Raw genomic sequence first — 115,792 nt, 5'->3', positions numbered from 1 at the left:
CTCTCCTTGCTGTCCTAGGTATGTGGGTCTTGGTGGAGCCAGGCTAGAGTTAGCTGACCAACAGGGCGCAGGTATGGACGAGGCCAGAAGGTGACCCCCAAAGAGCTCATGTTCTCGTGAGGCAGACCCTAAGGCCCAGGGGCCACTACCTGAGTGTAAATGAGGACAAATTTACCTAAAACCTCACACTTCCGAAGCCCAGGGCCCCACTTTGCAACAGGGGAGCTTAGCCCCTCCCTAATACTCTGCTGCTGACACGGAACTGTGTGGGGAGGGCTCGATGGAGCTCACATCCCGCAGCCAGGCCCTCTGTGGACTTCCTCTGTCGTGCTGCCCTCCACAAAAGCACCCGTGGCTCCATTAACAGCCCTGCTTCCCAGGCCCTGAAGTATCAGAGCAAGGGCTGGGCTGGGGTCGGAGGAGGAGAAAGACTGACACTGGGCCATACACACTCCTGGGACCCGAAGCCACCTCTGCATGTCACCAGAACTTCTCAAAGCCCTTCATGAATACAGCCCCAGTGCCCCTCGACAGTGGATACAGACGCCAGGACACTCCTTCCATTTTGCTCTTTGGGGCTTAAGCACTTGCTAGACAGCCAAGCGCACACTCAGTACCCTGCACAACACCGTGTCCTGTGGCAGAGAGCAAGCACTAGAGACGTTGCTTGATGGCTTCTTGCGGAAAGAGGTTTGGAGTGGGGCCTGTGAGGGTGGGGAGGGTGCCGGAATTGGTAAGCAGTGGAGAGGAAGGCCACGTGGAGGGCCAACCCGCATGCGAGGGTGCTAGACTTGAGGGAAGTGAGGGGACCAAGCTGGCTGCCGGACAAGGGCTGGCCCGTCTGGACTCCACCGGCGGGTACTGAGTGCTCCTCCCGACGGACGGACTGAGCAAGGCCTGACATCCTGGTACACACACTTCTTAGCTCCTGCTGCAGCACCGGCTTCTCCAGACCCGGATTTGCTGCATGAGGGACACTGCCCCCACCGTTCGGTGCCCATCCCGGGTCCTGGTTGACGGGAGCATCCATTTCTGTCCTGTTCTTTAGGACACGTCCCATAGGGCACGTGTGTTTCCTTCTGATTTGTCTTTTCGGGAGATGAAGCACAGGTACAGTGACGGAGGCTACCAGCTGTAACCCCCACGTCAGCCCACAGGCACGAGGGCACGTCCCTCCGGGTGACGACGTGCGGTCCCAGCACCAGTGGTTCACTCAGAACATCGCTGTAGCCTCTTTCTCCTAAGTCCTGTTCCTTTTTCATTTTCCAGGAAAAAAAAGGCACAGCGTTTCTCATTCCCTCTTGGCACACCCTGAGGGGACACTGGTGTTCCAGGGAACGCAATCCGGGAATTGTTGCTGCAGTCTTAAGAGTGTGCACACCTTGCGTAGGATACAGAGTTTACACACGTGTAGGATGAAAACCCACACAAATATCACTGTCAGCGGACTCATCTCACTAAAAAAAAAAACACTGCTCTGCACATGACACTCCGCTGCTCGGCAATTCCCGGGTCAAACAGCTGCCGGCGTTCAAGGCCTTCCCCGATTTGGCCTCACCCAGTAAAATAGAAAACACAAGGGCCGCCTCCTGGGCACACCTTCAGTTCGCAAGTGCCAGAAACCCCCCGCAGCCAGTCTCAGCAGAAAGGATCGTGCTCTGCCCGGACGTCGAAGACACCGAGCAGGCGGGGCACACCGCGAAGCCAGCTCCCTTTTAGCTTTCTGCTAGCGGTTCCGGTCACATGACCGCGCGGACCAATCACCGCTGGAGGCGGGGCGGGGCGATTGGCCAGGCTGCGTCATGTGACCGCGCCAGGCGGGGCAGAGCCTGTCGGGGAGGCCGGAAGGCAGCGGCGAGTGGGCCGAAGTTGGCTGCACCTTGGGTAGGTTCTCCCCTGGGGCGGACGGGAAACCTGCCTGGCTGGTTGGGGTGAAGGTTAGGTCAGTGGAGGTTCGCGGGGGGCCGAGGGCTTTATCTACACCAGTGAGCCTGGCCCTGCAGCCGCCGGGGTCCCAACCCCCTCCCGCGCCTGGGCCTCACGCACCGTTCCCGGTTTTAGTGTCCGCGATGGCCGCCCTCGGGGCCTCACCTCGCTGTCCCGGCCCCGCGCCAGCCTCCCCGTTATGGCCCGCCTGGTGCTCACAGGGCTCCTGCGGTGGTCCTGTGCCGTCACTGCACATTGCCGGGGTCTCTGTCCTGTTCTGCCCGCCTGTGTGGTCCCCGAGGCCAGGACGGCTGCTTAACCATGTCTCCGTTCCTGCAGCGCTTGGCGATGGGGGTGCTCTGTAAACATGTGCTGATTATCTGACTGATGGGAAGTCAGAATTTTCTGCAACATCCAGGCCTCCCTGAACGGATGTCCTCAAGGCAAGGCAGACGTGGGGGAGCACGCCTTTGACAACAAGGCTAGCCCTTCAGGTGGGCACAGCATGCCGTTAGTATTCGGTCTCAAAGGCAGTCGGGCAGGGATTCCAAGCCCCATTTAAAAGAAAAGTGAAAATGTTGCCTGCGGGGTCTCTTCCTAGCCCCTCTCCCTTGCCCGCCTCCCCCAGGAGAGGCCCCAGAAAGTCCAGGCTTGTTTTTCCAAGCTGCTCTGTAACTAGAGTTGACCATGCCACAGTATTTCGGCCAGTGAGACTTAAGGGGAAGTCTGCTAAGGAGCTTCTGGGAAAAATGTTTTCTTCCTGATGAGAGAGGAGAGCCCAAGAGTCTGGTGTGAGATCTCAATGCCTGGAGCTGATGCAGCCGTCTTCTACCCGTGAGGAACCGGCCAAGAGAATCTCGGAGATGCCAACCCAAAGTCGTTGGGATGATACAGTCCGTACCTCTCTGTGGAGGTATTGCTGTGATTAAAAAGAAAGAAAGAAAAAAAGCCCTTCTTTGTTTAAGCCAGTTATGCAGTGGCTTCCATTCTTAAAAGTAAAAGTGTTCCTAACTAATAAACCGAGTCATGGAAAGAAGGAGAGAGGTCTGTCTTGCTTGCAGATTTCTAGGAAACCTTGTCTTCATGATGATGACCAGTGCGATGGAACACCAGCACACGTGCCATCCTGCTCAAAGGAAAAAGTAATGTTGAAACATTTTATGCAAGATCCACTTCATTTTGTGACATCTTTCTCAGTCCCCTCTTACTTCAACCTCTTATCACCATAATCGCCAGTGTGTGGGAGTAAACAAGGATGTGATCGGAGAAAATGTGGGGAAACAAGCCTGGAAATGCAGCCTTCACACCGCCAACCTAGCCCACCACACCTTTCAGAGGCATCAGCCCTGTCCGAGTGCTCTCCAGGGATTTTCCTGCCTTCGTGGCACTGTTACCATAACCGCGTAGCCAGCAAAGCCCTCAGTTCTGTCGAAAACATCCCTTGCACCTATGTCTGCCCTCCCTACTGTCGAGGAAACACCGTGCCCCAGGGTGAAGGAAATGCAGTGTGTCCTTGGTGAAAATTAGTCTTCGTGAAGTCCGCAAAGAGTTCATAACATGCAGCCCAGAGTGCGTTTGGAATCCCCTTTGACTGCAAACTCTTAAATTGGACAGACAGCTGTGCTTCTCCCAATCCATCAGAGCCCCTCTGCGTTTACGCATCTCAGGTGTGGAGAGAGGGAACCCAGGAATTGAATCACCCAGGGTCGTTTCGGGTGCTTATCAAGATCCGTGGTGTCCCCCCTGCACTGCCCTGTCTTTTTTTTATTATTATTATTATTATTATTATTATTATTATTATTTCTTTTAACTCATAGAAAACTTCGAGCATATGTAACAGTAGAGAGAATCATAGAATAGATTCCCCATGCACCCACCACTCAGCTTCAACAACCTTCAAGGCCAATCTTGTTTCACTCTTCCCTCTCTTGAATTATTTTGAAGCAAATCCTAGACATTTTATGATTTCACCCAGAAATGTTTCAGCATATGTCTCTAAATGTTGATAATTACCTTAAAAATAACTATAACGAGGGGCACCTGGGTGGTTCAGTCGGTTAAGCATCCGACTTCCGCTCAAGTCATGATCTTGCGGTCCGTGAGTTCGAGCCCTGCGTCTGGCTCTGTGCTGATAGCTCAGAGCCTGGAGCCTCTTCAGATTCTGTGTCTTTCTCTCTCTCTCTGACCCTCCCCCATTCATGCTCTGTCTCTCTCTGTCTCAAAAATAAACGTTTGGGGCGCCTGGGTGGTTCAGTCGGTTAAGCATCCGACTTCAGCTCAGGTCACGATCTCACAGTCCGTGAGTTAGAGCCCCGTGTCGGGCTCTGGGCTGATGGCTCAGAGCCTGGAGCCTGCTTCCGATTCTGTGTCTCCTTCTCTCTCTGCCCCTCCCCCATTCATGCTCTGTCTCTCTCTGTCTCAAAAATAAATTAAAAAAAAACGTTAAAAAAAATTAAAAAAAATAAACGTTAAAAAAATTAAAAAAAATACAATGATCACACCTTAAAGATTAAAAATAATTCCTAATGTCATCAAATATCCTGTCAATATTCAAATTTTCCTGATTGTCTCATAACTTCCTTTGCCTGATTATTCAAATCAAGATTGGAAATAACCATACTTTGTGATCAGTTGATTTTCCTTTTAAGTCTCTTTTGGTCTACAAGTCCCCCTCTCCCTCATTTTGTTTTTTATGTATATTTTTAGAGAGACTGGTTGTCCCATAGAGTTGCTTGTAGTCTGGATCTTGATGATTACATTTCCACAGTGTTGTTCACTGTATTTTTGTAAATTGATAGTTAGGTCTAGGAGTCCAGTCAGATTCAGGTTGGATTTTTCCGGCAAGAGTATAGCAGGGCTGGTGTGCTGTACTTCCTTGGAGGACCGTATGTCCAGCTCCTCTCTTTCTATGATGTTAGCAGCCGCTGGAGAGTAGATCCAAGTGTTTGCTAGAGGTTAAAACATGGGGATATTCTATCATTTCTTCATTTATGAGCTAGAATACTTCCATAAGAAGTTACTCACCCTCATCTACTGTGTGGTCATCCTGAGGTGTAGTTTAATAAGAAAAGCACAATAGATGTTTGATTCTTTCCTGTATTGACTGGTTTTCAAAGTAGTAAGTTGGTTCTCCTGGAGTTCTTCAAAGGCAACCAATGTGTTTTGGGTTTTCTTTTTAATCTTTTTCTTTGGATATCACTATGAATTTGTAGGTTGAAACCTACCTGACACAATTCACTTCACTACAGTTATTATCCTAGCGGGTGTGAGAGGTGGTCCGTATTGGCCAGTGGGAGCCTCTTCGAATTCACTCTTCAGCCTTCTGGTAGGACCGTAGTTGTCTTTGATGACTTCCTTGCCACTTGTGTGACAAGATGCCCCGAATTCATCTGGTACGTTTCCTGCTTCGGACCTGGTACCAGCCATTTGTCCTAGGAGCCCTGCTTTTAGGAGGCACAATCGAGGGACCAGGAGAGGGGTCTACTTTTGATTCTAAGACAGAAGCCAGAGTTTTAGGACCCAAGAGGCAGCTCACCAACAAAAGAGCTACTCCACAGTCCTGTGTTCCCTTTGTCTTTTGCCCAGGACGATGCTAAACAACATTCAGATGTTACCAACACTGGCCGGCCAGCTCCTTTCCTTTTTACTCAGAAATCTGAGCGGTTTCTGAGCAGCCCCTCTGTGACAGGGGATGGGGTGGAGGCAGGAGACTTGGACACATTTGCAGGCGGCTCAGCACCGAGCTCTGAGGGCAGTTGCGCCAGAGGGTGTGACTTGACGGACAGTGGTCGCTTCCAATCAAACTCTCTACCTCATGGGAGGTGGGCTTACTGTTCCATTTCTTGCTAGGAATATTAAGCACAATTTCTGGGCAAACAGCAAATTCTCACAAGAATTCTGCAAACATTATGTGTTCTATCTCTGCCAACTGGGTAATTTATCTTTCTGGAAAAGATACCGACAGGACTTGGAGACGTTTACATAATGAAAAAATAGATGACAGTCACAACTTTTTAATTCCATTTGTTCCACAAGAGAGGAAACTCCTCACTTACGGTGAATGAAGGGCAGGGACTTGGGGTGTTCCTGAAGTGGACTTTGGCTCGGTCTCAGAACAGTCACACTCAGCGGAAGGGGGATTTCGGGATGCCAGCATAAAAAAAAATTAGCTTCGGAAACAATGTCTGGGAAATATTGACTCACGAACTCTTGCAAGGAATATAATGAAAAATGAAAACTCTGAGAAAGTTTGAGCAAAAATTCAATTCTCAAAGATACATGGAATAATGTTAACATTGGTTGTTGTTTTTTTTTCTCTTCCCTAGTATTAGGAGTAGGTTCATAAAAATATTAAGTTCCCTGTGACCATTTAAAAAAAAAATAAACCAGCGGTGTGATTCAATGCCAAGAGCACATCAGGGACCAGAGCTGTAAACCCGGCTCACTGACCTGCTGCGTGATCCTGGCCGGTCCACATCCCTCCTTGGGCCTCCGACTGCCCCTCTGTGCCACACAGAGGACAGAGGCTGGACTGGCCGCGTGGGATCCGCCAACGAGAGCCCGCCGTGTCCACCCATAAGGAAATGGTTAAGTCGACCACGATAAGCCCAATCATGGAATTCTCTCCAGCTGTTAAACAGAATGAGGTAGTCATATGTGTGCTGGTGTGGAAAGATGTCCAAGCTATGTTAAGTTTAAGAAGAAAATGAGTGATGATCTAGTTTTATGGGAAAAAATAAAAACTATATGCTTAGCCCTTTCCAGGAAAAACAAAACCCTAGATGAGACACACCAAACCGTTAATAGCAGTTACCTCGGAGGACTGGCCTTTTTTACTCATTATTTCTGTATCATTGGAATTCATTTAGAATGGGGATGTATCACTTTTGAAATTTTAAACACATTTTTCATTTAAAAAGTGAGAGAGTCGGACCCTCTAGGTGTGGGTTGGAGCCCATGAATCTGAATTTTTATGAATTTTTTGTTTTCTAAGTGATTTCAGATAGAACGACTGAACCAATGTCCTCGAGTTCTCTTGCAGCTCCAAGACTTGACCCCCGCCCCCCCAAGTTCATTTGACTTGTGACCTTGGAAATAGGAAGAGAAGGACCAAACAAGAAAAGGAGACAGCAAGACGGAAGGCATAGTATTGGAAGCACGAACAATGACAGCACTGTTTCGGCTCCCCGTTTCCAGCGCCCCCTTCACACAGGTGCCCCGTGTGACACACACAGCAGTCCTGGGGCAGGACAGGCATTACCGGTGTCCCCGTTTGCATGAAGACACTCAGGCTCAGAGTGGTTAAGTCGCCCAGCTGATAAATGGCGACCATTTACAACCTCAGGCTGTCTGGCCCCGGAGCCAGTGCGTTTTCCCCTGCATCCACCGTCAGGGACGTGAAATATTTTCCTTACTATGGTCATCAAGGATTGTGTTTGTGGTTTAATGGTATCGATGGGAAAAGGGGGGAAAGGAGGGAGGAAGAAGGCATAGCATAACTGACATTTACTAAGGGCTCTCTGTGTTCCAGGTCCTGTGCTAAGCGCTTTTCATAGCATTACTTTTAATCCTACAGTAGGCAGCCAGGAAGGTACTGTTTTCACCCCCATTTTACAGATGACCAAACTGAGGCTCAGATTAAATAACTTTGCCCTAACTGAATAAAAGTTGGTAGTGGGACTGAACCCAGGTCTTCCAGCTGAAGGCAAGCCAAGAGCAGGGAGGTGGGGAGAAGGAGAAGTGGAAACGTTCCTCAGGCTCCACGGGGCGCCTGTGTCTCAGGGCTGTCATCGCCCCACACAGCAAGAGTCCCGGGGGCCTTTGTGAAGGAAAGCGCAGCCTTACCGCCCGGCCCAGCCGTGCCGGGACGCGAGCCAGCCTCCCTCCCTCTCGTGGTGGATTTCCTTTGCCTACGATGATAGGTATCCAGTTTCACCAAAGGTCCCCAGCTCCGGGATCTGGTTTTAATCAGGAGCTGCAGCTGAGCCCTAGCGCGGTTGTCCTCGGTGAGGCCCAGATGGAGCCCAGCCACCTTCTCGTCCCCAGAGGTCTCCTGGAGAAAGAGCTTTGGCCTCGGGTAGTGGCCCTCTGGAGGCGCTGTTCAAGGCCCCTTCCTCTGGGCGGTGTCTCCAGCGGCTGGGCAAAGGGACACAGACAGAAGATCCAGGGGATCCAGCCAACAGCCTCTCATGACCAAAACGGAGGGCTCACATTCCTCTGTGATCGTCGCACTGTGGTGCTCTCCCCTGCACGTCCTCCGCCAGCCTGGAAGGGCAGCTTGGCCAGACCTGCTGCTCTGGTGGAGTCTGTCTCAGGCCAGATGACACAGACGAGGAATCACATCGGGACAGCTATGTGGCCATGTCTGAGGCAGAAGCCATGAACCTGTGGGCACACGAATAACTTCTGACGTATCGCCGCCAGTTCACGGAGAAGTAGGTGTTTGAACTAGGAGATAAAGGGTAAGGAGGGTTCACGCAGTACTGAAGCACCAGGTCAAGGGAAGTGTGGTAGACTTGGTGGCACCCCAGCAGTAGTCCACACGGCCGCCTCCACCTGAATTAGATAAAGGGGCCCCTTCTGGGCAGACACAGAAGGCATCCCGTCCCCTGACTGTGCAGTGCGCGAAGCGTGCAACTGGGCCATGACAGCTAAATTTTGTCTTCCTTTCACGTTTTCTTTCTCCCTTCTGGTTGTGGAATCCCCCCCCTCCTTTTTTTTTTAAATGAAGTGATTCTGTGTGGCTACAGTGAGGCTAACTCTTAACCCCGACCTGGGGTCAGCATTTGATCCCGTCAAAGTCAGTCAGAATACCGCATCTTCATGGGCGGGGTGATTGGTTCTGGGAAGGGCATGTGATCCAAGTTAGGCCAATTAGAACCCTCTTTGGGGCTGCAGTCCAAGCCTTCAGGAAAGAGATGCCCTCTTTTGACTTTTTTGGTTTGCCGGCTCTGAGTGTTAGTTAAGCCTGGAGCTTTCGACCCTTCGGGTGTTACTTTTGGGGAGACGCTGTCTGAGAATGAAGCCAACACAGAAAAATACACAGCTGAGAAACTGAGAGAAAGTGAGAATTCTGGTATTGTTTGATACTCTTTAAACTCGCTCCTAGAACATTCCAGTTACAAGAACCAGTAATTTCTCTTTTTTGTTTAATCTAGTTTGAGTTTTTATGCCTACAATCAGAAGAACTAACCATTATGGAAAGAATTGCTGGGATTCAAGCCAGTGGACCCAGAGCCTTTAGTGCTTTGAAAACCCAAACCAAGAAGGCTCTGGCTGGGGGCCTCGAGGCTTTCTCCATTGAGAGCCGGGGATGAGAACATAGGGGTGGGGACCGGATGGGGCTCCACTCGCAGCCCTGCCCAGGTGGCGACTCCCTGTGCGCTCACTGCCGCCCCAGAGCCAGGGGAGGGGGCCAGGCAGCTGGGACGTGGGCTGGCTACTCCACCCACGATGGGGCTGAGCCTCAGCTGAGGGGCTGGTGTCTGAGCTTGGGGCGCAGCAGGGCCCCGGTTTCTGGGGAGGACCAGGGGCAGACAGCTGCCTAGTGAGTCAGCGGGAAGACGGTGTTTGGTGAGCTCCTGGGAGATCTGATGCTCTCGTTTCGTGTAAGGCAGTCCGCTCTCATGCCCCGGGGCCTTTGTATGTGCCCATCCCTCCGCCTGGGACACCCTCCCCACTTTGTCATCTGACAGACCTCTAGTCTGCCTTCGAAATTCAGCTTGAGGGACACCTGGGGCAGTGTGAAACCGCGGGTGCAAACGGCCCGACTCCTCCCGTCAGGAGGCGTGCGTATGTCCTCATGCCTTGGTTGGGTTGGTCTTCTGACATTGACTTTGACCGGTCCTAAGTGTGCGAGGTGATGCTGTGTCTCCTGAGGCTAAGTCCGTAAAGGCCATGCGGCAACCACCGTGCTCACTCGGGGCACTTGTTCTGGAGTCCCGGAGACGCCATGAGCCCGAGACCATGCTGGGGAGCCCACACGGGGCCCCTGTGGTTGACACTTCCAGCCGGGCCCACTCTTCACACAGACTCATCTTGCCCAGACATCACAGAGCAGGGTGGGCACAGCCCCACGGTGCCCGGTCCGGACTCCTAAGCCACAGAATCTGCAAGCACACGGAGGCTGCTCTGGAGCAAGAGGTGACTGGAACGTGAGCCTTGACTCGTCCAGGAAAACTTCAGTGTGTTTTCCTCGGTTTTTCTTCTCTCCCCGGAGTTCCTCACGCGTTGCTCGGGCAGAGCCTTGACCACATCAGCTGCAATCGTTTCATTACGTGCCTGTCTCTTCTGCTGGACCGCCAAGTCCCAGGGAGGTCAGGGACCAGGGAATAGGAGGTAGGGACGTGTGTCCGTCTCCATGCCCGGGGGCTGCACTTAGGAAACACTAGCAGAGGGAGAGGGAGACAGGGTGGCTTGGGGAAGCTCTGTGCAGGCCCCGCCGACACAGGCAGCAGGACACACGCAGGCAGGGGAGCGCTACGGGACCCTACCGGACCCTAGAGGTGACACTCTGTACTGGGGGTCACGGTGAGGCCCACGGCAGGATAACCTGAAGCCAGCGAGGTAAACCCCAGCCGCAGGCTCCCGTCTGCACGACCGTGGGCGGCATCAGCCCCACGGGGGTGGAGTGGCCTCCGCCACGTGGTGAGGAGAGATCTGGGGCCAGGAGCCCTGCCTGGGTCATCTCCTGGACTCCCCTTAGAAACAAAGGCATGAGGGGCACCATTCGGCCGTGGATCTGGTTGTCGTGATCCTGCAGGGCACCCAGTGACTGGACTGCTGAGCAGAGTCTGTGCCAACAGCTCGTCTGCCGACAGACTGGAGAGCCCCGCCTCGAAGGAGCTGCAGGCTCAGGCCCAGGGACCTTGTCAGTTTCTTCTCTCCGGACGCGCACTCGGAATTTAGCCAGAAAGGAGTCCCGTGAACGTGGTAGCGGACGGTTCACCCCACTGCGCACCTGGCCGGGCAGGTCTCCACCCGGATCTCGAGACAGAAGGGCTGGCCCCGCGGAGCCCATGTCCCAGGCCGGCCCTGGCCAGACATGTGGGCGCCCTCACTGGAGCCTTGAGTGGCCGGTGAGGTTTCAGGACGGGGACACTTGAAGACAAGGAAGAGGGGACTCATGTTTTAGCCAGAAGCTGTTTTACAGTTGTTGGCACTTACCCTCATTGCAACTGATGAGATATTCACGGTCCTGCCTTGTAGCCAACCAAGCTGCGGTGGACGGGGTTTCAGTAAGGGGTGCTGCAGTCCATTTGGGGTCCCCTGAGGGGTGGGGGGGTGGGCAGTGTGGATGGGCAGAGACCTCTGGGCCGGTGGCCCCGCTGCTCCTGTCCCCCAGTGAGAGACCTGGGTGAGCCTGACTCTGTGGCCCACAAGCTGCACCCTGGCGCTCCCGGAGCCCGTCCGGTGAACAAGGGTTTCAGGTGGACCTTCCACTGCCCCCCATGCGGAGTGGTGAATACAGAGGGTGTCTGCGGGCCACCCGAGGCTCTGGGCTGCGAGCGGGCCTCTGTGAAACCGGCTGTGAGATGGCGGGGCAGGATGCGTCCCCTCCAGCTCGTGCTCCCCCCTCTGCCCTCACCCAGCCCGGCGGGGAGAGGGGCGGTTTGAGGAGGACACTGGCGGAAGAGGCAATAAGAACTGCTGCGCTGTCCCCCGGGGGCCGTTACGGGAAGTGTGGGGGGAGATCTAGCAGGCGGGATATTTTCCAGTGAGAAAACACAACAGCCTTGCCCTTTCCAGTGGACCCACTGTGAATGTCAGGCAAGCATCTTGCTTCAAATAGGCCGTATGTGCTCATGGTGCAAAATTTAAAAGCCCCAAGGGGTCCCTAACATAAACTAGGTCTCCCTCCAGATCCCTGACTCCTGGAAGCAAGCCCTGTTAGCACCTCTTATGTGGCCCGGGGGAGGTTCTTTGCATTTCCTGAAGACACTTGGCATGCCGCAAGGTCGGTCGGTCGTGCTGCCTCCCAGCTGCATTCCGTGCCCCCTCCTGCTCTTCTCCATACCCCAAGAGGCCGATCCTTACAGGCCCCCGTTTCCCAGGGTCCTGGGGCAGCCACTTGGGCTTGGGCTCAGCGGAGGAGAGGCACGGCGGGAGGTCTGGGGTAGGGGGGAAAAGCCCTCACTTCCCCTTCTCTCCGCGTTGGGTGGCCTCTCCAGCCGCAGCTGTGTGTCCTCCACGGATGGGGGACGGCTCTGCAGCCCCTCAGCTCTGCCAGCAGCCTCGTTCTGCTTTGTCCTCCGTTTAGGGTACAGCGGCTTCCTCTGTGGCCCGTGCCGGGGCTGCCCCTCCACCCCCGGCTTGCCTCCTCAACTCTGGTACCACTTACTTACCCAACCCAGTTTCCTGAATTAAATTCTCTCGGCCTGAAAAACCTTGAATGGAATCTGTTTTTCTAATCAGACCGATTCCCTCTTTCTTAAAGCTCCCGGTTAACTGCAAACTCTCACAGATTCACCTAAGTATTTCCCTTTTTGTCCACCCAAATTGTGACTTTTAAACATGGTTCTGCATCTTCCTTCTGTGTTTACTGATGCACCTCGTAGGGTTGTTGTTACTTTTTTGTATCAACATAGAGCTCCCTGTGTTTTTTAATGGCCGCATAGGGTTCCTTTTGTTTGAGCAGTCCCCATGATGAACGTGGAGACTTTTTCTAGGTTTTGCTATTAAAAATAACTTCTGGGTGAACATCCTTGGGCACAACTCATGTCATCCATGCGGAGGTCTCTCCTCAGGACACATATCTAGGAGTAGAAGTGCTGAGTGGGCACATTTGGGATTTTGACAGATGACAGCTTAGCTTGCCCCGCAGAAAAACCGTGTGGACGCACAGCCCCCCCCCCCAGGAGACGTGCCAGCCCGAGCAGGCCCTGCATTGAGAGATTTGTGAGCCCCTGGTGTGTAAGTGTCTCGAATACTTGTCACGTGAAATCAGTACATGGAGGAGTGCCATGGGCGGCTCTGCCACCGACAGGCTGGATAGCCTCGACCAAGTCCCTTGGATTCCATGATCTTGGAGACCCTCCCCCTCCTACCACCTGGGATCACGGCTTCCACACCTGGCAGAGCATCAGAATCATTGGGAGAGCTTTAAAGATGACGGACCCTGGACTCCATCCAGGGATTCAGCTGCAGTGGGCCCAGGGTGGGAGCTGTGGTGGACTGTGAGCCACCACCCTGAGCCACGGCAGGGACAAGTGACTCTCCCCCAGCTGCTGGGAGGTGGGGTGCACCGCCGTTGGCCCAATATGGGAAATAGCTCTGCTGGAGAGAGCAGCCCTGCGCAAGGTCATGTCCCTTTCCTGGGCTGATTGCACCCACTAACCGGTCCACATGGGGTGGACCCCATTACACCAAGGGGACCTGGCCCCCTTACGCCAACTCGGGACAGCTCAGAATGGCACATGGGGTCAGTGAGGCCTCCGCGGAGCTCAGTCTTCCCCCTCTGCCCAATCCTGATTCCCTCCTGGCTCTTCCACGAGTATTGATCCCAAAGGCACTTCCCTGAACTCCATCTCGGAGCAGGCTACCCTGTGATGAGGCCCTGGAACCTGTAGTTCAAAACTACAAAGCCCTCTGTGCCCGCCCGGGTGACATGACCTGTCACTTCTGCCCGCTGTGAAGGTTACTGTGGGTGTCTGAGATCTTCACGTTGTTACTTTCTTGGTGGTATAGACACCTTCTCAGAATGTTCGTGAATATGTGAAATATATGGGTTATGGATGAAATCATTATTTTGAAATACGGTTATCGGCATTTTTTTAATTGCAATGTGGTATCTCTTTATTAGCCCATCAACTGAGGTCCAGCAGTGCGTCTGACAGCTACCATCGTGGTGAAGCCGCAAAGAGCAGAAGCCGTATCTTAAGGTACCTACAGCAACTGTAGCGTGATACGAACCCTCAGTGATTTCTGTGGGGACAGAACCCAGGGCTGCTAGTGCGGCTGGCTTGTTGGCCGCGTTCATAATGAAGGGAAATGCTCAATTCGTCTAGAGGTTCAGGGAGATAAAGGTGTCCTTGTTTGTTGTGATCTAAGTCCACACCCCCCCGAAATTCTGTCTGCAAATCCCTGCTCCTGTCGGTGACCTCCAGGAAGCCAGTGGGTCCCTTGGCCTTGTGGATCCCTTGATCCAATGGGTCCCTTGGCCTTGTGGGTCCCTTGGTCTAGCATGTGTCTTGCCGTAAATCTCCAGGTGGGTTCTGCTGCCGGCCTGAGGGCAGGTTTACAAACAAGGAGTGGGCGGGATGTCCAGGGGCCTCTGCGGAGCAAGTGGAGCCTAGGGCACCGCGGAGCAGCACAGACGGAGCCCATGTTTCCCAGTTACGCCCACGTGAGGCACCGTATTGTTTTCCAGATCATCCAGAGGGAATGCCTGTTCCTCCTGCTGGGGGTTGAGCCTCCTGTACTTCTGGCTCTGATGCTCCATGAAAGGCCGGCTATTTCCCGCCCTGGGGGGACGGCCCTCAGTCTAGGCCCACAGCAAAGGCACTGGCTGTAAATCAAGGGCAGAATCCATTCAGGGTGTGCTAACTCCTTCACTCCTCTAAGTACTTGATCCTGATCGTGGCTTATCTGCCCTGAGCTGTAACTCAGAAGCTGTGTAATTAGGTGTGGGGGGGGGGGGGGGGGGAGTATTTGCTGAGTGTCTTCACAAGGGACAGAAGAGGCAGAGCCCTGAGGGTGGCTGCAGGTGCCCTTGCTGGCTAAAGTGCATGCCCATCCCCCCAGGGCCACCTTGCTCTGAGCAGTGTCATGAGAAGGACATGTCTCCCTCCAGCCCCATCACCTACTAGGCAGTGACACTAGGAAATCATTCACGTCTTTTAGCCTCGGTGTTCTCACTTCTTTAAAAAAAATTTTTTTACTCTTTATTTACTTTTGAGAGAGACACAGACAGAGTGTGAGTGGGGGAGGGGCAGAGAGAGAGGCAGACACAGAATCCGAAGCAGGCTCCAGGCTCCCAGCTGTCAGCACAGAGCCTGACATGGGGCCCAAAACCACGAACTGTGAGATCATGACTTGAGCCGAAGTCGGAGGCTCAACTGACTGAGCCCCTCGGGCGCCCCCTCAGTGTTCTCACTTCCACAACAGGACAATGGTGCGCTGTGGCCCATCTCACAGGGTTGTTGTGGGGCCTGAGTGAGAGCAGGTGAACACTGGCCTCTCGTGAAGTGAATTCACACAGACGGGAGGATACAGATGCTTCTGGGAAAGCAAGGCCGTGGTATACGGATGTGCGTGTGGTCAGCGTTCAAAGGGATCTGGCTTCCCGACCCCACTCGCCGGTGTCCAGCCTCCGTCTAGCCATTCCGCTTGGCACAGGGCTGCGGAAAGCGTGCCTTTTTATAGTGTGCACGGTGTCCCTGCCTGCCCTTGCAAACAGGCCACGTTCAGCCGGAGGGTGGGAAATGAGCCTTCTGTTCTGTAATGGGCTCTCATAGCTCTTAGACCATAATGGGGACATGGCTGCGACCATCTCATTCCTATTATCCGCAGAGATGACTTTTCAAAAACAGCAGATGGGTATTTTTTCCTTCTAACAGCTTACTACACGGTGAGTGCAGCTGCAGCCCAGAGGGCAGACTGTCTGCCAGCGAAGCGGCCGTGACCTGGCTGCGTGGCAGAGGGATGTCCACACTTGCCCTGTGGTACGCTCGCAGGCTCGAAGTCTTTCTCCTGACTCCGTGGGTACTGAATATCCTGCTATTTTCAGCACAAAAACCCTGGTCTCTCTGACACTCGACACGGAGGACAGTCACCCATCGTAGTTACCGGGACGCGGGGGTTGGGGTAGATAGCGGTAAGCTCTCCGCAGGGGCTGATGCCACGGAGTCCACGTCTTCTGCACCAAATGGGCGTCCTTCAGACTCAACCCCCTTGAAATCCACCGCAGTTTGGAGACCAGCAGAGGCAGGGCTGGAGAAGGCGTCAGCAGGGGAGGCCCCTTCTTCCAGCTCCACCCCCGGAGCCAGAGGCCAGGCCGGGGCCTAGAGGGGGCCTTCTCCCCAACGTGGGACACACAGCTCAGCCCCCCACCCCCCACCAGGCACTCCTTTCCAAGCCATCCTGGTGCAGAGCATGTGGTTCAGAGTACCAGTGCTGGGGTCAGGGTGGATGAGGGTTCACCACCCCGTCCCCCTCCAGGAGCTCTGGTCCCATCTCATCAGCTGTAAGATGAGGTGACAACCACGCCTCCTTCCAGGGCTGGCATAGGACTGCCTGGCTGGGTGCAGGAGAACCCACAGCGCTCAGCTGCCACACTACGCGTGCTCAGGCTGGGGTGGCGTTAGTGACAAGCCCACCTGCTCCTGGAGGCCTTTGCCTTTGTGGGTTTTGGATGGAGACCCAGCAGGGACACCTGGTTACTAGCCTTTGTGGGTTTTGGGACCCAGCGGGGACACCTGGTTACTAGTCTTTGTGGGTTTTGGGACCCAGCGGGGACACCTGGTTACTAGTCTTTGTGGGTTTTGGGACCCAGCGGGGACACCTGGTTACTAGTCTTTGTGGGTTTTGGGACCCAGCGGGGACACCTGGTTACTAGTCTTTGTGGGTTTTGGAACCCAGCAGGGACACCTGGTTACTAGTCTTTGTGGGTAAGAGGCTGCAGTTTGTCCTTGGGGTCAGCCTCTTCCTTTGTGAGTTGTTGGGTGGCCTGGGTTGGGCCCTGCTATCCCTGGGCCTTTTCTGTCTCTGGGTTCATTTTTTCACACCTGCACTTCTCTGGCCCCTCAGCAAGTACTTACTGAGCCCCTACCACACAGGCCCTGTGCTGGGCAAGGAGACAGCACAGAACAAGAGGATATGGTCTGTGCCCACAAGGGCCTGGTCAGGGCCCCCTAGAAGGCCACATGTCCTCTCTCAATCGAGCCTCTGGGCAGGCCCCGCTGTGGACACCCCAGGCAGGTTGCCAACAAGTAGGAGTTCAGCTCTGTGCCAGGCCCAGTGCTGGGTGCTGAGGCTGCACAGGCAGGGCCCCCTCCCGGGAGATGGGGGGTGGGGTAGGTACACCCTGCTGAGGGAGCCCCGAGGAATCATGCCTCACCCCAGATGGGCTGAGCCCTGAAGAAGGGGTGGTTTTCCAGGGGAAGCCTGAGGGCGGTCCAGGCAGAAGGAACAGCAGATCCAAGGGGCTGGAGGTGTCCAGGCTGCGTGCGGGGGGATCCAGAGAGCAGTGAACAGAGGTGGGCGGAGAACCTTCAAGGACCTGTGCTGTGAATTTGGACTTTATCCTGGAAACTGTGAGGCTCAGAGACATTGAAGGAGTGTCAGGTGACGAGTGTTACATTTTGGGATGGTCACTCTGGCTGCAGCATGGAGGGGGTGGAGGCAGGGGTAGGGGAAGGGCGGAGACGGGGAGCCACAGACCAAGGAGGGTGGTGGGGGGGGAGGAAGAGGAGGTCAGGACCTGGGGGGGGGGTGGATGCAGTGGGGGGGGGGGGGCGGGGTGCCCCCAGGATGCTGGCTGGACCACAGGGCGGTCGGGGCCCCTGGCAGGCGATGGGGGCACAGGACCCCAGGCCGGGGGACCAGCGGGCCGCAGAGGAGCTGGCTGTGTGGCGTTGGCAGCCAACTGGTAAAGTGGAAACATCAGGTTTAGGAAAGATACTGGGAATGACAAGGACAGAGGACTGAGGCAGGACACCACTTAGGAAACCTGTGTTCTTCCCATTGGAGGGTGGTGCACGCTCATGGTACAAACCGTGCCTGGTGTTTCAGGGCCCGCCCGGTTGGCAAGGAGACTATTCACTTACTAATTATTTATTGAGGATTTGCTATGTGCCGGGCCTGACGCTAGGTCATTCTTTCATTTTCCCCGCAATTTTGTTGCGGCATAATTTCCATATCATAAGATTTATCCACTTCAGGAATACAATTCAGTGGTTTTTAATAAATGTATTGAGTTATAGAACCATCGCCTTTAGGGACACTTCTGTGACCCCAAAGGGCAAGGTTGCTCCTAATCCCCAGTCCCACCACTAGCCCGGGCAAGCACTGGTCTGTCGTGTCTCTGCGGTGAAGCCCGGCTTCACTGTGCCCCTCTAATCACCCAGTTTGGGTGGTTCCTCACGGTGCGAGCCCTCTTGTCCCTCAGGGCCACTCACGCTCTGCGCACCCCTGGCAACCCCTGGCCCTTCAACAGCCCGGTGCCAACGCCCAACACCCACCTGCTATCACTGCCAACCAGTGCCAGCGTCTGAAGCCAGCACCCCAAATCCACATCCGTCCCATCACCAACAGCTCCTCCGAGAACCAGCCAGGCCTTTGCTGCCTGGTAGTTGCAGCTCTGTCCCACCCACACGTCTCCGTCCTCCCAACCCTCACCACCAACCAGCACCCAGGAGCCAAAGGAGCACAGGTCACACGCTGTCTCTGCTGAAGAAGAATCGGGGCAGACCCCCACGTGCAGGCGGGCCCAAGAGAGAGAAGCGACCACCTTCCTTTCTCCCAGAGCCGCCCTCTCCCCCAGTAATCACACTTCAGTCTTGTGACCCCAGATGTCCAACGGGCCCTCAGGGTCACCAAGTAAACGTTTCCCTGCGGCCCTAGGACATCTGCAGCTCCCTGGACGCCCGTCACACGTTCCTTCCTCCCGACCCCCCCCCCCCCCCGCCGTGTCTTCTCCCACAGGCGCTCCTGCTCCCGAGATGAGCCACCTCCTGGCTCCCGTCCCGCCGTCCCGCAACTGTCCGCTCTCATCCTGCACTACCATTTCCCATCTCGGCTGGGGTGCTCTCCTCGACGCCACAATCAAGCCATTTGTCTCCCCTCTCCCAGCAGAATGTCCCCAGAGCTCATCTAGATTCGATGTCCCCGCTCTTCTGTTTTACCGCCCACTCCGTCCTGGACCAGCTGCAGCGTTCTGAATCGGTGCCGTAACCAGATGCCCAAACTGTGGCCTCCGTGGGGCCAAAGGCCAGCCTTCTCAAAGACTCAGCAGTGGCTGTGCCACCGCCGTCGTCAGTCTTATCCCTGCAGCCCCCAAACACCCTCTGTGTGCCGGTGTGCTGATGACCGCCTTTGCAGAACTCCAGTCCAAGAGCTCCGGACCCTACCCACCTTCCTAAATGATGTTCGTCTTGCGTACTGAAGCGGCATCTCCAACTTGCAGAAATACTGATTACAGAAATACTGCTAAAACTCTCCTTCAGCCTGCCCGGCCCCGACTTCCTTCACGGGTCACCCGTGGCTCCGACAACAGAGCTCCGCTTCTGCCCGCGCATGCAATTCGTGTCTGCTCCCTCTCTTACCTCCCCTCTGACCCCCTCCCTGCCTCCATCGTCCGGCCTCTGGGAGACCACAGCCTCCTCCCCAAAGCTGCTGTCCTTCCTCAGCGTGGCGGCCAGAGTGAGCCTTGGAAAAGACCCCTCTTGAGGAGACACGAGCGTTCACTGGTTTCCTGCTTTGCTTGGAATAAAACCCCACCACCCCACCATGCCAGCCCCCTGCTTCTCCTTGGAATTCCTTCCCGGGGCCTTTAGGACCTGCCTCCTCACTCACTCATCTCACTCCTCCAGGAAGCCCTCTCTGACCACTGCCACACCTCTCTGCTCACTCTGGAAGTTCCTAGTGTGCAGTTTTAAGCCCCGCTGGGACCCAGGCTCCTTGAGGGCAAGCCCTCTGATTTGGTTTGTACTTTTCAATCCCCCAGCACCTAGAACAATGCCCAGCACACAGAGCTCAACCGTTGTTTGCCGACGGGCTCCTGAAGTGATGGAGCAAGTTTATCAGTGAAGGATACGTTTGTGAGCACTGGGAACCCTCCCCAGCACAGCCAGACCTGCCCGTGGTCTCTTGACAGTCGTAAAAAAAATTCTCGAATGCTGCCCTCCCCATCAATCAACCTCATGAGCTGGTCCTGTTTAACTCCCTTCCCTGCTAGCCTGCCACAGGCTGAGAGACAAACACCTCCCTCGTCCCCATTTGTCCCCTGCGATGTCAGACCTGCAGGAGTGGGAAGGGCTCGTGTGCTAACTCATCTCTGCAGGGAGACGTAAAATTTGCCCATAAATAAAACCTTCTGTCGTTCAGCTCGAACGTTAAATTTCATCGGTCTGTAGCATGTGTTTCATTATAGCAGACACCAACGCGTCCTTAAAATCGGAATTCTGGAACGCTGCCCTGGCTTGCAGAATTCCCACAAGGAGACTCCAGCGCGGCCTTGGAGACAGGCTCTGGACCTCACCTTCCAAAGTGGTCCTGGCAGCCACGTTTTGACTTCACGTGGCACTTCGTGCTGATTGAATAAGTGGCATCAGACGCTCTCATCTGCATCCAGCTGCTTCCAGTCTGCAGGCTGGAAGCCAGTCCCGCAGCCAAAGCGGCTGGAATTGGGTCCACAGTAAGTACCAGCAAGCCCGACAGACCTCCTCTGTGAGGTAGGAGGGCTCAGGAGAGCTGTTCCCCGCACCGACCCCCCCCCCACCCCAGCTGGCTCCTGGCCTCCCTTCCCTCCCTTCCCTCCCTCCTTTGTTCTTGGCTGTACTCCAGAGATCACTTCTCAAAGGTTAAAATCTGCATAGCAATCACCTGGGACCTTGTTAAACTGCACTTCTAATTCAGTAGGTCTGGGGTTCTGGGGGGGGGGGGCGGGGAATGCTGATTTGTTGTCCCGGGACCACACCTCGAGTAACTCCAGAACTGCCCTGTCCAACACGACAGCCACTAGCTACTGGTGGGTATTTAAATTAAATTAGGGGCACCAGGATGGCTCAGCCAAGTTAAGCGTCTGACTCTCGATTTGGGCTCCTGTCCTGATCTCTCAGTGAGTTCGAGCCCCACATCGGGCCCTGCGCTGACAGCTCGGAGCCTGGAGCCTGCTTCGGATTCTGTGTCTCCCTCCCTGCCCCTCCCCTGCTCTCGCTCTCTCTCTCTCAAAATAATTAAGTAAACTTAACATTTTTAAATACATTGAATGAAATAAAAAATGCCGTTCCTCAGTCGCACTGGCCACATTTCCAGGGCTCAGCAGCCACGTGTGGCCAGGGTCTGTGGCACAGGGAACATGGGTCCAGAACATCATCCCAGGAAGCTTCGTGGACTGCTGCTGTCCAGGGTGAAGGTGTGGGAATCTAACCCCCGAAGTGTGTGTGCGGTCCCAGCTCCCCTGCAGTGGTCGAGGGCAGTCAAAACTCTGCGAGGCAGCAAATGCTTGAGGACCATGTGTATTCTGTGCAGGTGGAGTCCTCGGTCTTCCACGGGTTTATTCCTCTTCTGCGAGGCCAGGCTCACTGCTGTATGTGCATCTTGCTGAGTTGTGCCGGTGGGAAGTGTGGGAGACAAGGGGCGGGGAAGCAGTGTGTGGGGATGCGACCGCCTTCCCCTCCCCCTCTCTTTTGCTAGGGGGTCTGGAATATGGAGGGGAGCTCACAGGCCCTTTGTCTGCTGCTTCCACTGCTCTGACCATCTTAATTCCCGAGGAGGTGGGGAGAAGGGAAATTCTTCTTCAGAGTTGATTCTGCACACATTGGACAAATAAAGCAGAGAACCCCGGCCCCCTCCTCCCCACGAACCCTGCACAGCACAAAGAGCTCGGGCAGGGGAAGGAGGGAGGGTGGGGAGGTTTTCCAAGAATGCCTTTCATGTGGACCCGGAGCTGTCGCTTTCCCGGCAGTTCTGTGAACCAGGACCCGGGGCGATTTCCCAAAGTGCAGTTGGCGAACGTGGGGCCAGCTGTAGCAATCACAGGGAGAGGCGCGGAACCCGCACGGAGCCCAGGGCCCAGGAAGCTCCCTCCTGAGCTCAGGGCCCCTCCCTGTCCGGCTGAGCAGTGAGGGGCTGGCCTGAGGCTGCAGACTAGCAGCCTCCTTTCTCGGGCGGGCGGAGACTGCAGACACATTGGCACAAGAGCCTGATGTCTGTGGATTCCCGTGCAAGGTCCCTGCCGTCTGTTCCCCACAGTAAGGTTAACCCTTCCACTAACCAGTAGGTATGCAGCTGGTGCCCATGTCAGAAGAGCCTGACTCTGGCCCTTACCACGCTCAAAGCCCTGTGGCTTTGAGCAAGGCTCCTCTCCTCTCTGGGCCTCAGTTGACTGCCAGAGGAGGATAATGCCTGTTTTTCAGGGTGGTTCAGCGTTTGGTACACAGTAGCAGGTGCCCGATGAATGTCAGTCCCCCGGCTCCATACTTGTAAGGCAGTGGTGGTGACAGTGTGCAGAGGGGGACAGACATTCACATGGAAAAGTATGAAATGACCACTGTGACAGAGGAAACAAGGAGAGCTTTGGAGAATAATGAGAATCTGTCCTGGGGCTGATGAGTCAGGAAGGGCCCACTTCCCCGAGGGATGTGCTGACTGGGCTGAGAAGTTAACCAGGCAAACGCAGGAGGAGGGAAGACCAGCTAAGCTGAGGGGACAGCGTGTGCAAAGATCCTGTGTCAGGACAGTACTTGGCAGTCCACGGGGGCAGAGGAAGGACCAGGGTGGCTGAATGGCAGAGTCAGGGGCACAGAGAAGGCAGGGAGATGAGGGGAGACTGTGTGTCTGCCCCCGATGCCCCTGTGCTACATGGTGGAGGCCAACGCTCAATGCCCCTGCCTCTGTGGGTTCACACCTACTGAAACAGGGTGGTGACTGTCAAAGTTCCCTTCCAGTATTCTTTGATGTGTCAAATGTGTCCTTGCGTCTGTGGCCGTGCCCTGTAAGAAATAAATATGGCTGGGGCGCCTGGGGGGCTCAGTCGGTTAAGCGTCCAACCTCAGCTCAGGTCATGATCTCGCAGTTCTTGGGTTCAAGCCCCGCGTCAGGCTCTGCACTGACGGCTTGGAGCCTGGAGCCTGCTTCCAATTCTGTCTCTCCCTGTCTCTGCCCCTCCCCTGCTCACGCTCTCTCTCTCTCAAACATAAATAAACATTAAAAAAAGAAAAAGCAAAAAGGAATGAAGGTGGCATCCAAGTCGTCCCGTTGGAATTTCTGAAACCACTGAGCTGACACACGCAGCCCATCTGCAGGGAGCTGAGGGTCCCGGGGAGGTCCAGGGATGGTGACAGGAGAATGAATGAATCCAGCCCGAGCGGAAATGCCCCTTTTCTGCAAATGATCTGCTCTCTCCAGACTGACCACTGGCCTCTTGCACGAGAAGTGGAATGTCCATAAAAGTCACGCCCGTTTCCTTCCGATTGCCCAAAGGGTTTGCATCAGGCGACCCGAGTTCTCTGCTGCCTTCATTCCTTCCAGATGAGAGCGTACGACAGGCCGGGCTGGGTCAGCGAGCAGGGTGTTGATGCCCGCAGCCGTTCTGACGGGGCCTCACCCACGGGAATGGATCAATCCAGGAACTGGAATCCCTTGACTGGGGAAGAGGAAGCCACATGCCCAGTCGTGGGTCCATCTTTGTTCTTTACCCCTGGACGGTGATGCACTTTCCTGGCACATCTCATGGCCAGTGGCCCGATGGTGGTGACTGTGGTGGGAGCAGCAGCATAGCAGGAGGTAGCATGTAAGTACTGGGTGGCTGTTTCAACAGGAATGACCCTTAGTGTACCAAGTCTTCATTAATCTACAGCCGAACTAAATTTCACTGAGGAGCCTCCTTCTAGCAGGCGATGGAAGCGTAATCTCGGTCAGTTTGGGATCTCCCGTCCCTGTGTTGTCCGACCGCACCGAAGCAGAGGAAGCGTCTGGAGAGCCACGGGGCTGGCGTGCAACACGCAGTCTGGACTTCACGGCGGTGAAGGGTCCGCGTGGGCATCATCTCCGTGGCAGCCTGGCCTTGGCAACACGGCGGGAAGCAGGGTAGGGAGGAGAGCAGGTCCTGAAGCCAGGCTGCCTGGGTTCGGCTCCCAGCGTCCCCTTCCTGGCCCTGGGACCTTGAGCGAGTGAGTTAGCCTCCTACAGGCTCAGTTTCCTCGTCCGTAAGACGGTTAACAGTCGCGTCTGCCCGACCAGGCTGCTGCGAGGGCTCAACGAGCCGGTGCGCGTGCAGTGCTTCGGGACAAATGCTGCGTGTGACCCACACTCACTCCTCTGTGTGCCCGGGTTTGATGGGGTCACCCCCACCTGCACCCTTTCCCAGTGGCCTGGCCTTTCGGTTCCCAGACACCAGGTCCTGTTCAGGTCACCTGTAGGCACGCGGGACAGTGGGGCGGTGGCCGCAGAGAGTGTGGGGAAGGCTCTCCCGGACCCCAGTCGGGACGCACCCAGTCCACGCTGGGCACTTGACCTGGAAGGGGCAGAGCACGGGCTCCCGTCCGTGGGCCCCCAGCGCCCGGTTTTCATTTCCCTCTGCCTCCCACCCACCCCGCGGCTGTGATGTCTTTTCTCCTCCGGGGAGCTGAGAACCACCCCTCAGTCACCCCCGGGGTCTCGCCCTCTTTGTCCCCAGGGCTCTGTCTGGTGCGTCATCTCTCCCCTGGAGCAGCACAGGACACATCCTCTCCGCGGTGGAACGGAGTGGGGGTCGAGGGGCAGAAGGAAATGTCGGGAACGGGGGACACGGGGACCCAGTTAAGATGTCTGATGTTCTCCCCGCACACTGTCGCGCCACCTTGCTGAGGATTCGACCCCGGGGTGGGGGCCTGGTCACGGGAATAGAGGTATGAGGGCTATAGCCCCCACCCGCCCCGCCCACCCCAGAGACACCGGCAGAGCCCTCTGGGTCAGAGGCAGGGGCACCTGACAACCCCCACGGTGTGTCAGGAAGCATGCTCTCAGGCTTAGCCAGCTGGTCCAGCCAAGCACTGCCCGCAGGTGCACCCGGCACCCTAGGCCCTCGGCCAGATGCTGATGGCGGCATTGAATGTGCTTCCTGCTAAGCAGCCTAATCAAGCTGTTTCTGGTCACACAATGGGACGCAACCCTGGCGGAAAGGCCAGCTTCATATATCCTTCTGGAGCCAGTTTCCATGGAGACCCCCTGCTCTTCCTTTCCATTCCAGCCATGTGGTTCTCCTCACTGGGCCTTGAACAAACCATGCTCGCAAGCACCCCGGGGCCTTTGCACTCCCTAGTCCTTCTGTGCAGACAGCCCTTCCCTCAGGTACCTGCATGGCTCCAGGTCTACCTCCTTCAGGTGTTGGCTCACTTGTCATCTTAGCAGCGAGGCCTTCCCCGATCTCCTGTTTTAAACTGTCTCCTCTCCCTTCCTTAGGGTGAGGGTTAAGGTCCCCCTGCACAAGAGCAGGGACTTTGTCTTGTTCACTGCTCTACAAATGAAGGACCTCGCAGGGGCTTTCTGCCTTCTTTGCGTTGTAAACCCGAAGCAAGAAAGCCCAGAGAACTTAAGCGACTTGCCCAAGACCACACAGCTTTTAAGAAAAGGGGAATCTGTCCCGGTTAATTCGTATCGAACTTGTCCCTTGATCACATCCTGTTCCCTCGCATTGTCACTACCTATCCATCCCTCCTTTTGATCTCCAGCTGCAGAAACCTCCACCCTTCCAGGCTCCCTGGGGCTTCTGGGGAGGACCCTTGGTACCCTCACCGGGAGGGACGAGCCCCTGCTTGGTGCTCTGTACCTTGTGGGGGCACTTAGCAAAGACCCTCACAGTTGTGTGCTGGGCCTTGTGTGGCCCCAGGGCCGAGGCTGTGTTTCCCATCCGTGAGCACCAGCCTGCAGGAGGGAGTGGGAGCACGACAGCCCTCCTCAGCCTCAGCCCTCCCACGTGCCCCCCCCCCAAATACCCATTTCTACCCAGAACTTGAGGGCGGGAGGAGGGGCTCGGAGCCAGGACAGAGGGAACAGAGGGAAGGAACAGAGGATGACATTTGCCAGCCTCTCTAGGTTGTCTTTCTTTATGGGTGGGATTCTTTGAACCCCCCACAGACCTGCTTCTGTGTTTGCAGGAGCTGTTTGGTGCTTCTTTCTAGAAGGGATGGTGGGATGCTGTCTACACCCATTTCAAGTTCATTTCTGGTCCTGTGAGCAAGCTGTTAACTAGTCCTCCCCGGATGGATCCCCTCTTCTGCCCCACGGTCCCCACCCGCAATGGGAGGGTCAGGCCCAAGTCAAACTCTCCACCCTGTAGCCGGGAGGCTGGCAGGTGCACCAGAGGGCAGACCCCAGCGGGGCAGGATGGGGAGAGGCCTCAGGCCTCCCAGCCCCAGAACAATTCAAGCCCCCGCTGACAGCCCAGATAGGGGAAGCAAACCCGCTGGGCCCTCCAGCTTGGATTTCACATAATGAGCCTTTGGAATCCGGGAAGTGATTAAAAGCCCACTGGGGAGGGACCACCTACCGGTTCTGGAAGGTGTGGCTGCTCTAACGTCGTGGGGCTCACCAGGAAGCTGCACTTAGACAGACGAGAAAGAGGAAAAGCACAGATTCCGAAATAGCCCAGTTCAGAAGTGTAGGGCCAGGGAGTCCTGTGATGGAGACGGGGCAGGAACAGTGGCCCTGGGGTGAGACGGGTCAGGCCGGGGAGTCGTGTGATGGAGACCGGGCGGGGACGGTGGCCCTGGGGTGAGACCTGTTGGGCCCTTACGGGGGCAGGCGGGGAGGGGGGCGGGGAGGGCAGGGACTCAGGGGCCTCCACAGGCCGCAGCAGCCCCGCTGTGCTTACTGAGTCAATCAGGTGCCTGCTCTAAAACCAGAGGGCTGTAGAGAAACTGAGCGTCACAGTCGAGCTGTCTCTTACTGGTGCGACCACCAGGGCAGAGAGAGGGAGGGTGGGCTGCCTGGTGTCACACAGGCTGGGGGGGACTCGGCCAGGCCTAGGTCTCAGGCCCCCTGCCACCCCCTCAGATTAGAGTGACGAGAGAACTAAGCCAGCCTGGAACCCCACGCGCTCACTCCCCATCTCAAGAGCTGAGCCATTTGAAGCCTCTTGCTGGGTGCTGGGTCAGGTGGGGGTAACCGGTAAGAGCCCTAAGTGCGGTCACTGTCCTGGGGCCATTATCTCTCACCCCCTAGACTAGTCCTAGGAACCGTGTTCTTTATTTTGCAGGTGAGGCAACTGTGGCTCAGAGAGGTTAAGTCACTTGCCCAGAGTAACAAAGCTAGAAAGCAGTGGAGCTGTGATCTGTACCCAGGCCAGCCGGACACCAAGCCTCAGCCCTCCCAGCGTGCTGGGCTCAGGGAAGGTGATGTGGGACAGTTGAGGCAGGAGTTGTCGTACAAGGTTAGGAGGAACTTTGGGAACTCTAGCAGGGAAGGGAGAATATTGCGTCTTTGAGGCAAAGCTTCCTCTTAGTCACAGAGGTATGGCCACCAGGCCCTCAGGCGGTCCCTTCATCTTGCTGGGCAGGGCCCTGAAAAGCCTGCTCCTTTCTGCTCAAACTATACAAACAGAGTCTCCGGGCAGGAAGACCCAGTTTGTAAAACAGAAAGCTTCTCAGAGATGGGGCTCCAGAGGAAGGTCCGAGGGATTGCCCCTGGGTTTGTCAGGGGAGGCGAAGGAGTTCGGGGCAGCTGGCCACAAGATGCCAGCCTGGGGCGTCCAGGGGGCCCTGGCCGGCGTGAGGCTCAAGGAACGGGTGGGCTGGGGCCGGAGTCCAGCGGGGCCTTGGGCCGGGGCCAGAAGCCAATCGTGCTAAACAAAGCATTACACAACCGGCTCAGTAACTGCCTCAGTCGAGTGGGTCAAACTAATTCCTTCCAGCTCGGGAGCTCTATCTACTTGGGGGCGGCGGGAGCGGGCAGGCCCCTGAGTTCCGGGACCCTGTGTCCATGTGGGTTTAATTAGTTCCATGGTCACTGCCTCCCTCGGGTACAGCCTTGCATGCCAGGCCCCCGGCAGCTGCCTGGTGCCCTCAGGGGAACCAGGAAAGGAGGAGGGTCCCCCAGGGCAGTGGGCCAGTGTGCAGGCAGGACTGGACTGCTCGCCCAGGGCAGCCACGGCCGGGAGTCTGGGGCCGGCAGAGCGGTGACACAGATCCGAAGACCCGAGCGGGAGGTGTGTGGTGGGCCCGGGTCAGGAGCAGGAGAGGCTGTGCGTGGGAAAAGGAGGCCAGCAACTTTCAGGGTGTGAGGCAAGTCAAGCCAGAGTTTAAGGGACACAAGGGTGTGTTTGGCCAAATTTGGGGCCCTGCCAGCATCACAGATGACGGAACAGAGGCTCCCGGCAGGACTGAACTATGGCGGGCAGTTGGGACTGGAGGCCTCTAGGAAAAGTCACAGAGCTCGGAGAATCCCAGTACCGGCTCCGCAGCATTAGTAAAAATGCAGATTCCCTGGCCCCACCTGAGGCCTACAGAATGAGAAATTCTGAGGGTGGGACCCAGCGATCCGTGTTTCACACAGACCAGCAGGTGATGCTGACATGCGATAACGTTGGAGAACCGACGGACGATTCACAGTGTGGGCCACAGACCAGCAACATCAGACCACCCGAGAGCTTGTTGGAAATGCAGGATCCCAGGCCTGGCCCCAGACCTACTGAATCAGACCCTGCAGTTTGAGAAGACCTCAGGGCGTTTGCATGTGCCTTCGGTGGGACAAGGCCCGCCCCTGAGCTCCGGCCCTGGGCTTCCTTGGTCTGAGCGTGACTGGGTCTGAGAGACAGGAACACGAGGATGAACGAGAAGGAGACCATGCCTCTCCAGACGCAGGCGAGAGCTGTCCTCGGATCTTCATGAATCCAGTTCACTCCCAGAAAGGGTCACCAAACCCCCCCCCCCACCACCACCAACAACAACCAAAAACCCTGATGGCTTCTGAGCCTGCAAAGATGCCCAATGCAGGGGCGCCTGGGTGGCTCAGTCGGTTGGGCGTCTGACTTCGGCTCAGGTCATGATCTCACGGTCCGTGAGTTCGAGCCCCGCGTCGGGCTCTGTGCTGACAGCTCAGAGCCTGGAGCCCATGTCAGATTCTGTGTTTCCCTCTCTCTCTGCCCCTCCCCTGTTCATGCTCTGTCTCTCTCTGTCTCAAAAATAAATAAACGTCAAAAAAAAATTTTTAAAAAAAAAAAAAAAAAAAAAAAAGATGCCCAATGCAGACGCTGTGCAGAAAGCAGGTCGCGGTAAGACAAACAGCCCAACGGGTGCTACTCCCCTTCCACGGGGGCCAGCTGGGCCGGCTGGGGGAGGCTGCTCTCAGCCTTCACAGCAGGGGTGATTTAAGGGGACGCTGGGCAGGCCGGAGTGGCCCCTGCGAAGACGCTCATGAGGAGACAAAGCTGCAGAGACGGGCGGCCGGACCGGTCGTCAGGTATGCCCAGAGTGACCCAGGGTCCCATTCTTTCTGGGGGAAACCACAGAGCAGTGGAGATGAATTATAGGAGAGGTGTCCCGGCAGATAGGAACGTCTCACCCTCACGACACCAGAGGGAATCTCTTTCGTCCCCATCCCCCTCCGAGCTGGGGATTCTACCAGACTGGCCTTTCCACCCCCTTTAACAGGGGCTGCGGATTGGTATTTGTCTGTGAGGGTCGATATGTGCTGGGCTCCGGGCTGAGTACCCCGTATGTGCGTTTTCCTTGAATTCGTCCCACAATTCCCTTAGGTAGGTACCGCCGTTTTAGGTTTCCACTAATATTTTGGTATTTACTGAACACTGATAGATATTTACTATTCTACAGGTGGAAGAAGTAAGACTAGAAGCGGGTGGCTCTCCAAAGTCAGCTGAGAGGAAGGAAGAGGCCGCCATCGACGCCAGGCTCTCCGGCCGGCGTTACACCTTTGCTACTCAGAGTATGGGACCAGCTGCCTCAGCGTCATTTGAGAGCTTGCTGTGCAGAAATCTCTGGCTTCACCCAGATTTACAAACTCAGACTCTGCATCTTAACAAGGCCTGCAGGATTGGTACTCACACCATGGGCCGCGGGTTCCCCCTCACGTGAGGAACACAGCTGATTTGAGTCAGAGGCCCTTCTCGGGTCCTTTCCGGGAAGCAGGGTGTGAGGACCCCGGTGGCAGTCACCAGCTTCTACCGCGACACAAGAGAGCAAGAGAGAGAGAGGAAGGGAAGTGTGTGCCCTTGCAATGGCCGTCTTCACGGACGGGTTGGCCCTGTCTTCCCAAGGTGAAGTACCATCCGCACTTTCTCTGCAGACTCCGGAGAACGGTCCCGCGGGCGCCCCTGGACTACAGTGGCAAGAAGGTACTTCTGAGTTTCTGTCTCCCTGGGGCCCAGCAACCTCTCGTGGGTGATGGTAATCCTGCCTGCTCCCTCGTGGGCGTGCGTTTAGGACCATCAGGGTGGGAAGCAGTTTGCCGGCTCAGAGCGCGACACAGCGTAGGATGCGATCCTCGCGTCACCTAGGCCAGGTGCCTGATGCCTCCGCCCTGCGAGGTCACCTCATGTCGCCCCTCGCTGGGAGGCCCCATCGGGGTCCCCCCCACCACTGCTGTGTTTTCTGCTCCCTCTACTCCCACACTAACCTGAGGGCCTCATGGGCCTGCTGTCCTGCCTTGCGATACAAGTACCCGCATACGGTTCTGCCCTTTCTAATAGGACACGGTATTTCCCAGGCCTTATGTCCCTCGTGGGCACTGAATCACAGCCTGGTTCTAAAGGGACCTGAGAGGGCAGGGTTACCTGTGTTTCAGTGTTCAGGGTCACCAGGGCTTAGGCCCAACTCCACGATTTATTAGCTATGTGGTTCTGCGTGAGCCGCTTAACTGTGACTCCATTTCCCCGTTTGCAAAGCAGGGATAACAGTAGTCCCTAACTGGCAGGATCCCTGGGAATAGTAAATAAAAACATGTTAAATATTTTGTACCAGCATCTACATTAGCTGATATACATTAGCTGTTATTAAACCGTATTTCAAAGCCGCTAAGATACATCAATTGTGAGACGTATCCTTGATTTCGGAGATGTCAAAATGGTATTCATTCCACAGAAAAAGGGTTCCAAAGCCAAAGATGTTTGGGAAATACCGAGTGTCTTTCCTGCAAGGTGGCTCAGAACCCTTAAATGCTACCTTTGATGGGGCCTCCAGGGCCATATGGGTGTTCATATTCAGGGTCTCCCGGGCGTGGGCAACGGAGCCCTTTTGTCGTGGAACACGCTGAGCATCTGTGGACACGGTTTAGGAATGCCAGTCAAGTCCAAAGCTCTAATTCACAGATGGCGGGACTGAGGCCCAGAGCCAGGAGGAGACTTCCTGAAGTTACCCAGCTGGTTAAGTGGTGGAGACTAGGCCACTGAACAGCCAGACTGGAGCCTCCCCCACTGAGCCACACTGCCCCCCACCTAACCTGCCGCCTACGGCACTTGATAGTTTGCAAGGTCCTGCCCCAACACCAACCTCAGGAGGCATCTGGCCCCCAGCCAGATCCTGGGCCAGGAGTGGAACCGGGCCCAACCTTTGTGACTCTGGGGTGGGGGGCAGTGAGCCAGGAAGGTCTGAAAGACCCAGGGCAGGAGGCTGTCCCGAAACAGGGCCAACCCTGGCTTCCTCCCAGTGGGCTGGGACGCGGGCCATCACCCACCTGCTCTCCCCCACAGGCAGCGCCGTGTAGAGGGTGGCAGACCCCCGGGTTCACTGTTACTCCGTCGCCGAGGCAACCCACAGGGACCCGCTGGGCAGGCTGCGGACCACAGTTACGGAATCCGCTGGCAACTGCTTTCATCGCAGCGGTTGATGTGACCGCTTTGCTGTAAGAGCACTTTGTGATTCACCGGCTAAGGTGAATTACTATGAGGGCTCGTTAAACAATTCATCGACTTTTAACCTGAGTGTGATGTTTGCGGTCAGACGCGGCTGTTCTCATGGACCCATTGACTCTCGGCCTCTTCCTCTCTGAGACATGTGATGCGCGATGCCTGTCCCCATGCTGGGCCTGCCCCCGGTGGGAACAGCCCCCCTCCCAGGGGGGCAAAAACGGTGCAGGCTGGCAGGATGATGGTTGGTAAGGACTCGGAGAAGGCTGACTGGCCGTGTGTTGATGGGCCCGTAAATGGCTACGGACCCGACTGAGAAGGGCTTGGTGGCACCTGGGCAGCCAGAGCACGTGGTCCCCGTGGCCTTCCCTGTGGGCCTGCGGGTCCGTCCGTGAGGTGAGCTAAGAGCGCGGCTCGCACGCAGCAAACCTCTGTGCGCAGGGTCCCCACCGAGGGTTGGTCATCACACAAAACTGGAAACGAGCCAACGGGAAAATGGCCAAGTGGGATGAAGCCATACAATAGAATACGTCATCGCAGTTAGAAGGAATGAATTAAAACTATCTGTATCTTTATGGAGGGATCTCTAAAACATACCGAGTGAAAACAAAATTGCTGTAGGACACAAAGTTAAGATCCTATTTGTATAGGTTTACAAATAGAGAAAGCCGTACTACATCCTTACCATAGTTGCATATAGATTTTTTTAGGTTTATTTACTTATTTTGAGAGAGAGAACGTGCACGTGAGTGGGGCAGAGAGGGAGAGAAAGAATCCCAAGCAGCCTCCGTGCTGTCGGCACAGAGCCCGACACGGGTTTGATGTCACAAACCGTGAGATCGTGACCTGAGCCGATATCGAGAGTCGGACGCTTAACCGACCGAGCCGCCCAGGCGCCCCCGGTGCGTGTAAATTTATGAATGCAAGAGGGTAAAAAGCTGATGAAAGGATTGTGCCTCCCTCCCCACCGTCGTCCCTGAGAAGGAGGAGAGGTCAGAAGGACGAGGGGGTCACCTTCTCCAGAAGGCTGCTGACTCACTTGCATCTAGTGCACCCTTGGATTCTCTGGACTTCCCTTGTCCCGAATACTGACCATTTGCTCTGCCTCAGACACCGCGGCACGTGGCCGTCTGCAGGCCTGTGCTCTGCGCGGTGCACGGGAGACTGAGCAGTGTGCCCAGAATCTCGGGCTCTCCTGGTATCTCAGAACTTGAGGGGAAGGCCCTGCAGCGGCCTGGGGTCTGGCTTCCTCAGTGGCCGCCGGAAGGGCCGGCTGTAATGCGGTGCTTCTCCACTGGGACGATTTTGCCCCCAAGAGACACTCGGCAGCATCTAAGACACGGTTGCTTCTATACCTGGGCGGACGCGGGGTGCCACCGGCATCCAGAGCCTAAGCAGCCTGCGATACAGACAGCTCCCCTGCCCCCGCAATATTCGTCTGGTCCAGTGTCAGTAGGGCCCAAATGGAGAAACCCTGGTGTAGTCGCTAAGAACGAAGACTCCAGGGGCGTCTGAGTGGCCCAGTCGGTTGGGCGTCCAACTCCGGCTCAGGTTGTGATCTCACGGTTCGTGGGTTCAAGCCCCGCGTCGGGCTCTGTGCTGACAGCTCACAGCCTGGAACCTGCTTCGGATTCTGTGTCTCCCTCTCTCTCTGGCCCTCCCCTGCTCACACTCTGTCTCTCTCTGCCTCTCAAAAATAAATAAAAATGTAAAAAAATTTTTTTTTAATAAAAAATAAATAAATAAATTTTTTTTTAATAAAAAATAAATTTAAAAAATGAACGAAGACTCCAGAAACAGACTAGCTGTGTGACCTCAAGCAAATGACTTCACCTCTCTGTGCTTCAGCCTCCTCATCTGCGAAATGAGCATAATAATTACATCTACCTCATTTGGTTGTCGTGAGGAGTAAACGTGCTGGTAATTTACACCAGTGAAGGACACCTAGAGACTGTGTCCTGGTAGGAACAGTAACTCTGAAGAAGAGGAACGTCATCCCCAGAGCAGGGAGGCCGTTCACGGACTCCAAAGCCCTAATTACTGCTAGTTACAAATGTCTCCCAATGCACTTCACGACTGATTGTAACACACTGGTAAGGCCACGTGTTGTGGATTCTCAATGCACACTTTCCCCACTTTGAACCTCTGGACTCAGGCTGCACCTTGAAGTCACGATTGGCTAGTGGCCCCCAGACTCGGCCTTGGGGGTGGCAATTGGTGGCTGGGAAGGAGATTCTGGCTACGGTAGAGAAGACCCCTTCTACGATGGGGCATGTCAGGGCTCCTGGCTGGCTCGGGGGGCGGGGGGGGGGGGGGGGGGAGGCGTGTGACTGTTGATCTCAGAGTTGTGAGTTTAAGCCCACGTTGGGTGTAGAGATTACTTAAAAGTTAAAATCTTGGGGCGCCTGGGTGGCTCAGTCGGTTGAGCGTCCGACTTCGGCTCAGGTCATGATCTCACAGGTCATGGGTTCGAGCCCCGCGTCGGGCTCTGCGCTGACAGCTCGGAGCCTGGAGCCTGCTTCCGATTCTGTGCCTCCCTCTTTCTCTGCTCCTCCCCTGCTCACGCTCTGTCTCTCTCTCTCAAAAAGAAATAAAGATTTAGAAAAATTAAAAAAAAAAGTTAAAATCTTAAAAAAAAAAAAGGAAGCACGTGATACTCATACCGTTATGTGAAAATATGGTCGTTAGTCCTGGTGAATGGAAAACTGACTCTGGAGAATTGTACCCTTCTGAAGTGAATTCGTTATGCTTACATTTGTTTATGTGTGTATAAAAGTGATATATCGTCAGACACTGATGTCTGCATAACTGTGACTGGTTTTTCACGAGCACACGATAAAAATTCCTCATAAGAAAGCCTTGTGCCGTAGTTAAATTGGTAATTTCTTGTGTGTGGTACATAAAATGACAGTGCCTCTCACAACCGATCGCATCGTAGATTTGGGGAACGTGTGTAATAACCACACTATCACTTACTGAGTTCGTACTGTGCTAATCCGATTATATATGTTACCACATTTAATCCTCTCAACGGCCCCGTAATGTCCGCACTGTTATGGTTCATGTTTTGCTAACGAACAAAATGAGACTCAGAAGCGAAGCGATTTGCCCAAGGTCGACAGCCGCTGGCAGAGCTGGGATTCGAATCAGGTTCACGTGGACTCCAAAGCCGTGGGACTCAGCCTTCGTGTCTGGTTCAGTCAAGGCCAAACCCTGGTTCCTGGGTTCAGCGGCCTGGGGCCCCGGAGAGCGGGGACGGGGGCGGCTGAGCCAGTGTGCAGCAGCGCGTGGGCAGCGGAGCACGGCCCCATCTGTGACCCACCAGGAGCACGCGGCTGAGAGTTTGCTGCTCGCCACGCTTCCCTAACGAGACAAAGTGCAGGTGCTACCGCGGATGAGAGGGGCTTGAAGGGATGGAGGGATGTTCTACAAGCTTCGGGTAAAAATCATGTGTTCCGGGCTGAGCCACATCTTTGGAATTTTCCATTTTTCCCCTTTATAGCAAAGCTCTGTGTCTGCAGATTCCAGCAAATTGTGGAGCAAAACAGTCATTGTAGCTGAACGTCCAGAGTTAATGTTCGCAACGACATCTTCAATGTGCAAGTAATAAAAGGCCAGTCATGAGGCCTGGCAGAGGTATTAGCAAGACTCGAATGTCTCCTCCCCGGCGGTTTGGGCGTTCCCAAGCCTCCCTGTCTGGTGGGCTGGTCGGCAAAGCAGACTGGCTGGTTGCAGGGGCGTGGGGAGACGGGGAGCGGTGACACCGAATGGAGAGACCTGCGTTCAAGTCTTAAAGCTTCTGTGACCTGGAGCAAGACACTCGAGCGTCCACGCCTCGTTCTCCTGCCTCTAAAATGCACCTCCCCCCCCCCCCCCCCCCCCCCCGGGATCTGAGACTACACGGCAGCCCGAAAGCCTGCAGAGTCTGGTCCTCATTCTCACCCTCTCGATGGGCCTCTGAACGAGTTCCTGTGCCCCGTTTCTCTCAACAAGGATAACCACTTCCACCTGCCTTTGCAATGTGTTCCTGGGACGAGGGACGCCTCCCGACAAGGCTGGGCTGCCTTGCATGCGCTGGGTGAACACTTGAAAATGGACCCAGCCCCCTCACCTCCCACTCCCCGGGGCTCGGAGCTGCACCATCTTGCGGCTGCCTCACTCCGGGGGAGGGGGGTCCTGCTTTGCCCGCGTTTTGCTTCACTCGTTCTCAAGGGCAGTGATGAGATCGGGGTCTGCTCAGTCTGGGTTATTTCCTGCCCCTTCTTCCACCCAGGCCGTTGAAATTGGCAACTCCAGCATTCATCGCACAGAGGCCCAGAGAGGGCAAGGGGTTTGCTCGATGTCTCAGGGCAACTCGTGGCAGCTGGGGTGCAAATCCTGGTGGTCTGGCTCCAAGTCTCGAAAGCCAGACCTGGGAGTCAGAAGATTAGGGGCCATGGGCTCAAAAGACCAGGATTCTTTAATTATTTATTTATTTTTATTTCATTTTTGAGAGAGAGAGAGAGACAGAGCATGAATGGGGGAGGGTCACAGAGAGAGAGGGAGACACAGAATCCGAAGCAGCCTCCAGGCTCTGAGCTGTCAGCACAGAGCCCGACGCGGGGCTCGAACTCACGAACCGCAAGATCACGACCTGACTGGAAGTCGGACGCTCAACCACCTGAGCCACTCAGGCGCCCCAAAAAACTTTTGCTTTCGAAGAACTACAGATGTACAGAAGTTTGGGGAACGATACGGGGAGGTTCTACCCAGCTTCCCCCTAGGGCGACAGTGTATACCACAGCAGGACACTTTTTAAATGTGTAGCCATCGGGGCAAGGGCCTCATATAAAAGGAAAATTTGGAGGCTCACACCTGGTCATTGCAAATCTGCTCCATTGTTCTCTGAAGGGCCTAGTCTTTCTCCGGGACTTTGCTCACTCAGAAAGTTCTCTTCATCAGCCAGAGCTCACTCAGGTGAGCTTAAGCCAAGATGGAATTTACCAGAAGGACACGGGGCTGCCCCAGAGTCTGCGGGGAGGCTGGGGAGAAGAGTCAGAGCCGGCACAAGGAGCAGGGCCTCCAGGACTCCGGGCCGGCCCCTCAGGGTTGCTCCCAGGGTGAGGAATGGATGCCCACTCCTTTGTTTTGTTTTTCCTGTCCCTCAGCGCCCTGCCCTTCCAGAACGGCTCTCTCCTCCTCTGGCCCGCGCATTCGGCCCTGCCCAGCTGGACTGTTTGGTTCTTGGGGTCAAGCTCTCAGTCGCTGTATTGTCCATAATACTTACCCAACGTAGGAAATCAAGAAGTATTATGAATAAATAAATTCTGCCCAAGGCAGTTAATCTATTTTGACCAAACTCTCTGACAGTCATACAAAACAAAAATGCGGGGAACCTGCCTCTTTTCTGACCCCCTCTCCTTAATGGCAGTGTCACAGCAGTCAGTGAGCGAGTTGGGCTTTTAGAGTCACTGACTCGGCTTCCCGGGAGCCCGTGGACTTGCGGGGGGAACAGCCACAGAGGGTTTTAATTAGCGGGATGTGAAAAAAAGTCACTTGACCTCTCGGTGCCCCTCTCCGAAAGGTGGGATAACGAGCCGGGCCACCTGCTGGCTCCTGAGGCACTTGTCCTTAATGAGGCGGTGGGGGGTGGTGACGAGGGGCCTGTTGGGCTCTGGGGGAAGAGGAGGAAAAGGCTGGCGGAAGGCACTGTCTTCCTGGCGGTTCTTGCCTCCGACTCCCTCTGGCGACCAGTTCATAGTACGTTTTGAATGGATCGCTTTCCACAGCCGCCTGGGGGCTGCCTTTGCTAAGACACCGAACACGGTCCTCCCGACGCAGGCGGTGGGTCCCTGTCGCCCCTTCGGCCCCGGCTTCTGCGGTTGTACCTCGGAGCCTGCACGTCCTCAGCAGTTTCCGTGGGGAAGCCGGGGCAACACGGCCGAGCACGGCTCTGGGGGCGTCTCCGTCAGCGTCCCTAGATCCCTGAAGGGGGGACACGGGACACGGGAGCCAACTGGTTCTGCCGGGTGCCCGGACGCAGAGCGGCAAGGACACAGCTTCAGCTCAACGGAGAAGCGAAGGTGCCCCGGTTGGCCTGTCCCGTGCCGGACAGGCACCTGCCCAAGGCAGACGGCCTGCCACCAGCGATAGGAGCTGTGGGCCAGGGTTCTCGGTCGTAGACGCCTGACCCCTGAATCTGTCCTGGGTGGTTTGGGCGGGAAGGGCGTGGACGGTGGACGGTGCTTAGCATCGGGTTCCCCCTTCCTCCAAAGCTGGCGCCAGGGTCTCCCGGGCTCCCCGGGAGCAGGGCGGCTGGGTGTGAGGCGCGGGGGAGCCTGGCTCCCTGCACCTGCTGGTCTGTCCGCTGCCCTCGCAGAGGTCCCAGCGTCCAGCCACGAGGTTCAGGAGTGCAGGGGAGCCAGGCACCTGGCGCCCGCTGGCATCCACCGAAGCAGGCCCCGCGCGGCCCTGGAGTGCCAGCCACGGTTGCGTTTTCTGACCAAGGTGGCATCCTGATTGCGAGGGCTGGATAATCCTAGAAGCTTCTGGATGGTGGCAGCCTGGGTGTCCTCTGGCGCCCCAGCAGCCTGGTCAGCAGCCCCCTTGGGCCTTGGGGAGTCGCTCCCACCGGGGGCCGGGCTCCTGCTTGGACGCGGGCTGTGCTGCCGCCCTGGCCGATACCGCTGGGACTTGGGGAACCGTTCACGCAACCACCCTGCACAGCTGGGCCACCGAGGCAGCTGTATGTGGCCATCTCGAGGCTCTCCTCGCTGGAAGTCTCCGGAGCCATGCCGCCCCCGTCCCACACCGTGCCAGCAAACGGATGCCCATTTCCCACAAAATTCAGCTCCAAGTCAGAGTTTCAAAATAGAAATCACAACCAGATCCCAGCCGGCAAGGGAGTCTTGGAAATGTGGCCGTTAGTGGTTCAGCCTGTGTGGTTCAGGAAGGTATCACGGGAGCCCGTCCACGGGGTTTCCTGCAGAGTCACTGACTTTTAGCCTGGGAGGGATTCTACAGGGCAGGTACGCCAACCTTCAGGACTGGTGAGCTGGGTTGTGCATTCGGAGCAAAATCATAGCCGGTTAGAGGCAAACCCACGTGTACGTGCTCAGCTTCCTCCCTCCGAACATCCTACTCTGAGGACCGAATTCCTGGATTTGCTTCCGTTTTAGCAGAATCCCTCAGGAGGGTGTTTTGAGACTGGAGGCCACTGCAGATCAGGGCGACACATGGGAAGTTTGTAGGGGCCAAGGCCCAGGGCGCCTGGGGTTTGGGGAGGGAAGGCCAGAGGTTAACGTATGAGCCTCAGATGAACGGCGCCCAAAGCAAACGCTCGCCCCTAAGCCTGACCCGTCTGGTGCAGCCCAGGCTGCGGTGTTCTGAGCTGGGCAGACCCCATGCCTGGCAGGACGGCTGCTCTGAAAGGGCCCTTTGGGTGTCTTAAGAGTGAAAAAAAAATCTGTTTTTATTACCATGTTAGAGGGTACGACTGGGAGCCTCACTGCCTTGCTCTTCCTTTCCTGTGTACCCACCGGTGCCCAGCAGGAGCTCCGTCCTCAGCGGCTCCGCTTCCGTCGCTGGGAGGGACAGAGGCCCCGCTGCTGCCCCCCAGAGGCTCCGCGTCGCATCGCACCCACGCCGTCCCTCCCAAAAACCTCGCTGGGGTTTTTGGGCGCAAACGGCTTTCTTCGGGCAGAACTGAGGGGTGGTCCTGAAGGTTCTGTCCTGACTTGGCGGTGCCTGCGTTGGAGGAAGGGTGTGGGCGGGCCCGGCCCTCCCGTCTGGCGGGATAACTCACCGCGGAGCCGAGCCGGCCTGGAGAGAAAGCCCAACACTGGAGGGGTTCCAGGCCCTCTTCTTGCTGACAGTTAAGCTGATGAAATCCCAAGTGGAGTGTAGTTTCTGCGTCAGATCCCCTCACTGTCCCCAGATAGCTCTCCTGGGCTGTCCTCCACAGTCCCCTTCTGGGCCTTTCCTGACTCCCCACCCCATCGTCCCACCTTGTGTTTTCTTTTGCCCTGGTCAAATCCTCTCCATCCTGCCAGCCAGCGAGGGATCATAGAGCCCCCATCTCTGAACCTCAGGGTTTCAATCTGAGAAACAGGGCTAATATTACTGTATTTAACTTCACTTATGTGTCTGGAATTCAGTTTGAATCTACTGAAGATTGCAAAGACTTTATGCAAACTGTCGGGCACCGTGTCTGAGGTATTTGATCAATGGCAGACGTTATTTTAAAGTGGACCCAACTTAGGCATCATTTTCCCTCAGATACTTTGCCCCCCCAAGTGGGTTCATCTGTGCTTCAGACTCTGTGGGAATAATTCAGGGAGTACTGGGTATGTGTCCACACGGGGGAGACTCCCGTGGTGCAGAACAGTCCCCTCTGACTCCCCCGCAAAGATGTCTGTGTCCTAATCCCTGGACCCATGCGTACCTCAGGGCAAGGGGATTAAGGTTGCTAATCATCTGACCTTGAGAAGGGGTGATTATCCCGGCTGATCCAGGCGGCCCCGGGGAATCATAATCTCCTTCTAAGTGAGAGAGGGAGGCAGGAGGAATCCAGGAGATAGATGTAAGGCTGGAAGCAGAGGCCCCGGGGACCCCTGGGCCTTCAGGGTGCATGCCGAGAAAGTAAGAACGGCCTTTAGAAGTTGGAAAAGCCAAGGAAATGGATTCTCCCTTGGAGCCTCCAGAAACGAACGTAGTCCTGCCGACACCTCCGTTTTAGCCGGGTGAGGCCTGTGTCAGAACTCTGGCCTCCGCAGCTACGAGATAATGAAATCGTGTTGTCTTAAACCACTAAATTTGTGGTTGTTACAGCCACTGTTGAAAACTAACACAACCCTCACACACACTTTACAGCACGAATTGATCTACATTGCCATTGTTACTGTTCCGACTTTACCATTGAGGAAAGTGCAGCTCAGAGAAGTTAAGCAATTTGCCCTAAATTGCACAGCTAGTAAGTAGTGTTAGATCTTTTGACGCAAATTACCAAAAACAAATTAAAACACCAATTGGCTCAAACTATAAAGGGGTTTATTGGCTCACATAAGTGAAAAAAAAAAAAAAAACCTTAGAGGAAGTTCTTGTGGAGAACAGGAAAGGCTTGATCCACAAGCTAAAAGGATTAACACGCAGGACCCAGTTTTTCTCCATCTATTCTGTTTTCCACACTCTTGTTTTCATTCTTAGTTTCTGCACAGTGGACCCCATGGCTCTGGGCTCACCACCATGGTGGTAAAATGGCTGCAGCAGCTCCAGATGTCACAACCTTACTCCCCATGACTTCTAGAGGAGAAAAGGAAACTTCCCTTGTCAGCAAAAGTGTTGTGCTTTGTTGCTTTGATTCCTGAGCCAGATAATGAGTCCAGTGGTGGGTCTGTGAATGAAGAGTGGGAAAGGATTGACTTGCCCAAAGGAAAAACATAGCAGTTGGGGCAGAAGAAACAGAAAATGGATAACAGATGTGCCCGGTGCTGGCTGAGAAATACCCTATCCACAAGGTTTCAGAGTTTAAACACTTTTGCCTCCTGGTAGCACTGTTTTCTGGCTCTTTGGACACATTGTCAAAGGGCCTGTGTCCTGTCTAGACTAAGAGATCAGCCTGGAGCTGTCCTAACCTGCTCTGTGTGCCCAGCCCCAGCGCGGGGCCAGGCTGAGATCAGCCTCAGAGAAACGTTTGCTGTCCTGGGGCTGCTCTTTCCAGGAATACTACTCAAGCTGTACCTGCCTCTGATTCTGGAAGGGAGCTGCCCTGATACCCATGCTCCTGAGAAAATAGAAGTACTTCAATAAGTACCTGACTTCGGCTCAGGTCAAGATCTCATGGCTGGTGAGTTCGAGCCCCATGTTGAGCTCTGTGCTGACAGCTCAGAACCTGGATCCTGCTTCAGATTCTGTGTCTCCCTCTCTCTCTGCCCTCCCCTGCTCACAAACTCTCTCTCTCTCTCGAAAATAAATAAAAACATTAGAAAAGAATAAATACTCAAAGCCAGTCTGAGCTGCATATTTCCTGTAGCTAGAAACACCCTAACTGGTGCCTTAGGGGGCTGCTACAAAGGTCTCAATGAGATAAGGCGTGTAAAGCACTTCACTAGTTTGGACAGGTGTTAGCCATTATGATTTTTATTGGCACCTGTATTAGCACATCTATTTATGAGCTCCTCAAATGCGGGTACTTTCCGCTTCACTATTCTGGAATGTGACAGATGATATTTAAATGGTGGTTGAACCGAACTGAAGCGTCCAAGGTACCAACCATCCAAGAGTCAAGTTTCTATCAATTGAATTTTTAAATTCAAGTCATCTTTTGCAATTCACTAAGACAGCTTGCTGCTTACAGAATTCCTGTAGTAAGTTATTTTTTTAATTTTTTTATTTATTTAATTTTATTTTATTTTTTTAACGTTTATTTATTTTTGATACAGAGAGAATGGGGGAGGGTCACAGAGAGAGGGAGACACAGAATCTGAAACAGGCTCCAGGCTCTGAGCCGTCAGCACAGAGCCCGACGCGGGGCTCGAACTCACGGACCGTGAGATCGTGACCTGAGCCAAAGTCGGACGCTCAACCGACTGAGCCACCCAGGCGCCCCGAAAGTTATTTTTTAAAGAGTAATCCTTTCGCAATTTGAATCATTTATGTCTAACTTGCCTGTTGCACAAGTTTGGGAAGCGTTACAGATGCGCGATCGGGTTTCTTTCATTCATTCACGCATCCATTTGCTTACTCGAGGGGACTTTCTGGAGCTGCCGCCATGTGCCAGGCCCTGTGCCAGGAGAAAGGGAGGGAGAGTAAAAACCTGGTCCTTGTGTTCAGGGAGTCACAGCGCAGCGAGTGAACAGACAGCAAACCCGGAATTACAGCCCGGTGAGCTGAGTGCTATGAGGGGCAAGCCCTAGGGGCTAGGAGGGCACGAAAGCAGGAACCCAAGGCTGGGGAGCAGGACGCAGACGGGAGCAGTGAATGCTTCACAAACAGGAGCCTCTACTGTTCCGAAAGGCCGGCCGGATGTCAGCCGGTCAATGTGCACGGATCCAGGTCAGTGCAGCCTGTTTCCAGGGAAACCCAGGGAAGCCCGTTCTGTATGGGAACGGTGTTGTGAGGACAGGACTTGCGTCAGGAGATAAGACTGCAGAGTGGGGGAGGGTCAGGTCCAGAAGGACCTCAACTGCCGTGGAGGAGATTCAGATTTTTATCTTGCAGGTACTGGGGGGAGACTTTGAAGGATTTTCAGCCGACATGATCAGACTTGCCTTTCAGAAGAATATTCTAAGGGCTGTAAAGGGTGATCAGGGCATCAGGGCAAGAAGACCCACTAGGAAATGGCTACTGGGTTGAACCATATAAAACCCTTTTTGTTTAGGTCAGAACATGGCCAAATGTCATCAGTTTGGTCCGGGTGAGAGATGACCCCAGCCCAAGCGGAGGCAGCAGTAAAGGAGGTATTTAGGAATTCTGACGCAGTAGGACCTTAGGGTTTCTTTGATGACAGAGGAAAGAACAGAGCCTGTGCCTGGAGTAGGAACAGGTATGAGGTGAATTTTGGAACGAGAAGATTTCCTTCAACCATAAATCCGCAGCTGAGCCTGGTGGAGTCAGTCCTTTGGGGACGGCGACACGGTGAGTTTGGGGCTGGCTGGGTTGACCGCTGGGCCGGATCATCTTCACCACACTGTGGATACTCCAAGAAGGTTTCTACCAGTTCCCTGATGTGGCCCCAAAACAAAGCACCACAGGGCGGGGGGTGGGGGGCTTCCCGGAGGCCGGACATCGGACTCCAAGGGGTGGGCAGGGCTGTGTCCTCCGGGGGGCTGGGAGGGACAGCCTGCTCCTGCCCCTGGTCTCCTGGGTGTGTCGATGCACCACCCCAATCCCGCCTTCATGCTCACGCGGTGTTCTCGGTGTGTGAGCCCCGCTTTTTCACGTGGCCGCCTGCCTCTGTGTGTCCGTGTGCCTGCGTCCTCTCCTTAGGACCCCAGCCATTGGACTAGGGAGCACCCTACTCTGATGGGATCTCTTCTTAGATAATTCCACCCGCAGGGACTCCGTTCCCCCATAAGTTCACATTCTGAGGCACCGGGGGCTGGGACCTCAACGTATGCACTTGGGAGGGACGCGATTTAACCCATAACAGTGTTTTTGAGGGTCATGCTCCTCCTCACTTTACTGATGGTAATTCTGTCTTTTCCTTTAGGAGAAAGAGTCACCTTTCCTATTTATTTTATACCTTATCACAGTTGCAAGGAATAGTGTTCTGCAAGACTTCACTGACAGTCTTTACCACATACTGGCAATAGACGGGGGCTTTTGTGAGTTTCTAAAACGTTTTAATGTGTGGTCTAACCTTAGCAGCTAAGGGGAGAAGACCTTCACTGCATCCCACTTGGCCACATGGGCAGAACACACAGTGACCGGCCCCCCGTGTACAACGGCCCCTTCTGATCTCATGGGCTGCGGCCGGCAGTCAGACTCAGCACTGGCTTCCGAGGTGAGCCACGGGTGACAGGTGTTCTTACGCATCATGGCTTTGGTTTCTCAAGATACGGGATTTGTTTTGGAACTCTGGAGAACCACCGAAGAGGCTCTCCCTGTGTAGAATTAAAACGCAGATTGGGAGAGCAAGCAGGACTCAGGACTCAGCGACTGAGAGGCCATCCTGAGAAGATTCAGAAAGGCGTGGGGGCCTCCACTCCCCCCCTCACAATAAGTGAAACTGTGCCAAGCCACAAAGCTGCAGATGGGTAAAAACCTGGGCTCTAGAACCTCACAGACTCACACTTGATAGCTGACCTGGTTTTAGATAAGAGATGGCTTGGTTACTAAATGGGAACTAAATGAAATAAGGTGCCTTCTGATATGATGTGGTAAAATGGACACATCACTCACGCGGCCTTCCTGACAAAGGCGCACGGGCGACATTCAATCCTAAAGAAACAGCTGGGCGAGCCCACGGGGGGCCGTTACTGTTCAACTGTGTCGTTGCCGGAAAGGAAAGTGAAACAGAGGGAAAGTTCCAGATTACGGGAGACAAAAGAGATGTGACATCGAAATGCAATGCTTGATCTTGGATTGGATCCTGGATTATTAAAAGTTTCTAGAAAGGACAATATTGGGACAGCTGGCAAATTTTGACTATGTGTTATCAGTTAGAGAATAGCGTTATAAAATGTTAACTTGCCTGAAGGTGATCATGTCTCTGTGGCTGCGTAAAAGACTTCCTTGCTTTTAGGAGATACACGGTGCAGTTTTTAGGGCTGAGGGCTTGTCATCTGTGTAATTTACTCTTGGGTGGTTCAGGAAGAATGAGAATAAGAAATCACGAGGGCGGGTGACTATACTTAGCAATACTCTGTTGTTACTTGAAAGTTGCTAAGAGAATAGATCTTAAAAGTTCTCACACAAAAAAGGTAACTATGTGAAGGATGTGTTAATGAACTTTACAGTAGTGATCATTTCCAAATATATATGTGTATCAAATCGTCGCATTGTACACCTTACATTTTCACAGTGTTACACGTCAACTACACCTCAAGCTGAAAAATAAACAAGTGCCCCAAATATTGGGGATCTTATTATGCAATATATAAATACATAGAGAGAGGTAGAGCGAACGTAACAAATGTTAACACTAAATAAATCTAGGTGACGTGTGTAAGAAAGTCTATTGTAACTTTCTCATAACTCCTGTGTCCTTGAATTATTTTTTCCCAAATAAAAAGTTTAATTAAAGAAAAAACGAATGATCCTGCCCAGGACACCCATGTAGCACCAGACATCTTCGTAGAACGGAAACTTGAAAAAAAATGTGTTGTGCAAAATTGTCTTTGAAGAATATGGCTGTGGTTGGAAAAAATGCTTGGACTGATGCAGAGAGGTGAGGTTCCCACAGGCCGGCTGAAGGATCAACGGACAGTTCCTGTCAGCGTTTAGCCTGTTAGGGGAGGCCCTCTTCTCTTTCCCTGTCAACTTCTTCATCTCTCTTCTAAATAAAAACTGAATACATATTTTCTAAATGTTGAAAGAAGAACCAAATTACTAGCTTTTCTTTTTAATCTGGTACTGCCCGTTGTACAACCTTGAACAAGTCATTTCATTCATTCCACAAACATTTATTTGGTACCTACTCTGTGCCAGGCACGATTTTAGATGCTGGGGACGTAGCAAGAAATAACACGGATAAGGCATGTGCCCTCGTGGAGGGAATAGGCTAGTGCTATGTGGCGGGCACTGGGGGTTCCCAGTCTTACAGTTATTTCCTCTTCTTCCTTGCTAATGAAAACTCCAATTCTGTCCAAAAAGCAGCGTGTGAGGGAGAAAAAGCAACGAACATTACTACGGATTGGGAGAAAATATTTTCAAACCACATGTCTGACAAAAGACCACATTTTGACTTTACATTTAGAATGTATAAAGAACTCTCAAAAGTCAGTAGAAAAAAAAAAAAAGAAAAGAAAAGAAAAATCACTCTAATTACAAAGTGGGCAAAAGACATGAACAGACATTTCACCAAAGAGGATACAGAGATGTCAAATAAGCACATGAAAAGGTATTGTTTCACTAGACCTTAGGGCAATACCGATTAAAGGCTCGTGAGCTATCACTTCACACCTATCAGAATGGCTAAAATAAAAAATAGCGACATCACCAGACAGTGGCAAGAATGTAGAACTGGATCGCTCATATGTTGCTGGTAGGAAGGTAAAATGGTACAGTCACTTCAGGAAAGTTTGGCAGTTTCTTTAAACACAAAATATGCAATTACAACTCCACAGTTGTATTCTTAGGCATTTATTACAGGGAAATAGAAATGTACGTTTAAAAGATTTTTTTTTCAATGTTTATTTATTTTTGGGACAGAGAGAGACAGAGCATGAACGGGGGAGGGGCAGAGAGAGAGGGAGACACAGAATCGGAAACAGGCTCCAGGCTCTGAGCCATCAGCCCAGAGCCCGACGCGGGGCTCGAACTCACGGACCGCGAGATCGTGACCTGGCTGAAGTCGGACGCTTAACTGACTGCGCCACCCAGGCGCCCCTAGAAATGTACGTTTATACAAAAACTTGCACGTAGGTGCTCACGGCAGCTTTATTCATAATAGCCCCAAATGGGAGACAGCGCAAATGTTTCTCAACGAGGGATGGATAAATTGTGGAACAGTCGTACGAGGGAATACTACTCAGCGATAAAAAGGAACAAGTTAATGATACAACCACCTGGATGGACCTCTAGGGAATGATGCTGAGTGGAAGAAAAAAAAAAAAGCCTAGGGTGCCTGGGTGGCTCAGTTGGTTGAGCATCCAACTCTTGATTTCCGCTCAGGTCATGATCTCACAGTTGGTGAGTTCAAGCCCTTCGTCGGGCTCTGCACCAACAGCATGGAGGCTGCTTGGGATTCTCTGTTTCCTTCTTTCTCTCTGCCTCTCCCCCGTTTGCATTGTCTCTCTCTCAAAATAAATAAACTTAAAAAAAAAAGTCAATCCCAAAAGGTTATATACAGTACGGTTCCATTAGTGTAACATTCTTGAAATGTCAAAATTATAGAAATGGAGAAGAGATTTGTGGTTGAGCAAGGGCTCAGGAATGACGGAGTGCAGCCTAGATGGAAAATGGGTGTGATTCTAACGTTTATTTATTTTTGAGACAGAGAGAGACAGAGCATGAACAGGGGAGGGGCAGAGAGAGAGGGAGACACAGAATCTGAAACAGGCTCCAGGCTCTGAGCTGTCAGCACAGAGCCCGACGCGGGGCTCGAACTCACGGACGTGAGATCATGACCTGAGCCAAAGTCGGATGCTTAACCGACCGAGCCACCCAGGCGCCCCTATGATTCTAAAAGGGCAACAAGAGAGATCCTTGGAAGCATTCTGTATCTTCAGTATGGCCATGGTCATACGAGTCTACATGGGTGATAAAGTCACGTACACCTGGCAAAGGAGTGGGCGATGTAAGACTGCTCAGATCTGAATGAGGTCAAAGGAATGTATCAATGTCATTTTCCTATTTTGATTTTGTACTGTTACATTGGGGAAGACTGGGTGAAGACTATGCGGGTCTCTATTACTTCTTACAACTGCATTTAAATCTACAATTATCACAAAGGTTTTAAAATGGGTGAATTGAATCTCAATAATTTTTTTTTTTTTTTAAGAAAGGCAGTGTGTCCAGCCACAAACACATGGTGATTGATCTAAGTTAGTTCTTCTCAGCAAGACATTCAGAAAGTGGGAGTGTGTTCCTGGTTGTTACCATGGTGGAGGCACACTTTTGGCAATTAATGAATGTTAGATTACCTGCGCTCCACAGGACAGAATTGCACAAGAATCAGACAACCTCCCCCACTGAACACTCCCAGATGTTTAGGATGGGTCACACACACACACACACATAAAAATAATAACACATTTGTTACAATTATCTGAGCCTAAAAGTTAACCCCATTTACAAATAAAAGTAATTTGGGTATAGTTTTAATGTACACTGAATTGTTGCACTGACAGAGAAGTGATTCTGCCTAAATCAGCTCCCTGAAAAAGGGTATGAACAATAGGTATGAGATACCAACCAGATCATGAAGGACGAAGTTAAACATGTAGACTTGTTCCTCCATTTGAACTGAGTCCAAGTCCTGAGGCACTTGGCGGCTGGATAATGTTGGGTAAGTTACTTAACTCTGAGTTTATCATCATGAAAAGGGAGATTACAATAGCACTCATGTCCTGGGTTCTTTTTGAGAAGATTGTCACAGTCATCCAGACAGGAAACGTTCAAATCTAGCCCCCAGTGGTAGCAGGGGAGTATGGTTGGAGAGGTGAATAAACTCATGGCCAGGTCTTGGGTCATGGATCAAAGGTACAGAGGTCAAGGATGACAGGCGGGTTTCTGGCTTGGGCAACTGGGTGGATGGTGGTACGTTTAGTGAGACAGGAAGTACAAAAACAATAGTGGGTTTTAGGAGGGAAATGAGGAGTTTAGTTTTGGAGATTTTGTCTGGGGTGTCTGTGGACGAGTCCAGTAGGTACTAGTATACACACCTCTGGGCTTAGGAGATGTGTTTGGGTTAGAGGTGGACTGGGAAGCATCAGCATGGAAGGGAAACGGTGAGGTGGGTCAGGGAGCTCAGAGAAGGGGCGCAAGAGCAGGGCCCTGGGGTCTGTTTATTCCCCGACGTTCAGTAGCTGGGCAGAGAAAGGGCACCCCTCAGGACGGGAAGGCTGGAGAACCGAGGTCAGCACGTGCAGCCACGAGACCTGGACCCGGCAGTTCCGGGGGTGGGGGCCGTAGCGGGGGTGGGGGGGCGAGGGAGGTAGGACGAGCCCATGCAGCCCTTTCCGGGGCCCTGGCCGCCACAGGCTGGTACGGCGGCCGAGGGGGCCAAGAGCCCGAGGAGCGGAGGCGGAGGGACGCAGGGAGAGACCTCGCTCCAGTCGGCCGGGCCGGGGCTCCTGGAAGGCGCGCGGGCTCCACCTGAGCGCCCAGGTGAAGCCAGGCCAGGGTGCAGGGCAAGGCGGCTTTCCTGCGCCTGGTGTCCCGGGGTTTCCCGGGATTCCCCCACGGGAACCCGCATGCCGCTCGACCCCACAAGCCCAGTAGGACACCCGAGGCGACCACAATCCTGTAACTCTAGCTCCGAGGCCAGGAGAACCGCCTTCCGGGAGCCCCGCCCCCTTGTCTTTCTTTGTTTCCTCGTCCGAGGATCTCGCGACAGTTGGGCGGCAAATCCCGCGAGCGCTGGCCGGCCCGGCGCTGCGGCTCTCGCGGTGTTTGCGCGAGACTGCCCCTTTCCTGCTCCCCCGCCGGCCCGCCCGCCTTCCTCCCTCTCCCCGCCCGGCCTCCCCCGCCTTCCCCCGCGGGCCCCCTCCCCGCAGGGATACTATGGTCGCCGGCGATGGACGCCCCAGCTGCAGGTCAGTTTCCGCCCGCGGCCGCGCTTCCCCGCTCCGCTCGCCCGGGCCTGGCCGGCGGGCCGCGCGCCCCGGGCCCGCTGCCTTCGCCCCGGCCGGCCGGCCTGCGCGGGGCCCGCCGCTTGCCCGAGGCCGCTGCTCGGCGGCTCCGGGGTCGGGAGGGGCCGCCTGCCTTCCGGCCGCCCCCGTCCGCGGAGCCGGGGTGGGGGCGGGGTCTCCCTGCCGGGGGCTCGCGCCTCCGCGGGTGGACCCCCGCTGCTCGGCTGAGCCCCTCCCTGTGCCGCGGGCTCCGGCCCGGTGTGGTGGTGGGGGGAGGGGGAAGCGGTCAAGGCCGGGCTCCGGTCGGCCGGTCCCGGAGCACCCACTGCGGCGCGGGTCCCCCCCCCCCCCACCGTCTTCGTCCTCCACGGGGGAGGACGCGCTCCCGCTCCCACAGTGGGCCGGGGTGCTAACGCCGAGGGTCCTGCCCACCCACCGCGATGAGTCTGCACAAAAGATCCGCAGGCTCTGCTCCCGGGAACGCTGCGAGCTGGGAAAGCTCCGCGGAGACCCCCGGGTCTCTGACTTCTTGGTTCGCTTCACTCTCCTTTAGGGGGAAATTCTGTTGTTCGTTTGTACTTTGGGTCTGCAGACCTGGCAGGGTCTTACCGGACAAGTTTCTTGTTTTCGTGTGGTTTTGATTTTATCCATGTTGCCCAACACTCTGTAAAAATCTCTTTCGATTATTTGGAAAAAACAAAACAAAACAAAAACCAAAAAACCCCAACCCTTGTCATTGTGGCGTTCTCAGAGTGTTCTATCTGTACTTAGCGTTTTTCAGGACAGGGCCTCCCCCAAACAAACGCCTGTACATCATTTAAATCATTCTTATTTCTCCTCTCTGGGTATTTTTTGTTGCCACCTTTCAGGAGTTGGTTACTTCAGCTGTTTTTATGTGACAAGAATCATGCTTTGAACTTTGTTGTCCAATACAGTGGACCCTAGCTGTGCGTGATTATTTAGGTTGAAATTAATTAAAATTAAGTTTTAAAATTCATTTCCTCCATGGCTATGGCTGCATTTCAGGTAGCCACATGTGGCTGATTGGCTCCCTTATTGGACACTGCAAATATGGAACGTTTCCACCATTGCAGAAGATTTTAATGGACAAAGCTGGTTTCTGTTTGTTTTCACTTTGTATTAAGGTACTTAGGAGCTGTGTTTCACGAAACTATAATTTTTTTTCAGGATACGCCTTTGAGTACCTTATCGAAACATTAAATGACAGCTCACGTAAGAAGTTCTTCAATGTACCTAGACTTGGAGGCACCAAGTATGGTAATGTTGCTTAAATTTTCGGGGTGGGGGGGAGGGATTTAGTTTCCAATAATAAAACTGCATTTGTTAAGCTCAGCTGAAGAAATTTTAAATTTACTCCCACCATGTTGTAACAGGTAAGCCTACACATACCTGTAACGTTTTAAAATCTCCTGCTGGGACTTTTGTTTGAGGGAGGGTATAAGTCCATACCTTAACTTCTCATTTAAAAATGTAAGTTCATTTAGCAGTGGGTTTTTTTTTTCCACAGAGAAACTATTTTAAAAAAAAAACAAAACCTGACTGATGATATTCTATACCTATCATACCCATGCTTTAGTTTTTCACGTGAACAGTGCCCACCATTCTTTACCTGCTGTACTTGAATCGGAACCGTCAACAGGGCCCGCTGATGTGAGTTGTTCTCCAGGGCATGGCTTGCCCTGGCCTGTGCACCAGCACCGTTGCCAGACCTTTGCAGGTGCCTGACCACGGTCAAACCCTTCACTGAGAGCTCAGAAGACTGAATTTGCCTCAACCCTAGGGTATCTGATGGAAGTCTTGACTCTATGGACAATTGAAAACTGAACCAGCCAATGAAGAGAAGACCTGTTTGGAAGAGTGTTTTTTGTTTGGATTTTTCAGTGAAAACTACTGAAAAGATAAATGCGAAATCGATTGCAGTGCATTTTGGAGGGAGCTTTTCTTTTAATCTTTTCTTCTTACAGTCTTTAAGAAGATTTCTTTTGTGATTTTCCTGTAGATTTTGATGTGTCTAAATATTGTAGACTGCCACTGGCAGTTTTTCGTGTACATCATGAAAATATTTCATTTTTGGAGAAGAAACCTGTCTTAGAACCAGGTTGCCTTTTAAAAATAAAAGGTTCTCCAAAATGGGAACAGTACCCTTTACCTTACATCTTTGGGTGCGGTGGTTTGTATTAGGAGAGGCTGGTGGTTTTCTTAGTGTCTTATGTCTTTAATTCACATTTCTTTTATTCTTTCAGCGATGGTGAATTTTTAAATCTTGAACAGGGAACAGCTAAAGTGCTTATGTATAAGAAAGATCTTCTATTTCCCTTTACTTTCAAATATCTGGTGATTCTGGCCTAGAAGTTTCTTAACCCATATTTTATAGCTTAATGATTGAAAGAACATATGTGCGGATATTTTAAAAATTAAGTATGAATTCTTTCTGTGGATAATTTGTGGGAATGTGCCCATTTGAAAACGGCCTGTATTTCCAAAATGCAGACAATCAGTAGGAAACTATCAAAAATAACTAAAATGTTTTGAAAGAGAATGGTTAATAACACAGAAGCTAAATTTTCTCTGGAAGATAAGTTTTCGTGGCCATCCGGATAACTGAGTTCCAGAACACCGAGGTGTTTATAACCATGAAAAAAATAATAAAACACCTGTAAATACAAATGCCTTCAAAACAGAAATTTGGTTTTTATTTCCATGGGATTAAAGCTCTGTTTTATTCATGGAGTGGTTATTAGGAAAGGTTTATTAATAATTAGTACCTTCTTAGTCCTCACTTGGGGGAATAAAATCGGAAAGACGTGACTTGGGAAGAGAGGAATCGCTTCGGTGGAGGGTTGTTTTGCTTGTTTATCATCAGAACAAAGAGTCTTTGTTGCACTTCTGGAGGGACCATGTTGGATGGCCTTCCAGAGATGTGCTTAGGGGACCCCGCTTTGTAGTCACCGGGGTTTGGGACCACGGTCTTCTCTGCTCCTGTCCCTCATTCTGATGCCTGCCAGGTGGAGCATGACAGCTGTAATGACTTAACTCTTGCGAGCCCCTCTCCTGCGCTCCCTGCATGCTGTGTCAGGAATGCCTGCGTCGAGCTGAGAACCTGCTGTACAGTGACTTCAGCAAACAGGTGGTTTCTCCCGTGTAACAGGAGCTCTAGATTTGGGCACACGGGGACCTTATGGCACCAGTGCCAGCAAGGATCCAGGCTTCTTTTTTTTTCTCTTTTGCCTTCGTTGTTTTGGTCACAAAGAGCCGCTGCACCTCCAGACATTGTCCATGTCCTCGGCAGCTTGAAGGGCAGCAGAGGGAGAAAAGCCCTCTGCTTTTGCCTGTATCTCCTTGGCCAGGTCGGTGGCCCCTGTCCACTTCGGGGAGGCTGAAGGTCAGAATAGGTGGCTTTCCAGCTTTTACAGTAGATGCGGCAAGGGAGAAAGGGTTGAAGTGGTTGGGGAGTGAGCCAGCCTGGATTCTTCCTTACTCCGTCTGTCTTTCCATAGAGCACAACATAAATGACTTCACTTCTGTGGGGGTTTTTTGTTTTATTGCCGTTTGATCTTTTTGCTTCCCAGGTTTATACTCATGGTGTCTTTATGGAAGTGGACACATCCTGCACATTGATTTCACTTCGATCTTCTATAAGCTCCTTGGCAAATCGCCTCTTTAGTGATCGGGAGCTGCCTCTCAGGCGCTCCGATGCACAGACTACAGCCTTCGAGATTTTGAGTAACTCTGTTACATAGATCTCTGGATGTTTCCAAGGAGGGGAGAAATCACTGTTCCCTGGGACAGTCAGACTGCTTTCTGAAGGAACTAGGACTTGAGTTAATACTGAACAGATGGGTCATGCAGGACAGTCAGCACATAGGGAGTGAGAATGGTCAGCAGTTAGTAGAACAAATGGAAGGGGAAGTGTTGAGGAAGGGGGAGGACAGTGCAAAGACTGGCCTGGCGGTGGTGAGCGTTTCAGAGCGGCTGGAGTAGAGCCCCGGGCCCCTTCTTTATTTCAGGTCAGCTCATTCACCCTCTTTCCCTTCCTGACTGCTTCACTACTGTCCTGTAGTAGAGCCGAGGCTTACTTTTCCACATCCTAACCTAGCCTCTGAAAAAGCCTATTTTTTAGGAGAGTTTTTATGGTTTATAAGAAATTAGATTGGGTATGAGAAACGCAAGAAGACAACACTTCAGGCAGTGCAGCAACCGTCATTTTAACCTGTGGGTACAGATACATATACATGTGCTACTTTTAAGAGAAATAGATGGTGTGTGTGGTTTCGTAACCTTTGTTTGTTTACTTGCTGTATCATGAGCATCTTTCCATGCCTTGGAATACGAGTATCCCTTGCTATCTGATCCTCTGGTTTCTGAGTCTGGGAGCGTGAGTTCAGGTAGCAAGGATACCTATACTCCTCAGCAGCCTCCGGCGGCCGCACCGTACTGCCTGTGTGAATGCATAATAGTTTGGTGAGCTTCTCCCAGTTCTTCCCTATTTATAAATAAAGCTGCTGTGTGTGTGTGTGTGATATTTAAATTTTGATGCAAGCTTGTCATTAGCTTCATTGGTTTGAAAGCGTGCCATTCCCTCCACCTTCATCAGCATTTTTCTTTTTCACTGTGTACTGCGTGTTCCAGGCTTTACCCTTGACTTAAGGAACAAAAACTCCAGGAAAGATGTCGTTTCCACACATCCAAAGACGAAGGAAGAAAGCCGTCAGTCCTCATGGGAACCGGGATTTCTAAAGCCAGAGGCTGTTCTTGTCACTTGAAGGCTGCCAGTCTTTTTATCTGTGTTTCTTTTTGAGTGTCTACCCTCTAGTCGTCTGTCTCTGTAGCCCACTTACTCATTTCATGTGATGCCCAGTGTAGCCGCTGCTGGTCGTTACATTAGGATTGTTTTACCAGCCAGTTAAGACTGTACCTGTGGCTGACTTTTTCCGCCTGTGGTTTTAACCTAGCTTGGCTGGCTTGTCACAGGTCTGTTGCTGGAGTAGTTCTCTTGGTAGAAGGGACACAAGTCCGTGTTTTCTGATCTTGTCTCTGCACTGGACTCTGGAAAGGGCTGTGAGTTGGGTTAGCAGCAAGATAGTTTGCTTGTAAAGTTTACACACGGTGCAGAACTTTCTGAGGGTTACTATTACCTAACATGACTTTTGTTGTGACTTTTGTACCTGACTATTGTTCAGGTACAGCTGCATATTCACTCCCCCTCCACATTTTGTCCGAGGGCCTGTTGATTTTAACTTTGCTTTTGTTGACGTTTTGTGTTCTAGATTTGGCCTTTTGGGTGGCACAGAACAGACCCCTGCTACCTCAAGTGAAGAAAGATTTATCGTAATAGTGCAGAGCTCCCTGGCCGGTGAAAGGTGGCTGTATCTGAAGAAAATGCACATGGGCCAGAATTGAGGAAGTTCTTTATTTTTCCTCTCAGGGCTTCAGAGTTCTGCCCCCTCAAATCTTCTGCCCCCTCTGCTTCATTGCAACCCAGCGTCCTTTGCCCGCTAACTTTAGATGTGGCCCCAAATGGCAGCCTCAGTCTCTAGGTTAGCTCTTAACACCTTTCTGGTCACTCTGTGTCCTGATTGCAAATCCCTGGGACAGGGGCATCATTGTCCTAGGGTATTTTTTTCTCCTCAGGCTGTAGGTCACTGACCTGTCCGGCCCTGGCTCTCGCTTGCGCGCGGCAGCCAGGGAGGTCCTGGGACACAGAGGGCCGTCCGCACCACGGGTGGCGGTTTGCACAGTGTCACAGAGCGTGTCTGTTGGGTTAGCAGCTGGTGCCGGGTTGTGTGCCTGCCAGGGGTGCCTGAGGACAGTGCGCGTGTGTGCGCTTTCCTCCATAATAGGTGCTGCTTTTCTTATTTTCTCCACCTTGTCAGTTAGTGGGCGAAAATAGTCTTGAAGAAGCAGGAATCTTCTCTCTGCCTTCTTAAATTTCATTCATGGCAGTAGTGTGTGCGTGTGTTTTAAAGGTCACAGTTCTTTATTGGAAATCTGTCCCGCCTAGTACTAGTTAGAGACAGAAACGATACCTTGACTCTAATCAGACACAGATAGGAGTTAATCCTGTTGCCAGATCTGAGGGGGTTACAAGACTTCGTAGAACTGGTCCGGGCCTCTGGCCTTGACCAGGGTTTTTAGGTCCACCCCCTAGCTACTCCAGTGGGTTCTCTACCCCCTTAGCCCTCTTTCTCAGTCTGGACTGCAGTCTAAAGTACTGGGGCCTGGCTGGCTCAGCGAATAGAGTGTGTGACTCTTTTAAAGTTTATTTGCTTATTCAGAGAGAGAGAGAATCCCTCAGTCAGCGCAGAGCCTGACACGGGTCTCGATCCCGTGAATCATGAGATCACGACCTGAGCCGAGATCACAAGTTGGACGCTTACCCGACTGAGCCCCCCAGGCGCCCCAGGCACGTGACTCTTGTTCTCAGGGTTGTGAGTTTGAGCTCCATGTTGGTACCCAGAGCTTGCTTTACATACATACATACATACATACATAAATATTATATGTATATATTGTATATATGTATATATCAGGCAGAGGAGTAGAGTCCGGCCAGGAAACACAGTCCTGCCAGAAGGTGTTAAGGACTGGAAAGGATCTAAAATTTACCCTCCTTTCAAGTTAACAAGTTAGCCTGACGTACTTTCATAGATGCTGACAGAAGACACGAGACTCTCAGAGACAACGGGTGGCTTATTACCCACAGCAAAGCGGGATCCATAGTACCAGCATGCAGGCCCCCGTTCTTACAGGTGACCCTGAAGAGGGCCAGGTGATGCGCGCACACGGAATGGTTGTGTTACAAAAAGGGAGCTGGGACTTAGGGAACCCAGGTCTGTTGTAATGGAGAGTAGGCGTGCCTGCCCTTTGCTCCAGAAGGAGGCTCTGTCTGTCTTCCAGGGCTATTCACTGTTTCACCGTTGTTTAAAGAATAGTCTGGAACTATTGCTGCGTGTGCTCGAGAGTCATGCTGAAATGTGAGGCGGGAGACACAGAGACGAGCGGAATGGTGTTGAACTAGTCCGGGAGAGTTTCAGGAGGGAGGGATGAGTAGCCCTGTTGAGTGTTGCTGAGAGGGGCTGTTTTGTTGGCGTTTGAGGATAGGAATCGGATTGGCGTGGGCTGAACAGTGTGTGGAAGTCTAGAGAAGTGGACGTTAGGAATCTAAGTGACTCTCAGAAAGCTTCACTGAGAGTTTGAAGAAGGAAGTACTTGGAGGCCGTGTGTGTGTGACCTGGAGCTAGAGGCTGTTCATTGGAAGAACCCGAAAGAAAGGGCCAGATCGCAGGCGAAGGAGACAGGGTGACGGATGACTCAGGGTGCTGAGGTGTGCCCACAGGGACGGGAGGCAGAGCTCCTCCAGAGAGGTTGGCACTTAGTGGGAGCTGCGCAGCCGTCTTCTTGGGGCAGGAATAACCCCGAGGTGGCCGTGCGCGTGGGTGTAGCGGGACGGGTTGCGGTGGGGTGTGGGGCTGGGTCTTGGACGAGGAGAGTGGACGACGTGCGGATTATTGGGGAGGTCGGGGAGACAGGCATGAGAGACGCGGCAGAACCTCTGGGTGAACGGGGAGGACCCAGCCGAGGCTGCAGCACGTATTCACGCTGCTTCCAGTTTATCCCGTTACTGTGGGTTTCTTTTTCTCTCCCTCCTTCACGTGTCACCGCCATTAAAACCCCATCGAGCTGTTTCACACCCCCTGGAATGGGTATTCCATAAAAAAATAGATGAAGGACCTTCGTACATTGCTGGAACATGCAGTGGTGCAGCCCCTTTGGAAAACCGCTTGGCAGTTTCTTAAAATGTTAAACATACATTTACCATATGACCGAGCAATTCTATTCTTAGGAATCTTCTCAAGAGAAATAAAAACAGTTATCCACACAAAGATCTGCAAATGATCCGAGTGGCATTATTCACGATGGCTAAAAATTGCAAACAACGTAACTGTCCTTCAGTGCGTGAACGGATGGACAAAATTTGGCATGTACACCTGGAATACTCTTCAGCAGCTAAAAGAAATTGTCTCCAGATACGTGCTACTGCGTGGACGCGCTCGGGAGCACGCTCAGTGAAGGAAGCCGGACACCCTAAGAGACCTGATTGTATGATTCTGTCAGTATGAAATGAGCCAGAGACAACAGAGCTAGAGACAGAAGTGGCTGTGTGGTTTCCTGAGGTGGGAGAGGAGAGGACAGGGACTGCCAATGGGTGGGAGGGGCCGATGGAGTGATGAAATGTTCTAGAACAGGTGCTGATTGTACAACTCAGTAAATCTAGGATTGAATTGTGTGCTTGGAGAGGGTGATTTTCACGATGGGCAAAATATGCCTCAGTAACATTATTTTTTTTTAAGTTTATTTTGAGAGAGTGTGAGCAGGGGAGGGGCCGAGAGGGAGAAAGAGAGAATCCCAAACAGCCTGCGCTGTCAGCGCAGAGCCCCATGTGGGGCTCGAACTCACAAACTCTGAGATCATGACCTGAGGCGAGATCAAGCGTAGGACGCTCAACCGACTGGACGAACCACCCAGGCTCCCCAACGGTGATGTTATTTTTGAAACAGAAAGAAGAGTTCTTAGGAAAGTGGTGTGGGGTTCACTGCCCGAAGGACACGTTGGTGTTTTGGCGGCCGCTAGGATGAAAGAACGAAGGGGCGAGTGAGTGGGGGTCTGGGAAGCGAGTAGGGCCTGAAGTGCGAAGGTGAGGGGGTCCGTGGGTGGGCGGCGCGGGGGACCAGAGAAGGTGAAGTTCCACCGTGTTGGAGAGCCGCCCGGGTGAGTGGGGATCGGAAAGGCCCTGAGGTGCGCGGACTTTAATTAAAGATGGTTTGGTCGGAGCAGGAGTGTGCGCGTGGAGGGCGGAGGGAGAAAGGGAAGGAGACCCTGGCGGCCTTCCTGAACTTTGCACCTGCTTCGGAGGGGGGGTGTGGGGTTAACTAGAGCGTCTGCACCCGGGTTTCCGCACCAGCTAGGCTACCCGCTGTGGCTGTGGCTCTGGCTCTGGGCCGTCTACCTGGAGGCTCGCTTTGAGGGTTGAACGAGATGACGTAGGCAGAGCGCCTCAACCTCTCCTTGGTGGGTCCTGAAGAAATGACTGCATGTGTCATTGTGAGAGTAGTTGAGGAAGAGAATTGTAGGACTCTTTACTGCCTGACAGCCTGAAAGCGTTGTGCCTCAAGGACGACGTGTGTAAACACGCGTCAACCTCTCCTGGCTCCTGTGGGTCAGGACCTGAGGGTGGCTCGGTTGAATGGTTGCGGCCGGGGCCTCTCATCGCCTCCGCCACGCTCTGCCGCTCACACAACAGCCGGTCTCCGGTGTGGAAGGTGGCGCGACCGTGGATGCCGGCGGGGGGGGGGGGGGGGGAATCCTAGTACTGTCTTGGGGACCAGCTGGAAGTGAGGCCGGAGAGAAAGGAGCAGTTGTTTCTGTCGGAGGGACGGGTCGGATGCGTCTGTCTTTCTCACAGTCGGCCGCTGGTACTTACTACAGATTCAGGCAGATTTGCAAGTTAGTGCTTGTTAGTGACAGTTGTCCAGTTGACGTTTGTGACTCCTTTTGTTTTTAAAGCACTCTTATTTGACAGCTGCTTTTAAATTTAATGTTAACGTTCAAATGATGAACGATGAATCAAAAACCTGGAGGTCGCTAAGATCATGACTAAACAGTAGCCCCTTGCGCCGCCCTCCATTTCTGCTCTGCAGAGCTCTTTCGTTCCCGTGGTTATTTCTCCTCCGCGTTACTAAATCGCCTTGCTTATATAGCTGTTTTCTTTTTCTTTTTTTTTAAGTAATTTCTACACCCGACGTGGGGCTCAAACTCCCAAGCGTGCGATCAAGAGTCACTCTACCAACTGAGCCACCAGGTGCCCCTGGTTTTTGATTTTCCAGTTTTAGACTTCACTAACTTTCTGTTGGGGAAAATAAGAAGTTGGCACTTCCCTTTTCCATATATCCCATGTACTTCTTCGTTATTACAGTTACAGTTTTTGGCCAAGTATGTAGTCCACACTTAGGTTATCACGGCTGTAAATGTTCCGGCCAGGCCACGTAGCAGGTGATGACTGCGTGTCGTCTCTTGCGACTTTGTATTTTTTCCTGGAAGTAATGATGGTCTTTTTTTGTTCACTGGGTTTTCTGAGTCTTTGTCAATAATTCCTCTCCTCAACTTCCAGAAGAACTCTACCCTCTACCCTACCCTTAGGTGGTCTGGCGGTTAATTTTCCCCCTTCTCTCTCTCTTGTTTTTTAAATTTTTTTATTATTATTTTTTTATTTTTGAGAAAGAGAGAAAGCATGAGCAGGGGAGGGACAGAGAGACAGAGAGACACAGAATCTGAAACAGGCACAGAGCCTGATGTGGGGCTCAAGCCCACAAACTGCGAGATCATGGTCTGAGCTGAAGTCGGACACTTCACCGACTGAACCACCCAGGCTCCCCAGTTTTCCCCTCCTCTTGGCAGCGTCCCCCCCCCCCCCCCCCCCCCGGCCTTGCTCTTTGCCCCACGGGACACTGACCGCAAGTCAAGTGACTTGCACGGCCACAGCCTGGCCCGGAAGGGTCCCCGTTCTTGCCCGTGCTACAGACCCACGACCCGGACTGTGTGCTTTTGTGTTCCCCTGGGGAGGACGGCGTCTGCCGCCTGCACACTTGATTGAGGGCTGGCCTGCGCAGAGAGCTCTAGGTCGGAGACCATCCTCACTGGGAGCTCAGCAAGCTCTGTCCCATTGCCTCTGAGCCCCTCACGCTGCCCCTGGGAAGGCCCGGGCTGCCTGCGGCCCAGTGCTCCCCTTGCCCCTCCTCTGGGTCTGTCCATCGTCCCTGCGCTGTCTTCGTAAATTTGTTCGGTTCTGCTTCTCTCTTTGTTCCTGTTCATAATTTTATCTCTTTATTATTATCTCAGTGGGTTTCAAAGGAAATGGAGATACTTCGCTGGAGTTTGTCATATGTTGTTACAAATGTGATTAAATGCTTTCTATGAAGATCTTCAAACAAAAAATATTCCTGATACTGTTTTTCCAGAATAATTAGCCGTATCCAAGACTGATCTTGTGTATTTGCTTTTGTGATGTTTCCCTTCTCATTATTTCCAAATGTTCTAATAGAAAATTTTCTCCCCTGCAGTTCCTCTTGATTTGGGGGACTTTGTTCTGTTTCTGACTGAGGTAGGATAAGAACTAACATTTCTCCAGAACTACTCTTTGTTGTAGGGTTGAGGGCTGCACGTGAGCCTGATGCCCACATCTCTGTTAGGTGTCTGGTGTTCTGTTGTCAGGCAGAACACGAATCCGCTCAAGTCCCTGTCCTCAGGTCAGACCTATAGTAAGAGCGGATACAGGCTCCCAGTCTTGTGTTTCTGGCTGTGTGGCCCTTGTCTCTTCCCTTACAACTTCTTTATCTCTAACTTGTGGAGTTAAAATCTCAATCCTAAAAGTAGGGAGAAAACAGTAACCCAGTATGTATTTGTCAGCTCCCTATTGACATTTTGCCGATCTTTTGTTTAAAATATTTCACCATTCTTTAACCTATATCTCTGACCTTTGAAAAGGACCTTAAAAGGTAATACTCTCAGTAGGATTCCTGGGTGACTCAGTTGGTTAAACGTCTGACGTCAGCTCAGGTCATGATCTCATGATTCATGAGTTCGAGCCCCATGTCAGGCTCAGAGCCTGGAGCCTGCTTCAGATTCTGTGTCTCCCTCTCTCTCTGCCCCTCCCCTGCTCACACTGTCTCTCTCTCTCTCAAAAATAAACATTAATTTTTTTTTAAATAACACTCGGCGCCTTCATTGTACCTAACAAAATTAACAGAAATTTCTTAATATGATGTAAAATCTGGTCCGTATTCAGGTTTTCCTGATTATCTCAGAAATAAACTTCTACAGTTGATTTGTTCATTTGGTGTCCAAATCGGAGCCACATATAGCATTTGGTTATTACATCTCTTAAATCTCCTTTGGTCTATAATTTTCCTCTTTCCTTTTTCCACGCCATCTTTATGTGGAAGAAACCATGTTTGTTCCTCTGTAGAAGGTACTGCGTTCTGGATTTGGCTGATGGCTTCTCCATGGTTTCACTTCACTGTGGCGCCACTGCTGTGTCTCCCGTTGACTGGAAGTGAGGGCCGGCTGGCTGATTGGATCAGGCTTGTGTACGTATGCATTTTTGCGAGACCCTTGTCACTTGGGGCTTGTGTTTTCTCATCAGGAGGCAGGTGATGTCTCTCTCTGACGTCCTGCTTTCAGTGATGCCAAGCAGTCATAGTTGACATCCGCTTGCTTGGTCCCTTGTGAGTTCCGCTCACGTATCCCCGAGCACCGGAGCCTTGTCCAGATTGCTCGTTAGGCGTTGTCGAATTCTGTCACTCCCCTTCTGTTTTTATTAGCTTTACTTCTGCATGGAGGGACTTGGTCTTCGTGAACTATTTGGTTACTTGAAATCAGGAAGGACGAGCTTACTGAGTGATTTTCTCCCTTTTGTGAGTTTTCAGGGTAATGACTTCTCTAGCAGCTTGCACGGCTGAAGAGTCATTATGAACTAAGGGCTGTTTTTGTGTTTGATGCAGTTTCTGTCATTGTTCATTTTGATTATCAAACTGACTCATCAGTTTCCTTTGCTTCCTTTGGTTCTGACAGGACGTCCTGGGCCCGCGTTGTCCATGCCCTTTCCCAAACACGGGACTGACCGTTTCTCCAAGGAACTCGGGTGTCTTCTTCCAGTTGGGAAAATAGCATTTAGTATACAGCAGGCTGAATGGTTGGGGGTGCATTACTATTGGATCATCGTTGTTGGGGGCATTTGCACTGAGCAGAGCTAGGAAATACATATTTTTCTAGAAAGAGAAAAAGATGAGTTTATATCTGTGATTCCAATTGAAATGTAAGGTGTTTTTTTTTTTTTTTAACTTAGCTACTCTGATTTTATACTTCTGTATCATTACTCTTGAAAATTTTGGTTTCTAACCATAGTAACAAAAGTACTTTCTACGTTATTTTTTTAAATGTGTATTTATTTTGAGAGCGAGAGAGAGGATCTCAAGCAGGTTCCACACTGTCAGCACAGAGCCTGCCCTGGGGCTCAAGAACTGTGAAATCACAACCTGAGTCAAGATAAGAGTCAGAGGGGCACCTGGGTGGCTCAGTCAGTTAAGCGTCCGACTTCAGCTCAGGTCACGATCTCGCGGTTCGTGAGTTCGAGCCCCGCGTCAGGCTCTGGGCTGATGGCTCAGAGCCTGGAGCCTGCTTCCGATTCTGTGTCTCCCTCTCTGCCCTTCCCCCGTTCATGCTCTGTCTCTCTCTCTCTCTCAAAAATAAATAAAACGTTAAAAAAAAAAAAAAGTCAGATACTTAACCGAGCCACCCTGGTGCCCCTCGATGGGAATTTTTAAAAATTTGTTAAAGACTTTTACACAGTTTAGGGATGTTTTAATTATTGTATTTAATTCTGATTTTCTGTGCTTTTCAGTTTTTCTTGGTCTTCCCTGAATATTAGATACTTGTCTGGCTCGTGTACCCAAATCAGTGCAACTCTTGTATGAAGAGTTTCTTCAGAACCTTGGCTTACATATAGGAAAGTTGAATTTATAGAAAGCCTGGTATTAACGTGAACAGCGTTTTCCTCTGTGTTTACTCCGTTTTTTTTAATTGAGAAAACAGCGCATCCCTGTCTTTAACTTTTTGCTCTTGTGATTTTTACAGTACGTAGGTAAGACTGTTCCCTTGTTAATAGTGATCTTCTCTCCTGAATCAGATGTCCTGCCTTACTCAATACGGGTCCTGTTGGAAGCTGCTGTGCGGAACTGTGATGGCTTTCTGATGAAAGAACAGGATGTCATGAACATCTTAGACTGGAAAACCAAACAACGCAATGTTGAAGTGCCCTTTTTCCCAGCCCGTGTTCTTCTTCAAGATTTTACGTGAGTGGTAGAGCATTTCCTTTTTATTTATTTAAAAAGTATTTATTTATTTAAAGGGAGAGAGAGAGCATGCGCTGGGAGGGGGGTTGGAGGGGGGGAGAGAGACAGAGAATCCTAAGCAGATTCTGAGCTGACAGTGCAGAGCCTGATGTGGGGCTCGAGCCCATGAACCATGAGATCAGGACGTGAGCTGAAATCAAGAATTGGACGCTCAACCGACTGAGCCATCCAGGCCTTCTGAACATTTCCTTCTTAAAATTCAAACTCCGTGATGGTTGGCTCTGCAGTTTTTAATTCTGAAGATCAGTCTGTAAATTTAAAGAATTGTCTTTTCTAAACTAAATAAATTCATTAAAAAGTAGGCACTTGTTTCTTACACACTCTGTCGAAAAACTCTTTTTGCTGAAATGCCTGCTTGTCTTTAGCTAGTGAGTGGCTTGTCAGACTTAGCACATCCAGAGATTGATTGCCCAGCAGCCACACCTGTCCCTTTCCAGGTCTCTTCTGTCACAGGAAATGCCCTATAGCCTCCATGCATGTAGGGCAGAGATCTAGGGGTTGACCTTGACCCCTCTCTTCCCACTGTGTGTAATCCACGCTGTCCACAAGGTCCACGGACTCTACCTTTCAGACATGTCCTCTTACCATTTCCACCACTATCCTGGTCCTGGCCCCGTTCTCTCTCACCTGGACTACAGCTGTTACAGTCTCTAGCCTGTGTCCCTGCTTGCACACTTCCGAGTCGGTCGTTGTCTTTGCACGGCATATTATGATTTAATTAAAAATGTTAACTAGGGTCGCGTCATGCCCCCATATACTAGTGGGTTTCCGTCACACTTAGAATTCAAGCGAAAACGTTTGACCCCGGCTTGAAAGACTTTGCCTGATCTGGGTGTCCAGGGATTAGTAATTGGAAGAGTTAACCTTCAACTGAGTTTCAAGGGAGGTATAGAAGTTAGCTAGATAATTAAGAACATCTCCTTCACCCCCACCCAAGTCTGGTTCGTGTGCCACTGCTTTGTACCCTCTGTTTGCTGCCGTATTAGTCCTTGTGTTACTGTTGTGCGGACTCCTGAGAGGAGGCGCTGTCTCTGACCAGCCTGTGTCATTAGTGTCTGGCACACTGAAGGCATGTGGTGAATGCTTGTCGTGTGGTCAGCCGGAGATACGTACGTCTCGTGGAGAGCTTTGGAGTAGTAGACAGGCACTGAGAGGAAGGGCATGGGGCCAGGGCGAAGGGAGGGAGCGGGGTGTCAGAATTTAAGACAGGGAGAGAATTCCGTAGACAGTTCTTGAAATTGCCTTATGTCTCTAAAAATCATGTCTCGTTATTTTTGGTGTGTCTGCCCCCAAGCACTCAAGTTCTCAGGTAATGTTTAATTCTCATTAAACAGGACACGTCTGACTTTGGGTAACAAGTACGTGATCTAACACGAATGCAAACCAGAAAGGGATACTTTCAAATGTAAAAGTGAATAGATGTGTATTATTTGAGCATATGAAAGAAGAGCGTGAGCCATAATTTTCATTTCTTTACTTTGTAGTGGAATACCAGCAATGGTGGACTTTGCTGCTATGAGGGAGGCAGTGAAAGTTCTTGGAGGCGACCCTAAGAAAGTCCACCCTGCCCGTCCGACAGATCTCACAGTTGACCATTCTTTACAGATTGACTTCAATAAATGGTAAGAGCAGATACTTGTGCAGACAGCCGTGCGAGTTAATCGACAGCCAGCCCGGTGGGGCTGTGTGGTGAGAAGAAGGGGAGTAGAGACAGTTAAGCCTGAGTACGGGGCGCGAGGTAGTATCCGCTCACGTATGAAAGGAAAAGCTGGTGAAGTGTACGTACTGGTGAATTTTTTTAACTCAGTCTGAATTTCAAATGATACTCATGTTTGTAGAATTCTGCCATTTTTGATAGAAACGTTTGAGCCTAGAGCCTGCTTTTGTGGAGTGCCCATCTGAATTCATCTTCATTTTCTTTCGTTTTTTAACCTACTTGGCCTTCGAGAGAGAATCTAAAGATGTGAACCATGAATGTCTTTAGGTAATTGGTGATTAAAATCACAGAGCTTGCTAAAACTCTGTTTCCTTCCCCTGAAATACATATGTTCTGCGTGAAAGGTCCCTGTGACCAAGGTCAAACTAGAAAAGACCTGATTGTGTTGCGATGTGCTGGCTTTTGCTTTCTCACCCCCTGGAGCCTGGTAGCGAGACGGGATTGTCCCAGCCCCTGAGTGCTCTCGCCCTTGAGATTAGCACTGTGCCTCTGTGCTGCTCTTGAGTTGATAGATGGGAAAAGGACCTAGTTAGGTGTTTGCTAGAAGCTCGATTATTACGGAAGTGTGTGAAATGATTTTATTGGGCATGCAGAGTTGTGCTGTCATCTCCGTAAACTTAAATGCCCTATTTGAGTTGTTTGTTTTTGTTTTATTTTATTATTATTATATTTTTGCAATCTGAGATTTGCTTTTGAAACCTGAATTAAATGCTGTATTAACATTGAACAACATTTAGTTAATTCCACATGCCATTGCCAAACTGTGTGCGTTTTGAAAAGCTACATTTGTGTCACTTTCCGATGGTTTTATTCTGTTTCCTCTTTTGGAATGCTAGTGCAATACAGAATGCTCCAAATCCTGGAGGTGGTGAGCCGCAGAAAGCAGGAAAGCTCTCTCCACTCAAAGCGCAGCCTAAGAAGGCTCCCTGCAGAGGCCAGACCGCCTGCCGAGGATCCTGTGATTCTGGAGAACCAGGCCGGAGCTCAGGAAAATTTTCTTCGCAGATTGAGAACACACCCATCCTATGTCCTTTTCATTTGCAACCAGTGCCTGAGTATGGGATTTTCTAAACATACTGATCCGAGCCAGGTTATGTTTTAGTTAAGGAAATCTCACCAGTCTCCTTCCCTTCTGTCCCTGTTATGTAGCCTCACTTCCATACGTGTGTTTCCTGTTGTGTTGAGTGAAGCAAAGTTCATTAAAATGGTAGTCTCTAAAGACCAGTGCCTACTTCTCCTTAGGAAGAACAGAACCTTCCTGAAGGTTTTTCTGTAAATATATTTAATTTTTGTGAGTAATGTAGGCAGAAGAATGGGATCTCATCTTAAACTTTGAATTTCTTATTTTAGTGAATTTGTACCATTCGTGTGCTCACTATACGTTCATGTTTCTTTTGTGAATTCCCTATTTATAGTTTCAGACTTCTTGCTTTTTCCAATCGCATAAAGAGCTCGGTGTTAAGAATATTATGATTGTTGTAGATTACGAACTTAACGAGCCTTCTGAGGTAGATAATTGCCTGTATGGTGCCATGGGAAGTAGTGGACCTGCCCAGGAAAGAATTCTGTTCTTAGGAGTTGATAAAATTTCCTAATAGGTAATTTTTTAAAAAAACTATACCTCAGTTTTTATATGCTATGAAATTTTCAAAGTTTAACTCTTTTAAGAGTTGTTTTACCCCATTGTCAAGAGACTGTCAAAATTTTTTTAATTTATGGGGCACCTGGGTAGCTCAGTTGGTTAAGTGTCTGACTCTTGATCTCAGCTCAGGTCTTGATCTCAGGGTCGTGAGTTCAAGCTCTGCGTTGGGCTCCACACTGGGCTTGAAGCCTACTTGAAAAAAAAAATTTTTTTTTTTTTTTTAGTTTAGTTAAAAAAAATGACATACTTTTTCAAATTTTAAAAATTTTAACACATTTAAGGTTTAGAATAGCTAAGAATAATATCCACACATACTTTATCCTAAGCACCACTAATACGTTAAATTGGATCTTTCAAATTCTTGGTAGTTGTACAAGTTGGCGCTCAATATTTAATGAGGCCTCCAGTCAATAGTGACCTCTTCCTTGCTAAGAATTCAGGATGATCTGTGGGTCCTTTGCCATCAGGTTATGACAGTTTTATGTAATCAGTCCTTGTTCCTGCTACCTAGTTGTCCTGATGGTGAGATACAGGTTGACTTTTGAGATTAACATCTCTTCTTACACAGAAATCAGTTTCCTGAAAAGGAAGACTTCCTGATTCAAACACCATTGATTTTTTTTGGACTGCCTTTTTGTAATTGGCACAGTACAAAGTGCTGAGATGGTCTGTTTTTAATTAAAAATCCAATCTGTTGTAACATTTCCCCTCAGTTTTGAGTCCAGATTATACAGCATTCGGATGGGCTGACTGTGGTCCCTGGCCGTATGAACATAGTGGCTCTTCTGTGCACCTCGGTGTCCCAGGGAGGTGTTTCTCATAGGCCCAGCCAGAGAGCTGAGAGTGTACACTTGGCCCTTGAAACTGCCGCCTAACTCGAAGTCCGGCTCTGAGCTAACGAGGGGGGTGCTCTGGAGCCTTGCTCGTTGTGGGAACTGAGCTGTGCTCCCTGAGCCCTGAGAAGAAGCACATAGACATGCACTGTGGCTTCGAGTGACCATGCAGCAACATGACCTTTGTTTTATTTTACTTATTTTTGTTTATTTTTATTAATTTAAAATGTTTATTTTGAGAGAGCGTGGGCAGAGGAGAGTCAGGGAGAGAGAGAATCCTGAGCAGGCTCCGCAGTGTCAGCACAGAGCCCGGCGCAGAGCTCGATCTCATGAACTGCAAGACCGTGACCTGAGCTGAGATCAAGAGTCGAACGCTGAACGGACTGAGCCACCAGGCGCCCGTCTGTTTTTTGGGTTTTAATGTTTACTCATTTTTTTATTAAAAAATTTTTTTAAAGTTTATTTTTGAGAGAGACAGAGTGTGAGCAGGGGAGGGGCAGAGAGAGAGGGAGACACAGAATCCAAAGCAGGCTCCAGGCTCTGAGCTGCCAGCACAGAGCCCGACGTGGGGTTCGAACCCATGAACCATGAGATCATGACCTGAGCCGCAGTTGGACACCCAACTGACTGAGCCACTCAGGAGCCCTGTTTCTTTTTGTTTGTTTGTTTTTTAAGTTGACAAACAACTGTAATTTTCTGGACCCTGGAGCATGTGTATAATTTAAGTCATATTGATACTCTAGTTAACAATCACCAGCTGGCAGGCAAAGTACCTTAACACTGCTAGAAATCATTGAAAAAAAAATTTTTTTTTTTTTTTAATGTTTATTTCTGAGAGAGACAGAGACAGAATGTGAGTAGGTTAGGGGCAGAGAGAGAGGGAGACGCAGAAGCAGGCCCCAGGCTCTGAGCTGTCAGCACAGAGCCTGACACGGGGCTCAAGCCCACGAACCGTGAGATCATGACCTGAGCCGAAGTCGGACGCTCAACCGACTGAGCTGCCCAGGCGCCCCTAGAGATCATTTTTTAAATGTCCGTTAGATAAAAATAGCTTTCTAAAAGTGGCAAAATGTTTACTCTTTGGAGGTGGATTGTTTTTTATCTCTTAGTTTAAATAATTTATGTAAGATATGTTTATAGTCCATATACTTCTACATAAGATAGAACTTTCCAATTTGGGTGAGTTGAATACAAGGTTTTTGCTGAAAGTTTCTTAGGCGCGAAGTGGCGTCGCACCGTGGTCACTGCTGTGCCACACTAGTCCACACCGCCCGGCCGTGCTGGCGCCGGGGCCCAGCGGGGGGAAGGGAAGTGCACGTGCTGGGTGCAGGCCACACCACTGTCCTCCCTCTTCCTGCTGAGGGGAATCCAGCAAAGGTTGCTCTGTTCTTTTTGATACGTTGAGCCAGCTCACACAGCGAGTCAGTATGGTTCGGGACACTGGGATGGAATAGCTTTCTGGTGTGGTGTTTAAAACAGAACTTCTGTGTTGCGAGAAAGCAGCTGATTCTGAGAAGTCTCTCTGGTAAATTGCTGTTCCAGGAGTTATTAAGATGTGTGTGTGCTCGTGAGAATGAATTCTTAGAAACAAGGTAAGTCTTCTGTGTAGTACATACGTGTAATGCTGGCTTTTCTTCCTTTTAGACCCGAAACAGTGTTAAAAAACCAAGAAGTAGAATTTGGCAGAAATCGAGAGAGGCTTCAATTTTTCAAGGTACACATGATTTGAGGAAATTTTTATATTTAAATTTATAAAATAGTGATGAGTACGGTGTTTATGTCCTTTAGTAGTTCTTAAATGCTTTGTAGCAGTGGATCCCTTTTCCTCCTTCAAATAAGATCTTGTTGGAAACCCCAGTGTATAAAACAAGATAAAAACTAAGTGACTGTAATTCACTGTGGTTCCTAGGACACAGAAAACTACCATTTATCTGGACTTACTAGATCATTTTTCTTTGACCTAACTTTGATTTAATAATCTGCAAAATGAATATGTTTAGGGTTAGTATTTGCATATTTGTTTTTACGTGTATGCTATCAACTTTGACCATATTGAATGTCGGTAAAGTATTTTTTGTGTCAATATTGCATTTTGATTGTGAGCACAAGGTGATGTACTAACGCTTGGTTTTTTAAAATGCAAACATGATATAGTGGAGTTCAAGAGTTTTTAAGAATGTGGCTGTAATCCCTCCCGGAACTGGGATGGCTCATCAAGTTAACTTAGAGTATTTGTCAAGAGTGGTTTTCGAAGAAAAAGACCTCCTCTTCCCGGACAGCGTCGTCGGCACAGACTCTCATATAACCATGGTGAATGGATTGGGGATTCTGGGGTGGGGTAAGTAGATGACTAAATATATTTAATTTGGGGGTAGGGGGAGATGATTCAGGAACACTGCAAAAGAGTATACGTAGCAGGTCGGCGGGCTCTGTGGCCTCTTCGAGGCTGTTTCTTCATCTGTCATAGCAACAAAAACGAGTGTTAGCCTTTGCGGACAGTGTGGCGTGAGGGAGGGTTTATGAACACGGTGTGCGGCGCCCGGCCGGGCACTGCTGTTGTGGAGCAGCCGTGGTGGAACGTTGTCTGTGAAGGCGATGCGGTTACCCCCTTGCTCTAGGCCTGCTCCCGGCCGTTCGTGCACGCATGTCTTGCACACGAGTGTTTACTGCCCAGCGTGGGCTGTGCTTTTACTGGACGCCTCGTGGCTTTGCCCAGGCTGTCCCTCTGGCAGGGCGCATGCCCTCCTTACCAGGTCGAGAAGTCTTTGTCATTGGACGGAGCCTCTTGAGGTTGGCGGTTCTGGGTTCCGTTCATATCTATGCCTTGAGCCTAGCGCGGTACTTAGCATAATAAAGACTATTTACTGAATTTAATAGGAAGGTGAGCACCAATTTTTTTCAACCACGTGAGTGGAGTCATTCCTTAGGACTTGGGTCCACATGCACAGTAAGAGCGAGTGTGGTCAGACCAGCTCCTCAAGCACTCAGAGCGCTCAGTGCCCCAGAGAGAACCACAGTTGAACTGTGCCATGCTAACGTTTGTCTTTGTCACTTCAGGGGTCGGAGGCATCGAGACAGAAGCAGTTATGCTCGGCCTGCCCGTTTCTCTTACGTTGCCGGAGGTGGTGGGATGTGAGCTAACTGGCTCGTCAAACCCTTTTGTTACGTCCATAGATGTTGTTCTTGGCATCACGAAGGTAATTGTGGCACCTGTGTGACTCAGTGGGCGTGAAGCACAGGGGCCCCTCGAGAGCAGGGTTGCAGTTGCTGCCGCATCCTCAGGGCTCTGGCCTCCCTGGCTGTGGCCTCGCAGCTGTCCTCACAATCACGGCAGCGGTCGGGAACCCTCGCTTTGTCTAGGGTTTTGGACCATTGTTCATGTGACACATTGACTCGCGGGTTCCTCATTACAAGCCTGTGGCGTCGGTCCTAGGACTGTCCCCATTTCCATTCTGAGAAAATGGACATACCCTTGGGCTCAGTGACTCGCGGAAGGGACACTGGGCCGAGCAGTGGGAGGTGGAGCAAGGCCCCTACCAGGCTGGTCAGGCCCTCGGCCCTGGGCTCTCAGCCATGTTGCCTCAGTAAGCGCTTGTTGCCTCTGGATTAGAAAATCGTATTTAGGAAAATAATTGCATCTCCTTGAATGCTGCTTTTAAAAATTTTATTTATTTCTTAATGGTTGAGAGAGAGTGACAGAGCGCACGTGTGTGAGCGGGGAAGGGGCAGGGAGAGAGGCATACGGAGACTCCCAAGTAGGCTCTGTGCTGACATCAGAGAGCCCAGTGCAGGGCTTGAACTCATGAACTGTGAGATCATCACCTGTGCTGCAGTAGGAGGCCCAACCGACTGAGCCACCCAGGTGCCCCCCGCATCTCTTTTAATATTTAAATGAATCATTTGCCCTTGAGAAACTATTCTACTGGATAATACGGACTGTAGAAGTGGGAGGGTCAAGATTTTCTCTTGGCTGTTTAAACACTTTAGAAGGATTTTATAAAAACTTCATCTGAATTTTAAAAATATTGGCTGCGTGCATTTAGTACATGTACTCTAGAGTTTCCTAGTGAACAGCAATTTGTAACTGTCCATCCTAAATCTCTGATTTTGAAAATTTTTTTTTTTTTTTTTTTAACGTTTAGAGACAAAGTGTGAACAGGGGAGAGGCAGAGAGATAGGCAGACACAGAATGAGAAGCAGGCTCCAGGCTCCAAACTATCAGCACAGAGCCCCATGCAGGGCTCAAACTCATGAACTGTGAGATCATGACCTGAGCCAAGGTGGGACGCTGAACTGACTGAGCCACCCAGATGCCCCTTGACTAATTCTATTTTAATGATTAAGTCCATTCTGTTAAATAAATGCACATGGGAAATATCCCACCTATAGCTCCAATTCAGATCCTGGAGCCTCCACTTGTCTGGTTAGATTGTTGGTCTGAAGGCTTTCGAAATTCTCTGTAGAGGAAGAAAATGGTCCTGCTTCCTTCTTAGCATTTAGTGTCAATCCTTCTTCCCTAATTAGGAAAAATCTGACACCTTGCAGAAATGATTGATTCAGTGTATGGCCCCAGAAGATCAAGAAGCTAAATTGAGAATTGCAGGGTCATTTCTAAAGGAAAAGGAATATCTCATTATGGGTTTAGAGAAATCCACACTCTCCTGTGGACATCCTGAAAATAAATGCCACTTTTTAGACCCCTCTGGCTTTGTTTTTTGTTTTTTTTAATTTAATGTTTATTTTTGAGAGAGACAGAGCATGAGTGGGGGAGGGGAAGAGAGAGAGGGAAACACAGAATCTGAAATAGGCTCCAGGCTCTGAGCTGTCAGCACAGAGCCCAACACGGGGCTCAAACCCACGAACCATGAGATCATGACCCGAGCCAAAGTTGGATACTTTACCGACTGAGCCACCCAGGCGCCCCTGGTTTTGTTCCTTGTAACAGTATTATATGTTTTTTAATTTGGGTATATTGATACAAGAATTAAATTTTTCATGTATGTTTCATTTATTAAATACTTTATTTCTCTTTTGAGGTTCTGTTCTATTCGTGATTTTTATAGGATGAGTCGTGTATTGTTTTCCACATGTATATTGTTGTGCCTCATTGACTTGGTGACATAACGTTTGCCTTGGTGTATCTTCCCTGTGTTGCTCGGATCCTCACAACTGTAGCCAGCAACGTAAAGAAGCATCTTAGCCTTTTATGAAAGAGTCTGGATTCAGTGGCCCCCAGCACCTCTAGACCGTTAGGACTGAGTATCACTCACGGGTTGAAGGTTGTCCCCAGTTCCCTCCCTGGGCGCTGTCCTCGTCCAGGCTGAGGCTGCTGCTGTTTGGTGATAACTCACAAACATGGCTTGACAAGGAACGAAGTTTAAAGCCACATGTGACGTCCTGTCAGAATGAAACTTACCAATAATTAACGAAGCTGTAAATATTTGGACCAAGGTTAGAATTTGAAGAATTTTTATAGCCAGTACATATTTTTGTATTTAATTTAATTTAATTTTTTTAACGTTTATTTATTTTTGAGACAGGGAGAGACAGAGCATGAACAGGGGAGGGGCAGAGAGAGAGGGAGACACAGAATCGGAAACAGGCTCCAGGCTCTGAGCTGTCAGCACAGAGCCCGACTCGGGGCTCGAACTCACGGACCGCGAGATCATGACCTGAGCCGAAGTCGGACGCTTAACCGACTGAGCCACCCAGGCGCCCCCATATTTTTGTATTTAAATACACAGTTTTATCAGTGTGTTAGTGTTCCGTTAAATGTGAGATGCCATCCGCACTTAGAAGCACCACGGTTTTACGTGCTGCTGTGAAAGAAAGAGGGCTGCCAAGCTAACAGCCGCACGGAGTCCAGAGTGCACCTCCGTTTCAGGGACGTGCACGTGTGGATCTTAGCCATTTTCAGCCTGTAAGACCTTTTGACCCTGCCTGACAGTGACACTGGGCCACTCTTCTGTTGACTTTTTGCTTAAAATACCTGCAGACCCAGAACGAGTTGATGTTTGGTAAGAACAACAGACAACCTCTTTCATTCACTGTCACTGGTAGGGGTTAAACATTAGATTTTGCAGTTTGCAGAGAATCCTTGCCAATCTTCTCATTACTAATTTTGTGTGCGTTTCTGTGTATCCCTTTACATAGCACCTCAGGCAAGTAGGAGTGGCTGGAAAGTTTGTTGAGTTTTTTGGAAGTGGAGTTTCACAGTTATCTATAGTGGATCGGACTACAATAGCAAACATGTGTCCAGAGTACGGTGCTACCCTCAGCTTTTTCCCTGTTGACAATGTGACATTAAAACATTTAGAACATACAGGTAAGATGACAGATCGGTAGGGTAAGCGTGTTACTGTCTCCAGTGTGTTTGTCTGAAATAACTTGTAATAAACAACTACCTTGTGCAGGTTATTGAATATTCAGGAAATTATTATGTTGAAACTGGCTTTCAAATAAACTGCCTCACATTCTTGAAAGAGTATCGTGTTCTCAAAACCTGGTCCCCTGTGGCCCGTCTACAGTATTTTAAAGGAATTACTCAAACTGCAGATCCTTACCTCACTTGTTCCGGGAATGACGGCTGCCACACCCTTCTTAGGGACAAAGGCTGCAGTTTAGTGGAAGTCAGGCTGGCGCATGTGTGCAGCTGTCCCCTTAACAGGAACAGAGGAGCCACCACACAAAGGCTGGGGACCGGTGCCCTGTCTGAAGACTAAGCACATAATCTTGTGAAAAGCAGCCTAGGATTACAGGCTCCAAATCTTTTTTGTAGCTTGATTAGCAAGACGTTTGACCGTCTTCTATTGACGGTTTAATGTAGAAATACCTGTAAGACCAGGATGTGCTCATGTTTCTTAAGACCCCGGCTCTCCTTTTTATGTGGTCCACTTCCCTTTTTAAGAGGCCATTGCTGAACTAATCTCTCGTCATAAGGGTATTTGGGGGGTGAGGTCTAGTATTCTTCAGTTGGGGGGAAGATTTTATAAATTCGTAAGTCAAATGGCAAAATGGACACTTGGTCACTTGGAACGTTGGAGGGAACGATTCTTACTGAATGCAGAGCTTTCTCTAAACTGGGTTTGTTAGAACATTTGAAAGTGAAATGGTTGAGATGCCTCCTTCCTACATGTTAATATGAGTTGTGTAGTAATGATGTGTTGCTGCGTAAGAAATTATCCTAAAGCTTAGTGGCTCAAACCGGCAATAATCGCGTGTGGCCGCGTGGTTTCAGCAAGTCCGTGGTTTAGACGGAGAGGCCGCCTGTCTCTGCTCCGTGGGGTCTAGGGTGTCAGACGCAAAACTTGGCGGCTCAGGCCTGCAGTCCTGACAACTGCGAGCTCGCATGTCTGGCACTGAATGCTGGCCGTCAGCGGGTGCTTAGCGGGGACCGTCAGCCACAGCTTCCATGTGTGCTCTCTCCATGTAACCTGGGCTCACTTACATGGTGGCTTTCCAAGGGCGGCTGACCTGGGAGAGAGTGTTTGCCCGCCGGTCGAGAGTCCCGTGGCTCAGTTTCAAGGGCCGATCTCTGCCTCTTGATGGAGGGCTGTCATTGGCGCATTGTGAGCACACAGTTTGGGTGTGTGCTGTTGCATCAGTCGTTGGAAATGCAGTTGGCCACAGTTACTTCTAGTCATGCTGGCTGAGAGCTGCCCAAATATTTAACTGGAGCTCTTATTGCTAACCATCTGATGGTTTTGATTTCTGGAAGATCCTGTTAGATCTCTCTCACTGCTCTGTGAACCCTTTCTTAACATTCACTTATTTTTTCATTTTGATTATTCGTATTTTTTTTTTTAGGAAAAGTAATGAGTGTCCTTCGTGGTGGGTGATCATTTGTTATATTCAGTGTAGTTATCGATTTATCTTCTGCAAACTGTTTTTTTGTGAGTTTTCTAGAATTGGCTCCGTATTTCTCATCTTGTCTCTGAGTAACTTTTAAAGGGGGACTGGTGTGTGTTTTATAAAGCAGAGTTTTCACCAAGGGCAAAATTTTTACTGCTCTTGAGAACAGCATCAAGTGGTAATTTGTAAAGAAATCTGTTCTGAGTAGTAATGTGTAATGTCTGTTTCTTGCTCATCATTGGAATTCAGCACCTCCAAAGATTTCTCTTACTGTATTTTTGTTGTTCTTAATCTTCATTTTAGGTTTTGACAAAGCCAAACTCGAGTCGATGGAAACATACCTTAAAGCTGTGAAGTTGTTTCGAAATGACCAGAAGAACTCAGGAGAACCTGAGTACTCCCAGGTGTGTGCAGAGGGGCCCCTTGTCGTCGTCAGGGTGTGTGTTCTGCAGCTTAGCCACCGGGTTTGAGTACCAGTTCTGGGACTTACCGGCAGGACGGCTGTGGGCATGTTATCTAGCCTTTCTGCCTCAGCTTCCTCACCTCTAAAATAGGAAGGTATTCTTAAGGGATTAAATAGAAATGTATTCGAACGGTTTTAGGGACCCAGAAAGTGCTCAGTGTCAGCTATCATTATTTAACATTTAACGAGTAAATGTTATTTATGACCCTGCTTAGATTTTACTCAGTAGTTTGACAACATTTTATCAAACCTAATTTTTTTTCTACTTTATGAAAAGAGTCAGATATCCTCTGAAAATATCAATTCTGATGAGGCCTGCATCTGGTTAATGTCTGTATTTATAAAAATATGTTATGAAAGGGGTATACAGTTATATGGTCTTACATGTTAAAGATATTTTATAATGAACCTAAGCCAATATTTCTTACCTTTTGGAAATTTATATTGAAGTAAGTAAAATTCACTTTCAGGGAAGTCTGAATTTTAATACAATTCATTTTCTAGGAGCGTGGTCAGCGTCTAAAAGCACTTGGTGTTGTCATAGGTCTGGTTATCCACTTTCTCAACCCAGCTTTATTTTTCTTCATAGCGTGTGTCCTTGCCTGAAATGTATTAATTTCTATACGTGTCTGCCTGTCTCCCCTGCCAGAATGCCAGTAAGAGGAGAGGCACGGTGTGGTGCCGTGCCCTCCGCCCTGGTGCGCCTGGCACAGTGCTGACTGTTGGGTGCATATGTGAGCCCACCTAGGTGTGTGGAGGGCCAGAGCAGATCATAGGGAGCGCACTTGTGTGAGCTCCTCGTTTTCTGGTCCCTTTCAGCTCTGTTTATTGTAGTGCCGTGTTTTGTTGTTTTTTTTTTAAAGACCTAAAGGGAAAGAATAAGAAAAATTAAATGAAAAACCTTGCATTGTATAAGAAAAAAGAATAATTTGACCTATTAAAGACTTGACCAAATTTAAGAAATAAAACTTGGCACAAAAACAGACACTCAGATCAATGGAACAGAATAGAGAACCCAGAAATAGATCCCCAAACGTATGGCCAACTCATCTTTGACAAAGCAGGAAAGAATATCCAGTGGAATAAAGACCGTCTCCTCAGCAAATGGCACTGGGAAAACTGGACAGCGACAGGCAGAAAAGTGAACCTGGACCACTTTTTTTTTTTTTTTTTTTTTTTTTGAGGGTTTTACTTTATTTTTTTATTATTTTTTTTTAACATTTATTTATTTTTGAGACAGAGAGAGAGCATGAACAGGGGAGGGTCAGAGAAAGAGGGAGACACAGAATCTGAAACAGGCTCCAGGCTCTGAGCTTGTCAGCACAGAGCCCAATGCGGGGCTCGAACCCACGAACCGTGAGATCATGACCTGAGCCGAAGTCAGACACTTGACTGACTGAGCCACCCAGGCGCCCCTGGACCACTTTCTTACACCATACACAAAAATAAACTCAAAATGGATGAAAGACCTAAACGTAAGACAGGAAACCATCAAAATCCTCGAGGAGAAAGCAGGCAAAAGCCTCTTTGACCTTGGCCGCAGCAACTTCTTACTCAACACGTCTCCGGAGGCAAGGGAAACAAAAGCAAAAATGAACTACTGGGACCTCATCAAAATAAAAAGCTTCTGTACAGCAAAGGAGACAGTCAGCAAAACTAAAAGGCAACCGACAGAATGGGAGAAGATATTTGCAAACGACATATCAGATAAAGGGTTAGTATCCAAAATCTATAAAGAACTTATCAAAGTCAACACCAAAAAAACAAATAATCCAGTGAAGAAATGGGCAAAAGACATGAACAATAGACACTTCTCCAAGGAAGACATCCAGATGGCCAACTGACTCATAAAAAAATGCTCCACATCACTCATCGTCAGGGAAATACAAATCAAAACTACAGTGAGACACCACCTCACACCTGTCAGAATGGCTAACATTAACAACTCAGGCAACAACAGATGTTGGCGAGGATGCGGAGAAAGAGAATTCCTTTTGCATTGTTGGTGGGAGTGCAAGCTGGTGCCGCCACTCTGGAAAACAGTATGGAGGTTCCTCAGATAACTAAAAATAGAACTTCCCTATGACCCAGCGATTGCACTACTAGTCATTTATCCAAGGGATACAGGTGTGCTGTTTCGAAGGGACACATGCACCCCCATGTTTATAGCAGCACTATCGACAATAGCCAAAGTATGGAAAGAGCCCAAGTGTCCATCGATGGATGAATGGATAAAGATGTGGTAGATATATATACAATGGAGTATTACTCTGTGATCAAAAAGAACGAAATCTTGCCATTTGCAACTACGTGGATGCAACTAGAGGGTGTTATGCTAAGTGAAATTAGTCCGAGAACTTCATGTGACTTCACTCATATGAGGACTTAAAGAAACAAAACAGATGAACATAAGGGAAGGGAAACAAAAATAATATAAAGGCAGGGAGGGGGACAAAACAGAAGAGACTCTTAAATATGGAGAACAAACTGAGAGTTACTGGAGGGGTTTGTGGGAGGGGGGATGGGCTAAATGGGTGAAGGCATTAAGGAAACTACTGAAATCATTGTTGCACTACATGCTAACTAACTTAGATGTAAACTAAAAAATAAATTAATTAAAAAAAATAAAACTAAAACCCATTAGCATGTTGATTTCAAGGTAAACTTGCTGAGTATGTAAAGATGAGAATCACTGGATCCATGAAGTGATGTACAAGCAAAGCGGCGTAGCAGTTGTGATTGATTAGGGTAAGCAGGGCGGTTAAATCTTGGAGAAAGGCATAGTGTAGGGAAACTTCATTTAAACTGATAAGACCCAAACGGACAGAGGAAAATGGTAGAAATGCCAGAAGAAACGCATAGGAACCTAGTTGGAGGTTGGGTTTTAAGAAAATACCATTTTTTAACCCAAGCAATAAAAGCATGGTCTCACAGGAGCCTGCCCAGCTAGATACTTGGGGACCAGGAAGAGAGAAGTCCCGCTGTGTCCCTCCAGCAGCCTGTGTTGAGCACATTGAGAAAGGAGCAGTGCTTCCTGAGCCACCTTCATCGTCACAGAGCAAGGAAGGGTGCATGTGGAGCTTGGAGGCAGCAGATCAGTGGCTGGCACAGGCGCTGTCTTAATCATCAGGCATCTGGATGACAGAGGAGAGAGATGGGGAGGGACGCCGTAGTCTGTGTAGACTGGCTGATTCATGTTGGGGTGGTTTGCGTACCGATCTGCTACTCTTGCTTTTAGCAGATGCTTGTATGTTCCGTTTCATAAATTGGGTTGTTTTCAAATCTTTATTTCTGGAGGTGTGTGTCCCGTTACAGCAAACACGAACGGACTTGTTGCGCTTCAGAAAGTAGTGCTGAATTGCAGTCTGTACTGAACAGATTCTAATTCCTCGTCTTCCTCTTCTCTCTCATTCCCTAGGTGATCCAGATTAATCTGAATTCAATAGTTCCGTCCGTCAGCGGTCCAAAGAGACCTCAGGACAGAGTTGCCGTGGCGGATATGAAACGTGACTTCCAGGCTTGCTTGAATGAAAAGGCAGGTCTCCTCGCCGCCGTCTTTGTCTGTGCCTCTTGTGCTCAGGGGTAAAGATCCGCCCGGTGGCCCGGAACCACCATCGGCCACTGTGCTCTCGCATGTTGGCACTGGCAGCCCCCTCGGTTTCCTGGCGTCCCATGTGCGAGTTGGTCATTTGATTAGCTCGGTCCCAGGCCTGCTGTGCCAATCAGACCCTGATTCTGTTATTTCGAGTTAAGGATGGAGTTTCTTGGTCGCCTCACTTCAAGCGCTGATTAGCCACCTTTGGTCATGGTGCTCTAGTGTTAGCTCAGATCGTGAGTGTGTCCGTCCTCACAGAAAGTTCTGTTGGACACACTGTTCTCGACTTCTGAACTGTGTAGTTATTCTCATAAAATCTGGTAAATGTAACTGAATGGCACGTGACCTCTTTGACTTTCTGGGTTTGTACTTTCTGTCTGAAAAGTGAATGGGGAGAGGGGCAGAGAGAGAGAGGGAGAGAGGGAATCCCAAGCAGGCTCAGTGTCAACACGCAGCCCAACGCGGGGCTTGAACCCACAAACTGAGATCATGACCTGAGCCTAAATCGAGTCAGATGCTTAACCGACTGAGCCCCCCAGGCGCCCCTCTTTTTATAATTTCTTAAATTATGTTGTTGTTGTTTTATCGCGGAAAATGTCATACTTGTGCAGGAATAAAGTAGTCTAATGGATTCCAACATACCTGCTTCAATAGTTACCAAGTCATAGGCAGTCTTGTGTCATCCATTCCACACACATTCACACCCAGAGGATCACGTTGAATCCAGTTGTCAGGGCCGTTTTAACAGAGACCTTGCATCATCTCTTGAGGATTATCGTAAGTGGGAAGGAGTAGAGAAAAACAGCTGGATCCCGGGTGGTCACGAGTGCCAGCAGACTTCCATCGTGACTGTCACATTCATGCTTCAGCTGAATTACAACTACTGAATGTCAGCTTCAACACCACTCACGCGTAGTCAGAACTTAAAGTGTTAAATGTCATTTGTCAAGAATCTGTTGTAGTTTCTACCAGTCTTTTTTTCTATACATACCCAGAGTATTTGTATTTATGTGCACATTTGTGTAGGTCGGATTTAAAGGCTTCCAGATTGCAGCTGAAAAGCAGAACGATACTGTGTGTATTCAGTACGAAGGAAGCGAGTTCAGGCTGTGCCATGGGTCTGTGGTCGTTGCCGCGGTCATCAGTTGCACCAATAACTGCAACCCGTCCGTCATGCTCGCTGCAGGTAGGCCGTCGCTTACGGCCATTTGTTTCTTTCCTGGGATGCTTTGTGTCGTAGATCATGCATGTATATCATTGTCTCTGTTTGATATTGAGAGATTTTCTGAGACTAAAAAAAAATTTTTTTTTTAACATTTATTTTTTGAGAGACAGTTTGAGCAGGAGAGGGGCAGGGAGAGAGGGAGACACAGAGTCTGAAGCAGCTCCAGGCTCCAAGCTCTCAGCACAGAGCCCGACTTGGGTCTCGAACTCCTGAACCCTGAGATCATGACCTGAGCCCAAGTAGGACACTCAACCGACTTTCTGAGATTTTAATTGGGTCTTAAGGAGCCTGACCTTATGGAAACCAATTTGACAATAAATTTCATATTAAAAAAAAAAAAGAGAGACTGACTGACTTATGCTATTAGTTTTATTACACAGAAGGTAAATTATTTTTATTATTACTTACATGTCTGTTAGTTTTAGGTTGTATCTGCTTCTTCTGTTAATTTAGAAGTATAGCTAATTAACAAATCTCTTGATAATCTACTAGAAGTTTACCATAGCACTGTGCTAGATTCCACTGAGAATGTAAAGCAAGTAAAAGATTATTGACAAGGATTGTAAATGAAATTAGTTGTATGTTCATAAAACAATTCATTAATTGTACAGACTCCTGTATAATAAATGTGAAATTTTAATTTCTTACAGGGGAATTTAAAATGGTTCATTTAGTAGAAAGTAAACAAATGGTTCAGCTAGTGATAGGTATTACCTGTGTGTGTCATATTAATTATGTATCCTGTTTTTCCGTGTGTGTATGTGTGTGTAGGATGCCATGATACCAGGCTGTACCTTAATAATTTACAGTGTTAAGGTTTTTTATTTGTTTTAAATGAAACAAATCAACATAATAGGATGGGCAAAATAATGACAGCGAATTGATGAATTCGGACTTTTACCCTCACACGAATTGGAGGTTGTGGGTGCTGCCCTGATACGCCATTGTTTACTGTGCAGGTCTTCTGGCTAAAAAGGCCGTAGATGCTGGTCTGCGTGTTAACCCTTACATAAGAACAAGTTTATCTCCAGGCAGTGGGATGGTCACACATTACCTCAGTTCGAGCGGAGTATTACCATATCTCAGTAAGCTTGGGTAAGTGACAGTCTGCTATTTATATCGACCTTGTGTTCAGCAGTGATCGGAGCCACTTGTTAGAACCTTTCATAGGCAAAGAGAAGATAGAAAAAATACGCTTTGTTCTACCTGTTACCTTGCCGATCCCACACAGTCTTTGATGCCTTCTCCCTCGGCAGAAATTTGCCGGGCAGACTCCAGGAACAAGGCAGCGTGTCGGCTGCCAAGAGGTCGGAGGCGTGGTCTCTAGCTCCTTGAAGGGTGGGAAGACAAACGTGAGACCAAGTAACGGGTGGTTTGAGGAATGGCACCGAGTGTGCATAGTTTCTGCGAGGGGCAGGTCAGTTTCGGAAAGAGTGAAATGTACCAGCTGCATTATTACTGGGGCAAGTTGTCTTAGTTGGCGTTTTGTGAGGTTATTGGCCCTGTGAAGCACAGGTTCGTCTGTCCCTGAACTTCATAGAGAACTCGTTCATTTCTTACATACTCGAAAAAAAAAAAAAAATAACGGAGGCCTCCTCTGTTTTCAAGGTGTATTTTGGAACCTGTTAACTTACAGAGATCAATTCCTTTGCAAGAGTGATAAATTTAAAAATTGTGCTTTTAGAAGAGCGGCTGAGAGTAATTTTGAGGGTTTTGCTTGTAAGTTTTTAGTTCTGTCATTTTGGGATTTTTGTCAGAGACTTTCTTTGAGTTTGGTTGGTTGAGAATCAAGCGGTTTACTGTTTGGGGTTTCCGTCACGGTGTCCCTTCCGAGGCCTTGCTGCACTCCTCCCACCAGTCCCTCTTAGGACTTTGGATAGAAGTACAGTATCAGTTTTTAAACGGTCAACTTAGAGCCCTGACGGTGATATTTGGGTAATTGTCTTGTGCAGGGTGCAGGTTTTGTGGCGGATTTAGGTCACCAGATCTCGAGAATGTTCTAAATATCGGGGTTCGGGTGTCCAGTACAGGCGGCATGCCTGAGGGTCAGGTTGGATTGCTCAGAAGCCGTGAAACAGAGGTAGACACGGGGTAATCTGAGGGTCAGGAACGTTCTCTCAGGTGATCTCATTACAGTGATGGAGATGAAGACCTGTGCTTTCGGTACAAGTGTTGGAATGTTCTCTTCAATAACATCTATTTTTTGAAATGCAGATTTGAAATAGTTGGCTATGGATGTTCAACATGTGTGGGGAATACAGCACCCTTATCAGAAGCTGTTTTAAATGCAATAAAACAGGTAAAATTATCCATGGATCAGTAAGACACAGAGAGGGGTTTTCATAACTATCTTTTATTATTAAATCATAAAATATATATATTGATGTATTTGTATTTCTGTAGTCCTTGCACCTCTTGGGAAGAGTCCATCTTAAAATGATTGAAAAAATCATTTTTAGGTTCTTGAAATAATCCCTTAGTAATGTAAGCAATTATTTTAGTTCAGTTACAGGATTCGGTAGTTCCGTACATAACAGTTGTGGTAATACGCTTTTGGTTATCTTGCCCTCACACGTACAATATTTCGATTGCTTCTATACATAGATCATGCAAAACATAGATTACCATGTCTTGAGTTGAATATGTATTTGTTTACATACATTTCTTTTTCAGGGTGATCTGGTCACTTGCGGAGTTTTATCTGGAAACAGACATTTCGAAGGTCGGCTTTGTGATTGTGTGCGTGCCAATTACCTCGCCTCCCCACCCCTAGTGGTGGCATACGCCATCGCCGGCACGGTGAATATAGATTTCCAGACGGAGCCCTTAGGTATCTTTTTGCCTTTATGTACCTACCTGCGCGCACTTTCCTCCACACGTTGTATTTCTGAAATGCTCCTTAGACCGTCCACTCTGAATTATTTCAGGAAATCTTATCATGCAACTCTTCATTTCTGTACTCATGAAGAGTACAAAATGTGGAAGTAGGGGTGCCTGGCTGGGTCAGTGGGTCGAATGTGCCACTCTTGATCTCAGAGTCATGGGTTCAAGCCCCACATTGGGCGTGGAGTTTACTTTTTAAAAAAATAAATAAATAATAAAATGTGCAAGTAATTAGTTTTTTTAGCTGCTTATGTCTGAAGCACTCACTCTGGTGTTGAATAATTTACTTGGTTTCTATGATAGATTGGTGAGAAGATGTGAACACCTTGAGGGAATTGCTTTTTTGGTTTTTTTTTAATTTTTTTAATGTTTGTTTATTTTTGAGAGACAGAGCGCAAGCAGGGGAGGGGCTGAGAGAGAGAGAGAGAGACACAGAATCCGAAGCAGGCTCCACACTCTGAGCTGTCAGCACAGAGCCCGATGCGGGGCTCAATCCCATGAACCGCGAGATCATGACCAGAGTTGAAGTCAGACACCCAAGCCACTGAGGCACCCAGACGCCCCGAGGGAATTGCTTTTTATACCAAATTTCGTATTATAATTTTTTCACCAGGGACTGACGCTACCGGCAGGAACATTTACCTGCAGGATATTTGGCCCAGTCGAGAGGAAGTTCATCAGATGGAGGAAGAGCGTGTTATATTGCCCATGTTTAAGACATTGAAAGAGAAAATAGAGGTAAGAGGCTCATCTGTTTCTTAAATAGTTTAATAAATGGCAGTATTTCTTTATTTCATGTGTCTTTCTGAATTTAATAAAACCTCAAATTATGAGGTTCCTGGGTGGCTCAGTTGGTTGAGCATCCAACTCTTAGTTTCTCCTCAGGTCATGATTTTACAGTCGTGGGTTCGAGCCCTGCGTTGGGCTCCACACTGTCAGCACGTAGCCTGCTTGGGATTCCCTCCCTCCCTCCTTCTCTCTCTCTCTCGCTCTCTCTCCTCTCTCTCTCTCTCTCTCTCTCTCTCTCTCTCTCTCTCTTTCTCTCTCTCTCTCTCTCTTTCTCTCTCTCTTTCTCTCTTTCTCTCTTTCTCCTCTCTCTCCTCTCTCTCCTCTCTCTCCTCTCTCTCCTCTCTCTCCTCTCTCTCCTCTCTCTCTCTCTGCCCCTGCCCCTCCCTGTATTCCTGTTCACTCAACTCACTGTGCTTTCTCTCTCAAATATTTTTTAAAAAATTAAAATTACATGATTTTGAACATACAGTTTTCATTGTTAATTTTGGAGAGAGAGAACATGTGAGAATGGGGAAGGGGCAGAGAGAGAGAGAGGTGGGGGGTGGAGGGAATCCCAAGCAGGCTCCATACTGTCAGCACAGAACCCCACTCGGGGCTCCAACCCACGAACTGCAAGATATGACCTGAGCTGAAGTCGGACGCTTCACGGACTGAGCCCCCCTAGGCCTTCCCGTGATGATGTTCTTAAAGACCAGCAGTGTGCCCACCACAGTCTCTCTTTAGCTGCACATAGGACTCTTTCTAAATCCTCTACCTTTGTTTGTATTCTATAAACGATGTCCAGTTTATATTAAAACTTAGTCTTCAGGTACTCATGAAAATCCAGAGTGCTGGAATTCATCGAGCAGATTTTCATTCATTCTGTCCGAAAATGTCTTAATTTTATAGAATGCACTATCTTAGCTTCCTTTCCAAATGAATAAGGCCTTTTTTTGGTCATTCTAACGTAAGTGCCTTTTAATTCTCGCAGTCATTTTCATAAACCTCTTTTCTGTGACTCCATTTTCTCTCTGCTCTTTGTTCACCCGCCAAACCACGTTCACAGGTGGGAAACAAGCGGTGGAACTGCTTAGAGGCACCGGATTCCACTCTGTTCCCGTGGGACTCGAAGTCTACTTATATCAGATGTCCTTCATTTTTCGACAAGCTTGTGAGTACGATTTTACTATTTGATCTTTTCAGGGTTGTTACGAACTAAAAGACCTCATCAGGAGTAAATGCCTTGAACTGTTTTCACCTTTTAGACCAAAGAGCCAGCTGCCCTCCAGCCTATTGAAAATGCCCACGTCCTCCTGTATCTGGGAGACTCCGTGACAACAGATCACATCTCACCCGCGGGCAGCATCGCCAGGAGCAGCTCGGCGGCCAAGTACTTGACCCACAGAGGGTAGGTGTGTGGCCGCGGGCGCGCACTCAGCCGCCTCGCTGACGAAGAGCGTTTACGTACTGGGCCCATTCCTTTGCCCGGTAGACACAGTTGACCCTTGAACAGCTCCGATTTGTTTTGATAAACGTGGTTCAGCACCGTAAGTCTCTTTTTCTTGCTTGTGATGCTCTGAGTAGCACTTCCTGTTCTCTAGCTGCCTTGTAAGAATGTGGAGAGAAAGCATCCAACCCAGAACAGGTGTTCATCGACTCTCTGTTATGGGTAAGGTTTCCGGTCCACAGAAGGGTGTTAAGTTTTGGGGAGTCAGACTTTTGACTTTGTGCAGGGTTGGTTCCCCAGCCCCCGTGTTGTCCAGGGCTCAGCTGCACAGGCATCACCACAGACCGTGTCTTGTCGCTGTATCTGACTTCAGCAGTAACTGGCCTGTTCTTGCTTTTAACTTTAGGAATGGAAATTGCTGTTTTAAATTAAGCCCTTGTAGTCTAAATTAACACCTGATCGGAAGTTAGAATTGTCTTTTCAGTACTACTTTGCCAGACAGTCAGCTTGGTTTGACCCACCACACGAAGCCTGATGGTTTGGTTGGAGCACCCTCCCGTTGCTGGAGTGCAGAATTTTTTGTGTTTTGTGGATTCTGAAACCTGCGTGCGTGAAGCTAGGCTTGGTCTGTGTCAGATAAAAGACAATGAATTTCTGTGCCTTGAGCTTATATTTTTACTAAAAGTGGATGTAAACATCACTGATAGAGAAGATAGAAATCTAAACCTAGAAAAATTTTATTTCATTTCTGCATGATTAATAATACAGTGTTGCTCTTATCCAGAACCGTTTAGACACCAGAGACAAAGTTTTGGTAAGGGCAGAATTTTCTGTACTGGTGCCTGATTAGCTTTAGATGCTTGAGCTGTTCAAGAGCCGGCTTTTTGTCAAAGTATCGTGTAAACGTCAGTGCCGTATAGCTTGGTTGCACATGTAGTGATGCTGCAAAGCTCCTACTCTAATCTCACCAGTGCTATTTTGAAATTTGTGTTTAAATATTTTTGTGTTTAAATTTTTTCTGATTAAGTTTGGTATGAATTAAAACGCATTTTGTGGGGGCGCCTGGGTGCCTCAGTCAGTTGAGTATCTGGCTCTTGATTTCGGCTCAGGTCATGATCTCACAGTCGTGAGATCGAGCCCCCGTGTTGGGCTCTGCACTGAGTATGGAGCCTGCTTGGGATTCTCTCTGTCTCCCTCTCTCTCTGCCCCTCCCAATAAAATAAAAATAAAAATAATGTTTTTAAAAAGCCACTTTTTGGTAGGAGTTGTTAAGTCCATTTGATATAACTTGATCAAGGTGAATCCATTTGTTACACACATGGCTTTTATTTATAGTGGTGTGAAATATAAGTTTTTAAATATTTTTTGGTCGTCATTTCTGTCTTGGTCACAATTGTGACATAGCATCCACCAAAAGAAAGTCCCCACTCTTCTCAGATACATAACTTTTACGTGTTTTTTAGTTTCTGGTATGAGTTTGTCAGTGCCATTTAATCCAGTAGTTCTCATCAGTTAGAGTTGTTTTTAAGATCCTTCGAAACTCTCATCATCTCTATTTTGAAGAAATTTAAACGTACAGGTTTACAAAACGTATTGCCTTTACATAAGAAACCAGGTTAGAGACTCCTAAAAGTCGGTTGCTGGTTGTTCCTTATACTGAGTCGTTTCTTGTGCCTAGAAGGTCACGTGTGTTGTGACCAGTCCAGCAGCAATGAACACCCATAGCGACCAGGTTACGGTGTCTGCTGCTTCCTAGTGTCGCTGTCCCCGCTGTCCGCAAGCTGGCGTTGCACTTCGCTTGTATGAAGGACCGATGGTAGTACCGGTTTTCTCTAACTGAAAGAAATCTAAAGGTTTTTGCTTTTACGGGGAAAGGCCGTTATCACCCACATATCATGTAGGTCTTTGGTAAAAGCAGAGCAGCACAATGTGAATTTCTGGAAGCAGGTGGATAATCTTCCTTTATGCCATTTCGACTTAGGCGAGGTTTCATAGGAGTGCTCTGTTCTCAGCAGGGAAGCCAATACAAGCCACCGTTTTTTGGAGAAATGGTTGATTCCAGATTTGGAGGCATTTGGAATATTGACTGGCTGTTTGATTGATATTAAGAAATTGTGCTATTTTTTTTGGTATTGAGTAATATTTTTTGAGCGTTCATATATTTCAAAGAAAAATAGGTATATAGTGTTAATATACGTTACATGCGTTTGCTTCAAAATAGTCTAATAGGGGATGATCATAGAGGAGACGGGGAGAATGAGTTGGCTGCTATAGTTTGATGATGGGCAGCTGGGCATTCACTGTGCTGTTTTCTCTACTTGTGCACACGCTTGAAATTTTCCATCATAAAAGAAGTGTTTTTGAGTAAGTTTTAAAAATCAGTAACGTGATTATTTCCCATCCGGAATGAAACCCACTTCACGACTCTCTTGTAGCCTTACTCCTCGTGAGTTCAACTCCTACGGAGCCCGGAGGGGCAATGACGCGGTCATGACGAGAGGCACTTTTGCAAACATCAAGCTGTTCAATAAGTTCATTGGGAAACCGGCTCCCAAAACAGTTCATTTTCCATCGGGACAGACGGTAAGGACGTTTACAAAGCATTCAGGCAACTGCTTGCTAACTAGATCTGAATTTGTGTTACAGATTTTTGTGTTTGTTCTAAACAGCTAGATGTGTTTGAGGCGGCAGAGCTGTACCAGAAAGAAGGTGTCCCGCTGATTATTTTAGCAGGAAAGAAATATGGTTCAGGAAATTCAAGAGACTGGGCTGCCAAAGGACCATATTTGCTGGTATTGATTCTTAACTTTTATCTTTTTTTTTTTTTTTTTAAGTTTATTTATTTTTGAAGACCGAGTGCGAGCGGGGGAGGGACCGAGGGTGGGAGAATCCCAAGCAGGCTCTGAGCTGTCAGCACAGAGCTTGACTCCGGGCTTGAACCAACGAACCGTGAGATCATGACCTGCGCTGAAGTTGGACGCTTGACCGACTGAGCCACCCAGGCGCCCCTTAAGTTTTATTTTCTTAAACTTGAGTTTCAGATGTTCCCTTTTATCAGTAACATACTATCAAAGTATATTTTGCTCATTTGGATTTCTCATGCTTATTTGGATCTCATATTCGTGGGGTTTTTTAAGTAATCATTTTGTACTCAACCTGGTTGCATTGTAATACTCCTGTATCAAGCTTCCTGAAGAAGTCGGTGTGGTAGAGGGAAAGGAGATCCGGTCTGAAACTGGTGGGTGCTCTGTAACGGATTACGTGTGCCCACTGCTAGTTTACGGGCCCCTTTCCATTTACAGACTCAGACAGTGGGCCAAGTGGCCCGGTTTTACTAGTAGGAGATGATGGCACCTGGCTGCCTGCCAGGGGGCCATTTCTCGTGCACCTGTGTCTTTGCCGAAGCACAGATGGGGGTCCGCTGGAGAGGATGGTCCGGACAGGTGCTTTCTCCCCGGCTCTCACGCACAGAGGCGGTCAGGACAGCCCTCATAGCTGTCATGGTCACGCGCACTTCATTCTTCTTGAATCTTTAATTTCCCCCCTAAAAATGTGAATACTCATAGTTGTAGGAATGAGCCCAATTGTCTTATCTTTCTGAGATACTAATTATAACTAATATGAATATTAATTATAAGTACAGGTTCCCTTTTTTCAGAAGTCTTTTGTCATCGTTTTCTTTGTTGGAGGCTTTCCTCGTATTTGATCCTAGGCTGTCTCTTGGGTCAGACGTTGAAACACTGATTACAAGCTGGGGGCGCGGGCTGGGTTTTGTCAGTTGTCGGGCCTTGGCATAGATGGTTGGATTCCTTGGGAGAGCCCCGTATGTCCGTGCCTGCAGGTGTTCTCTCTGAGGCCAGTTTTCCCGAAGAAGGAGCAGCACTCCGGGCACAGACTTCCAGCTAATTCCCGTTTCTGATGCTGTTCTCACCCCTGCCCCGGTGCCCGGTGCCCCTCAGTCCAGGACACCTGTTCTCCACAGGGTGACAGCAGCCACAGAGGGGTGGGAACTGTACTCCTCCTGTGTGGAAAGCCCCGGTGTACACATGGTTCTTAAACAGATCCACGGGCTGTGATTGTGGCATTCAAGTTTGGGAAGGGCGGCGAGGAGGAGGTCACGGCTGGGGGTGGGCGTCCGTGAGGCGCTCCTTAGGAGGACAGCGGTGGAAAAGTTGGGCAACTTGGATCTAGAGCCTCTCCGGCTTATTTTCTCCAGAGATTAGGTTTTTAGTTGTTGAGAATGGATTTGAGCCTTATCAGTGTCACTCTCTAAATGTTATACTTGATTTCTCTGGTTTCAACGAGTCACTTACCTGTAACTTCTAAGCATGTTCAGAATTCACGCACCCGGTTTCCTTGGTGCTGTGGGGACGTCCTTTTGTACCCCTGTGTTCTAGGGGCCGTTTAAGAGCCAGTGCTGGGGAGCGTGCACGTGGGGTCTGCCAGGATCAAACAGACCCTCCTGAGCCCTGTCGGAGTCCCAGCAGCCGCCCCGCTGCAGGGCTCTCGCTCTGGTCAGTGCTGGCCGAGCTCAGCCCTGGAAAGGCAGAGGGGTGGGTAGAAGTTAGGGAGCTACTTAAAGATACATAAAAATCTGTAAATACTTTCATACATTACTGGCCTTTAGTATGCAGTGTTCACTTAAAAAAGTTTCATAGGCTACAGGTAGAATTTTTTTCCCTTTAAAATGCTCCAAGAAGGCAATGTTCAAGAGATGATTGGAAGAAATAAAATGCACATTTGTTACAGGGTGTGAAAGCTGTTTTGGCTGAAAGTTATGAAAAAATTCACAAAGACCACTTGATTGGAGTTGGCATAGCTCCGCTTCAGTTCCTTCCGGGAGAAAATGCAGATTCCTTGGGCCTCTCTGGCAGAGAAACATTTTCTTTAACGTTTCCTGAAGAACTATCTCCTGGAGTTACGTTAAATATAAAGGTATCTCTAAGATCCTCAAGTACGTGATTACATGGTGTATACCTAACTAGATGGTTGTAAATTGAATAAAAACAATCATTGTGTATTGAATACTAACGTCAGCGTAAATTGTAGTTTAAGGTGACTGTTTGCTGTTTATTCAGACCCACGTTAATGTAGTTGATATTCTATGAGGAAAAGCAGAAAGCACTAGACGGTCCAGAAAAAAAGGAGACACATGGGCTTCCAGTTATACGTGCCCGCTCCCTTTTCTTGGTTGTCTGCTCTTTCTGTCCTGATCTGTTTTTTTAATTGTTTTCAAGTTTATTTATTTATTTTGAGAGAGAGTGTGTGAATGGGGATGGGGCAGAGAGAGAAGGAAAGAGAATCCCAAGCAGGCTCCTCACAGAGCAGAGCCTGACAACGGGGCTTGAACTCATGAACCGTGAGATCATGACCTGAGCCAGAGTCAAGAGTCAGACGCTTAACTGAGCCACCCCGGCGCACCTGTCCTGATCTGCTTTTAATCCAGGCTTATACGTGGCTGCAGGAGAAGCCAGAGTTGAGTGTTCAGGGTTAGAGAAACACAGACCTTACAAGTAAGAAAAAAAGAAAAGTGGCCCATGTAACATGCAACGAATATTTAATATAAAATGTCGATGAATGGGGCACCTGGGGGGGCTCAGTCAGTTAAGTAGCCACTCAAGTCACGATCTCGAGGTTCGTGAGTTCGAGCCCCACGTCGGGCTCTGTGCTGACAGCTCGGAGCCTGGAGCCTGCCTTGGGTTCTGTGTCTCCCTCTCTCTCTGCCCCTCCCCTGCTCACATTCTGTTTCTGTCTCTCTCTCAAAAATAAAATAAACAGTAACATTTTTCGAGTTATAAGTCAAAATCTATGTCATTTGGGTCTTCTGGATGATACGGTAACTGTCATGTAGAAATATGGGTAAGATGACCTGATTTTCTACTTGGCCATGAAGCCCGTGGCTAGATATGTCAGGTCTTTTCCAGGCAGGAGGTTTCTCAGACAGAGTCTGGCAGGTATAGTCATTGAATGTGAGGACAGCTGGTCTGAGGGACACGTGGAAGGTTTTACCGCTCATACGAGATGTTTCTGTTTGTTTAAAGACAAGCACTGGAAAAGTATTCGGCGTGATTGCTTCGTTTGAAAATGATGTGGAAGTGACATTATACAAACATGGAGGATTATTAAACTTTGTGGCACGAAAATTCTCATAGTATCTACTCAACACAGATACCTTTCCGAACTGGTAACTGCAAATACAAAAAGCCTTTTGTGCTGGATCCAGGAATCCTGGCCGTGGAGCCGCAGACGGTCCCGTGCGCTCCCCGATCTCACCGTGGGTGTAAATGATTATGAATCAACATAGTGACTGAAATGAAATCTTTCTGATTTTAAATAATATACGAATGGTGCTATTAACATTGCTAAAATCAACGTGTGAGGTGTGCTGTGGGAGAGGCTGTAAGTACGGGGGTATTTTATCAGACCATTTTGTAAATAAAGGCGAATTTGAATTTGTGTTGAAGATTCTTATATGAATAACCTTCCTGAAGTTGTTTGTTTAGTTTTGCACCTACAAAACTGTGTACTACTGTTTGTTGGTTTAAGACCAGCGGGTTGAAATGTAAGAAGCCAGATTAGACTCTAAAATGGTGGAAATTGGAATCTGATCATAAATGGACTTTCAGATACATTAATTCCTTTTCAGAATTGAACTGGACATAGTTGGCATTCATGTTTGTACTATAAGCCAGGGTTATCCTAGTCCCAGTCAAACCACAAGGGGCAGAACCTGTCCCTGACCAGATCACCCTCACCCTGTCCGGTGTTACCAAGGGTTCCTCCAGGCCCGAAGACGGAGCTGGTTGTATAGCATCACGTGTTACCGGCGAAAATACAGATCACATACCGTTCAGTAATTTGCTCCTGTGACCCTCTGGCCGGCCTCAGATGGTATTCTATTAATTGGATTAGATTGTTTTGCTCACTTTATGTGATACTGTTACTTCCTATAACCTGCTATTTTAGGTATCATTAACCAAAATTCCACACTCTTGTAGTTGTTAAAGAGAACTTTACTTAATCGTTAAATGCTGAAATTATTTCCTCTAGACTTTTAAATTATCCACCCTAAATTATATGGTCGCTCAACTCTTAAGAATATTTTAAATGCTGGTTATTTCTTAATTATTTAAATTGGTTTTGTGTCTTTTTGAATCCTTATTTTATCTGGGATGCATGATTCTATTAATTATGTTTTTGTTTTAACCAAAGCTGACTATCAGGATAAAACACTTAAATTGTTGCTGTCTGAATATCCCGTTTCCTCTCTGTACGTGTCTGTTCGCCACAGCAAGTGTTCTGTCAACAAGACATTTGGCCACTTTTAAGAAAAAGGTTGGGTAATTAATTCTAGAAAGTCCTATGCCTTTTTTTAAATTAAGAAACTGAACCTAGCAGGCGAAAGCTTAATTGTAGAGGTGTTTTTTTACATGGGGCTCTTCTTCTGACCCAGTGAGGCCGCTGGGGCTCGGGGGCGGCTCCTGTCACACGGGAGGAGCCGTGTCAATAGGGTGCCGAAACCGCCAGGCCGGGTGTGACCGTGGAGAGCTTTGCACACGAACAATCACACAGTCGTAATCTTTTCAAAATTTTCTGCAAATTGTCTGTAGACAATTACATGGACTGGACTCCGACAGAATGATTTTTCTTCTTTATTTAAATTTTTATAACTGTTTTTCTTTGGTACTTTCATACTGTGTTCGCGATATTTTATTATGCCTGTGTATCTGTCGGTGCGTGTGTTTTTAATTTACCTGAAAACATGAATTAGGAAGGGGGGGTTTACACGTCGAATGTTAAAGTACCTGTTACATGCTTGGAAGAAGTGGTGACTCCAGACCGTGGAGACACCTCTGTGTCATTTTTCAGCCGTGCTGTATCACGTAGCTGTGGGCAGAGGCCTGGATGTCATCGGCGGCAGCCGAGACGCAAGGTCACGATGACACAGGTGGTCACTGTGAACCGAGCGCTCACTTTCCAGCCCGCCTTGTCCGGGCTCTCAGCCCCGCGCCAGCGTGCGGCGGGCAGAAGGCTCTGGAGCGCGGCCACCCTCGGCGCAGAGTCCGGCTGTGCGCCCCTTGGTCCTGCCTCTGGCCGCATCCTCTGTTGGCGAAGATGTGACATCTATTGGCTTTTGTTGTTTCATTTACCTCCTTTGTTGACTATCTCTGAGTAATTTTGTTTAAAAAAATGCACAGTGTTGTGGAAAGGAAGTATAATAGGCACACGAGAGCAGCAAATTAGTGTTGTAAGTTAAAGTACAATTTTCAAAGGTATTGCCAATAGCAGCATTGTTTTCATCTTTAAAAAAATGACGCCACCTGCCATTGCCATACTTCCTGCCTTCAGTGGTCGTTGTTCCTGTGCAGCAAAGTGCGTGGGGGTTCCCGTCCAGCCATGGAGTTGGCCATTATCCCAGCTGGAAAGGTTCCAAGGTGACGGTGGTTGCTGTTACCTCTTTTGCCTCTAGGCTGACACTTGAATGAGAGGGATGCCAGTCGCCTTGGCGACTCAGTGTTTGCTGGGCAGCTGACCTCCTGGCTCCAAAGGCAGAGTGCACGTAGCTAAGAGGAAGCCAGAGCAGAGGGTGCCGGCACATGGTGACCGTGTCGCGTGCATTCGCCTTCCCGGTGGTGGGTGACAGGATGACGTGACGCTAGGACCTGACGTCTTACTGTGGTTTTAAAAGACACCTGTCTTTTGCCTTTAGGTTTAGGAGAAGGTACTGAGATCCTGGGTGTTGACTCTGTCTTAGTTTGACTTGGAGTAAAAAAGAGGGGGAGAGATTTAGGCTCTGTTAGTGGCTTTTTCCCCTGAAGTGTGATAGTGCCGATGTTTCTATCAATTTTACATATATGGCTATGAAACCACGTATCTCAAGTAACTATAAATCATTGTCTATTATTTAAAGCCAACAAAACAGTGTAACAGTTTTAAGTTCAATAATGTTAAGTATTGTATAAAAATATATTGGAGGCAAAGTTCAGTTGATGACAATTGTGTATATGTTATTGATGCTGTAAATTATTTTTAATAAAGAAAATTGTATTATCACATCTCTTGTTATAAAATGTTTTGTGGTGATTAAAACTAAAACACCGTAACTTAAATAGGATGGCATCCAGAAATTCCTCTTTGAGGATGTTCCCTAAATGTTAGTCATTCCCAGTGTGGCTGCCAGAGCGTAAGCCACGGTCGTCCTCGTCCCTCTGTCCAGCCTTCCTTTCTAGTCTGGGGCCAAGGAGAATGAAAAGGTGACAGTGTGCGGTGGGCATAGCCCGCCAGTGGGAACAGTCGGTGAAGTTGACCTCGATCTGGGGGTTGTTCAGCAGGTACATAAGTTCATGGAATCACATTTTATACCTGAGAAGCCTGCACTCTGAGTGGCAGCAGGATCCCTTCTACAAGTGACCGCCAGCTGGGCAACCTGTTCTTGAACATTCATGAGGTGGAGACTGTCCGCTGTGCTAAGCAACCCTGTCCTGTTGACTGAGTCTTGGTATCAAGCTGAAAATGTAACTTACACCTACCGATTCTGGTTCTCTCTGATTCGTCTATGCCTCATAAAGCACTTTATGTATAAAGTAAACATTAAATACATAGTAGTGAAGGAGTTGGACCTGTGCACATAACTTTCATGCTATACATCTTTCGTTATGGAGGTATTTTATGTTAAAGTGAACGCTTAGGACTGAATTGGTGGTCTCGTGCTATAAACTGTTATAGGAGGAAATGGCTTTTTTTTTTTAATGTTTATTTTTCAGAGAGTGCAAGCAGGGCAGGGGCAGAGAGGAAGGGGGACAGAGAATCTGAAGCAGGGTCCAGGCTCTGAGCTGTCAGCACAGAGCCCACCACGGGGCTCAAACCCACGAACCGTGAGATCGTGACCTGAGCCAAAGTCAGGCCCTTAGCAGACTGAACCACCCACGTGCCCCAGAAATGGCTTTCTCTTGATGCAGGATGGAGATGCTGTGTTTTCATCGGCTTCTATGTTAGGGTCAGCTGACGGTGACACCTCTTCCCTCTGCTGGCCGCTCGTTAGTGACCCGTGAATCAGGTCATCCAGAGCTGGGAGCCAGGGCCGTGGGCCTCTGTCCTGGAGCGATGTTTTGTAAGTACGGTCAGCTGCCCACTGGTCTAAAAGTACCTGCCCTTACACATGCACCGCCATGTTTATAGCAGCACTATCGACGATAGCCGAAGTATGGAAAGAGCCCAAATATCCATCGAGGGATGAACGGATAAAGAAGATGTGGTATATATATACCATGGAGTATTACTCGGCAGTCAAAAAGAATGAAATCTTGCCATTTGCAACCACGTGGATGGAACTGGAGGGTATTGTGCTAAGCAAAATTAGTCGGAGAAAGACAAAAATCGTATGACTTCACTCATGAGGACTTTAAGACAGAACAGATGAACATAAGGGAAGGGAAACAAAATATAAAAACAGGGAGGGGGACAAAACAGAAGAGACTCAAATATGGAGAATAAACTCAGGGTTGCTGGAGGGGTGGTGGGAGGGGGGATGGGCTAAATGGGGAAGGGGCATTAAGGAATCTACTCCTGAAATCATTGCTGCACTAGATGCTAACTAAATTGGATTAAATTTTTAAAAATGAAAAAAAAAAAATAAAAAAAAATAAATACCTGCCCTTGCTACCACTCTTAATAGCAATCCAAGTGAGTGAGTCAAGTTTATTAATATCTGGTGTTCAGGAACCAAGATTGGCACATGATTAGAGATGTTCTGAAGATTCCAATTCAGCGTTCTGTGAAGTTTGCATTACAAAGGCTCATCCCACACAGGCACAGGCTGGCGGTTTGGATACTAGAGCACAAAGGGAGTCTCACAGTGTGCCTCTGTTGCCAGTTTCCACTTGGTGCCAGTCCAGGTTTTAAATTATAAATTAGTGTAGCTCCAGCCTATTTGTTTTGGTTTGATGTGAGTTGTTTGATAATTTTTCAAAATGCCAAACCGTTAGGCTTGTGTTCAGTGTACTTCAAAACTGGAACATGTATTGCAAAAGCAGCTGTATTATGTAATCCCCACAAAATGTGACTGTGTGGTGACGATTGTGTGGTCACTGAGTTTTGAACATTTTTAACAACCTGCAATATACTGTAAAGAAAGTTTCATAAACGGCTATTATGTGTGACAGGACATCTTATGATACAAAATCGTGCCTGCAATCTCAGCCTACAGATTGTTCATTCTGTTCCTTCCAAGTTTTGATCACTGAACTCTAAGAGCCACTACTTAAGTGTCCCAGGTGGCCAGGTGGAGATGAAAAACATTGTTCATCCAACATTGACATGACATTTATTAGACTGGTGGAGATTTTTACATTATGATACCCAGTACTGGCATTTTGAGGACAAACATGACTTGGCAGCATATATGAAAAGCCTTAGAAATGTTCATTCTCTTAGACCCAGTGATAGGACCGAGCAGGGTATTTTAAGGACATAAATGGAAATGCACAAAAGATTTACGTATGAGGATTTATTAAAGACAAAGATGCTCATTTAAAATGAAAGGGCGGGGGCACCTGCCTGGCTCAGTCCTTAGAGCATGCAACTTTTGATGCTGGGGTTGTTGAGTTCAAGCCCCAAAATGAAAGGGCAAATGACAAAATACAGTGTTTCTGAAGAAGACACTGTGGGTGGAAAGGAGGCCACTGTGGAGCTAGTAGCCCTGACTCTTCATCTGTCCCCATTTTCTGGCGGTTCAGTCATCCCCATCCCTCATCCCACACGGGGTGGGGGCGGGGTGCATTACCTGCACCGGGGATGCTGTAGGCGCACAGAGGAGGGGTGCTGTACCCAAAGTGGGGGTGCAGTACCTACACGGGGGAGGGAGGATGATGCTGTACCCGCCCGGGGAGGGGTGCGGTACCCGCAGGGAGCAAGAGGGGGCATAGAACCACGGAGGCCGCGCAGCAGGCCAGAGCTCCGACCCACCGAGAAGTCCTGCCTGGCCCCCCCGACCACCGGGATCCCCACTCCGCGGGCACACGGCGGTTTCCTGCAGGGGATTCAGGCCCGACCTGGGCCCAGCCGCGGGAAGCCGGGGGCCGCCCTCTCGCCCCCTCCATCTGCTGCTCGGCCCGCGGGCCTGGGAGCGAGTGCAAGTTGGAGCCGCGGCCCGAGTCCAGCCGGAGGTGGGGTCGGCGCGCGGCGGAGGGGCGCGTGGGCCCGCGGCACTAGGGAGGTAACTTCGGGCCGCGCGGGAACGGACTGCGGCGGCAGCTGGACGAAGGCCGAGGCAAGGGAAAGCAGATTACCCCGAAGTCTGGTGGAAACGGCCCTCTGAGCCGCGGAGGGACTCGACCCAACTGCGAGGTGCTCTTCCGGCGCAGAAAGGGGGCGGGGCAGAATCCACAAAAGCCAATCAGAAACAAGAGATGCCGTTCTGTGAGAGGTAGACGGATTCTGAGTGGGGTCACCACCGAGGGAAGGCGGGACAGAGCTGCGGAGAGCCAATCCAGAAGCCGAATCTCGCGGGCCGGGGCGGTGCGGACGGCGGCCGAGCCTCGCCCCCCAGCACTCTGCGCTAACTGGCGGAGGGGGATCGCGAGGGGCCAATCAGAAGCCGGATCTCGCGGGCCGGAGCGTGGCGGACCCGCCCCCCAGCTTGTGTACTGACTGGCGGAGGGGGATGGCGAGGCGCCAATCAGAAGTTGGGGCTTGCAGGCTCGCGCTGGCCGGGGCCGCCTCAGGACCGCCGGGTGCGGGTCAGCTGTGTCCTCTCGGGACCCGGGGTCGCTGCGGGTGAGCCGACCGGGGAGAGCAGGGGTCTGGGCCGAGGCACCGGCCTGGGGGTGCACTGGGGGCTCCGGGGGCCCCCTGGCGGAGGGGCGGGGTCCGGGGCTGCAGCCCCCTCCTCCTCGTCCCCTCCGCGGCCCCGGCGCCCCCCACCAGTCCCCTGCCGCGGCGGGAAGACCACCGGAATCCCCGGCGGCGCGCTGTGGGGCTGGGCTGGGTGCTGGGGTGCAGACCTGCACGGGGCCTGGCGCGAGGACAGCGCAGAAGGAATCGGAGGGGGTGTGTGCAGGGCGCGCTGGGGTAACGTCTGGAGAGGAGGGAAAATGCAGAATAACTCCCCTGTTTCTTCCGGAATTTCAAAATCTCATGTAGTTTTAAAGCTCAAACGCAGTGTGGTAGGATATATTCATTCCCGGAGGTTTCAGGTGCAAAGATTAAGTTTCGAAACCCCATTCAGGCGTTTTTACAACATCTTTAGTGAACAAAATCTGAAAGCAAATATTCTGGTCAGAAAGTAAACATGAGAAGTGATTAGCAAGACCGTAGGAACTATAACAGGTGGTGGAAACTGAGCAGCTGGGGCAGGCTTGGAGGTGGGAGAAATCAGTGCGGGAAAGAGCGTCTCGAGGAAGGCGGGGACGCGGAGGGGAATGGCGTGTTAGACGAATATTCCTGTTATCGCTGGAGTCATCAGGCAACAGTGTTGGGCTGAGGCAGGAAGGGGTCACATCCTGTGTGTGCCTCCCTGAATTTTACCTCGCTGTCCTCACCGCGGTGGGCTGGGCTTTGGGTTTCATAGATCTGAAGTGATTGCACACTAACAGGCATATATATGGTGATTTGGGGACTCTGAGAAAGCTCTAAGACGCCCCTTCAACCCTCTTCCTAGCCAGTTTCTCACACAGGCTTTTTTTTTTTTTTTCTCATCTAAATTTACATTTGGTGAGATTCACAGATCGTACGCTCACTTAAGTTTTAAGCTAAGTTTTGACAAATGTATACACCCATGTAACCAAAGCACAGTAAAAATATAGACATTTTCCTCCCGAAAGTTTTCTCCTGCCACCTCCCTGCCAGAAGCAACAGCTTCTTATTTCTATCAATAAGAGCAAAGTGTTCATGAGATTCTTTTTATTTTTTATTATTTAAAAAAAAATTTTTTTAACGTTTATTTATTTTTGAGACAGAGAGAGACAGAGCATGAACGGGGGAGGGTCACAGAGAGAGGGAGACACAGAATCTGAAACAGGCTCCAGGCTCCCAGCCGTCAGCACAGAGCCCGACGCGGGGCTCGAACCCACGGACCGTGAGATCATGACCTGAGCCGAAGTCAGATGTTTAATCAACTGAGCCACCCAGATACCCTCACTACTATTTTTTTAATGTTTAATTTTTTTTGAAAGAGAGAGAGAGAGAGAGAGAGCACAAGCAGGGGAGGGGCAGAGAGAGAGAGGGAAACACAATCCGAAGCAGGTTCCAGGCTCCGAGCTGTCAGCACAGAGCCCGACGCAGGGCTCGAACCCACGGACAGTGAGATCATGACCTGAGCTGAAGTCGGACGCTTAACCGACCGAGCCACCCAGGCACCCCCATGAGATTCTTTTTATATGACACTACATCCCTTGAACAACAGTCAGAATCGTGCCCTAAAATGCAACCTACCCCAAGATGTTATTAATTATTTACAACTTAGTACGAAGGGAGGATTGAAATAAAACTATTTTATAAAAACAGGGGAGTGAGGATACAAGGATCCTAGCTACTTGGCCCTTGAAGTGTGTTCAGAAGCCCCACATCGCTGTATCTGTGTCACTAGATGCTTTGGGGATGCCGGGCGTGTGAGCAGAGGGCCGTGTCACCAAGGAGAAGAAAACACTCTCCCCCATCCTGTCTGCCCAAGTCATACTCAGTAGCTCAGTTCAGATCCCTATTGTCAAGAATATCTTCCTCAGGCTGTATCAGTTCTCTCTCCTCCGAATCGCTATCATATATTAATTTCATACACCATTTCAGAAACTCAGTTGTAACTTCATTTTACGTAACTGCTCATAATTTTTTTTAGAACTTAAAGGATTTCTTTTTTTTTAATTTTTTAAAAATGTTTATTGATTTTTGAGAGAGAGAGAGAGAAAGAGCATGAACGGGAGAAGGGCACAGAGAGAGGGAGACACAATCTGAAGCAGACTCCAGGCTCTGAGCTGTCAAGCACAGAGCACGATGTGGGGCTCGAACCCACAAACTATATCATGACCTGAGCCAAAGCCGGCTACTTAACCAACTGAGCCACCTAGCATCCCAGGATTTTTTTTTTTTTAAGTTTTATTTATTTATTTTGAGAGAGACAGAGACATTGAGAGTTGGGGAGGGGCAGAGAGAGAGGGAAGGAGGGAGAATCCCAACCAGGTCCAAACTGTCAGCACAGTGCTTGATGTGGGGCTCAAACTCATGAAACGTAAGATCATGACCTGAGCCAGAATCAGGATTGGACAGTCAACCGACAGCCACCCAGGTGCCCCTAGATTTTATTTTTTAACTAAAAAAAATTTTTTAATGTTTATTTATTTTTGAGAGAGACAGAGTGCAAGCAGGGGAGGGGCAGCGAGAGAGAGGGAAACACAGAATCCAAAGCAGGCACCTGGGTCTGAACTGTCAGCGCAGAGCCGGAAGCGGGGCTGGAACCCAACAGACTGTGAGATCGTGACCGAAGTCTGACGCTTAACAGACTGAGCCACCCAGGCGCCCCCACTCTAGATTTTATTTTTAAGTGGTCTCTACTCACCTCCCCCCTCAGCGTGGGGCTCAAACCTATAACCCCGAGATCAAGAGTCACACGCGCCACTGACAGAGCCAGCCGGGTGCCCCACGTAACATTTTTATTTCAAGCCCTTATTCCTCTTAGCCGGAGAAAATGTATTCTTTACGAGTTAAGGTAAATGGAGTCATTCAGTGTTAATTCAGACACGTCAGGTTTGTACTTAACCCAGGGTTTCTTTGGCACCCTCCGTTTATTACTTACTGCCTTATAACTTGTTGTTTTGAATAGCTCTTAAGTTTTTTATTGTTCGGATATTTGTAAGCCAGAGTTAACTTTTCTGGGGTTACAGAGCCCGCTAGGCGCGCTTTCACATCGCCACCTGTGCCTCCCATGATGCTCTGCGCGCCAGCCCACACTGGCGTACCGGGAGCATGCGTGGTAAGCTGGAGGGTGAGCCTTGGAATTCCAAGTGGGGCTAGGAGAGTAAGACCACCGTGTTTCAGTTTATATTTTAGCCCCAAACTGATGGTAACATAGTCAAAGGGACAAAACCCTGGCTTAGGAGTGTCAAGAGCCCAGTCCTTACTGTTACATCGTATGTCACTTTGGGTGAGGCCTCTCACCTCCCAGGACCCAAATCTCCCCATAAATAAAGTGGGGGAGCAGAGCAGGAATTGGATGAGGTGACACCAGGCGCTTTCCTCATCTGTATCCTGTCCCTGGAAACATACCTTCTGTTTGCAAGGTGAGTTTAAAAGTAATTTGTGGTGCAAGGAAATTTATTCACCTGCCAAAACACCCACTTGTTTATCTCATTTGCTGATGTGATTTTTTAACTTTATGAGTGAAAATTAATAATAAGAACTATATTGGGGCGCCTGGGTGACTCACTCGGTTAAGCGTCCGACTTTGGCTCAGGTCATGATCTCATGGTTTGTGGGCTCGAACCCCGCATTGGGTTCTGTGCTGACAGCTCGGAGCCTGGAGCCTGCTTCGGATTCTGTGTCTCCCTGTCTCTCTGCCCCTCCCCTGCTCACACTCTGTTTCTCTCTCTCTCAAAAATAAGCATCAAAATAAAATTTTTTAAATAGTAAGAACTATAGAATCAATATTGAGCAACATTATTGGTCTGTCTTAAGAAACATCACTTCATTAAATATATTCATTATATGTCTCTTTCTAGTTTTTTTGTTTTCTCTAGACATAATGTCACGTGGAGATGATCTTCAGTCACAGGCTCTCACCAAGCCCGCTTTCAGTGAAACCCAAGCCTCTGCATTAGTGGAATCGGTATTTGGGTTAAAAGTTTCCAAGATCCAGCCACTTCCTAGCTACGATGACCAAAACTTTCACGTATGCGTTTCAAGAACCAAAGACACTACAGATGGCCCGACTGAGTATGTCCTCAAAATAAGCAACACTGAGTCGAGCAAAACTCCAGAGCTGATTGAAGTTCAGAGTCACATCATCATGTTTCTGAGAGCCGCTGGGTTCCCAACAGCCTCTGTGTGTCGCACTAAAGGAGACAACCTAACCTCTCTTGTGTCCACAGGTAAGAAATTACCACGTCACTCGTCATCGCCTGTGCATGTACACTACTGCATTTTGGCTACAGGTGGGAATATCAAGAACAGGTTTATAGCTCCCAGCGTGGATGTGGTTACTTGTTCAGTGGCTGGGGGAGGCCACAGCATCACCCAAGTGCAGATCAGAGGCTCTGATTCCGAAGTGGTTAGAGGTGGGATCTGGTGTAACTCCTCCCCTTAGGAAGGTCTTGATGGATGAGGCACTAAGGACACGTGGAGTTAGGGGAAATTTTTTTTAACAGAAAAATAATGAAACATTTTTATTCATCAGACCAGCTGTGTATCTTGGTGCTGTTGTGTGGAAGAAAGAACACAGGACTAGAAATCAGGGATTTTAGATCCCAGCTCTGTCATTTCTGTGTATGGTAACCTGGGACCCACTGTTTGATATTCCTAAGACTGGAGTCCTCGTCTGTGAGACTCTGGCCCATTTTCCCCTAATTTTGCCAAAATTCTAAGCTGAACCTGTAGAGTTCTCTAAGCAGCAGCCTGAAATCAGCTCAGTCCTGGAATTTGTTAAAGGTTAAATCTTGACCATTATTTCCCTCTTATACGATCACCCATTCTGTCATAATCTGCATGGCTCCAAACAACTGAGGCCCCATCCAGGCCCCGACACACAGGCTTTCCCCCCCGTTTGCCCCTGAAGAAGCCTCTGAAACTGTCATTTCTCTATATCACACTTTCCTCAATTATAAACTTATGAAAACGTGCTTTAGGTCCATTTGCCAGACCAGGCAATTTATGTTTAGTGCTAAGGCCGGCAAAGCTGGGACTGGAGCACTGCTGGTGTGTAAGTGACTGGTTCCGGGGCTGTGAGGTTTGTCTGTTCTGTCTGCACCGATCTGCTCAGTCCTGCTTTGTAAAATCCTGCTGGCTGGTTTTAGGTTAGCTCATGCATTTCTCTTCTTCTGTGATTTCTGTTATTCTCTATGATAATAATTACAAAGCCAGAAAGTCCATTTTCTGGAGAATAATTGACAGGATATAACCTTCCATCCATCTAGATAGTGGCTCCGAAATCGCAAGCTACTTGGTGAGGCTCCTGACTTACCTCCCAGGAAGGCCTATAGCTGAGATCCCCATCAGCCCCCAGCTACTGTATGAAATTGGAAGGCTAGCTGGCAAATTGGATAAGACACTGGAGGTAAGATTTGCGGTTTTATCTTATTTATAAGAATTTTTTGTTTAGTTTTGATTTTTTTTTTTTTTAAGATAGAGAGCACAAGTCAGGGAGGGGCAGAGAGAGAGAGAGGGAGACACAGAATCTGAAGCAGGCTCCAGGCTCTGAGCTGTCAGCACAGGGCCTGACACAGGGCTCACACTCATGAACTGTGAGATCATGACCTGAGCCAAAGTCGGACGCTTAACCAACTGAGCCACCCAGGCGCCCCTAGTTTTGATTTATTTTACTTAAAAGATAGACCCAGTGTCAGACTCCCTTTTTATGTGTGGTGCCTCCTAAGGTTTGTGATGAAGGAAGTAGGGTCTTAGATGCATGAATTTTATGACAGTAAGGCTCCTTTCTGCCCAGGTCTGTGAAATCTCCCCTGACCTTTTCTCTTCCCATGCTGTGCATAATTGACCACTTCCTTCTCTGGCTACTTCTGAACTTGGACATCCTTCTATCACTGTACTTATTGGGCTATGTTCCAGTCAGCTAGTGCTGTGTAACAAGTCATCCCCAAACTTACTGGCTTGAAACAATAATGACTTATTTGTCATGTTCCCATGGGTTGACCGAGTGGATCTCCTGCTCTACGTGGTATTGATTGGGGTCACTCATGCAGCTGTACTCAGCTGGGAGCTCAGTCCTCCATGTGGCCTCTGCTTGTCACATGGTGTCTCATCCTTCAGGATGGCTGAGCGTCTTTACAGCATGGCTGCTGGTTTCCGAGAGAGTGCTCCGAGGGGACAAATCCCAGTTCACAGACAGTTATTGAGCCTGTTATTGAGTTATTGAGACAGTTTGAATCATGCTAGCTAGTGTCCCATTGGCCAAAGCAAGTGACGTGTCTAATCCCAAAGTCAACTGGGAGAAGCTACATAGGGTGTGAATAAAGGAAGCATGATTCATAGGGGACATCAGAACAACAGTCTACCACATATGGTATCGTAATTATTGCATATTTGCACTTTCTGTTACGTATGGTTCATGAGAAGCAGTGAGCTTCTTTTTTTATTATTATTGTTAGAGAGCACGCGCACGTGAGCAGGGGGTGGGACAGAGAGAGAGAGAAGAAGAGAGAGAGAATCCCAAGCAGTGTCATGCTCAGTACGCAGCCCAACGCAGGGCTCTATCCTATGACGCTGGGATCATGACCTGAGCTGAAATCAGTCAGATACTCAACCGACTGAGCCACGCAGACGCCCCAGAAGCAGTGAGCTTCTTAAGAGATGGTTTATGCTTTGTTTTTTTTTTTTTAATTTTTTTTTAATGTTTATTTATTTTTGAGGTGGGGGGTGGGCAGAGAGACAGGGAGACACAGAATCCGAAGCAGGCTCCAGGCTCCGAGCTGTCAGCCCAGAGCCCGACGTGGGGCTCGAACCCAGAACCACGGGATCATGACCTGAGCCAAAGTCGGACACTCAACTGACTGAACCACCGAGGAGCCCCTGGTTTATGCCTTAATCATCTTTTTCCCTTGCTGTCTAACAGTGTGAAACACATAGCAGGTATTCAAGGAGGACTGGATTAAAAAAAAAAAAGAAGCAACTTATCAGCTGGTTCTTAAAAGTTAGGAACCCATCAGTCAGAGAAGAAGGAGGGAGGGCTTTCTAGCTAGAGGAAAGAGCATGCGAACAGCCATGCCGGTACAATGATCATGTTCCAGAACTTCTGGTAATTCGTTATGCTTGGAATACAGGGGTTAAGCCTGAGGGAGACAGAAGATAAAGTTGGAAACATCCCGTGGTCAGATTATAAGATACATCAGCATATAGGATACTGAGGAGCTTAGGGACTTTGGAGGGTTTTTAAACAGGCAAAGATTTCTAGTTTATAGCACTCTGTGGATCAGTGTGGTGGATGGATTGGCAGAAAGCCAGAATGGAGGCAGGGAATGCATCTAGGAAGCTAATGAATAATCAGATAAACGCGGATTGAGAGCTTGAAGGTCTCCTCAAGCTTGAAGGAAAGGTTCAAGATATATTTTGGAGACAGAGCCAAGTTGGTGATTGATTTAATGTGAAGCCTGTGGGAGAGGGAGGGGCTGAGCGAGACGTGGGTTCGCACCTGTGTCTGCTGGGTCACAGCCCCACGCACAAGTAGGCAGCAGTCTCCCCTGACATCGTCTAGAGGTGGCCTTTGTAGCCCGGAGCAGAGGACAGGAGGGATGAAGAGGGGGAGAACTAGGAGAACTATCAGAGATGGGGGCTGGTGGTTGCTGAGATCTGTGCCGGCAAAGGCTTCTTGCCGTAGACGAAGCAGAGCAGCCTCCACTGACCTCACATTGTGCCCCTCTTGTGGCTACTGTGGTCCGCCTGCCCGAGTCACTCCTTGCTTCTGCCCACAGTTTCTTTCCATCTGGCTGGTGCTTTAGCGAGAAGAGTAAGGTGGAGACTTAGCAGGAGCTAAGAGATGGGACGGGGCTGGGAACACCCCAACAATAAGATTTAGGGGATTTTTATGCCCTCTGTCCCAGAGACTTGATATTTACAATCTCCTGAGACTGAGTGGAAAAAATTCTTGGCTGCTTTATGCCCACAGCCTCTATATTACGAGTCCTTCTTGCAAGCAGTGTGTACATGGGTCTTGCTATTTTATCTAGTCTAACCATCTGTGCCCTTCAGTCGGGATGTTTACATTTAATGCAGTAGTGATGAAACCCTTAGGAGCTCGGCGTGGCGCACCGAGGAGCCAGGAGAGAAAGGCCAGAGAAGTCGGGCGCGTTGGCTGCAACATTCATGTTCAACAAACCTTTGCTGAGCACCCGCTATGTATGAGGTCTTGATTTGTTTCGTGTCTTAGTTTATCAGAGACAATTGGAAGCTGGTGTTGATACTCTGATTTCACCGTCAAGGAAACAGATCCGAGATATTAAGTGGCAGAGCCTGTTGAAACCCAGCCGTGTGTGACTCCTGGCCTGGATTCCGGGTGGTCTCCCACTTCTCCTGCCAGAGCCGAGAGGGTGTCCTGTGGGCTGCATGGCTAACAGTGCCACCGTTTTAGGAGCCGACTCAGAGCCTTCCTGAGTGGACCGTTGCTCCATTGGAAGCTCGGCAAGAGTGTTATATTTTACTTTCTTTAAAAATGAAAGTAAGAGGGGCGCCTGGGGGGCTCAGTCAGTTGGGCGTCCAACTCTTGGTTTCGGCTCAGGTCATGATCTCATGGCTCGTGGATTCGAGCCCCACGTCAGGTGCTAAGCTGACAGCACAGAGCCTGCTTGGGATTCTCTCTCTCTCTCCCCTTTCTCTCTACCCTTCCCATGCTTGCCCTCGCTCTCTCTCTCTCTCTCAAAATAAATGAACTCAAAAAAATGAAAGTAAGAAATATGCATGGTTGAAATTTCACCCAGTACTGAAAGGCATAAAATGAACATTTTTTTCTCTTCCCTATCATCTCCATTCTTAGTTCCAGTGCTACCCCCCAGAAGGCACAGCTTCTAACAGTGTTTTAGTGCTTACTATGCAGGGTATTTTTGTGATCTGCAGTGGCACTTAACACACCAGTGGTCAGGAATTCAAAACCCTGTCATGTGAGGACTCACGGAAGGAACCAGAAAGGTTGACTCTGCAGAAGAGAAGGCTCTGAGGGGGAGGAGCCCTGTCCGGGAGTACATGGAAGACAGTCATGTGGGAGAAGCATTGACCATGTTCCAGACGGCCCCAGACGGCCCAGCGAGACCCCACGGCAGGGACACTATTGGCACGGATGTCCCAGTGACAGCCCACGGCAGGGACACTATTGCTGAGACGGTTTAGCTCAGCAGAAGGAAGAGGGCAGAACCGTTTAAGGGTAAAAAGTACCTCCTGTGCGAGGTATTGAAACTGAGGCTACTTCAAGGACGTGGTGGCGAAAGCAGGGACATCAGGGGAAGGATTTGGAAACTCAGGGCTCGAGAGTGGACATTAGAATGAATTTAGAGGCACATTTTTAAAGAAATAGAATACAATGGAGAACACCAGAATATCTCACACATAATAGTCTACGTATTGTTTATGGACTTTTTTTCCCCTCTCTGTGTGTTGGCAGTATCCTGGGTTGTCATGTAAAGTGTATTTCTCACAGGAGAAACACTATTCCACCGGTGATCCCCCCACTCTGGGACAGGTCAGCCCTCCCTCAGCCCCCCACTAGTAACTCATTATCCTGCTCCAAACCTCAGTTTCCCCTTTTGTGCAACGATGGTCAAAGCCATTTCAAACCTCAGATAGAGTGGTCAAAATCTAAAGGCCCTGGCAGTTCTAGAATTTTCTGTTGTAAGAATGCTCATTTATTCGGCAAATACTGCTTGAGCAGTGTCTTTTGTGCACCAGGCACCGTTCCAGGCGTAGGCACCAAGCACAAAACTCCTCTCTGTGGAGCTTACGTTCTAGGGAGGACAGGCAGGCGCGAGGGTGGAGTATGGTGGATGTTAGCAATGTGTGCCGCACCTTAAGAAGAAAAAACAAGCAGAGAAGAGGGATCTGAAGCATTGGAGAGAGGGCTGAGATTTTAGATGGAGTGGTCAGGGCGCCCTCCACAGAAGGTGGTTTTTGAGTAAGGAGCTGGTAGCAATGAAGACCCTGGACCAACGGAGGTCTGGGCAAGAGTATCCCACGAGGAGGAAACAGCACACGCAGAGGCCGCGAGGTGGAGCCGTGCTTGGCGTGTTCTCGTGTTCTCCAACCGCAGGGAGGCCAGGGTGGTTGGAGGACAGTCAGCAAAAGCAGCAGAAGGTGAAGTCAGAGAGGTGATGAGGGGCCGGCAGGTCACGTGGGGAGAATAGAGTTCTCTGTAACCGCCTCCGGCCCTGCCGTAGGCTGTGGCTAATCCCTGACACACCATCATGGGCGCGAAGCGAGATGGGCACGTGCCCTCAGAGCTACGAGGTCCTGTGCAAATATGCAGTCATTGTTTTGTGGGGGGATTAAATGGGGCGAGTTGTTGAGTGTGGCGCCCCTCCCGTGCGCTCCTGGGACCAGCACTGGGGGGCATTTGTGGAGCTCGAGGTAGCAGTCGCTCCGACTCTCCAGACTCTAGAGTTTCTTGCCTTTGATTTAGAAATTCCATCACCCAAAGTTAAGTTGCCTTCATCGAGAAAACTTCATTTGGAATCTGAAAAACGTTCCTCTTCTGGAGAAGTACCTGTATGCCTTGGGCCAGAGCCGAAACCGAGAGATCGTCGCACAGGTCATTCAGCTGTTCAAGGGCGAGGTCCTGACCAAGTTAGGTGATTTTCGAGAATGTGAGTATTCCTCTGATCAAATAAGTTTTTTTTTTTTTGCTATTTATATTATTTATCTTTAAAGTTTATTTTTTTAAATTATTTTTTTAATGTTTATTCATTTTTGAGAGAGAGGGAGACAGCATGAGCAGGGGAGGGGCAGAGAGAGAGGGAGACACAGAATCTGAAGCAGACTCCAGGCTCCGAGCTGTCAGCACAGAGCCCGACACGGGGCTCGAACTCACGGACTGAGAGATCAGGACCTGAGCCGAGGTCTGACGCTTAACCGACGAGCCACCCAGGTGCCCCTGCAACCTGTGTTTCTTATTCAGTGTTGTTTCTGGATTGATCCACTTGACCTGTAGTTCCAGTTCATTTAGTTCACCGTTGTTAACTGCTGAATAGTATTCCAGAGTATGTGCGTACCACCATTTATTTCAATGTACTGTAATTTTTACTTAGTTATTTTTGAGGGAGAGTGAGTGTGAGCAGGGGAGGGGCCGAGCGAGAGGAGAGAGGCTCGACACTGTCAGCACGGAGCCCGACGCGGGGCTCTATCTCATGAACCGTGAGATCATGGCCTGAGCCAAAATCGAGACGCCAAACCCACTGAGCCACCAGGCTCCCCGAACATACTGTAATTTTTTTGGCCTGGTTTGTTCTTTCGTTAATAGAATTTTGTGTGGGTTCCCTTTTTTTTTTTTTTTTTTTTTTTTTTTTTCCTGCTACATCACAGGGCTCTGGTGAGCATGCTAGTCCATATCTCCTCATTGATGTGGAGAACAGTTTCTCTATGGCGTAACCAGCCTCTTGACTGAGCGTGAAGCCTTAGTCAAAGGACAAGAAAGTAAGAGGTATTTCTAGCAATCCTAACCTAGGCAGTATGTGTCCCTTGTGGCCTCCGCTTGGGCTGCGTTAACAAAGTACCAGGGGGCGTAGACAACAGAAATTTATTTCTCACTGTCCTGGAGGCTGGAAATCTGAGGTGCCGTCATGGGCAGTTTCTTTCCTGGCTCACAGCCACCTTCTCTCGGTGTCAAGCATGCTCTGTGGTGTCTCTTCTTATCAGGGCATAAATCCCATCATGAGGGCCCCACCCTCATGACCTCATCTCACCCCTGTCAACCTCCTGAAGACCCCATCTCCAAATACCACCACACTGGGGGGTAGGGCTTCAACATGTGAATTGTTGGGGCGGCGGGGCAGTCACATTTCAATCCATAGCATTTACTTTATGTAAACATAATGCAAGGGGGTGGGGCGCCTGTGTGTCTCAGTCAGTTAAACATCTGACTCTTGATCTCGGCACAGGTCTTGATCTCAGGGTCATGAGTTCAAGCCCCATGATGGGCTCCATGCTGGGCGTGCAGCCTACTTAAAAAAAAATCAAACACGCAATGCGAGGTGGTAGCAGGAAAACAGAGTTGATTTGCCCTCAAATCTGCCCCCACAACTCATATTCGTCTCATTAAAATGTACCCACCACTCACTAGTTGGTCTGATCACAACCCTAAGACTTGGCGGCCTTGACTTTGTTCTTTCTCTCACGCCTCACATCCAATCAAATTCTACCAGCTCTAACTTCAAACGTGCCCCATTTTTACCTACTTTACCCCACCTTAACTACTACCACTTGTTCCAAGCTACCCTCATTTCTCATCTGGATTACTGAGTGTGTGACGTCATGGGTCCTGGGGTAGGACTGTTGGGTCATAGGACATGTCTATATGCAGCTTTACGAGATACTGTCAAGCTGTTTTCCAAAGTGGTTGTATGTCTACTTTATGCTACTGCCGGCAGAGGACGAAAGTTTTCATGGCTCTACACCTTTGGTATCATCAGATGTTTTACTTTTCACCCATCTGAGAGAATGTAATGTTTTTTTTTTTTTTTAAGTAGGTTCCATGCCCAATGTGGGGCTTGAACTCACGACCCAAGATCAAGAGTCGCAGGCTCTACCAACTAAGCCACCCAGGCATATGGGTGGCATATGATGATTTCTTGTTGGGGTTTTACTATACATTTCCCTATTTATTGGCCATTTGGGTAAACCCTTTTGTGAAGTGCCTATGCAAGTCTTTTGCCAGTTTTTCTACTGGGATTTTTTTCTCATTGATTGCTGGATACAAATCCTTCGGTGGTTATATGTGTTACAAATATTTTGTCCCATTCTGTTCCCTTTTCACTTTCTTTATGATATATTTTGATGAACAATCCTTAATTTATTGGTTTCAAACACATCAATCTTTTACTCTATGGTTAGTGTTGTGTGTCTTGTGTAGAAATTTTTCTCTACCCTGTGGTCATGAACATATTCTCCTATATGATCTTACTAAAATGTCATAGCTTTTGCATTTCATAATAGGTCTAAATCATCAGGAATTTACATATGGTGTGAATTTTTCCCATGGCTGATATTTTTTTCCACCAACATTTATTAAAAAGCCATCTTTCTAGGGCACCTGGGTGGCTCACTTGGTTAAGTATCTGACTTCTGCTCAGGTCATGATGCCATGGTTCATGAGCTTGAGCCCTGCATTGGGTGATCATGAGCCCCGTTTTGGGTAAACACGAGCCCTGCCTCAGGTGAGTCCCACTTCTCTCTCTCTCTCTCTCTCTCTCTCTCTCTCTCTCTCTGCCCCTCACTCACTTGCACCCTTTCTCTCTCTTTCTCTAAAAAAAAAAAGCCATCTTTCCTCTCTTTGTTTTGCAGTACACCTCTGCTATAAACAAAATGTTTTGGGGCTCCATTTTATTCCCCTGTTCTATTTGCCTGGGTCTCCTCCCATACCACACTGTGTATCAGCTATGCAAGGCTATGCTGCAGTAACAAATAGCCCCCAAATCATGTGGACTACAAAAACAAAGGTTTAGTTCTAACTCGGGCTGCATGCCTATCATGGGTTGGCTACAGTTCTGTTCTACTATTCTCACTTTGGGATTTAGATGGATGGGATTTTCACCAATTGGACTATTGCTAGAGTATGGGGAGCAAGAATGTAGGGCACTGTACACTGGCCCTTAAATCTCTGCCCTAAAGTGACATCACTTCTGTTCATATGTCAATGACCAAAAAGTCACATGGCCATACACCAACATCTTGAGGAGCAGGGAAGTGCGACTCAGCGCATTCCCGGAAGGAACGTGAACTGTGAGATTGTGACCTGAGCCAAAATCAAGAGTCGGACGCTTAACCCACTGAGCCATCCAGGTGCCCCTAGACTCCTCTTATAATAATACAAACATACATGTATTCTTTTTAAACATTTCTGGTTTGGGGTGGTTCTGCCTCTCCCTTTACGCTAACAGAACCAGGTGTTCGCAGTGACTATAACCTCCATCGTCTGGCCTTGTACTGAACAGAAGCAAAGGCAAGTTCAACCACCGAATTTAGCTGCTTTTTTCCTTTTCAGAGGAAATTATTTTTTTTCAGGGAAAATAGGGTTCAGCTTTACCTCTGACTGCTCATCGCATTGCTTGAGTGGCCATGCCCGAGAAAGGAGAAGTGGGAAGAATGAACTGGGGGTTAAATACCTGTTTTCACGTGGCTTAATGTTTCTCCTTTCAGGTGTCAATCACGGAGACCTTAATGACCATAACATTTTAGTGGAGGCCATCAAGTCAGCCCCTGAAGGTGCCACGTATCACGTGTCTGGGATTTTAGACTTCGGTGACATGAGCTATGGCTACTATGTGTTTGAGGTGGCCATCACCATCATGTACATGATGATTGAGAGCAAGAGTCCCCTACACGTGGGAGGCCACGTCCTTGCCGGATTTGAGAGCGTCATCCCACTGACACCTGTGGAGAGGGGCGCCTTGTTCCTCCTCGTGTGCGGTCGCTTTTGTCAGTCGCTCGTCATAGCTGCACACTCTTGCCAGCTACACCCGGAGAACAAAGAATATCTCATGATCACTGCCAAAACCGGGTGGAAGCACCTGCAGCAGATGTTCGACATGGGCCAGGAAGCTGTAGAAGAAATCTGGTTTCAAACTGCCAGGTCCTACGACTCTGGGATCGCCATGTGACTAGGCGAAACTTCACATTAGCTTGGATGGTGAAGAACCCAGAAGGACCAAATCTAATTCTATGAAGGATTTCCCTGCACAACGAAAAATGAATTGATAGAACTGATCGGTGCACATGAACCCTCCGAGCACTCTAAGAAATTTTAAATCTAAGAAAGTGCCCCCTGAGCAAGCGTGTCTTTCTGTGGGTCTCGCTTGCCTCATGTATAAAACACAGAGTGATGTTTTGACTCAGTCAATCTCTCAAGGTGTATATATTCCAGCCCCAAGATCAATGACTGTTTTACGCTTTGAAAGGAACACAAACGTAGACATGTTCACGTACTTTAAATTACTGAGTGTAGCACAGAGGCCTCACTGTCATATCACCAATTCTGCGAAGACTTCTCCTATTGCTCTGTGTCTCTAGAACCCTGTACTGTCTTTTCCATGGCACATCACTCGGTGTCACAGATGATGGCTGCGTAGTCACGTGGCCCAAGAGCTATTTGAGGGCAGAGACTGTGAAACAATTTTTTGTCTCCCCTGTCTTTTTTCTTTTGCACCCGATACAGTGCTTTCCCCATGGTTTCAAAAAATATTTGCAAAATTCATGTATGCTAAAAGAAAGGTTGGAGAAGATAAGGCAGAGACTAAGATGCCTTAGGAGGAAACACAGATGGTGTTCCTGAGAAAAAGTCTGCATTTGAGAGGACACTTGAAGCTGGAACTCTAGAGACCGATGCTGGAAGATACTGGACCTGCAAGGAGGTGAGAGGGCACGCAGGCAGGGCCATGACTCCCGAGGCACAAATACAACGGTCAGTTTTCGATTGATACTAAGAAAGTCTCTAAGATGTCCCCCAAACCTGTCTCATTTGTGGCTCTTTACATATGAAAATGTGATGTTGGTGGGGCGCCTGGAGGGCTCAGTCAGTTGAGCGTCCGACTTTGGCTCAGGTCATGAGGGTTCGAGCCCTGTGTCGGGCTCTGCGCTGACGGCTCGGAGCCTGGAACCTGCTTTGGATTCTGTGTCTCCCTCTTTCTCTGTGCCCCTCCCCGACTCATGCTCTGTCTCACTCTCAAAACTGATTAAAAAAACATTAAAAAAAGAGAGAAAATGTGATGGTGAACAGTCGTTCACTGTATACTTGATGTTAATGATACCAGTTTCCTTCACTGATTTCTCTGCACGTCTCCTTCAGTGTGATTTATTAAGTGTCTGTTTACTTATTCTTGTGGGTCTAACTATCCGTTCTCTAAGATGACTCAAGTCTACAACCCTTGCCATGCAAACCCCCGTTCAATAGCTGTCCCTTTCAGTCTATATGAATAGCTGTTGCTTCCCTGCCTCTGCAGTCGCCCTATTAGTGTGTAGTTGATAGGGGCTCATCCCCTACCATTCTGGAGATTACAAGGGTTCTAGAAGCTTTGTGCCAGAACCTGGACGAAGACTAAACCTGTATTTCTTACTATGTCATATTATTTTATGTGCATTATCTCATTTTATCTCCATAACAAACCCATGAGAGAAGTAGTGGTATGATTAATCCCCATTAAAAATAAATTTTTTTTAAGTTTATATTTGAGAGAGAGAGACACACACACAGAGTGTAAGCGGGGGAGGTGCAGAGAGAGAGGGAGACACAGAATCTGAAGCAGGCTCCAGGCTCGGAGCTGTCAGAACAGAGCCCAGCACGGGGCTCGAACTCACGAATTGTGAGATCATGACCTGAGCAAAAGTCGGTGCTAAACCGACTAAGCCATCCAGGCACCTCTAATCCCCATTTTCAGACGAGGGATTTTCTCAGAGACAGCCAGGGCCAGGGTCCCAACCCTCTCCTCCTACCCCCCATGCAAGCACATGCGCGTGAACACGACTGTGCTGGGATCAAATGAGATCACTCACATGAAAGCACTCACACTTCCCAATTTAAGGCATTGTATTTTTCTTAAAGATTTTGTTCTATTTATTTTGTAAAGTAACCTGTACTCCCAAAGTGAGGCTCGAGCTTAAGACCCTGAGATCAAACTGACTGAGCCAAACTGGCACTCCCATTTTTTGTTTGTTTGTTAATCAAGCTTGACATTCAGGAAATTAGGGACCAGAAAAAATGAACTGAATCTTGAATTTCACCCTCAGAGCACACCCTTAATAAACGGCTGGAATGAGTGCATTTCTACAAGTGCCAGTCTCTGGTCCTTTCGACCCATGAGGAGAAAACCCATTCCTAGATTTGGGGATCAGTACCACATGCACAAGAGAGACTCTGCTCTTGCCAGTGTCTTTTTCTGTCCAGGCTCTTAAACCCTCTTGTACTGCAAGAGAACCCTACGTTCCGATATTCCTATCCTTAATGTCTCCAACCTACAGCCACCGTCCTAGAGGCAGATAACAACTCTAGCTACATATACTACCGTGTGACAATTTAACCAAGAACTTACCCCAACCGTAGGCTTAAATCTCAACCATTTTATTATCTCATGGATTCTGCAGGCATACATTCAGACAGGCGCTGGGATGGCTTGTCTCTGCTCT

At 49.5% G+C, this 115,792-nt stretch overlaps 2 protein-coding genes and 2 long non-coding RNA genes across 7 annotated transcripts; all 4 read left to right on the top strand.

Annotated features, from left to right (window-relative positions):
• Window positions 1-1,453: 1,453 nt before the first annotated feature.
• Window positions 1,454-31,493, top strand: LOC111560764. 2 transcript variants are annotated; one of them, XR_002742736.2, is made up of 5 exons: window positions 1,454-1,884; window positions 13,727-13,805; window positions 18,718-20,278; window positions 29,394-29,914; window positions 31,268-31,493. It is a non-coding gene; the product is annotated as an uncharacterized LOC111560764 (long non-coding RNA). The 2 variants fall into 2 exon arrangements; XR_002742735.2 differs by lacking the exon at window positions 31,268-31,493 and having other exon boundaries at window positions 1,459-1,884; window positions 29,394-30,600.
• A 10,978-nt stretch (window positions 31,494-42,471) lies between these two features.
• On the top strand, window positions 42,472-45,443 carry LOC109500446. Its single transcript, XR_002157969.2, has 2 exons — window positions 42,472-43,036; window positions 43,611-45,443. It is a non-coding gene; the product is annotated as an uncharacterized LOC109500446 (long non-coding RNA).
• Window positions 45,444-49,169: 3,726 nt separating this feature from the next.
• Window positions 49,170-94,824, top strand: IREB2 (iron responsive element binding protein 2). Of its 2 annotated transcripts, XM_023254775.2 has the most exons (22): window positions 49,172-49,320; window positions 50,545-50,634; window positions 63,119-63,284; window positions 64,829-64,966; window positions 65,898-66,116; window positions 69,181-69,250; window positions 69,691-69,874; window positions 70,594-70,733; window positions 73,690-73,861; window positions 75,691-75,791; window positions 79,269-79,385; window positions 80,472-80,631; window positions 81,630-81,765; window positions 82,885-82,969; window positions 83,344-83,500; window positions 84,167-84,291; window positions 85,388-85,492; window positions 85,587-85,729; window positions 88,204-88,351; window positions 88,438-88,560; window positions 90,518-90,703; window positions 91,810-94,824. In XM_023254775.2, the coding sequence occupies exons 1-22, from the start codon at window positions 49,302-49,304 to the stop codon at window positions 91,918-91,920; spliced, it is 2,895 nt and encodes a 964-aa protein (XP_023110543.1). In that variant the 5' UTR covers window positions 49,172-49,301; the 3' UTR covers window positions 91,921-94,824. The 2 variants fall into 2 exon arrangements, 1 of the variants encoding a protein (XP_023110543.1); XR_006598706.1 differs by lacking the exons at window positions 73,690-73,861; window positions 80,472-80,631; window positions 81,630-81,765; ... (7 more) ...; window positions 90,518-90,703; window positions 91,810-94,824 and having other exon boundaries at window positions 49,170-49,320.
• A 3,569-nt stretch (window positions 94,825-98,393) lies between these two features.
• HYKK (hydroxylysine kinase) lies at window positions 98,394-115,439 on the top strand. 2 transcript variants are annotated; one of them, XM_006932166.5, is made up of 5 exons: window positions 98,394-98,542; window positions 102,475-102,843; window positions 103,885-104,024; window positions 109,083-109,266; window positions 112,814-115,439. In XM_006932166.5, exons 2-5 carry the CDS (start codon window positions 102,498-102,500, stop codon window positions 113,272-113,274), a joined length of 1,131 nt encoding a protein of 376 aa, XP_006932228.2. In that variant the 5' UTR covers window positions 98,394-98,542; window positions 102,475-102,497; the 3' UTR covers window positions 113,275-115,439. The 2 variants fall into 2 exon arrangements, with proteins under 2 accessions (XP_006932228.2, XP_003986783.1); XM_003986734.6 differs by having other exon boundaries at window positions 98,401-98,542; window positions 102,493-102,843.
• The last annotated feature ends 353 nt before the right edge of the window (window positions 115,440-115,792 follow it).

The sequence above is a fragment of the Felis catus genome, chromosome B3, assembly GCF_018350175.1.
Source record: "Felis catus isolate Fca126 chromosome B3, F.catus_Fca126_mat1.0, whole genome shotgun sequence".
NCBI lineage: Eukaryota > Metazoa > Chordata > Mammalia > Carnivora > Felidae > Felis > Felis catus.
Note: the sequence above shows the minus strand (reverse complement) of the source record. Positions and strands in the feature narration are given on the sequence as shown.

Excerpts from the sequence above, each read along its gene's own strand:
- IREB2 (XM_023254775.2), top strand. Across the intron at positions 70,734-73,689 it reads TTGTTCTTGGCATCACGAAG|CACCTCAGGCAAGTAGGAGT; the intron begins GTAATTGTGGCA and ends CCCTTTACATAG. Across the intron at positions 83,501-84,166 it reads TTTCCAGACGGAGCCCTTAG|GGACTGACGCTACCGGCAGG; the intron begins GTATCTTTTTGC and ends TTTTTTCACCAG.
- HYKK (XM_006932166.5), top strand. The coding sequence starts at position 102,498 with ATGTCACGTGGAGATGATCTTCAGTCACAGGCTCTCACCAAGCCCGCT. Across the intron at positions 104,025-109,082 it reads AATTGGATAAGACACTGGAG|AAATTCCATCACCCAAAGTT; the intron begins GTAAGATTTGCG and ends CCTTTGATTTAG. Across the intron at positions 109,267-112,813 it reads GTTAGGTGATTTTCGAGAAT|GTGTCAATCACGGAGACCTT; the intron begins GTGAGTATTCCT and ends TTCTCCTTTCAG.